This window comes from Mytilus californianus, unplaced genomic scaffold (genome assembly GCF_021869535.1).
Source record: "Mytilus californianus isolate M0D057914Y unplaced genomic scaffold, xbMytCali1.0.p SCAF_4, whole genome shotgun sequence".
NCBI lineage: Eukaryota > Metazoa > Mollusca > Bivalvia > Mytilida > Mytilidae > Mytilus > Mytilus californianus.
This window is the reverse complement of record NW_026262690.1, coordinates 124,573,068-124,717,246: the sequence shown is the minus strand read 5'-3', so window position 1 is coordinate 124,717,246 and position 144,179 is coordinate 124,573,068. Positions and strand designations below refer to the sequence as shown.

Genomic DNA, 144,179 nt, shown 5'->3' with positions numbered 1-144,179 from the left:
TTCCTGACTGATATGATGCGTTGGTTGTATCAGAATAAAGTCCTAACTGATGTGATGTATTCATTGTATCGGTCATAACTTCATCACTGCACTGATGTGATGCATTGGTTGTATCGGAATAAAGTCCTAACTGATGTGATGCATTGGTTGTATCGGTCATTACTTCCTCACTGATGTGATGCATTGGCTGTATCAGAATAACTTCCTCACTCACTGATGTGATGTATTGGCTGTATCGGTCATAACTTCCTCACTGATGTGATGCATTGGTTGTATCGGAATAAAATCCTAACTGATCATTGTTTGTTTCGGAATAACTTCCTCACTGATGCGACCCATTGGTTGTATTGATCATAACTTCCTCACTGATGTGATGCATTGGTTGTATCGGAATAAAATCCTAACTGATCATTGTATGTATCGGAATAACTTCCTTACTGATGTGACCCATTGGTTGTATCGATCATAACTTCCTCACTGATGTGACCCATTGGTTGTATTGATCATAACTTCCTCACTGATGTGATGCATTGGTTGTATCGATCATAACTTCCTCACTGATGTGATGCATTGGTTGTATCGAAATTAAATCCTAACTGATCATTGTTTGTATCGGAATAACTTCCTTACTGATGTGACCCATTGGTTGTATCGATCATAACTTCCTCACTGATATGACCCATTGGTTATTTTGATCATAACTTCCTCACTGATGTGCTGCATTGGTTCTAACGGAATAAAGTCCTAACTGATCATTGTTTGTATCGGAATAACTTCCTTACTGATGTAACCCATTGGTTGTATCGATCATAACTTCCTCACTGATGTGACCCATTGGTTGTATTGATCATAACTTCCTAACTGATGTGACCCATTGGTTGTATCGGTCATAACTTCCTCATTGATGTGATGCATTGGTTGTATCTGAATAACACATGATTGTTTGTTATACGGAAGACCTTGCACTTTGTGTCTTTGTGTTATATAGTTTAAACAATTACTCTGTTAAATTGTCAAATAAATAATGGAATCAATATTTTCAAGAATTACTTGCTGGGTTTTAATATTACAAGATCATTGTATACCTCGTCATACATATACCGAGTATTTTCAGTTACTTGCCGGCTGGTTTGTACGTAAAATGTTGATAAATTTCTCATCATTTCTCTCTTGCCAAAAGTAAATTGATTTCCCTTGGTCTGCTTACCCTTCCGGAGCACCTGAGATCATCCCCAGTTTTTGGTGGGGTTCGTGTTGTTCAGTCTTTATTTTTGTTTTGAAAACTGTTGTTTGTCTTATTTGGGGTTCGTGTTGTTCAATCTTTATTTTTCTATTTTGTGTTTTGTATACTGTGGTATGTCTTTTTTTTTCTTGCCATGGCGTTGTCGGTTTATTTTCGACTCATGAGTTTTAATCCTTTTGGTATAATCAAATATATATAAAAAAAACAAATATATAAACGGTCTTTACCATTGCACAACTGACAATAAAAAAATAAGGAGATGAGGTATGATTGCCAATGAAACAACTGTCCACCAAAAAAAATATAAAACAATGCAATGACAAGTTTTTTTTATCATTGGCGACATTGGATTCTGAATTTTGAATCTCGAATCTTAAATACAAATGAACTTTTGGTGTATCCTATCATAGTTTATATGATGATTAGTTTACAACAGTTAATTGCTTTACAAAAATAAAATATTGATATTACGGACAATCATTACTTAATAAAACAAATCCGTCAGAACAGACTGCTTGATATTCGTTTTTTATCAATGTATGTGTTATTGAACTTTAACCTTTATTAATATTCAGTCTGTTAGAAAAACAAATTCTAGAACACATACATTCAACTGCCAAACCCGAGTGAAATTTGCAAAACTAGAGCTGTGTGATACTGGTTTCTGTGTCCACAAAACGTGTTGTAAGTATAGCCTTCATCTGAAAGCTTTGAATACACAACGTGTTGTAAGTTTAGCCTTCATCAGAAAGCTATGAATGAACAACGTGTTGTAAGTATAACCTTCATCAGAAAGATATGAATGAAAACGTGTTGTAAGACTGAGTATAGTCTTCTTTAGAAAGCTATGAATGAACAACGTGTTGTAAGTATAGCCTTCATCAGAAAGCTATGAATGAACAACGTGTTGTAAGTATAACCTTCATCAGAAAGATATGAATGAAAACGTGTTGTAAGTATAGTCTTCTTTAGAAAGCTATGAATGAACAACGTGTTGTAAGTATAGCCGTCATCAGAAAGCTTTGAATCAAAGGCACAAATTCGATCAGGATTACAAAGTGTCAACTAGAAAAAGTAATTTCATTTGAATACACAAAGACATAAACACCGATTCCCATTTCATTTGTGGAAAAGTAGTATGAATTTATATGCATGCAAAAATTACAATATTAAGATTTTAGATATGAGTAATTCATGTACGTGTATATGATATAAAACTGTTAAACAAGAGAAATATATTCTACATTCATACCATTGACTTCTGCAAACTAAATAACTCAGATAAAATAAAATTGATCTCTGTTTCAATATTATAAATAAATTGTAACAATAACAATATGAATCTGTAAAAGTAGAGAAACAAATGCATGTGTAATTTTAACATTTTTACTTTTTTTTTACTTGACGGAACGTTTACTACAATATTTATGAATATTTTAACTTTGGATGTAACACGTCTTCTGATTGGCTGAAAGTGTTTTGTCTATCAGCTCATAGACATAATCATGTGACCGTGACGTCATCAACGTATTTATTGATCATGATTTACTCCTTTTTATAATTAAATTATAAGGAATGACTGTAATATTTTTTCTGTCTACTCGAAATAACCAAAAAATGTGGTGGACACTTTAAATAACCAGCTACGCGAGTTATTCAGTGTGCACCACATTTTTGATGTTATTTCTTCATAGACAGAAAAAATATTAGTCATTCCTTAAATAAACACTAAGCTACTGTGTTATTGTTTGGCTGATTATATTTACTTTTGTCAATGAAAATAATTAGTAAGTAAGCTTGAAAACGACAATGACATATATAACAAATACAATTCCCTGAGCAATCGCTTCAAATTAGTATTCTGTTCACACTCTTCTGCCGTTAAACAAAAGAATATACAATTTTATAAGTTTATTTCTGAATTGGGAATTAAACATTTTCCGACAAGCATTCAACCTTGTTTTTTTATCGCAAGATGCGCCGACGAAACAATCAAATGCTTTACGTTGAGTAAGGCAAATAACGTTTATATTAAACAATTAAGAACCAAGCACTTTACAGTATATAATAGGGAATAATACATGTACCAAGATATATGCAATATAAGATCAATGGCAGAAAGTTATTTTTTTTTTATTTAGTGAAAGTTGCACTTCTGTAAATAATAAAGACAATGCAATGTCCTTTAGGAACTCCTTTTACGACTAAAACTATAAAGTTTCGTACAAAAATATTTTCTTGAATGGAAAGTTCATATGCACTACTATTTTTTTATAGGGCTGTGCGGTATATTTTCAACATTTAATTGCCTCGACTTCTAAGAGTTTAAACTTATACTAAAATTATGTACTATCCCTCCCTTTACTTTGGGTCTTCCTCAGAATTCAATTTGGCCGCTATCCATGTGCACTTATACTGGTAACATTCCCAAGTTGCGTCTCTACGATATGAAACATAGAGATCATATCTAGGAACCAGTTGGTAATCAAAATAAAATATCTATGAATATTATTTATCTCCCTAAAAGAGGCGTTGTCTCATTCGCAATCATACCTCATCTCCTTATATTTATATTGTTTGTGAAATAGCTGTATCGTACAAAAAAGTAAAAATAACAAAAATACCGAACTCCAAGAAAAATTCAAAACGGAAAGTCCCTTATCAAATGGTAAAATTAAAAGCTCAAACACGTCAAACGAATGGAAAAAAAAAACAACTGTCATATTCCTGACTTGGTATAGGCATTTCCTTATGTAGAAAATGGTGGATTAAAACCTGGTACAAAGTGCAACCTATACTAACATTTATTTAAATAGAAAAATCTTGAATAACACTTTTTCTCATAACAATACTTGTTTATCAGAATCATAGCCTAAAAGAAATCACTGCATGTACTCCAACTTGTTTTTACAGTACATTTAATACTGCCTGCTGTGTCTCCAGTCCACATCTTACTGTATGCTATCTATCAAAATTCATAATTTCTGCCAAATGGTCAGTTTAAAAATTTTGCCACAATAATATCATATTATGTCTAACATAATTTGGCTAATCTATGAACTAGAAGTGTTTAAAAAAAGACATATTTGCAAAAAGTTGTATGTATGAAGTTATCAGTTTGTATATATAAATTCTTTAACAGTTTTATAGAAATGAAGGCTAAAATCTGTTTTCTGCATAACTTCAAAGCAATTATTTTGTTTTCTATACAAATGACCTTTATAATAATAAAATCCTAGCCTTTACATGTTAAATTATCTGTTTTATGACCAAGGGCTTAGGGATTTTTCTCTGTTTTTTGCCCCTGGGCCTTAAATTTGCTAAATAATTCTGTTGTTTCTGTAAATATTGAATATTTAGCATAGTTTTAGGATAGAACACACTATTGTTATTGTTATAGAGTTATTTTTGTATCTCTAGCTTGTATTTTTTTTATGCTGCAGTCACAAGAAAGCACAGTCAGGTGTTACGGCTTACTTATAGGTTTTCGACAGGACAAAAACACCCCAACAACAATGTTCATCAAGGATCTAAGAGTTTCAATGACTGAGAAGAGTTAATAGAAGCACTCCTTAATGATTTGAATTACATATTTGCATATATTATGAATTTTCTTTGCACACTAGGTTTATGTAAATTATTCATACTGTAAACTGTGAATTTACGCTGAGTCATCATATTTTAGGCCCAGGATTTTCTCTTCATGAAATATTTTTTATTTAATATTTCAGATTTGTGCAGATAAAAAAAGTAAAATTTCAAAACACTGGTTCCTTTAAAAACCTTTAACATAACGTTTTGTGTGCTTCATTCAGTTCATGAGTGAAATGCTGAGTGTACACATTTGAAAAATCAGTTGAAATAACATCCAATAAAATGAATCAGAAATTATCTCCAGAAAAAAAAAATAATTATAACGATTTCCCTTTTGTGATCGTTCATACTCGGAAGTCATGCGATAGCTTAATTCATGTTGAATAGAGTTGGTAACAATGACGCTCACAAACTAAATAAGACTGAACATAACACAGTGGAATAATATAAGCTACCTTAAAGGTAACAATCCATTAAAATTTATCATCCTACCCACGTATAATATACTGGCACTGAGTTGACCGGATGTTTTTGATCTGACTCATAAATATCACGTTATTTGGGGAAAAACATCAAATAACTATTCAGGTCTTTGGTATGACGCAGTCTAGTGTAGAGGCGAGCACGTTTTCAACAAAACGACCATTTGTTTGGGTTGAAATAAAATAAGAATAAGTGAATAAGTGAATGAATAATTCAAACCACGTTTCATATATTTCTGTGATGGACTTTTAGATTAATAGAACACTTTATAAATTTTCAGTGCACCAGTACCAAGTTATTTATCTCAAGAGGATAAATAGCATCATGGAAACATGCACATGATAACATAATTACAAATATATGTCATTTTCACCCAAGGGAGATGTAAATTACAATCTTGAAACTGATCTTCAGTTATTTGTACTTCAGTCCTTTAGAACACAAATCCAATATGATACTGAAGAATAATTATATTTCTCGATAAAGTACAAATTAAATACATTATAAATACAAAGGTATACAAAATAAAAACAACATTAAAAAAAACCTCATACGTCCGAATAGAACCACACAATAGGAATCAATCGGTCAAATTGCAGATCAGGCGGCTTAACTGGTATCTAATGATCTAAGACCGCGTAAACAGTCGCTAGTGAGTTGAGATACCGACACCTCGTATCGGCCAGCCAATCGTAATAGTGACTGTAAAACTTACGTAATATCGATTTCAGTTGTTTTTGCTCATAAATCTGTCAGAGTAATTTTTGTGTAAGCAGCTCATCCTTGTTAATAAAGTCCGTACTGTGGGAATAGGTACGAGCTTAACGTATTAACTTCGGTATGTAAACTCAATACGATTGAGTAGAGGTTATCTTACTGCTGAGAAATCGGAATTTGACAATTAGAAAGTTGAAATCATCACGTCTGTGATAGGATTCTAGTTTGAAGTCATACATCTGTGTCCATATCGGTGACAAGATCAACAGATGGTGCAGACCTTCTACTTCCGGTAGTATCCTCAATTTCAAGTTCACTAGAATATATGAGATGTAGGCACTCATTGAAACGAGGATAATAGTGTGACAGAACATCATCGCTATATCTGATAACGTGATACATAAATACCCGACCGGATCACGTAAAAAATTATTAGACCAAAAGAAACATCATAGCGCGAAGACAAAAAAAGAAGAGAACACTGTTAAGTAAATAAAAAGGTACACAACTTAAGGTCCTGCCATTTGCATCCTCCCTCAGTCAAAATATCAGAATCGGGAATCCGACATATTCAGTAAACCCAGTTTGCAATAAACGTATTTACACTTTTGGTTTTTAGCTTAATTTTGTCTCCGAATGACCTTAGATCTGCTCCGAAGAACCTTCTGACGTCAAGCAACAATCACCTTTTAATAAGGAGGTCAATTTTTTTAAATTGTGATTTCAAATTTTACGGAAACTTGTGTGATTTTCAGTAATGGCGGACAAATTTGCATACAAGTGTAAATACGTCTATGACTGCTATGAATGAACAACGTGTTGTAAGTATAGCCTTCATCAGAAAGCTATGAATGAACAACGTGTTGTAAGTATAGCCTTCATCAGAAAGCTATGAATGAACAACGTGGTGTAAGTATAACCTTCGTCAGAAAGCTATAAATGAACATCGTGTTGTAAGTATAGCCTTCATCAGAAAGCTCTGAATGAACACCGTGCTGTAAGTATAACCTTCATCAGAAAGATATGAATGAAAACGTGTTGTAAGTATAGTCTTCTTTAGAAAGCTATGAATGAACAACGTGTTGTAAGTATAGCCTTCATCAGACAGCTATGAATGAACAACGTGTTGTAAGTATAACCTTCATCAGAAAGATATGAATGAAAACGTCTTGCAAGTATAGCCGTCATCAGAAAGATATGAATGAACAACGTGTTGTAAGTATAGTCTTCATCAGAAAACTATGAATGAACAACGTGTTGTAAGTATAGCCGTCATCAGAAAGCTTTGAATCAAAGGTACAAATTCGATCAGCATTACAAAGTGTCAACTAGAAAAAGTAATTTCATTTGAATACACAAAGACAAAAAGACCGATTCCCATTTCATTTGTGGAAAGTAGTATGAATTTATATGCATGCAAAAATTACAATATTAAGATTTTAGATATGAGTAATTCATGTACGTGTATATGATATAAAACTGTTACACAAGAGAAATATATTCTACATTCATACCATTGACTTTTGCAGACTAAATAACTCAGATAAAATAAAATTGATCTCTGTTTCAATATTATAAATAAATTGTAACAATAACAATGCGAATCTGTAAAAGTAGAGAAACAAATGCATGTGTATTTTTAACATTTGTACTTTTTTTTACTTGACGGAACGTTTACTACAATATTTATGAATAATTTAACTTTGGATAAAACACGTCTTCTGATTGGCTGAAAGTGTTTTGTCTATCAGCTCATAGACATAATCATGTGACCGTGACGTCATCAACGTTTTAATTGATCATGATTTACTCCTTTTTATAATTAAATTATAAGGAATGACTGTAATATTTTTTCTGTCTACTCTAAAATAACAAAAAAATGTGGTGGACACTTAAAATAACCAGCTACGCGAGTTATTCAGTGTGCACCACATTTTTGATGTTATTTCTTCGTAGACAGAAAAAATATAAGTCATTCCTTAAATAAAAACTAAGCTACTGTGTTATTGTTTGGCTGATTATATCTACTTTTGTCAATGAAAATAATTAGTAAGTAAGCTTGAAAACGACAGTGACATATATAACAAATACAATTCCCTGAGCAATCGCTTCAAATTAGTATTCTGTTCACATTCTTCTGCAGTTAAACAAAAGAATATACAATTTTATAAGTTTATTTCTGAATTGGGAATTAAACATTTTCCGACAAGCATTCAACCTTGTTTTTTTATCGCAAGATGCACCGACGAAACAATCAAATGCTTTACGTTGAGTAAGGCAATAACGTTTATATTAAACAATTAAGAACCAAGCACTTTACAGTATATGATAGGGAATAATACATGTACCAAGATATATGCAATATAAGATCAATGGCAGAAAGTTTTTTTTTTTTGATTTAGTGAAAGTTGCACTTCTGTAAATAATAAAGACAATGCAATGTCCTTTAGGAACTCCTTTTACGACTAAGACTATAAAGTTTCGTACAAAAATATTTTCTTAAATGGAAAGTTCATATGCACTACTATTTTTTTCAAAGGTCAAAACATAGGGCTGTGCGGTATATTTTCAACATTTAAATGCCTCGACTTCTAAGAGTTAACTTATACTAAAATTATGTACTACCCCTCCCTTTACTTTGGGTCTTCCTCAGAATTCAATTTGGCCGCTATCCATGTGCATTTATACTGGTAACATTCTCAAGTTATGTATCAACGATATGAAACATAGAGATCATATCTAGGAACCAGTTGGTAATCAAAATAAAATATCTATGAAAATTATTTATCTCCCTAAAAGAGGCGTTGTCTCACTGGCAATCATACCTCATCTCCTTATATTTATATTGTTTGTGAAATAGCTGTATTTACAAAGAAGTAAAAATAACAAAAATACCGAACTCCAAGAAAAATTCAATACGGAAAGTCCCTTATCAAATGGCAAAATTAAAAGCTCAAACACATCAAACGAATGGAAAACAACAGTCATATTCCTGACTTGGTATAGGCATTTCCTTATGTAGAAAATGGTGGATTAAAACCTGGTACAAAGTGCAACCTCATCTTCGCTAGCCAAGGGTTACGATCCACTTCCCTCCTCTCCATCCTTGGCGGATTGAGATAGAATTTCGGAGACACAAGGTAATGATTTTCATTGGTTGCAGTCGAAACTCGCTGCATCCAATCAATTTGCGCCTATAACATGATCACGTGTAAATGTAGAAAGTGTATGTAAACAATTGCCACATGCTTATTGTGCAACAAGTCTTTACATCCCTAAACATACGACTATATTTAGTGACAATTTGAATGTTTTTAATCAACTAATAGAAGTTCCTGTGTATGTTTCTTGCACAAATGCATGAATGTCAACGTATAATTTCGTTTCCTGCTTTACCAAGTGTGTAGAATCTAGACGCTACTGTGTTTTTATCTCCAAATTGAAGAGTTTAATCTACCGATAGATGGCGCAACATTGTTATCACAAATGTTGGCTTAATCTGCCAAGGGTGGAGAGGAGGGAAGGGGATCGTAACCCTTGGCTAGCGAAGATGAGTGCAACCTATACTAACATTTATTTAAATAGAATAATCTTGAATAACACTTTTTCTCATAACAATACTTGTTTATCAGAATCATAGACTAAAAGAAATCACTACATGTACTCCAACTTGTTTTTACAGTACATTTAATCCTGCCTGCCTGTGTCTCCAGTCCACATCTTACTGTATGCCCATTTATCTAAAAAAAATCATAATTTCTGCCAAATGGCCAGTTTAAAAATTTTGTCACAATAATATCATATTATGTCTAACATAATTTGGCTAATCTATGAACTAGAAGTGTTTAAAAAAAGACATATTTGCAAAAAGTTGTATGTATGAAGTTATCAGTTTGTATATAAATTCATTAACAGTTTTATGGAAATGAAGGCTAAAATCTGTTTTCTGCATAACTTCAAAGCAATTATTTTGTTTTCTATACAAATGACCTTTATAATTATAAAATCCTAGCCTTTACATGTTAAATTATCTGTTTTATGACCCAGGGCTTAAGGATTTTTCTCTGTTTTATGCCCCTGGGGCCTCAAATTTGCTAAATAATTCTGTTGTTTCTGTAAATATTGAATATTTAGCATATTTTTAGGATAGAACACACTATTGTTATTGATATAGAGTTATGTTTGTATCTCTAGCTTGTATTTTTTTTATGCTGAAGTCACAAGAAAAAAAACACCCCAACAACAATGTTCATCAAGGATCTACGAGTTTCAATGACTGCGAAGAGTAAAAAGAAGCACTCCTTAATAATTTGATTTACATATTTGCATATACTAGGATTTTTCTTTGCACACTAGGTATATGTAAATTATGCATACTGTAAACTGTGAATTTACGAACTTTATATTTGAGTTAATAATATCTCTGAAGATAAAGCAGAGTTGGTGAAATTCTACATGTTCTCTTTTTCCCCCAATTGAAGGGCGGACTCTGCCGAACCCTTCCACAGATTTCTGCAGATAAAAAAAGTAAAATTTCAAAACACTGGTCTTTTTAAAAACCTTTAACATAACGTTATGTGTGCTTCATTCAGTTCTTGAGTGAAATGCTGAGTGTACACATTTGAAAAATCAGTTGAAATAACATCCAATAAAATGAATCAGAAATTATCTCCTGAAAAAAAAAAATAACGATTTCCCTTTTGTGAGCGTTCATACTCGGATGTCATGCGATTGCTTAAATCATGTTGAATAGAGTTGGTAACAATGACGCTCACAAACTAAATAAGACTGAACATAACACAGTGTAATAATATGAGCTACCTTAAAGGTAACAATCCATTAAAATTTATCATCCTACCCACGTATAATATACTGGCACTGAGTTGACCGGATGTTTTTGATCTGACTCATAAATATCACGTTCTTTGGGGGGAAAACATCAAATACTTATTTTCAGGTCTTTGGTATGACGCAGTCTAGTGTAGAGGCGGAACACGCTTTCCACAAAACGGCCATTTGTTTGGGTTGCAATGAAATATAAGAATAAGTGAATAAGTGAAAGAATAATTCAAACCACGTTTCATATAATTTTGTGATGGACTTTTAACACTTTATAAATTTTCAGTGCACCAGTACCAAGTTATTTATCTCAAGAGGATAAATAGCATCGTGGAAACATGCACATGATAACATAATTACAAATATACTGCAACAAGTTGTGTTTATTTCCTAATTATAGTAATACAGCTTTATTTTGTGCAATGTCGATTTCATCATGGAACCCTTTTTCCACAATCAGGGGTTCATTAAGGGATGAAAATAAGTTTGAAATTTGTGCAACAATTTAAATAGCTATCAATGTTTTAATTCAAGTTGCAGTATAAAATGTCATAAAAATATAAACTTTTTTGTATTCGGCACAAAACTGGGGAAGTTTATATTTTCTGACATTGACCTAATATTGTATATATATATGCCATATACACCCAAGGGAGATGTAGATTGCAATCGTGAAACTGATCTTCATTTATTTGTAGTTCAATCCTTTAGAACACAAATCCAATATGATACTGAAGAATAATTATATTTCTCGATAAAGTACAAATTAAATAAAATATAAATACAAAGGTATACAAAATAAAAACAACATTATAAAAACCTCATACGTCCGAATAGAACCACACAATAGGAATCAATCGGTCAAATTGCAGATTAGGCGGCTTAACTGGTATCTAATGATCTAAGACCGCGTAAACAGTCGCTAGTGAGTTGAGATACCGACACCTCGTATCGGTCAGCCAATCGTAATAGTGACTGTAAAACCTACGTAATATCGATTTCAGTTGTTTTTGCTCATAAATCTGTCAGAATAATTTTTGTGTAAGCAGCTCATCCTTGTTAATAAAGTCCGTACTGTGGGAATAGGTACGAGCTTAACGTATTAACTTCGGTATGTAAACGCAATACGATTGAGTAGAGGTTATCTTACTGCTAAGAAATCGGAATTTGACAATTGTTAAGTAAATAAAAAGGTACACATCTTAAGGACCTGCCATTTGCATCCTCCCCCAGTCAAAATATCACAATCGGGAATCCGACATATTCAGTAATCCAGTTTGCAATAAACGTATTTACACTTTTGATATTTAGCTTAATTTTGTCTCCGAATTACCCTAGATCTGCTCCGAATAACCTTCTGACGTCAAGCAACAATCACCTTTTAATATGGACGTCAATTTTTTTTAAATTTTGATGTCAAATTTTACGGAAACTTGTGTGATTTTCAGTAATGGCGGACAATTTTGCATACAAGTGTAAATACGTCTATACGATATCACAAGGAGGGCCAACTTCTAAACCAAATTTTTTTCTTAATGGCAGAATTTGGTTAAGATTGAAGTAATTTTAACAAAATCCCTGACTTGAAATTTTGCCTGTTATACAAAAATCACGTTTATTGCAATCTAATACATCACCATAAACATAGGCATAGCGATCTAATACATCACCACAAACATAGGCATAGCGATCTAATGCATCACCACAAACATAGGCATAGCGATCTAATGCATCACCACAAACATAGGCATAACGATCTAATACATCATCACAAACATAGGCATAGCGATCTATTACATCACCACAAACATAGGCATAGCGATCTAATGCATCACCACAAACATAGGCATAGCGATCTAATGCATCACCACAAACATAGGCATAGCGATCTAATACATCACCACAAACATAAGCATAGCGATCTAATGCATCACCACAAACATATGCATAGCGATCTAATGCATCACCACAAACATAGGCATATATCTAATACATCACCACAAACATAGGCATAGCGATCTAATACAACCACCACAAACATAGGCATAGCGATCTAATACATCACCACAAACATAGGCATAGCGATCTAATCCATCACCACAAACATAGGCATAGCGATCTAATACAACCACCACAAACATAGGCATAGCGATCTAATACATCACCACAAACATAGGCATAGCGATCTAATCCATCACCACAAACATAGGCATAGCGATCTAATCCATCACCACAAACATAGGCATAGCGATCTAATGCATCACCACAAACATAGGCAAAGCGATCTAATGCATCACCACAAACATAGGCATAGCGATCTAATACATCACCACAAACATAGGCATAGCGATCTAATACATCACCACAAACATAGGCATAGGGATCTAATGCATCACCACAAACATAGGCATAGCGATATAATGCATCACCACAAACATAGGCATAGCGATCTAATGCATCACCACAAACATAGGCATAGCGATCTAATGCATCACCACAAACATAGGCATAGCGATATAATGCATCACCACAAACATAGGCATAGGGATATACATATAATACATCACCACAAACATAGGCATAGCGATCTAATGCATCACCACAAACATAGGCATAGCGATATAATGCATCACCACAAACATAGGCATAGGGATATACATATAATACATCACCACAAACATAGGCATAGCGATCTAATGCATCACCACAAACATAGGCATAGCGATATAATGCATCACCACAAACATAGGCATAGGGATATACATATAATACATCACCACAAACATAGGCATAGCGATCTAATACATCACCACAAACATAGGCATAGCGATCTAATGCATCACCACAAACATAAGGCATGGCGATCTAATGCATCATCACAAACATAGGCATAGCGATCTAATACATCACCACAAACATAGGCATAGGAATATACATATAATACATCACCACAAACATAGGCATAGCGATCTAATGCATCACCACAAACATAGGCATAGCGATATAATGCATCACCACAAACATAGGCATAGTGATCTAATACATCACCACTAACATAGGCATAGCGATCTAATGCATCACCACAAACATAGGCATAGCGATCTAATGCATCACCACAAACATGGGCATAGGGATATACATATAATACATCACCACAAACATAGGCATGGCGATCTAATGCATCACCACAAACATAGGCATAGCGATATAATGCATCACCACAAACATAGGCATAGCGATCTAATACATCACCACAAACATAGGCATAGCGATCTAATACATCACCACAAACATAGACATAGCGATCTAATGCACCACCACATTTATAGGCATAGCGATCTAATGCATCACCACAAACATAGGCAAAGCGATCTAATGCATCACCACAAACATAGGCATAGCGATCTAATGCATCACCATAAACATAGGCATAGGGATAAACATATAATACATCACCACAAACATAGGCATAGCGATCATATGCATCACCACAAACATAGGCATAGCGATCTAATGCATCACCACAAACATAGGCATAGCGATATAATGCATCACCACAAACATAGGCATAGCGATCTAATACATCACCACAAACATAGGCATAGCGATCTAATACATCACCACAAACATAGGCATAGCGATCTAATGCATCACCACAAACATAGGCATAGCGATCTAATGCATCACCACAAACATAGGCATAGCGATCTAATACATCACCACAAACATAGGCATAGCCAACGAGTTAGTATGCTTGCAATTAACTGCGAACATTCATTCACGTGGTGTTATTAACTTGTGTAATTGTTACTATGTAATTACGGTAATATAGAGTTAAGTGATTTAAAAAAAAAAGACTTTTACAGTATGTTCTTTTTCTAAGTACTTTCGGTATTCTGGTTATAGAGAAAGAAACGAGGGTGAATGTTAGAAAAAATAGTTCAAACCAAACTCATGTTATTTCATTTTCATAAGTTAAGTACACCGTTAAAGGTTGTGGTTCTCTTTATTTTAAAGCTTTTTTATTTGTCTTTTATTAAATAACAGGCCGTGGATAACATCTCTTAGAGCTGGGTTTATTCTAAAGACACTTGCCTTTTGATTTATACCTCAATTTTCCCTCCAGATTTCTTTTCTGGTTTATTGTGTTCATCGACACAATATATATTGAAAATATCCCTTTATTGATATCACATCACAGTTAAAAATGTACATTTGGAATGGGTTTTTTTCTCCACAAATCATAGATGAACCTGATATCCCAAACAGTATATTGAAGTTCATATTGCCCCTAGACATTTATTTTTTAAGATCGTTGTTTCTATGCTGTTGATCAGTTATCCCCGTCATGCGTTCAAATGACTTGTCCTGACTATCCCTCTTCGGGAACATTCAAAATTGCTACGTCGAAGTGAATTGTTCCCTCCGCTTTGCAACTGTGTATTATAATAGTCAATAGATAGAATAAGGAGAAATGGTATGATTGTCAATTATCCAACAGTCCTAAAGTAACGAATTAAGCAACTATAGGTCACTGTTTGGCCTTCAACAATGAGGAAACCCCATATAAATAGCTCCGACATGACAAAAACATGACGAAAAACCATACGGCCTGAATTATGCAAACTTGGGACTAACACATATAGAATATAGCGGGGTGAAACATGTTTGTGAACGCTAAACCCCTCCCTAACTTGGGACAGTGGAATAAATAACAATATAAAAATAGATCAGTTGAATTGGCTTGACTCATGAGATTGGCATGAAGTATAGATAACAACTAATATAAATATGCATTGGTGGTTCCTATTTTGAGCTATTCCTCGGAAATATGGGGGTTTGAAAATAAAAATAATGAAAAATTACATCTACAGTTTTGAAAGCGCATTTTGGGGGTGCGATCATCTACGCCAAATTTTATGGTGTATGGGGAACTTGGAAGATTTCCACTTGAACTGCAGATCAAGTTAAAAATGGTATGTTTTTGGCAACAAATGATAAAAAACTATCGGGTAAACTGTATAAGTTACTTTGGTACATGCATGAGCATGAAGGTTATAATTTCAAGTGGTTTAACTATGTAAAATCTGTGTTTAATGATTGTGGCTTTTGTGAACTATATAATATTCCGGGGCAAGTTGATTATAATTATATTAAAAGTAATGTAAGGCAGCGTCTCCAAGACCAGTTTATTCAAAAATGGTTCTCTGATATAAACAACTCATCAAGGGGGGGATTTTATTTACACTTTAAGGACGAGTTTTGCTTAGAATCATATCTGTTAAAATTAAGGCGGGGTCATAGAGTAAATATATGTAAATTAAGGGTATGTAATACAAAGTTTCCCATCGAAACAGGAAGATGGAGAAATGTACCGCGAAATGAGAGAATTTGTCCACTTTGCAAAGCTGGTCTTGGGGATGTATACCACTATATATGTAAATGTACCAATTGTGAAGTTAAGGATTTAAGGGGGAAGTTCATACCTCCATATTATTTAAAATATCCAAATGTAAAAAAAGTACTAGGCATGCTTAAATATTGTAATAGTAATGTGCTGTCTAAGCTGTCAATTTTTATTCAAAAGGTAGAAAAGATGCTTGTCTAATTTAAAACTGTAATAAACAAAGACTTATTTCTGAAGATGTATAATTCAACAATGTATACTGTTTGTGTTATGAACTATGTTGTAATTAATATTGTGTATAATATGCTCCTGTTACGCAGTCTTCTGCGGCTGAGTTTTCTTTAATAAACTATGAAAGACAAAAGACAAAAAGTGCCGATCTTAGAGTACTCGCTGTTAATGAAAGCTAAAAAAATAATAACTTAATCATGTTTTCCCAGTCAAAGTATCCATCAGTACAGATACAACGGATTGAGTGTAAATGCATCATAAATAGTCTGATAAAAGCATGACCTTGTGCAATACCAATTAACAGTTCACTTCGGAACAACGACAACTTCCCAACCAATCTGATAAAAAATACAGACTGTGTGTCCACGTGGACAACATATCTGTGTTTCAATAAGAATAAACCTATAAGAACTATTATCGATGCAGTGCCGTTTAGATATGCAGTACCTTTTATTGAAACTGTCTTCTCATTGTTGAATATTAATGATCTATTTCGGATGTTTTAATGTTTTGTTCCTCTGTACAATGTTTTTGCATAGTTATCCGTTTTTTTTTTAATGTTTATATAAACAAACTCATCATAGATACCAGGATTGAAATTTTGTATTTGCGATAAAAGGATCCTTCTGTCAGTGTATAAAGTGCAGGCAAATTAACGGTACTTTGAAAATTGAAAGATAGATCAATCAAGATGCTTTATTTACATACATGGTACTATACATTGAACTGTGGTTTGAAGAAAATGTAACTCAGTTGTACGACCTTGAACTATGTATAACGTGACAGAGGTAAACAAATGATGTTACTACACAATTCATATCCATTATTTCATATACGTCCGATATGTGTTGTTTTATAGTGGGAGATTTTCCGTTGGTCGGATGTTTAGTATGTGTGATTCGTCCAATTGAGTTTCCTGTGACTTTTAATTAAGAAAATTTATCGCAATTTTTTCTTTTAGAATGATTATTTGCAGAGCATTTATACTACGGATTCAGTCGTTGTGTTACAATCCAGAAATCACTAGAACTAATTTAGATTTCAGTTTTGTCATTAAAGGAGCATCAATCTTTGGCAATTAGTAGAAGGAAGCCTTAGTCCGAGGCCATAGATAACATGCTGTATGCTACAATACGTCTTCCTGAAGTATTGATGATTTTCCTGATTCTGTTAGCTATGCATGTCGTTTACATCTTTTTCTCTTTATGTACTTTAAGAGGATTGATATCATCAAAAAGTACATCTAAGAAAGGCAGAAAGAAGAAGCACAGAAAAGTGGGAGTGTTTTCATAGTTATTTCACAAGGACGATGATTTTGATAATAATACTTTATATAAAACGTTCGATAATCTAGAAGCTAGAGATATTTTCAATTGAATAGAAATCAAATCCCACTGACAAAAACGTTTAAATTTTGTTGTCCAGTTTCAATATCAATGCACAGTTGAGAGTGAGATTAAACATATAGTGATTAATATATATATCTTGAAAAACATCCATAGGAAGACTCGCAGATCGGTACTTTGTGTCTCTTTTATTTGTATACATAGTACCGGTCTCAAAATGGTTGGTTAACTTTGTTTTATAGCCAGCTAAACCGCCCACTTGTATGACAGTTGTTTATGGTTCCGTTATCATGACGAAATCGGGTGAGCAACCCAAACAGACAAATAGGTTAATTTGACAGTGCATTGTACTGTATTTTCGATAATCGTGGTCGCAGATCTTATAATCGTTATCTACGTCCATCACATTACCAAACTAAAAGAGAGGTGAACGATACTAAAGGGACATTCAAACTCATAAGTCGAAAATAAACTGAAACAGCCATGACAGAAACGATACAGACCAATAAACACAACAAAAATCCACAATACACAACATTGACAACTAAAGACTAAGCAACAGAAAGACCACAAAACACAACATTGACAACTGTAGACTGAGCAACAGGAAGACCACAAAACACAACATTGACAACTGTAGACTGAGCAACAGGAAGACCACAAAACACAACATTGACAACTGTAGACTGAGCAACAGGAAGACCACAACAACATTGACAACTAAAGACTGAGCAACAGGAAGACCACAAAACACAACATTGACAACTAAAGACTGAACAACAGGAAGACCACAACAACATTGACAACTAAAGACTGAGCAACAGGAAGACCACAAAACACAACATTGACAACTAAAGACTGAGCAACAGGAAGACCACAAAACATACCATTGACAACTAAAGACTGAGCAACAGGAAGACCACAAAACATACCATTGACAACTAAAGACTGAACAACAGGAAGACCACAACAACATTGACAACTAAAGACTGAGCAACAGGAAGACCACAAAAAACATACCATTGACAACTAAAGACTGAGCAACAGGAAGACCACCAAACACAACATTGACAACTAAAGACTGAGCAACAGGAAGACCACAAAACACAACATTGACAACTAAAGACTGAGCAACAGGGTGACCACAACAACATTGACAACTAAAGACTGAGCAACAGGAAGACCACAAAACACAACATTGACAACTAAAGACTGAGCAACAGGAAGACCACAAAACACAACATTGACAACTAAAGACTGAGCAACAGGAAAACCACAAAACACAACATTGACAACCAAAGACTGAGCAACAGGAAGACCACCAAACACAACATTGACAACTAAAGACTGAGCAACAGGAAGACCACCAAACACAACATTGACAACTAAAGACTGAGCAACAGGAAGACCACAAAACACAACTTTGACAATTAAAGACTGAGCAACAGGGAGACCACAAAACACAACATTGACAACTAAAGACTGAGCAACAGGAAAACCACAAAACACAACATTGACAACCAAAGACTGAGCAACAGGAAGACCACCAAACACAACATTGACAACTAAAGACTGAACAACAGGAAGACCACAACACCATTGACAACTAAAGACTGAGCAACAGGAAGACCACAAAACACAACATTGACAACTAAAGACTGAGCAACAGGAAGACCACAAAACACAACATTGACAACTAAAGACTGAACAACAGGAAGACCACAACAACATTGACAACTAAAGACTGAGCAACAGGAAGACCACAAAACACAACATTGACAACTAAAGACTGAGCAACAGGAAGACCACAAAACATACCATTGACAACTAAAGACTGAGCAACAGGAAGACCACAAAACATACCATTGACAACTAAAGACTGAACAACAGGGAGACCACAACAACATTGACAACTAAAAACTGAGCAACAGGAAGACCACAAAAAACATACCATTGACAACTAAAGACTGAGCAACAGGAAGACCACCAAACACAACATTGACAACTAAAGACTGAGCAACAGGAAGACCACAAAACACAACATTGACAACTAAAGACTGAGCAACAGGAAGACCACAACAACATTGACAACTAAAGACTGAGCAACAGGAAGACCACAAAACACAACATTGACAACTAAAGACTGAGCAACAGGAAGACCACAAAACACAACATTGACAACTAAAGACTGAGCAACAGGAAAACCACAAAACACAACATTGACAACCAAAGACTGAGCAACAGGAAGACCACCAAACACAACATTGACAACTAAAGACTGAGCAACAGGAAGACCACCAAACACAACATTGACAACTAAAGACTGAGCAACAGGAAGACCACAAAACACAACTTTGACAATTAAAGACTGAGCAACAGGGAGACCACAAAACACAACATTGACAACTAAAGACTGAGCAACAGGAAAACCACAAAACACAACATTGACAACCAAAGACTGAGCAACAGGAAGACCACCAAACACAACATTGACAACTAAAGACTGAACAACAGGAAGACCACAACACCATTGACAACTAAAGACTGAGCAACAGGAAGACCACAAAACACAACATTGACAACTAAAGACTGAGCAACAGGAAGACCACAACAACATTGACAACTAAAGACAGAGCAACAGGAAGACCACAACAACATTGACAACTAAAGACTGAGCAACAGGAAGACCACAAAACACAACATTGACAACTAAAGACTGAGCAACAGGAAGACCACAACAACAATGAAAACTAAAGACTGAGCAACAGGAAGACCACAAAACATACCAATGACAAATAAAGACAGAGCAACAGGAAGACCACAAAACACAACATTGGCAACTAAAGACTGAGCAACAGGAAGACCACCAAACACAACATTGACAACTAAAGACTGAGCAACAGGACGACCACAAAACACAACATTGACAACTAAAGACTGAGCAACAGGAAGACCACAAAACACAACATTGGCAACTAAAGACAGAGCAACAGGAAGACCACCAAACACAACATTGGCAACTAACGACTGAGCAACAGGAAGACCACCAAACACAACATTGACAACTAAAGACTGAGCAACAGGACGACCACAAAATACAACATTTGCAACTAAAGACAGAGCAACAGGAAGACCACAAAACATACCAATGACAACTAAAGACTGAGCAACAGGAAGACCACCAAACACAACATTGACAACTAAAGACTGAGCAACAGGAAGACCACAAAACACAACATTGACAACTAAAGACTGAGCAACAGGAAGACCACAAAACATACCAATGACAAATAAAGACTGAGCAACAGGAAGACCACAAAACTCAACATTGACAACTAAAGACTGAGCAACAGGAAGACCACAAAACACAACATTTACAACTAAAGACAGAGCAACAGGAAGACCACAAAACATACCAATGACAACAAAAGACTGAGCAACAGGAAGACCACAAAACATACCAATGACAACTAAAGACTGAGCAACAGGAAGACCACAAAACATAACATTGACAACTAAAGACTGAGCAACAGGAAGACCACAAAACATACCAATGACAACTAAAGACTGAGCAACAGGAAGACTACAAAACATAATATTGACAACTAAAGACTGAGCAACAGGAAGACCACAAAACATACCATTGACAACTAAAGACTGAGCAACAGGAAGACCACAAAACACAACATTGACAACTAAAGACTGAGCAACAGGAAGACCACAAAACATACCATTGACAACTAAAGACTGAGCAACAGGAAGACTACAAAACATAATATTGACAACTAAAGACTGAGCAACAGGAAGACCACAAAATACAACATTGGCAACTAAAGACAGAGCAACAGGAAGACCACAAAACATACCATTGACAACTAAAGAAAGACTGAGCAACAGGACGACCACAAAATACAACATTGGCAACTAAAGACAGAGCAACAGGAAGACCACAAAACATACCATTGACAACTAAAGACTGAGCAACAGGAAGACCACAAAACATACCAATGATAACTAAAGACTGAGCAACAGGAAGACCACAAAACACAACATTGACAACTAAAGACTGAGCAACAGGGAGATCACAAAACACAACATTGACAACTAAAGACTGAGCAACAGGAAGACCACAAAACACAACATTGACAACTAAAGACTAAGCAACAGGAAGACCCTAAAAAACCGGTGTAAATATGTATTTAACGAGGTATAACGTGGTGTTTATCAGTATGAAAAGGAGCTCTATGGTGGAGATTGCTTTAGTTTTGCTCAAAAACTAGATATGGCTACATATATCCTTTAGCAGGTACAAGACATTTTGTTTCAATCATTACCGGAAGTAAAAATGCTTCAATCCAACTAGCTCTAACAATCAAAATAGTAAGAATCGTACATATTTGAAATAATGCTTAAAATCGAGCAATAAAAAAGTAAAATAACAAAAATACCGAACTACAAAGGAAATTCAAAACGGAACATCAAACGAAGGAAAACAACTGTCATATTCCTGACTTAGTACATGTATTTTCGTATGCAGAAAACTGTGGATTTAACCTGGTTTTATAGCTAGCTAAACCTCTCACTTAGATAAATAAATGTAGATAAATTTATTAACAATGTTTATGATTCAAATATATAATAATAGATTATAATCAATATTTATATCAAACAAGTATAACTGTTTTGAACTTAGCAATTACCAAGAGGCTTTATGTTTCCTAATTTTCTCGTTTGATTAATTCTTGTATTGTATAACCATTTATCTCCTGTTGAAAACAAATTCATGATCAAACATGGTTTCTCTTGACAATCAAAGCTATAAGGTGCATTTAAAGGTTAACACCATTAATGATTCTTTACTTTAATGTCATTTGGCGTAATTGAAATAGGATGTTCATAATGATATGTTTTCATACAAAAAAAGTAAAATAACAAAAATACCGAACTCCAAGGGAAATTCAAAATGGAAAGTCCTTTATAAAATGCCAAAATCAAAAGCTCAAACACATCTAACTAATGGAAAACAACTGTCATATTCCTTACTTAGTACAGGCATTTCCTTATGTGGTAAATGGTGGATTAAACCTGGTTTTATAGCTAGCTAAACCTCTAGTACTGTATGTATACTAGACGAAACAGAAGTATAATAAAACGACTCTTATTTAATTGAGACAGATATTAAAGGTATAGAACCACTAATTCAGGCCCGGTCGGAAAGAACATACAAGAAAGTAGTAAATATTTTAAACAAAATAGTTCATACACATAGCTGTATCTGTGTCAATAGGTGAAATATTTGGGTAGTTTTTTGGTATCAAATGAAAGCTTGGGGACTTGGAATCACTGTAGAACCCTTGTTGAAAGTTTCTTTTGGATAATAAAGAAGAATATAAAATTTAGGAGGGCACAATTCACCCTGTTGTTCAGATCAGAAGTACTGTTTTTGTACTATCAAACTTCCGGGAACCAGTACGCTCTAATATGCAATTAAAGGTATGTTGAATTTTTCAGTACAAGTCAGGATAAGGTATAGTGTTGACATTAAATAACTGCCACTTTATTTGAACTTAAGACAAATTAGCCATTAATGCTTGAAAATGCAGAATTTAACATAGAAAACAAAGGAGCTATGAATTAGTGTTTTTATAACTAAAAGTAAAGGAGATAGTATGACACTTGTTTGGCCCCTTGTCTTCGAAAATCAAAAAGAATAAGACATCTATCAAATAACATCTTTTAGATCTTCATTAGACTTCAGTCTTTGAGATATCAGAATCTATATATTTGAATATTGTCTTCAATATTGACGTAATGGCTTCACAATACTTACATTTAGTGCAAAACAGTAAAACTGGCAAAAATAACCTCACCATATTTTAAGATCTAGTCATTAAATTATTAACATTTAGTTATCAGCAACAGCTTGGCCTTGAAATAGTTTAGCTCTGCACAAAACTCATCAAATCCAATACGGCTTGGGGTAGAAAAAAAACTTTAGTGTTTCGAATAACTTATACATGTTATGTACATTAAAGTTGCAGAAAATGAACGCATCAATGGTAATGCACGTTAACACAAAAATGCCCACTACTGGACTGGTGATAACCTTGGGGACGAGACGTTAACCAGTAGGGGAATCGACCCAGTAATAAATCATCAATGATATCAGGCTTATAATTGTGTATGTCAGACACAAACTCGTGTACATACGACTCATCGGCGGCGCTCGAATTAAAACAGTTTAAAGGTCAAATCAAATACCAAGTAATAGAGCTTTAAAAACAGAAAAATTTATAAAACTTATGCAGAATACGGCTAAGGCAATTGCTAATGCAATTATTTTGAATCAATGGTTCTAAATGGATGACAATAAGCGTAAAATTCTCTATCTCCCTGTCTGTAACTAAGGAAGCCGACATTTTGAATACCGGAATGTATTGATTTCTTCAATAATAAGCCAAAAAACTCACATTTTGCACTTAGAAATCTTCTTTTTATCAAGTTTTATAACATTCTGAAGCGGACAAGAAGCCAGAAAATGTCCGGTGTTTACGTTTGATGCCGGAAGCATACCTATGACGTCACCTAGTTAGGCGCCAAAGAAGATATCATTTCGCGGAATTTTCATTTAATGAATATTTTACACTGAAATAATGACTAAACTTGAATGATTTGTTTATTTTGCATTATAATAGAGATAACTGTATTGTATTTGAAGCTTTCGCGTCGCCAGATAAACTAAATTTGCGACAGTAAAACTACCGATGGACGTCCGCAAAGCTTCAAATACAATACAGTTATCTCTAAAGTAGCCTATATATATACGCGGGGTAGAAAACCAGTGTTTCGAAAGTATTTAACAAATGGATGTTGATGTGTGTAACTAAAGAATCTTTTTGGGCAGAGCTGTTACTCATATATATATTTTGACCAAAAACTATGCATTAGATTGCACAGTTCAAATAGATTGTATGTACATTTCGACTTGTTTATGACGTTAATGTGACTTCACAAGTGACCTTTCTGTACTAAAGTATCCAGATTATGTAAACCTGTTCATTAAACGATAAAATTAACTCCTTTTTGAAAGGCTAGGATAAGTTATCTAACTTTACAATTTCTGGGGCCAACTGATTCTCTGATCATACATCCTCCTTTACTAAGGGCATACGATACAGTTTTGATCCCGCGAGTTTTTTTACGAAATAGTGCATAGATGGTATATTTCACCTTGTGAATTCAAATCTGTAATAAAAGATATACCTTCATGTGCTACTTTTTGAGATAAATGGGGTCGAAATTTTAGACATTTACTCAAAATTTCGGTTTCTCGGATATTTCTATCCATTGGATAGATATACCTTACTTTTCTTAAGATAAACACAAGCGGATTTTTGTAAAAATATTTGGAATATCTTATTTGCATAAGTATGATCTAAATGTGTGCAACAATTCTTTGAAAATAATTCGTTTTCATCAATTTTTCATAATTTTAGATAAAAACGGCATTTTTGTGGTATATTTATCTAATTTAAAAAATTTTCATCTGTGATTTGTTCATAAGGCATCTTTTCCCAATATGTCACAGTTTGACGTCGCGAAAAATAACATATCACGTTAGCAACGTCATAATCTCCCCTGTAACTGTATCGTGTGCCCTTAAGACACGTGTTTTTAAGGTTACAACTCCTTCCATACACTTCGGTTTTTTTTCTCTTTCTTTCGAAAAATAGTCGTGAAAAGTAAAATATAAAACGATCCTAGTGTCACTACTTTCTACGACATTTTATGGTACTCAACTTGAACTTTTCCTACCTCTAATTATATTGTTTACTATTCCCAGGTTGAATGATTCCGCAATAAATGGTTAAAGTCATCAAAGACCGATAATCACACATTTAAACAAAAGAGCATGCCTTTATTCGTGACGATTAAAATGGCTCACAGAATACAAGTCAATAAATGATGTATGATAGCATATACAAGGGATGGAGAGGACAAAGTTCTAACAGAATTGCAGCAGATTATTTATTGTTTACCATAGGGACTTTAATTTCATGACATTTTGTCTTAATCACGGGTTTGTCTTACTTTTGTACTTTTGTAACAGGTTAGACACAACTAGTAAAATTGGAACATTTATCTTCGTCAAATGCTCCCCGAAGGAAATATTTTGCTGAGTGTAACAAATACAAAAAAAAACGATATCATTTCCGAATAGAAAAACAAAAGAAACGACATACAACAGTCAAAACGAACATCGTTCAGTGAACTGAAGACTGAGAAACACGCAACCCAACAAAAACCAGGATGAATTAAGGTTCTCCGCAATTGTAACCAGCACTAGTGATATCTGTCCTGTTGCTCAACATGACATGGTAAGTAAACGGGAAAAGCCGGTGATGTTACTGAAGCCATGTATTAAAAAATAAATCAATGATTCTTCCAAAAGCTTAATAGAATAGAAGTGAGGAAACCATGGCAAGAAGTTACGATGTCATCTTAATTCTTTTTGCTGTACTGTACTGAATACTAATACTTTTTATAAGGAAAAGTTGTCCCGCTGGCAAAAATAACCGATGATATGATAAAAATTATTAATGTTAAATAATACTTTTTTTATCATCATTTAATGAAATTGTATTCATTGCAGGAGTTATCTCCCTTTTAGTGGACTGTGTATTATTTTGAAGTATTTGGTGTAAAAGCATGTTCGTCTGGTTCTTATCAGCCAGTGTATTATCGCTGCCTAATAACATGGTTTGATTTTCATTTCCTTTACTTGAATGTGGAAATTATGGCATACACATTCTGCGCAGGAATCCGGAAATTACGTTTAGAGGTATCTGACGACATATTACATCATTTCATAGCAATCCTTCCGCTAATTAGGTATACTCTAATTTTCGCAACGATATATATTTTCGAAAATTTCACAAGTATGAAAAAAACTCGAATAAAAATCGTTGCGAATACGTCAACTTAAAACTTCGCTTATATGAATATATCAACAAAGGTAGAAATCACAAAAAGATAATTGCCGCAACTTCGCGCAAAACGGGGATCCGCGAAAATTGTTGTATGACTTTATATTCTAGAGTGGTTGAAAGTCATTGCTATTATTGTACCGTTATTGAATTCAAGAACTATTTGTTTGACATTTTACTGAATGAACTGCATTAAAAGATATAAAATAATATTATTGATTAAAGGTGATATACGTTTACTTATCTTACATAAATGAGATAAAATTACCCAGTCAGTACTTAATAAATCTAATAATCATAAAAATAAGATGTGGTATGATTGCCAATGAGACAACTCTCCACCAGAGACCAAATGACTAAGAGGTTAACTACTATAGGTCACAATACGGCCTTCAGCAATGAGCAAAGCTAATAACGCATAGTAAGCTATAAATGCCCCGAAATGACAAATGTAGAACAAATCAAACGGGAAAACTATCGGTCTGATTTATGTACTAACCAATAAACCAAAAACAAATATGGTTTATATTACTGATAACAAAATCAATATTTATACCGATAAAAACAATATTCAAAGATCAAAATTATAATTACAGTATTGAATTGGTAACCTTTTAGAATATGTTTATTTTAAGGGTCGATAAGTTTACTCGGATCGTATCTATGGGCTTGGTTAAAAACATCACCGTAAAAATTCTGATACTATCCCGTTTGCAATACGTTTTCTACAGGATACCTAAACTTCAAAACTAAATCTTTGTATCTATGGAATAATTTGGTAAAGGTTTTAAGTAATTTGTGGTAAAGAAATCCTTGACTTAATTATTTATCAGTAATACATAGATTACGTTCATTGAAATCCAAAACTTCACTGCAGTCACGTGCATATCGAACGAGTTGACATGTATAAACCCCGTAAGATGTTGCCAAGGGAACATCACCGTCCAAAAAAGGAAAATTAGCAATAAGGAACGAAAAATCGTCCCTTTTGTCACAAATTGTATGTACAGTTTCACGTGTTAAACTGAAATATCGAAATCTAAAAAAGGACAGTTATTACTGTTTAAACTTCCTTTGGACTTGCTCCTTCGCACGGTATCTTAGAGAACTCATACGTTTTTACAAACTGGCACGATCCTTGCGATCTGAAAATGCTGCTTTAATCGAGATGCCAAAAAAACGCACGGACCAAAATGTATGATGAGTAGAGGTTCGATGTGGTGGTCGGGACTCTGTGGAATAGCCGTCCAGCAAGTCTTCGTAATGAACAATCACTTGAGCTATTTGAAAAAGGACTAAAGACGCATATATTCATAGTTGCTTTTGTGGATCGCTTATAGTATAGACCTGGATTTGTGATTGATTGTGTTTGACTGATGTTGATTTGCTACAATAATATTTTATAATTTTTAATTTGATTTGTTGTGTTTCTGTATATTTGGATTTAACTTTTTACTATGAGTTGTTGTATTTCGGTAACATATTATATGAATACAAAGTAGTAGCATTCAGCAATTTCGGAAGATAAGTCTATGACTATTCAAATTCTAAGTCCATCTATATTATTTAGTTTAGATAATAATTTTTGAGATTTTGACTAATTCATTGATATTTTTTTTAATCCATTTTTTATCCAATTTGGTGAAGTTTTTTGAGTCTTAATTTTTTTATATTTGATTTTATTTTATGTTTTTAAATGTATTTTTTAATTTGCAGTTTCGTGTATGTACGAATTTATATTTGAACGATCAAGTGCGAAAAACGCTTTGTGTTAGAGCGCACTTTCATAATTTAAACGGTTATTTTAATATGATATAAAATCTGGCTCGTATTGCTAGAAAAAACAATTTTACAAGGATAATGACATCTACAGCAAAATGCATGTACATTTGGCGGTCAAGGTCATTAATTGAATTAACATAATTCGGAAGGTCAAGGGCGAAAAAACGTTATGTGATAGAGTGCACTTGCATATCAGACCACTCTCCTTCTTTCTTAATTTTTTTAAGCATCAACAAAAGACAGAAGAACACTGAAATAAACAGCTATATGTCACCGTAAGCCATTCAACAATTAGAAAACCCATACCGCAGTGACCTTTAGAAGGTATGACAGATGAGGGTTTAAAATCCATCGACATATACATCGTGTGCTCGGTGGATAAGTAACAAAACATCAATTATAAAGTGTGTTTTTTGACCCAGCCGGTCATCAAACCCACAACTTCCCACTCGCCGAGTATGCAATTACGAGACAATAAAGCGGGTTAAAGGTCAATTATTTAATAACAATAACGAATATAGAAAAGAAATTGACAAATTCCATATCGTACACATGTCACTGTCAAATGCATCAGATTCAAAAAATCAATATAATTAACGCTTTGATGACAAACCATTTAAAATTAATGACTTTGAGTTCCAGAGCAGCTTTTACAACATTGATTACAATTAATCAGGAAATTGCTTTGATGCTGAAATAAATAAAAGCCAATCGTCATCAATGAAAAAGAGAATGTCGTAAAAACATTAATGAGAAGAAATAATAAGATTCGAACAAAATGAATAACTGCGACTGGATGTAATAGTGTTTCACTTTCTCTCTCTGCTTTGCATTTCATACAATTCTAAAAATCAACAAGAAGATATTCTTTTCAAAAGCGAACTCAAATACGAAAAAAAGAACTAACTGTGCAAAAGTTCAAATAACAGGGTGACCTTCATGACTTCGATAAAGAGTCGGAAGACACCAAGGGGAAAATCAAAACTCATAAATCGAGAAAAACTGACATCACCAGGGTAAAAAACGAAAAACGACGATTCACAAACAAACTCTATAATAACTACATAAAAAGAAAGAGATTCTTTTCAAAAAAAATAGGTCACATATATCAGATATGAAGTAAACATATACATGATATAGAAGAAACCAAAAATTGGGCCACATGACCTCATATCAGATATGAAGTGAACATTCAGAACAGAATATGGTTAAACAATGTTGACATACCATGTCTCACTCCTTTAGATTGCAAGCAGTTTCGACATACCATGCCTCACTCCTTTAAAATGCAAGCAGTTTCGACATACCGGTCATGTCTCACTCCTTTAAAATGCAATCAGTTTCGAAATTCCATGTCTCACTCCTTTAAAATGCAAGCAGTTTCGACATACCATGTCTCACTCCTTTAAAATTCAAGCAGTTTTGACATACCATGTCTCACTCCTTTAAAATGCAACCAGTTTTGACATACCATGTCTGACTCCTTTAAAATGCAATCAGTTTCGACATACCATGTCTCACTCCTTTAAAATGCAACCAGTTTTGACATACCATGTCTAATTCCTTTAAAATGCAAGCAGTTTCGACATACCATGTCTAACTCCTTTAAAATGCAAGCAGTTTCGACATACCATGTCTAACTCCTTTAAAATGCAACCAGTTTCGACATACCATGTCTCACTCCTTTAAAATGCAAGCAGTTTTGACATACCATGTCTCAATCCTTTAAAATGCAAGCAGTTTTGACATACCATGTCTAACTCCTTTAAAATGCAATCAGTTTCGACATACCATGTCTCACTCCTTTAAAATGCAACCAGTTTTGACATACCATGTTTAACTCCTTTAAAATGCAAGCAGTTTCAACATACCATGTCTCACTCCTTTAAAATGCAAGCAGTTTCATGTCGCACTCCTCGAAATTGCAAGCAGGTTCGACATACCATGCCTCACTCCTTTAAAATGCAATCAGTTTCGACATACCATGTCTCACTCCTTTAAAATGCAAGCAGTTTTGACATACCATGTCTAACTCCTTTAAAATGCAACCAGTTTCGACATACCATGTCTCACTCCTTTAAAATGCAACTAGTTTCGACATACCATGTCTCACTCCTTTAAAATGCAAGCAGTTTTGACATACCATGTCTCACTTCTTTAAAATGCAAGCAGTTCCATGTCTCACTCCTCGAAATTGCAAGCAGTTTCGACATACCATGTCTCACTCCTTTAAAATGCAATCAGTTTCGACATTCCATGTCTCACTCCTTTAAAATGCAATCAGTTTCGACATACCATGTCTCACTCCTTTAAAATGCAAGCAGTTTTGACATACCATGTCTCACTCCTTTAAAATGCAATCAGTTTCGACATACCATGTCTCACTCCTTTAAAATGCAACCAGTTTCGACATACCATGTCTCACTCCTTTAAAATGCAAACAGTTTCGACATACCATGTCTCACTCCTTTAAAATGCAAGCAGTTTCATGTCTCACTCCTCGAAATTGCAAGCAGTTTCGACATACCATGTCTCACTCCTTTAAAATGCAATCAGTTTCGACATACCATGTCTCACTCCTTTAAAATGCAAGCAGTTTCGACATACCATGTCTCACTCCTTTAAAATGCAATCAGTTTCGACATACCATGTCTCACTCCTTTAAAATGCAATCAGTTTCGACATACCATGTCTCACTCCTTTAAAATGCAAGCAGTTTTGACATACCATGTCTCACTCCTTTAAAATGCAATCAGTTTCGACATACCATGTCTCACTCCTTTAAAATGCAACCAGTTTCGACATACTATGTCTCACTCCTTTAAAATGCAAGCAGTTTCGACATACCATGTCTCACTCCTTTAAAATGCAAGCAGTTTCGACATACCATGTCTCACTCCTTTAAATTGCAAGCAGTTTCGACATCCCATGTCTCACTCCTTTAAAATGCAAGCAGTTTCATGTCACACTCCTCGAAATTGCAAGCAGTTTCGACATACCATGCCTCACTCCTTTAAAATGCAAGCAGTTTCGACATACCATGTCTCACTCCTTTAAAATGCAAGCAGTTTCGACATACCATGTCTCACTTCTTTAAAATGCAAGCAGTTTCGACATACCATGTCTCACTCCTTTAAAATGCAAACAGTTTCGACATACCATGTCTCACTTCTTAAATTGCAAACAGTTTCGATATACCATGTCTTACTCCTTTAAATTGCAATCAGTTTCGACATACCATGTCTCACTCCTTTAAATTGCAATCAGTTTCGACATACCATGTCTCACCCCTTTAAAATGCAACCAGTTTCGATATACCATGTCTCACTTCTTTAAATTGCAATCAGTTTCGACATACCATGTCTCACTCCTTTAAATTGCAATCAGTTTTGACATACCATATCTCACTCCTTTAAAATGCAATCAGTTTCGACATACCATGTCTCACTCCTTTAAAATGCAATCAGTTTCGACATACCATGTCTCACTCCTTTAAAATGGAAGCAGTTTCGACATTCCACATGTTATCGTTTGGCTATGTATGCAGATGCATCGAGAGTTCAATTCTGCCCTTATTTTTTCAACAGTATAATCACTACGTTTTTGGCGTGGTAAGCATAGTAAGGTCATGGTCTTGGAATTTTTTTCTTTTGGGTAACGATTTTAGATTGCCAATTTGCATCCATAAACTTTTCTATCTCCAATATTAATTTGCACATCAATCAAATTATAAGTTCATTGAACTTCCTTTTTCGACTAATTGACTAGTTTTGAATATCCCATTGCTATATTCCACTTCTTTTTTCCCCAATAGGTAACGATGGGGTAAATATACTTAAATTTGCCATATCAGCTCTTTGTTGGTATATTTGAAATGAGATTTCTAAGTTCAAAATGGGAACACACAATGGTTGCCTCTTATTCATGCCAGTTTCGATCGTTTCGTGTGTGATAAATTTTATTTGTGTATACCAAACACGAGTTAGTAGATGAATGCATAGCAGAAGAAATTTATCCTTTCCACTAAATTTAAACTCCTTTCTGAAGTATATATTAACAAGAGACATACTTATACACCACGTGTTGATGATATAGGAATTTGAAATTGCTTGTACTGCTTATTAACTTGATTGCTTAATCTTTGATAATTTGGATAATCTAAATTCATTCGGTTACTCAATTAATTTTGTAAAGCTTTATATCTCGTAATATCTCGTAATTCATTCACAATCAATTAAAACGCGTGAAGTTATAGATAGATGGTTATAAAGGTCCAATAATAATTCCAAATACACAATTTTTAGAATTTTCCTTTTTTAGAACAAGTCAAATGATGAGATCGTTTCCTACGTATAGATTATTCATATTGAGATGTAGATATCGTAATGCCAGCAGTAAATCGCATTGTTAAATGTATGCGGGTGCTGCTGGAATGTTGCTACATGGAAACATTTAAATTAAATCACCATCTTATGCAATAAGTCAAGCTCAAAATTGTCCAGAGTCTATCAAAGCTGCGGATGCATTTGATAGAAACAACGAAAATATCTGCCATTAAAACGAGATCCTCAAAATACTGTAAACCAACTTTTTTTCGCGAGCGATTTATTTTTGCGACTTTCGCGAGTAGAAAAATAACGCGAATATAAATCGTCGCGAATATGTAAAACTTGGATCTTTCCTTATGAAACTACATCAAGTAAATTTGAAAATCGAGAAGTGGGCTAGAAAGGGCAAAACGCGAAATAAAATATACGCGAAAATAATTTGGTTTACAGTAACTAAGATATGACATATGACATCTACTGACGAGGTTCCTGGTTTGGGATAAGAACATGTGGCGAGATTAGACGAGTTTATTTTTACATTAAATCCTCCCTTTTTAATCTCGACCGGTAGATTACCAAACCGTATTTACAATAACAATCAGTACAAGAAAAGTGCTTCACTTTAAATAACTGTATAAAAGGTAACAAAAACACGAAATAATACTTGACAATGTCCCTGACCCCGCTAGTCCATGGTTGACTTAATTCAAATCCTAATGTTTAGGGTTAATTTGGAGATTTATATTTGATTCAACTTGCAGCCTTCGGCCGATTTAGAGCTTGTCCTATTGTGTAGACACCTATGATCTTTTGTTAAAGACTGTTGACCTTTAGATGTCGATGGATTAATAGTGTTGTTTGGTTGCTGTCTCGTTTGCGTATATCACACATTTTTTTTTAAACGAGTGATGTAAAGTAAAAATCAATACACAAATGTTGAACCCCCAAGGGTGACTGGGGAATAGAAATATGGTCACCATTGGTTTCCCTCTGACCGGCCATTCAACCCTCGCCAAAGTGGGGCGTCCGTTTGGCTGTGCGGGATGTACAAATTTGCAGCCACGTCCGGTCAGAATTGAGACGTTAAATCTGATGCCTCGTTTAAAGAGAGTGCCACGCTCTTTGCACGTTAAGAACCCTTGAAACAACTCTTTGAGGGGTTGTAGGTGGCCTGTTGCAACACTATATTTCTGTCCCTATCCAATTTACCCTCATTTTCCTGTAGCAGTCCAAATTTCCCTGACCTTCATCCCGGACGACCTCTTCTACAGAACTTACCCGGTACCTATTGTATTTATTGCTAATTTATTCTCGTCCTGAATTTGCATGAAAAATTTGCCACTGGACGTTACGCAATCAACAATCAATCAAAACAAATGTTGAACATCATTTAAACTAAAAGACTGCAATGATGACATCGAAAATGAAATTGTTACAGAAAATGTTTTTTAAAAATGAATACGAGACAACACGTGCAAAACCAATACACGGAAACATTCCAATCTGGAAGAATAATTCGGAAACACCTTAAGGAGCACCATACAAAGCAAAGTTGTAGCAACCAACGTAAAATAAAATAGAAAACTGTTCAATTTAGACAAGAAGGCAAATGAATAAATTAAAATCAAAAATACCTGTGTGCTAATATAAATTCAGTATTGTACAGTTGAATGCTATTTGACATTTGATCACTGGTGCAATGGTTTAGTTCCTGTAATTAGAATTACTTTAATAGAACATGAAAAGCTAGTAAAACGATGATAACGAATACAAATCAAATACTGTATCATCTTTCAGTCAAGTTCAATTAAAACTGCACTGTATAATAATTTCGTAACGGAATCACACAAAATGTCCCTTTTACAGCTCTTAATTCTATGAATTTGTCGTTAAATATTATATCAAAGACTTATTTCATGCTTATCTATTGGTTGAATGATTGAGTAAGGTTTGTATCCAATCCTGTAATGTTTCTATGCTTTAATATTTCACACGGCATAATCTCAAGCGACTTGAAATGATTCGATTCTGTACTGCAAGATAGCTAATATAGTCGTATCATCTAGATTTTAAGTTTACTTTTCATACAAAATTTGTTTACTATATATATTTTTCTGAAAAAAACTATTAGATAAAGAAAACACTACCTTGCGGGAATACATTGTGTGGGAGACATATGTTTTTGTGTAAAATAATCAAGTATTGTCATTAAATTGCATTTTGTATTTCTCTGTGATCAGACGCCGACGTATCGGGGGATATGCCAATGAATGAACAGAACTTTGTGAATCGATAAAATGACTCCAACAGGTTCGCAGCATACAGGTGCATGTATATTTTAACAGTGATTTAAAATTTTACACGATCTGGATTAATATTACGCAAAATATGGGTGCATCCGGTAAGGTTTTTTTCTCTTAGAATTTTCTTTTACATTTTGTGCATGTTTTACATTACTTTGTCTTTTCCTGAGTTCTTCAAATGCAAAGAATTTATTTCCGAAAGTTTTCTACAAGGGAGTTTATTTAATTAACTAAATTGATTTCTTGTCGTAGTCCAGGAAAATAGACTTCCTATTATGTATTTAATAATTTGATTTAAATGATTCCTACTGAGTTGTAACGAATGCAATTGACGGTTAATTTATTAAACACACAAGGAACTAAGTAAACTAAATGAGTTGTAAATTGCACTCTCGTTCTTTTTCTTTATTCCTTTTTTTTTGTGTTTACTTTTAAACTGTTTCTTTGTTGCATTTGAAATTCTAATATAAAGTTTAAACGTGTTGTTTAAAACCATGTTATATTCTATCTTTGCAATAGTGGTGTAATCATATTTAAACATTGCACGATACTTTGATGCAACCAATCTTGTCGAAGGTATAATTGTCAACATTCGTGTCGTATAGCAAACATCATTTACTGGAGTTAAAAAAGTACAGAATAAATAAAATTCTAATTGTTTTTCTTATTTAATTTAGTAATGATAATCATTTAAAGGCGGCATGAAAATTAACATCACAGATTATCAGTTAATGTTTTGTATGTATTATATCTCTGCATAATGTATTCTGTCATACGTGTCTATCTTATGCTACAGCACTGTTGTTGCTAATGTAATAACGATGCATTCATTCATAAATATATGAAGAAGTGATTGTTGCATATAAGCTCAGGAAAAGGTTTTAATGCTGTTCTATTTAGGCCGTTTTTATACTTCAAAACGATTATGATTTTTTTCTTCTAAAGTTTGATTATTCCGGAAACGTGTGTTGCGCTCACGGAAAGCCATATCATATTTTATTTTACAAAATGTTTCGTATTCAGATTCATTTATTATTCCATCGAGAAAAAGTTTGGAATAAAAAGAAACTAGAGCTTATATTAATAAAAGGAAGTGATTCTTGACTCAACGTGACCTATACCAGAAATGCTTATTGAATTAATAGCGAACGAAGCGAGCAAAGAAGCAAAGAATTGCAAACGAGTTAGCTTTTTACAGCAATCTATGTGTGACGATAAAGTAAAGACATCATTATTGAAATCTTTAAAGATAAAACCCTCAAGCAAATGGGATATGATTTTAGTGAATATATTCGATTATTTTAAATTGTCAAATAACATACATTCCTTGATCCAAAAAAAAGACGTTAATTTGCATGAAAAAAATGATCAAAACAACGCAAATTAACTTTGTCCTTATATGTATGTGGCCAACTGAATTAGACTTGTTACCGGGTTTGTACTAACATGAGCAACACGACGGGTGCCACATGTGGAGCAGGATCTGCTTACCCTTCCGGAGCACCTGAGTTTACCCCCCAGTTTATGGTGGGGTTCGTGTTGCTCAGTCTTTAATTTTCTATTTTGTGTTATGTGTACTATTGTTTGTTTGTCTTTTTCTTTTTTAGCCATGGCGTTGTCAGTTTATTTTCGACTTATGAGTTTGAATGTCCCTTTGGTATCTTTCGCCCCTCTTTTATTATCTACATAATTGGTGTCTATCTTTCAAAATAAATGACACGAATAAAAAGAAAAAGTCCACAATAAGCATACAAGTTGTAGCAGACATTTGAGAAAACTATGATAATTGCTCTTTTTAATTTTCTTTTTATCATGAGATTTTTTTTTTGCTACGGCAGTTTTTTAATAGTTTAACAACTTCTTGGACTAGTACTCGGGTTATCTAGAGACTGATGAATTGTAAATACGCCTGTTTATTGTTGAAGACTGTATATTGAGCATTGAATGTATTTTAGTTATATCTTTCGTTGGGTTGCTGTCCAATGATGTTTATCCTTTTATTGATATGTGTTTACTTAGCAGAAAATATGTATGTATAATAAGTAGTAAGACTGACAAATATTTCGCCATTTTTACTAACATTTATGAATTTTGAAATTATAAAGAAACTAAGGTTTTAACTCCCTCAGGCAAGGTTGACCTTATATGGATATGGCCATTGTTTAGGTCCTTTTGGGTTATATAGTTCTTCACCTGTTTCGGTTCTTATACATCCTTGGCTTTCAAATATTCGGCTGTGAGCGTTCCTGATAAAGATAAATCCAGAAAAGCGCTTCGGACGCATGAAATCTATATGTTGACATGAATATCAATTATATGGTCATTTTTATAAATTTTCTGTTACAAAACTTTTGAATTTTTCGAAAAACTTAGGATTTTCTTATCCCAGGAATAGATTACCTTAGCCGTATTTGGCACAACATTTTGGAATTTTGGGTCCTCAATGCTCTTCAACTTTTTACTTGTTTGGCTTTATAACTATTTTGATCTGAGCGTCACTGATGAGTCTTATGTAGACGAAACGCGCGTCTGGCGTATTAAATTATAATCCTGGTACCTTTAATAACTATAACGTGTTGTTTTTATTTTTTAATGTACTTTTATCCTTTCAATATGCGGTAATTATTTTATACTTGTCTTGGCTTATAAATTGTTATAGTTACCTGAAGGGGATTAGATCTTATTTTATATATTATGGTTCAATCAATCTGACATTTCAAGATACTCCCAGGAGAACAAATTGACCGGATAAAGATAATGTTGATGAACTTTAATTATGTGTAATTGTATCCAGAATTTTACATCAAGTTAAAACTATTTCAGTCTAAATTTTAATTGCCTTGTATGGAAAACATATTTCTATTTCTTGTTATTTCACAACTTATCTTATTCCAATAAATATGATTCTTTTTTTCGAAATGTCAGACGATTGATAGAAATGTACAGAAACAATTGTTTACAGGAAATATATGGAATGCTTGCGTGCGTTCGGTTGATCGCCACACTTCATTTGAATCCATTCCTGTTATACGCGATTATTCTCAAACTCAACATGTTTGAGGGGTTTTTTGTTTGTTTGTTAAATTGATCGATGGTTTAACCAACCAACCATTTTCTTCGGAAAATGCATGTACCAAGTCAGGAATATGACATTTGTTTTCCTTTCGTTCCGTTTCTTCATAAAGTATCACGTTTGACTTTAACTTGGGTTTTTTTTATGTAGTGTTTAGTATTTTGATGTATTAATGTTCTATAAAGAATAATCTGTCATTGAAACCAGAGTGAGCATATAGATTATAAAAACAAAAAAGTGAAAACAGAGTGTAAGAAAAACAAAACATAAAAAACATACATATATGTTAATCATGCATCACTATAATGAATAAACTTTGACTTAAAAATAACAAATGACCCAATGATGAATGCAGATGTAAAACAATTGTGCGTTGCATATTTTATTATACAGACATTAAATATCGAGTTGACTGTTATATAATGAGGCGGTTCGCCAAAAAAAGGGTTTATTGCAAGTGAACACTAATAGACTGTCTGAAATGGCGTTTTAGATTTCAATGTATATAATAATCTGTGCCTGGAAAATTATTAAATGAAGAATTCCCTTCCAAATTACTTAAAATCTTTACTAAATTATTCAATAGTTTCAAATTATTTAGTTGGATGTTATGTGTACCTAGATACCTGATAAAATATTAATTTTTACGGTGACATTGTTTATAGAGACCGTAAATTTAGATACGACCCACATATACTTATTATTTCTTTTAACAAAAACTTATTCTTAAAGGTTGACAATTTGACAATGTAATAAGATCTTTGAATATCGTCTTTATCGGTTCAAATATTGATTTTTATTTTTAATGAATTAAAACATAATTAAATATGTATATACTATTGATATACGGGTATGATCTTATATCCTGTCATTTCTTATAAGTTGACATTTTACAAGGTCATGCTTACTTTATAGTGACGTCTTTATACTTAATTCGTTGGATGTGTACTGTTTGATGTCTAAGTCTGGAAACACATGGTTTATTCATTAGTTGAAATTGGCATTGTACTTGTTTTCAATGACTGCGAGTACTCGTTAATGGAACCTTGTGTTATTTTGGGGTTGTCTTTTTTTTTTGTTAGTTACTATTATTCGTGTCAATCTGATGAGCCAAGCTCTTTCCAACTGAGACACACCACTGTCTCAGCTTACGATGAGTTTAAGTGCTTACAAGCCTTTTTATCTCACAACATAATGTTTGTTCCTGTCACATGTCAGGTGCCTGTACAATTGTAATTCGGCGGTTGTCGTTGGTTGCTGTCTGTCACATTTGTGTTTAGTTTATCGTTTTAGCATAAATCAGGCCGTTTGTTTTCCTTTTCAATTTTATCAAATGTTGTCATGCCTTGGTCTTTTATAGCTTTCTTTACGTTATGGGTTTTTCTAATTTTTGAAGGCCGTACGGTGACTTAAGGTGGTACCAAACACCTCGACTTAAATTAATTTGGCTCGTTTAATTTTCATAAAGTTTTGAAAAAATATTTACTTTGACCCTTTGACAAAAATATAAAAATTTCAAAAAACTTGAATCACACACTTTATCGGAAAAAAGCAGTTTGACAAACACTAATTTTGATCATTGAGGAGCTTAATATTTCCTTAACAATAGAAAGTGATTAAAACGTTCAGCTGATTTTTACATAGTTATCTTCCTGTAGTGTTATGTACCACCTTAAAGTTGTTTGTATCCTCGTTCTTTGGTGTCTTGTCATTCGTTACTGTTGTCTCAATAGCAATCTTGCCACGTCTCTTTTTTCTTATATTAATGGTTTAAATTATGGACGAAACTTATCTTCGCTATAAAACAAATTGAAAACAATACTAAATAAATGTCTTGCGTTCGCAGCGTTTTCCTGGTTTTACCTCCATCAGGAACTCGCAAAGCCGAACATTTGGAGGTAACCAATTGTACGGTCTAAGCCCTCCTTTAGTATCGCATGATCATTGGCTAGTGAAGATAAAACTGGGGCGAGTTTGTATGTAAAGTTTTTTTTCATAATTGTCTTAAATACCACTATTTGTATACGTCAATGGGATTTAGATTACCAAGATCATTTGCTAACGACTATCAATTAGTTTCGTTAGTATAAAGGTATAAAGGGCAAATGACAATTTGCCATTTTAAAATCCATAGGATAATGGGTAATCTGGTCTATATACCAGCTTTGATAAGTGTTTGGTATTACTATAATTTTTCACTTCTTCGTACTATGAACATCAAAATTATTTATTTTGTAAAAAATATTTCCTTTCTCTATTTGAACTGGACACGTATACCTAACAACAAAATTATTTTTATTTACCTGTGTTTAGAGCAATTGCAAATGGCTGATATTTTTGTTCAAGCATATTGTTTTTCTTATATTGTTTAACATTTCACAGCGGTATAACATGTTACTTTAATTATTCTTCCCTTAGTTTATTTATTTTGTATTTACATTGTATCATAGATTAAATTTATTTGTTCAATGTATGTTCACTGGTGTTAATATGTCTTTTGATTGAGTTAAGCCATTTCAATTGATATTTTATAGTGTGTCTTTCTATGTTGTGATGTTACACTATTGTTTCAGATAAGGGTGAAGGTTTAGTACCATTTAAACGTTTAAACCCGCTGCAATTGTTTGCACCTGTCCTAAGTCAGGAATCTGATGTTCAGTAGTTGTCGTTTGTTGATGTGGTTCATAAGTGTTTCTCGTTTCTCTTTTTTTTATATAGATTTATTTAGACCGTTGGTTTTCCCGTTTGAATGGTTTTACACTAGTAATTTTGGGGGCCCTTTTATAGCTTGTTGTTTGGTGTGATTCAAGGCTCCGTGTTGGAGGCCGTACTTTTACCTACGATGGTTTACTTTTATAAATTTTTACTTGGATGGAGAGTTGTCTCATTGGCACTCATACCACATCTTCTTATATCTACTAATTGTATTGTTAGTACACCAAAAAGAAAAGAACTTAATGTCATTGATCTGATGTTCATCGTTTTAATTAAAATGGCAACGTTTTTCGGTGTACACCTTTGAACACAATAATCAGAATGCGTTAGGGGAACCGGTGGTCGAGTGGTCTAAGTAGTTCAGGAGAATCAGTGGTCGAGTGGTCTAAGTAGTTCAGGGGAATCGGTGGTCGAGTGGTCGGAGTATTTCAGGGGAATCGGTGGTCGAGTGGTCTGACTAGTTATGGGGAATCGGTGGTCAAGTGGTCTAAGTAGTTCATCGACAGACACCACTAGCATGTGTTAACTCTTAGGTTACGAAATCGAACCCCGCTCGTGAAGAGATGTGTTCGACCACGTTCTTTATCGACAAAGAAAAAGGCTACCAGTTTTCTTTGATTCTCTACATGTACTCTGGCTACATCCGGTGATAACAACAGTTAAGGTTGCTGAATGTTTTACAACATCAAACGTACAAACAAACAGAATGCGTTAGATAGATTCTAATCTTATTTGATAGTACATCTCGCTAGAACATTTACAAATTGCAATTTGACTTCATGGCATTTCACCGTTCACAGGCTCGATTTACTAATCATGAACATTATGATCATAATAAAATCATTAAAAAGACCATCCATCATCTTTGCTAACTGACAACATGTTTTAATTTAGATTTCAGAAAATTTTCAGTTGATCTCAAATAACATTTGTTCTTAAATTTCATTAGCATTCAAACAAAAAATATCCATAAATGTCGGTTTGAGAGTAAAAGTAACAATCTAAAACATTGATAAGGCAAATATCTAAAATAAATAGATTAAAACAAATAAACAACTGAAACTGATCGCATTATTTTCATCGATGCACGTAACCTCACATCCTACGTAGAGCTTTTAAGCACGCGTAATTAAATAAAGTTAAAAGAACATGAGCATTGTCAAAATATTATCAGTACACATCCTGATCACTGAGTTCTCCTGGTTATTTGTGGATTTTTTGTTGATCAATTTTAAGTTTTCTGTGTGGTATTTTCTGAATTTGTGTTGCTCATTTTTAAGTTTTCTGTGCGGTATTTTCTGAAATGTTGTTGTTCGTTTGAACTTCTGGCCATGGGTGTTGTTGTGTATTTTCTTCGATTTATTGTTTTTAACTGTACCGTTGGTATTTTCTTTCCCTACTTCGCAACATATGTGCACCAAACAAAACAATTAATACAAAATAACATATTTTTTTTTAAACAAGGTTATAATCTTCTCATACCAAATTGGTATTTGGTTATTCGTTTTGTAAAAAAAGAAACGTGAAATAGAAATTCAACGCAGACGACTACTTTTTCTGGAATAACCTTGTATATTTGTATACCGTAAACAACTTTGCATACTGTCTGCATATAATTGCTTCAATGAAAAAAAAAATCAATGTCATTTATATTTTAAACAATTTCCGTTTTTGCAATTCATTGTTATTCAAGCAAGAAAGTTATTAAGTGATTTTTGAATATAAAATTTGCGTGTTGACTTTGCATTATGAAAAATGTTATATTATCAATTTCATTTTGATTATTTGTTGGATGTAGTATCTTCTAAACTGGGTCAATTTGTAGTCCAAAATGAACATCAACTAACCAAGTTTACATATTGTCGCCTACGTATTATAATGCATCAGTTAACACCTGTAATCTATTTGCAAAAACTGTATCATTAAGTTTTGAGCAAGTTATCTAAAGCAAGGCATATTGAATTCTGCTGACAATGTATAAAATTTACCCTGAAATTATTGATTTTTGAAAATCCATAGAAACAGATTATCAAAGTCTGGTATATTTAATCAGATTTATTGTTTATATTTATCTGATAATTGACTTTTTCTAAAACCAGAACTTGAATGAAATCCCTTATAGGTCTTCTGTAAATTAAGGAAATTGAGAGGCTGCATACTATTGTGATTCACAACCAATCTAAAATTATCATGCTTCACTGCAAGAGCCAATTCCTTTTACGACGTTCGACTCATTGACGAAATCACGGCGTGTTATCATCAAAGCGACATCTATTTCCGGAACAAAAAATGGAAGGTGGAATAGATAATTTGGTGATTATTGTTTGATGAATGAGCGTGTGGCATGGTGTAGGTGATCTGATACATATATATATATATAATCAATCATGCTTTGTTTTCCTAATTAGTCCTATAGATAACACCTAATCTCCCATACAACATTTAACTTTATCATTTCCAGAAATGTTATGGAGAAAGAACATCAGACACTAACAGGATTTAATGCATTTCATTTCTCATCATATACAAATGTTAACCTCAAAATGCAATGCTATTTAGTTTCTTTGAAGGTGGTAAATATCTACGAATGAGTACTCAAAGGCAATGCCATTTAGTTTCTTTGAAAGTGGTAAATATCTACGAATAAGTACTCAAAAGCAGTATCATATAGTTTCTTTGAAGGTGGCAAATATCTGCGAATGAGTACTCAAAGGCAATGCCATTAAGTTTCTTTTGACGTGGTAAATATCTACAAATGAGTAATGTTTTAATCATTTTCTTTGAAAAAGTACATTATGGTTTGAAATTAAATCACATAATTCCTGTAGCTTTCTGATAAAATGTATAAAATTCGATTAAATTTAAAGATTCCAAATTTAATTAAATTTAAATCTGATTTTGAAGTACTATGTCTTTGCCTAGGTTGACGGTTTTTAGATCCTGAACTAAAAAGAGAATGATTTATAGCTTGTTTAAAGGAAATTATCAAGTATACCGAGGAAATTGTGGGAGAGAAAAGGCATTTATTGATATGTTAACGTTTTAAATGACAGGATTCAAGTATTTGGGCTTTTAACTTTTTTTGTTTCGAGCGTCATTGGTGAGTCTCTTGAAGACAAAAAGCGAGTCTGGCGTACAAAATTATAAGCCTAGTTTCTTAGATGATTTTTTTTTATATAAAACTATATATAAGACCTGACAGCACTGTATTATCACTGACATCTGAATTGAATGTGCGTGTTTATATATCCGGAAACAAGGTTCAATGAAATGTAGCTTGGGTTATTGAACCATATCAAATGAACATGAAATAGACTTCCAAGAAACAGACAGTTATATGTTAATCTGTTGTTTACGTGTTCAATTGAATACTAGAAACAAATACATAGTTTTATGAAGTTAACAAGTAAAAAAACATTTTTATCTTGACATGATATATTTATAATTTTATCTTCATTATGACAATACAATCTTCAACGTTGATTTGTCAGTAACTTTACATCATGATATGGCCACAGCTATTGTGGCATAGTAATTGCTGGACATTATATCATTGTTAATGATATGTCCTTTACCCATAACTTACCTTTATATCTACAGATATTTAAGATTTAAAACTTGATGAGTACACATTTTCATTTTAAATCATTTTCCAGTTTGCATGCATCTACACGTAAACTGGTAGAAGGACAGTTAAATGGTGTTGCTCATTTCAGACATTTCTTTGACAATCATGTGACCTGTGAAACGGCCTTCGTCAACATTTCTCATCTTTTACTCCAAGAAGTATAATTCTACAATTAAGGCAATTCACGACTAATATAAAGGATATTAACAACCTAAAAATTTAAGTTTATCTCCTAAATTATTTGAGACGACATTGAGCACATAAAGTCAGTTCATTGCAGTAAAATTAATTGACAAGTAGAGTTATAGATAAACTTAAAACGGACAATTTCATCTATTTATCACAATTGAAATGTCACTTCACACAATGGTTATCACTTCACACAATGATTATCACTTCACACAATGGTTATCACTTCACACAATGGTTATCACTTCACACAATGGTTATTTATCATCATCTTTACCTGAACAAAGTTCTCCAAATATTGTAAAATATACACAATAAATAAGAAAAAGAACGGACAATAGGAAAAAAGTGATTTAATGAAGCACACACTTTGACGCGATCATCTACACACACGCGTGTAATGGGTACATCAATGTTATCTTCGTATCCATTCAGAACACAAAAATAGGGGCATAACCATTAAGTAACAGAAAAGCAACAACTTTATTCTGCATTTGAAGTATTTTAACTTTTAGAAAACTTCAGCCACTTTCTCCCATTTTTTGCGATTAATAACACAACAGGTGCAACTAGTAAAGCGGAAATTTCTTACCTTTCCAGAGTCACTTCGCTTTGCCGTTAGTGTTACTCAATCCTAAGATTTTTGTGTGATGTTTTGTGGACCGTTAAATTGTTTGCGTTTTCATTTTCGTCTTTTTGGTCATCACATTGTCTGTTATCTCCGACTTAGGATTTCGTGGTTATTTTTGTACTTTTGTTCTTATACAATAATTCGTTTTAACATTCACATATGTCAAATAACCCATACAATTTTAAGTAGACGATAAAAAAGAAATTTCATTTTAAAAACTGTAACCTATAATTTGTGAGTTCATGATAGACAAAAAAAATATATATATATTGCACAAGTGGAGACAATCAAAATCGAATAAGACAGCAACACCACGGTTTAGATTAAAGAGATGTAAAGACAGTAGTCCAAAAAATACAATACAGAAAACTAAAGATTAAGCAATAATCCCCAAAAAGACGACGAGTTGGGGAGAGCAACTCCGGAAAAGGAAATAGTGGCTTTTACAATAGCGTCACCCGTCTAGGTGTTCATAATTAGAAAACCAGGGATCAGTCATATTTGGAAACAAGTCGTAACGAACCAAAGACGGGTAAAAGATTTTTGTATTTAATTTATAAAAGAAATTAGCTAAATAAAGAACGACAACTGATACCATTTAAAGTTTCTTACCTCTTCACGGATCAATGATGGCTGACGCCGAAAAGCATTGTGTGACAGTTTGCATTGTTTACTTCAGCGCCATTTTGCCGGAAACATCTGGCATAAATGTGCTGTTTACAGATTCCGGCCATTGTATATGAACATGAAAATAAGAATATGTGGTGATTGCCAATGAGACAACTCTCTTTTAAAGACCAAATGACGTAGAAGTAAACAATTACAGGTTATTGTACGGCCTTCAACAATGAACAAAACCCATACCGCATAATAAGCTATAAAACGCTCTGAAATGACAAATATACAACATTTCAAAAGAGAAAACTAACTGCTTGCTTAATGTACAAAACAATAAACGAAAAACAAATATGAACTGATGTTAAACCAATTGTTCCTAAAATAAGCTATTTGACACATTTGATGTGTTTCAACTGATAAAATTTCAATAATAAATACATATCAGAAAGCCGAAAGTCTGAAAGAATCTCCCATCTCTTTCTGATAAAGTGCACGCTATTTCCTTTTATAGTTTCATATTCATTTTCCTATAGCTGATCATTCCTTTGGGCATCAACAATATCATCGTGACCATTGTATCCGTTTGGTTTTTAACCTTTTGTAGATAAGAAAATCTTATTAATTTAAGAATGCTAGACAATGTTCTCGAGACTCGTTTTCACCTGCTCTTTTTCCAACAAAAATCTAATCATATAAACCAAATGTGTAGGAGATTAAAAGACTTTAGCTCGCAGGTTCAATATTTCTGAACATTTTACACAATGAAAATTGCAATGATAAAAATGTTTTTCGTCATGAATATATAAAGATAGAAAAATGTTAACGTTAAAAAATATTCCATTCATTTTCTTTTCATATATATGGTTTTCTGTCGACATTATCATTGTTTATGAGGTAAAAAGGTAAGATGAAATGCACAATTAATTTCCTTTAGATATGGTTTCCGAAAGGATGCGTTTCTGTTTCGGATGTAAAAGAAACTATCTGCATATTAGCATAGTTAACAGTTGAACTCTATGTCAATGTTATCATTTGATTAACAGGAAACCAATTTGAATACAACATATGTACACTAAAGACTTTAAAAATAAAACCAGTAACGGAGAATGCAATCCGATATAATTCAATTATGGAAGCACATCGGAAAATCCTGCTAAACGTTAATTAGGTCAGCTGACATCAATTAAACCACTTTGCCATAACTCTGCTTGAATGCAGTAACATTATTTAAATTGCCATTAAAATTTGAATTGTGCCATTATCCTTCAAACATTTTTTCAAGTGAATTAATTGGATTTATTAAAAGACAAATGACATGGACATTCTTACTTCACACTTTACTGTCCAAGGATGCTGATTTTGTACAGATTTATATAGTATTTATCATGTTTATAGATTTATACTTTGTTTAAGTTATGTACAAAATTAATGTATTTTTCATACAAATCATATAATATCTATGGGCGGCTGTTTTACGTCCAGCGGGCAATTAAATGCATATTCACGACGAGCACTTGTCAATGCAAAATGATAATGAACCCTGCAATGTCTTTGAACGAGCCGTATTTTTAACGTGCTGGTTAATAAGTTCGTGGGAGGACTTTTCTACTTAGCTGGAAATATTATTCTGATACCGAGCGTGCCTTGTGGAGAAGCAGCAAATACAAAAAAATTCTGTGTACAGATTTTATAAGATTTTTATCTCAAAGAGTTAACTTACAAAGTGTTTACATCGACATAAAAAATATGTAAAATAAAATAGAATGAATTGCCTGACATTGTAGCCTGACACATTGTTTCACTACTTAGTATGTGAATATCAAAAATATTTACAATTCGATGAAAATTAAACGCAATGTTTTGGTAGACAAACTAGCTTTCACAGGCGAGTATCTATTCAGGTAAAACACGGGGAAGAGATTTATAACTTTTGTAGCTCATCGTACAGTTTGCTCAATTAGTTCTAGTTGTGCTGCATAAAATTGTATGACACTCAAGATTTTCCTTTTGGTTAATGAAATCTGTAGAAAGGTTATTTTGTAACGTACATTAATCAATTAAAAAGATATTAAGGACGCAGCCTCAATTTAAACTTAATCTTTATCTTTCCTGATTCTGTTTTTTCCCCAACTTTTTCTTTTAAGCCATCGGGTTCTCAAGTCTGGGGTTGGTGGATCTAAAAGTTATCTCTCCCCCCTTTTCCACGCGGTGCAATAATAATATGATAACACACATTTTTCTATTTCGCTGCTTTTTAGAAATTTTAATCGCTTTAATCTAGACTAATGGGACAATTGAGTAAGAAGATACATTTGCGATATATCTCAGCTATCTCAGTTAAATTAGCACTAAGTCTTGTATATGTCTTTAGGTTTTTTCGAGGTGGTAAAAGTCACACGTGCAGTTCCGACTAAAATAAGTACAACTAGCTTTATCATAATTACAAAATGATAAATGGAGAACAAATATTAAAACGAGACTTCTATAATAGTCCTTATAAAACCGTGTAACTTATACAGAAATGATAGTCACTGTCGTATGACGTCACGTACATTTATGTTAGAGATTAAATTAAAACATTTAACATTCAAATGTTCATTTGATTTAACATTTAAAACATACAGCCCGTTATTACGTGCATTACCTCATACGAAAATGTTTCCAAAGCTCAAAAAATATCGCTATTTAAATCTAAGCTATATTTATATCAGAAAATAGCGTGAAGACGGGCAAAGTTATATATTGTAACTGATAGTCGGAAATCGGTTCAGAAATAGCACAAGTTTATTGCTGTTTAAAAAGCATTATCTTGAAACGATATCTTCATTCATAAGCAACTGAGGTTTTATTGATTTTCCTTATGATCAACCGCTCCTAATTCCAAACTAAGCCGAGGGGAAACACGTTTGGAATCAAACTAGTTTTTTTTTTATATAATTATAAGAATATAGAAAATGGCTTGTAGTGTTTAATAACCAATTATATTTATCGAACAAAATTATAATTGGTCCTTCTAGAGACAGTTTGTTTGTAGGTACATGGTGGTATGCACATTATAATCAACCAAGTAATTGCCTTGTTTTGTTCAAAACCTGCTGATGACTCTGAACAATATTGGTTCTGTGTTTGGTCCCTGTGGCGAGACTCAATTTAGTATCATTATCTTAAAACGTTTATTTGGATATTGTGATCTGAAATAAAGTGCAATATGAAACAGACCTTGTCATGTATAAGACCATGAAAGGAAAATAATGGCAGGTTGGACATATGGTTTAGAACAACTGCTCAAATTGAATATAATAGGCGGCTTGGGATGTAAATTTGCAGTGTCTTTGATTTTTTATCTGATTAAAATTTAAAAAAATACTTTTTCTTAACCTCAAATGACCAAAGCATTAACTCGATCATAGACTATGTAAACCCCCAAACAAGTTGCTAACCTAAAGTTGTCATATCTTTGCAATCAATTATACATTTTTTTAAAATATTTTCACTTAGATCAAACATAGTTTTACTCATTAAATTCATACTTCATTATGAATGACTGGTCCTAAACTGTTTAATATGACGGAAACAGCAAAATAGTGACATAAACAACTACAGACTTAGGTAGAGTACTGTAATGATGTCAATCGTAACTAACCAATCAAAAGTAGCATTACAGTCATGTTGAATGAAACAACACCATGAGTCAGCAAGCAAACGCCTGTAACAGGAAGAAAACAAAGCGACAGCAATATGTCAGGGGTAAAAAACCATACCGCATGTACTTTGATCATAGATATAACAGCCATTATTTATATGATTTGATGCACTGTGTGATCATTTTGGAAATTATTTCCTCGATATTGGTGCCCGAAACCAAATAATTGAAATCTGACAACAGGGAAACTTCGGGTGACCATGCGGTGCTTCGAAAATTTGAGGAATGATCCAGACGAGGAACTTCGAGTGTGAAATATTTACCAAAGATAAAAACAAACAAAAAAGGCCACCAGCTAAGGAACGGAACACGTGTGTGTCTGGGTGATGACCTTACATTTACAAGCAAACACTATAAGGAAATGTGAAGTAAATCCAGAATCACTTGTCACAATGTCAAAAGGAAGGTGCAACTATCAACAACAAAAAAAGTAAAGACAGAAAATACAAAGACAGCAACAGAAATCTAAACTGATAAAATCAGGATTATAAAAAAGCTTAACAAAACAGTCAGAGACAATTGGCAACATTCAGAACATCGAAGAATGACCATAAACACAAATAATATTGAGAAAGTCGGGAAATAGAATAAAAAAACATTACAATGTAGTAATTTGAAATAATCAACACAGCATAACAACTCTGATTTACCGTGATGCCAGTGGAGGCACACTATTATCATGTTAAACTATTACTGTAACTTGCATGATAACTGTCAGAATTATCAGAAACATTGATGACAAGGATCGAAACAGTGAAAGTATGTCCCTTTAGTCTCTAGTGGAGAGCTGTCTCATTGTCACATCTCCTAATCTTTATATTGTGTAATGAACAGTACTGTGGTTTTTATGGAATATGGAGTGGTTTACATAGATAGAGCTCTAACGTGTCGTATATTATCCTCTAGTTTTTAAATGTTCTTTCCGTACAGAAATTTGAGTTTTATTAGTTTAGTAAACAGGCTGTTATTAAAGATGGATAGTAACACGAGTTCAACAGTAATGACAATCCCCGCGATAACGTTTGTTAATGGATATTAAGTGAACAACAAAATGATTAAATAAGATCGATTCTATGTCTAAATACCAATAAATAGCATTTAAACCAAAAACAAAATGACACCTTGACGTTTAACAAACATCTCCTTTTATTTATAGAAATTAAATAAATTTTGTATATCGGACATGTATTTCTGCATTCATCTCTGTCGGGTATACTATTCCTCTTCTTCTTCTTCTTCTGTGCTCTTGGTTCAAATCTATAGCTACGGTTTTTTTTCAGGACACAAAATGTAAAGATATTAAGATGTGGTAACTCTCCACCAGACACCAAATGACGTATCTATAGAAGACCGTATATATTATGTTACATACTTTTATTGATATAACTGCATAATTCATATTTATACCTTGGATCAGTATGTTAAAAGCTTCATTATGGGTTTGACTCGTCAGATAAAACAAAATATTAATTTATTTTCGTTTTTTTTTGTTTTTAGATTTGGTCAAGTGTGTGTAGGAACTTAAATGAATTCACAATATAAACCCTTGTTTTCCAATTTATTCGATATAATCTTAACTTCAATAATTACCACAGTTATTTTTGGTAAATTATTTATATTATTAACCAACTTCTCATATTGTGTGGTATTCTCGCAATATTTACTCAATCTATAAGGACTGAAATCATTAAACAGAAATTTGCTTTATTCAATTTCATATAAATCAAATTTAGTTGATTTATGAACTGAATGTTGTGTTTAATGATTTTCTGTAATTTAATTTTCATATATAAGGACATTAGATAATAAACGAAGTTCTCAAGGGTGACACTGTCAATATCTGACAATCCACGTAAATATATATTGTGTAAACACTATGTCATAACCTACACATATGTAAGAGGGTCTAGAAGGGTATTCTTCATTTCTGTTTTCTTTAACCTTTTAGGATATTTTTCTTTGATCTTTTTTTTTTGTCGATTATTTATATGGATTTAAGCACCCCATAATTCTTTATTCTTTTAAATTTGTTGCCATTTTTCTTTATTCTTTATTTTCATTCACAAATTATATGGCCGATTATTCTCAGGCTATCTGTTAAACCTTTTCCAAGCCCTCATTTAATAACTCAAAAGATATGTGTGTTGAATATGAAAGAAACATATTCAGCAGACAAGTGTATTTAAAACGATAAACTACTTTTGCATTGCACAATGCAAAAAGAGTGCAATAACTTGAAAAGGAGGCGGACGATAAGAGATCATAAGAGAGGGGCGGATGGATAATTTTTTGGGACGTCTGGATTGGACCTTTATTTTTTGCGGGAATTCGGGATCACGCCTGCATTTTTGCAGGAATGGATTTACCCTTATCGGGACTCGGGAATTAAAGATTGGTTTTTCGGGGTCCGCGAAAGAAGGTTTTATCTTTTCAAGAATTCACGACGACACCCCATCCTAAGAAATAAAGAAGACAACCAAAAACCATAAGTAGCAAGAAAAACAGACAACAACACAGCGCAAAGACAAAAGACGAATATAAAATCATTATCCTTAAAATACTACACAGTAGACTAAATGTTAAATAACACGAACCGCACTGAAATAGGGATATAAACTCATTTCTGTAAACACTTTCTGTTCCGTGACTTGTGACGCGAGTAGTTTTGCTTATGACAAGCAAAATTAATTTTTCTCGGACTTCTCTTGAACTGAATTTTAATGTGCGTATTGTTATGCGTTTACTTTTCTACATTGGCTAGAGGTATAGGGGGAGGGTTGGGATCTCATAAACATGTTTAACCCCGCCGCATTTTTGCGCCTGTCCCAAGTCAGGAGCCTCTAGCCTTTGTTAGTCTTGTATTATTTTTAATTTTAGTTTCTTGTGTACAATTTGGAGTTTAGTATGGCGTTCATTATCACTGAACTAGTATATATATTTGTTTAGGGGCCAGCTGAAGGACGCCTCCGGGTGCGGGAATTTCTCGCTACATTGAAGACCTGTTGGTGACCTTCTGCTGTTGTCTGTTCTATGGTCGGGTTGTTGTCTCTTTGACACATTCCCCATTTCCATTCTCAATTTTATTATGAAAAAAATGACGTCCATCCATAAAATTTCATTACAAATAGTAGTGGGATTAATCTAAGCAATTCAAATGGAAAACAAACGAAATAGGATTTGTTTTGTTAATAGCGCAAAAGTCCTAAAACTGCTTTTCTGAATTTATCGATTTGTTATTCCACAGTTATTAAGCGTATGGCAATGATGAACTTTATATCTAAATAAGGAGATGTGGTATCGACTATCTAAATGAACTGGATTTAAGCACTTATAGCTTTTCATAACCACCTTAATTAAAGTCATACGATACCGCAAATTAAACAAAAAGTTGAATAGTAAACTATCAAACACATGTACATAGACGTTCTTGTAAAAGAAAATTCTTTCTTTTATCCAAATCTTCAAAAATGTACTGCTATTGCATTTTTGTCTTCCCGTACTTTAATTCGCCGAAGCTTTTCCGTCTGCAGTAACCTTAACCATAGATGTATAAACCCAGAAATTAGTAGTACTTTTGCTAATTAATATTCATAATATGTAAATGAGAATTGTACCACGTGATAATAGTTTGAACTGGACTGGCTTGATATCATTAAAATCTTTAAAACACGGATATTATAAGTTGCCCGTCACACAGTCCTTGTTTATAATCACTCTGATATTTCCGTAAAGTTGTCAGGCGGTCAAAATCAAAACAATGAACGCGAATTTAGTGAATTTTTCTTGTTTTCGTGAGTTTATTCTTCTTGAAATAGGGGCATTTTAACTTTACGTGGGAACCTAGAGTTCAACGACCACACATACAAGGTTTGGACTTGCTTATTCTTTGGACATTCAAGTTTTAAGTTTCATCCCGGCAACCTGTTTTTGTAATGACCTTGCTAGCCAATTTTCAACACGAAGTTTGCAAATTTGACGTTTCAGCCATTTTAGCCTGTATTTTATACTGCAATGTTAAAAGCCTCTGGCTTCGATTTTTAAAATAGCTCAGGAACCTTGATTTTTGCAACGACAGTCATTATGTTTCGTTTAAATGGTGTATTTTGTTGTGTATATTTATTTTCTGTCCCGGCAACCTGTCTATCACTTAAATTAAAGTTAAAACAGACATTTTTTTCAAAATTCCCTATCATTTCAATATAATTTCCGTGTCCCGTATCCGATTTCTTTAGTATAATATTCAAATAAGCAAAGTGGCGTTGATTTCTGGATATGGCCTTAACCATGACATCTCTCGTTAGAAATTCGGCAACCACACCGCGCATGGGCGAATGGAAATGTTATCAATAGATTCTGGAAGAAAAAATTAATATACTAAATCATTTAACAACTTTAATGACAAAGTGAAACGCATGGATAATATAAAAAAAAAAACCCAAATAAACATGACTCTATTATCTCGCTTATTTTTCATGTGCACAATGATTCTGTGTTGATTGAAGCAGCTAAAGTTTTCGCTCGACAATCAACGAATGAACTATTTTTTTTGTCGATTATACGTTAAGCTTTATATGTAAAAAAAAAAGTACACAGAGGACTTAGTGTGGCATATATGTATGCATTGGTTCAATAATTACCTTAACATCATAATCACCAGAAACTCGTTTTATATGATTTTAACAAACGTATGTCTATTTCATATAAATCAATATTTGTAAAGTTTCATAGTTTTTATAATTTTTTTCCTTAATGTTTTTTTGCTTTATGTATTGTTTTATACATTAAATGATTAAGTTTTTACTGCTATTTTATGAAAATTATTCAGTTATAGCTATTAGAACACTCACTACAAAAACATTCTGATGTATCTGTGGTTTTAGGGAAAAATAATACTACTTAAAATATTATATTTCAAAGAACTTCGGGGAAAACATCATTATTTAATCAATAAGATTACCCATTCAACAATTTCTGAAGAAAAACTCGTTACAGATACATGATGTCGTTATAAATTTGCTGTAAGAAGAGACCAGGAATGGATTTATATATTTACTCATCCATACTTTACATTCATTCCTTTGTTTGGATGGTAGAAATAAACGCAATAAACCCAAATAGATATCAGATTGAGAAAGTATTAGCTGATTGTCAACATGGTTGTAGGAATTTCAGTTTATGTTCGTTCAACTGATGAAAAAAAGTTTATTGATATTTTTGAGCTGCTATTATAATATGTTTTATTATATCTACATAATATTATGTTATTATAGTGTCACTTATTAATTGATAAAATATCGAATATGTTAATATATATAAAACCATCGTTATAATAATATAGTCATATCATGCCCCGGGAAAATAACCGATTATTATGCCCTGTGTTTATGACATCAACTTAACGTTCCTGCTAGGATTGCTTAAGTTAAATTTAATAAAAAATGTTCATTCTTCTTGATTAGATAACAAATATTCACATTTAGTAAAATGAGAAGAGGATTAGAAATATTTTGGTCGAGGTATAAAAGGGAGTTGATTGATTGATTTATTATTGGTGTTTAACGCTATTTTCAGCACTATTTTGCTAATTCGTGGCGGCCAGTTTTTATTGGTGGAGGAAGCCGGATTCCAGGAGAGAACCAGGACCTTCAGCAGGAAAACTGACAATTCTAGTCAATTAAAATTGGAGTCGAACGCACCTGCTACGTGTGGGGTTCCAACAAACAACCACACTGTTAACAGGCTAGTAATACAATAGAAGAACTACTTAGACCACTCGACCACTAAGGTCCTGACAAAGGAGGAGATTTGACCACTCGACCACTAAGGTCCTGACAAAGGAGGAGATTTGACCACTCGATCACCAAGGTCCTGACAAAGGAGGAGGTTTGACCACTCGACCACCAAGGTCCTGACAAAGGAGGAGGTTTGACCACTCGACCACCAAGGTCCTGACAAAGGAGGAGGTTTGACCACTCGGCCACCAAGGTCCTGGCAAAGGAGGAGGTATGTGCGCAAGTCAAAAATATTTGCGACAAAATTCTTTCAAAATATGTTGGTATGATGAATAGACGTTTGGGAAGACTTTGCGACAGAATTCTTTTTCTAAGATATTGCATGCATAGTCTTTCAGATGTCTTCTTCGTGAGACTAAGAGTCATCGGATCCATCAAATTTAACCCCAAAAAGATGAATTAGTTTTATTTACTTGAATGGCTAAGCTTTACTGTAAAACACGTGTACATAGACTTTCTTTCAAAGAAAATAGTTTATCTTATACAAATCTTCAGAAATATTCCGCTATTGGATTATTGTAGTCCTGTACTGTAATTCGCAGACAGCTTTTACGTATTCAGTAAAACTTCACCATGACACCTCTCCTTATAAATTCGACAATCACACCTCAAAAGTGCGAAGGGGAAAAACCGTGGGGGTAGAAAAAGTAAATAAATTAGGGGGAAGAATACACCAAATCATTTAACAGTGTTATGACACAAAGTCTGCTTTACAATAGAAAGGCATGAAAAATATAAAAAAAAAATAGATAACTATCGCTCTATCATCTCATGTATTATACACGAGCTCCATGATTCTGTGTTGACTATTTATCAAGGTCTCGATCGGTAAAACTTCGAAACCGAAACCAGAGATTTGATAAGCAGTCAAAGTTTTCGATCAACAATCAACGAATGTTAAATATTTGTCGATTAAAAGTTATGAAAACGTTGTAACTGTAAAAATCGTGCACCAAGGACTAAGTAAAAAAGTCCTTACAGAAGTACATGTAAGTGTAATTCAGATGCCACTTGATAGACTTCGGAATCAAATTCTTTCAAAAGAAAAATCTTTGTGTTATTCTGAAGTCTTAAGGAGAAGACTTTGCAACACAGTTCTTTTAAAAGATGCTGATGTGATCAAAACCTCTTTCAGGACTTTTATCGATATTATATTCAATTTGATAAATATCTATGAATATCTTTCCTCCACTGTGCCAATTACGATCTACTTGTAATATTACAATCAGAATTTTGCACTGAAAGAGCCAAAGTAGTTTTATCCTATTTCCTTTTTAAATTGCAATAAATAAAGTCCACATAGTATATCAGAATTTTCGAGCATTTGTCATTTAATGATGAACTACATAATTCATTTTTAATAATAAATCTTCCTTAAGATGTGACATTTTATAATAAAAATAAGGATAAAAGATATATAAGACTTTCACTGAATAGTTTTCCTCATTCTTAAGGAGGTTGTAATATTGCCACATCAGCAGTTTTTTTTTTTTTTTTTTTTGCAATAATTTGCAATTCTACAGAGAAATAGAGAGAGAGAGAGAGAGAGAGAGAGAGAGAGAGAGAGAGAGAGAGAGAGAGAGAGAGAGAGAGAGAGAGAGAAAATGAATTGTAAATTCTCGGTCCTCATTTTTATTGTCCAGATTTTATTGATTTTAAATCATTGTACAAATATTCTCATATTTAATTCTCCTGGTTTTTCAACAGGGTGATACTGCATATTTTGTCATTATTGAGCGACCATTATTGATATATTTAATTTGATTGTTTTGTTTGTCACCATGTAAGGAAGTCGAACTAGGTGCCATGTAAGGAAGTAGAATTAGGTGAGAGATTAAAATAAAAATGATCCAACACATATAATTTGAAACTCTAGAAACACAATATTTGACTCGAACAAATTTTAAGACATTCACTTGGAAGTTTTTTTTCCTACTAAATATTTTCAGCGAGTCATACCAATGTGTACTTATAACTTCTGTTTTCATTTTGTCAATTATTCTCTTTACTCAAACAGATTTGTGTTCGGTCTCTTTAAATTTTCATGCATGTGTATGTATATGTGTAGATAATTCATCTAACAAGTTATGAGGAGATCATATATTTATCCCCTCCAAAATCTTTTATCTTGTATATTGTGTACTGTTGTTTGTCTTTTAGTTGGTTTTTTTCGTTTTTGCCATGGCATTGTCAGTTTGTTTTCGACTTATGAGTTTGAATGTCCCTTTGGTACCTTTCTCCTCTCTTTTATGTTTCCTCACATTTCTCATTTCATAAAATTGAGAATGGAAATGGGGAATGTGTCAAAGAGACAACAACCCGACCAAAGAGCACACAACAGCCGAAGGCCACCAATGGGTCTTCAATGCAGCAAGAAACTCCACCACCCGGAGGCGTCCTTCAGCTGGCCCCTAAACAAATATGTATACTAGTCCAGTGATAATGGACGTCATACTAAACTCCAAATTATACACAAGAAACTAAAATTAAAAATGATACAAGACTAACAAAGGCCAGAGGCTCCTGACTTGGGACAGGCGCAAAAATGCGGCGGGGTTAAACATGTTTTTTGAGGTCTCAACCCTCCCCCTATACTTCTAGCCAATGTAGAAAAAACAAACGTACAACAGTACGCACAATAAAACTCAGTTTAAGAGAAGTCCGAGTCAACATGGACTAGTATTGTATAGCTGTTTTTACTCCTCTCCTACCTGCCTAATTTTTGGAATTGCTCATTAAGGATTACTAGTTTTTTGTATTTGAAAATGAGAAGACGTGGCATAATAAAAAATGAGAATCTGGCTGGGTTAAACATGTTTGTTAGAGGTCAACTCTCTCCTAACTTTTAACGCTCAAAAGATCGGTATGAGGCACAAAACCATTAACATAAAAACATTAGACACATCGAAAATCTAGTTCAAAGCTAATTACAACTAATAAATAAATCATGTTCTCCTAGACTAAAGTATCAATCAGTACACATTTAACGGATTTAGTGTAATAACGTCATAAACAGTCAAAGAAACGCATGACCTTGTTTGTTAGAGGTCAACTCTCCCCTTGAAAAAATTGGGATAGTGGATGTAACAGCACAACATAAAAACAACATGTAATATCAATTGGAAAAACAAGCTTGACTGATCAATTGTTTATCCATAAAGACCTATCTTGCAATAGTGCTGACGTAATACACATAAATCTCCGTCGAATAAACAATAAACAAAGGTATCACAAATTAATCAATATCTGATCAACTTCAATGACTTTTTAATTTCCTCCTTCATTCTTTATGTACGCCAGTAGGATTTATAAGACGTTGTAATGTACAATAACATTGAGAAAAATATTAAAAACAGACAGGGTTTATGAACTGTTAGCAATATAACTGTTAAGATTGATTTTCATATTGACAAAGGGTTAATTATTCAACCTTTGCTTTTATGTTTGGTTTGATAGGCAGTCTAGCATTGTGAATGCATCTTTCTTTGTTGATGTCTTTCATCAAGATGATTCTTTAAATTACATTTTTGAAAGACTTTTTACATAAAACATATTAGCTGGCAATGTAATTAGCGAATAAGATCCATGGAATGTTATTGTAGAAAGATTGAAGATAAAAAAAGTAATAACAACCTTTAAAAACAACAGATTCAACTTCTCAATTTGAAGGCAAAGACTAGAAGTTCATTGTAAGTTATGTCACTAAATAATAAAAGTCCTACAGTTTGTATTATTGGTTAAATTTTACCTGATCGAGTGTGCCGGTAACTGAGAGCAGCTCCGTTTAAGTAAATTTTACCTGATCGAGTGTGCCGATAACTGAGAGCAGCTCCGTTAGAGTAATTTTTCCTGATCGAGTGTGCCGATAACTGAGAGCAGCTCCATCTAAGTAAATTTTACCTGATCGAGTGTGCCGGTATCTGAGAGCAGCTCCGTTTAAGTTAATTTTACCTGATCGAGTGTGCCGATAACTGAGAGCAGCTCCGTTTAAGTAAATTTTACCTGATCGAGTGTGCCGGTAACTGAGAGCAGCTCCGTTTAAGTAAATTTTACCTGATCGAGTGTGCCGATAACTGAGAGCAGCTCCGTTTAAGTAAATTTTACCTGATCGAGTGTGCCGGTAACTGAGAGCAGCTCCATTTAAGTATATTTTACCTGATCGAGTGTGCCGGGAACTGAGAGCAGCTCCGTTTAAGTAAATTTTACCTGATCGAGTGTGTCAGTAACTGAGAGCAGCTCCGTTTAAGTAAATTTTACCTGATCGAGTGTGTCGGTAAATGAGAGCAGCTCCGTTTAGGTAAGTTTTACCTGATCGAGTCTGCCGGTAAATGAGAGCAGCTCCGTTTGAGAAAAGATAAACTCATAAATGTTAAAAAATCTGAAAAAGAAGAAACATTGGCCATAAAACAAATCTATGTGTAACAGCAGTCTCCGACATACATTGCTTTCCCTTCCTTGATATTTTACAATATTTCAGCTTTTAGAGATACATGAGTTAAGAATATACGGTAATGTTGTTTAAAATTTTGTTTACAGTTTTTATTCATCATATACTTCTGAAAGTGTATTTTGACGTTAAATGTAAAAAAAATATTAAGAAATAATGTTCTTTTACTTTATTTTTCTAGTTCCTCCATATGAAGCTGCTGCTATAGCCACAGGACTTATAAGTGTTGGATTAATTATGGCAGCTATAGTTATATTTATCTGTTGGAAATTCCCTATATGTAGATCTAGGACTTTCTGGGACAGACAAACAAAAAGAATACTTAGGAAATTATACAGTAAGTAAAATGCTAATAATATCGTCTTGAATAAAAAATAAAAGTTGACAGATAATATTAGCATACATCAAGTTATTGTTCCTTATCTTGATGCTTTCGCTTAATCTGATCCGATGTCAACCATTCGCTTGTAATGATCTGGCAGAGCTCCGTGCAAGACCTTTCGAGGATCCTCGGGATTTGCCGTAATGTTACATAACTTCAAATGTTTTGAAGTTGAAATTCCATTGGTTGACGCAATGATTACCAAAATAGAAAGCAGAACGGATCGGATCGTTGGCAAACCTTTGTACGGGAAGCTGTAATTTAATCGGATTTTTCCTATAGTGGTTCTTACATATTAAACTAGAAAATAAAAATGTCCATATATGACTATCAAATGCATTTTTAGAGAGAATGGAGAATAATGGGGTGCTAAAACATAAAAAAACAAAACAAAGCATAATTGCAAAATATAAAAAATAGAGAAAAAAAGGCCTTAAAAAGAAATGAAGGACCCTCATCCAGACCCGCTTGCATGACATAATGCGGCAATTATCAGTATATAGCTTATTTCATCAGCTACCTGTCTGTAGCATCTGACGTTTGTTTCCGGTGTCTGCTGGGAGAATCCATTAATCGTCTGCAATTTGTACAACATTTGTAATTATAGTATATAGAACAGACATTTTCCCGAATAAAGGCATTATATATACAATTTAGAGCTAAAATTTGATGAAGCTTTGTAGTTGTGTAATCTACTTATAATCTTCTTCATTAAATATTTAGATATACTCAGCAATAGTTCTAATAGAAATCACACCTACCTGCGGTCAAAAACATTCGAGTACGATTATCGTACTCAGACTCAAAAAATTTTGTATTCCGAGTACTTGGTTAAGTTTATGAGCCAGAACCCTCAGACCAAGAGTTATTTACTGTGAACTGTAAGATTTAATACGAAAAAGAGGGCAAAGTCTTGTCGATTGGCACCTTTGCCTGACTGTGTATAATATTATTGGGCCGATGATAAGATCGCACGAGGCAACAGTTTGTGCAATGACAGTTCCGATGCGAGAACCTATCAGTAATGCGGTTAATACTTGGATCAAATTTCGAAAGTAGATTTCAAAATTCTTTAAGATTGAGAAAATATCCCCCCCCCTTATAGATAATATGGACTGTCGTATTTGATACCAGGTGAGTAAACGGCTGCTCGCTACTCCCTAGTGTAAAAAATTACAACTGAAATGTATGTGTTACTTTTTATGCAAATAAATCATTTTATACCTTTTAGTTTTTTTTTATATTTTCGTATTTTGCTGTAATGCTAAATATCTCTACTGCAAGATCAAGTCCTTCCAGATATACTTTCCGTTAGCCCTGAATAAGGGTCTGGATTTTGGGGGGGGGGGGGTGCTTCAATTCTATATTCTGTTTGGCTAATTTTCTGTAATATTGGTTCATTATTCTCTATTCAGTAAACCTTTTCTTCAAGACCCTCCTGAATTGTCATGTGACTTTTGTCATTAAAACTTTCTAAATTAAAATTAATCATAATACGTATCTCAGAATTTGAATTGAATTGTCCTACAAACGCAACACTGTTTTCAAATATTGCATTTTAGCTTAAAGTACAAGTAAAGCAAGTATGTCAGGGTCTGTGTGATAACAATTGTAAAGCGTAATGTAGTAATAGTTCCCCTGGGATTAAGCTAACTACAACCTGACTGTCAAGTCCGATCGACAATAGATGTTACTCAAATCACATGATACGCCAAGTGTCACATGAGAAATTAAATGCAAAACATCAGACGATATAGCCAGTTAATATTGGTTAGATCTGCACCAAAAACTAATTTCAAGCAGCAGACTCTGTTGTATTAAAACCTAATATCGGTTAGACTAATAAAGAAGTAGATATTATTTATCGTAATGTTACTTAGACTAATAATGTACAATAAAGACGTTTTCAAGCACTCACTTGTACCCGATCAACATTCTAAATCAACAGTTCATTTGTCATGTTAGGAATTGAAGATTAATTTTCAAGATAGCAATGACTATTGTCAATTTATTTCCTTGTTAAATATATTCAATTTGGTTTTCAAGCACGACTCAATGGAGTTGATATCAGTTGATCATTCAGTAATGGTAAATGGTATTACGCGACAATTCTAGACAAAGCTTCATAAGGGCTAATTTGAGAAGATTGAATTATTATATTTCTGCAGGCGACAGTAGTATCACGAAATATGATTGGTTAATTATATTGTTGTTAACCTTGATTTTACAATAACGTAATTCATTTCTCTGAGTGTGGTTATCTTACAGCAACACCTGTTGATCAGATGGCGACTTGGCGACTTTCAGATTTCATTCCTCACTATGAAAAATTAATTCATCTGTTTCAGAATTGAAAGACATTGTCGGTAGTCTTATTTAAGTGTTATTAGGTAGACCGAAGCACGTTTTGTATTGAGGCGCGTTCCACAGCTTTAGCATAGTCGTAAAATAAATACAGATACAGAAATTTCATATTGCATGGTGTTTCGAAAAAGATGTAAGGCCAATTAATATGTTTTAATCACAGGGTTGTCAGATCTAAATGCTTTCATTTTTGTATCTTTTTTTGTATTTCGTATTTCTTTATTTTTTTGGAGAGAGTAGGAGAGGGTGTACTCAGGTCGATTTTGAGAGCTTGACATATTGTTAGGATGTCTGTCGTTTCTTGAAGGCTGTACGGTGATTTTTTAATCAGATATCATTTTGATTATTTGTGTGCCCCCTGTCTCGTTGACGATTTTATCTTTCACCGTGCTTCATAATGATTGCAAAATAAAAGTGAACCATTTCGGACAAAAATCAACAAGTGCAAGGTACCCCAAGCAAACCATATATATTTTCCATTGTATTGTTTTTCATATTCATTGTCATTTATTATAATATATAATAAGCACCTCTTATATTCCTCAAAGGATATTTTTGAAAAGGGTCACTCCATCAGATGACTGCTTTACGTGATCAGACAGAACAGTTCAGACTTTTTTTATTGTGCATGCTTTCACTCATTAGCAGAAATAAGAAATTGGCATATCAATAAAAATCTCTTTTAAGTCCTATGTAATTCTTTTTCATATCTGTTATCCTTCTTAAATGACAATGCCACTAAATTACAGTACATCTCAGAAGTCTTGCAATCAATATCATAATATTCCACTTTATTTAAATATTTTAAGATATGTAGATGTGCGATTGGTCAATATTTCCTCATATAACATCAAACAAAAAGAATGTTTCCCTCTCAATATCTAGTTTCCCGGTAATATTTCCCAGTCAACATTCATCAGATATATCTAAAATAGAGGCGAAAGATACCAAAGGGACATTCAAACTCATAAGTCGAAAATACACTGACAATGCCATGGCAAAAAAATATAAAGACCGACAGAAAAACAACAGTACTCAAAACACAACATAGAAAACTAAAGACTGAGCAACACAAACCCCACCAAAAACTGGGGGTGATATCTAAGTCAGTCTCGTCGTACTCTCGAAAAATATATCGTAATTATGTAAACACAAATACCTGTATAAACAAAGAAAGACCGTGGTGAACCTTCCTACTGCAAGGGATATATATGCATGCTATTCAAATGACGTAGAACGTTCAAGCTCGCCACATTAAGAGCAAGATGAATATAACACTTACAGTTTTAGACGACCACTTTACATAAGTATCCATTGTCTGAATTAGTTCACTGTGAATGATCTTAAGATATCTAAAATCAAATTGATACCAAACTTAGATGTTACGTTAAGTCTCTTACATTTTACTGTTAGTAACCGTTACAATATCCCCAATATCTCTGCCACTGTCTACGTATATTAAATCTTATTAGTTGTAATTTGCTTTGAACTGCAAGTACTCTTGTATCGGTACATTGTGTCAATTGTTTTATGTTAATTGGATATTGTTCTTCGTACCGATCTATTGAGTTCATCCATTTTTTACAGTTTGTTCTAATGTTATGCTGTAACACCCAGGTTAGACGAAGGGTTGATCGCTCATAAACATGTCACATCCATAGCCTCTCACATCTAACTGTCACATCCATAGCCTCTCACACCTGTCACGTCTATAGCCTGCATCAGCTAACTGTTACATCAATAGCCAGTATCATCTAACTGTTACATCTATAGCCTCTCACATCTAACTGTCACATACATAGCCTATCACATCTGTTACATCAATAGCCAGTATCATCTTACTATTACATCCATAGCCTCTCACATCTAACTGTAACATCCATAGCCTCTCACATATAACTGTTACATCCATAGCCTCTCACATCTAACTGTTACATCAATAGCCTCTCACATCTAACTGTTACATCCATAGCCTATCACATCTAACTGTAACATCCATAGCCTCTCACATCTAACTGTAACATACATAGCCTCTCACATCTAACTGTTACATCCATAGCCTCTCACATCTAACTGTTACATCCATATCCTCTCACATCTAACTGTAACATCCATAGCCTCTCACATCTAACTGTAACATCCATAGACTCTAAAATCTAACTGTTACATCAATAGCCTCTCACATCTAACTGTTACATCAATAGCCAGTATCATCTAACTGCCAAATCCATATCCTCTCACAGATTGTTGTAACTGTAATTTGCCACATCTTATTACATTTTACTTAAATAGTCACAGCCTCTCACATCTTACTGTCACAATCACAGACTTTCACATCTTACTGTCACAGTTACAGTTGCTCACATCTTACTGTCACAACCACAGCCTCTAACAACTTACATTTATAGCCACAGCCTGTCACACTTTTATCGGCTCAACCTCTAACATCTAACGGTCATAGTCACAGCCTCTTCCATCTTACCGTCAAAGTCACAGCCTCTTCCATTTTACCGTCACATTCACAACCTCTCGCATCTTACTGTCGCAGTCACATTTTCTCACATCTTACTGTCGCAGTCACAGCCTCTCTTATATTACTGTCACAGTCACAATCTCTCTTATATTACTGTCACAGTCACAACCTCTCTTATATTACTGTCACAGTCTCTCACATCTTACCGTCACAGTCACAGCCTCTTTCATCTTACTGTCACAGCCTCTCATTTCATACTGTTACAGTCACAACCTCTCGCATCTTACTGTCACAGTCACAGCCTCTAACAACTGACATTCATAGTCACAGCCTGTCACACCATACTTTTATAGACTCAACCTCTCACATCTTACTGTCACAGTCACAGTCTTACATTTTACACTAATTGTCACACCTTAATTTCCCTGCATCATCCTTTCATATCTTTCTGTCATTGGCACAGTCTCACACCTTACTTTCACAATCACAGTCTCTCACATCTTACTGTCACTGCAACATCCTCTCAAACCTATGTCATTGTCTCAGAAATTTTCAGCAAACTTCGCTACCAAGTAATCTCAAATTTAACTGTCAATTTCACAGTATCTCACATCCCACATTCAATTGTCACTTTATATCACATATAACTGTCACTACCACAGTATGTCAAATCTAACTGTCTCTATCACAGTATCTCACATAGACCTCCTTTCTCTGCCACATCCCCTCACATCGTACTTGTCCTTGTCACTGTCACGATCTTTACATCTTTCAGTCATTACTGTAATATGTCAAAGCAGTGGAAGAGGATCTAAGGTTACTGCTTTGAACTAAAAATGTCAAAAACTACATGACAATTCACTCTAAGAAATAAATTGTTTAAACTACGGTATTGTTGATACTCCGCATTTATCACTGTCAAAATAAAAACGTTATGGATTCATAATCATTGTTTTTGTAGGTTTTGAAATAGTATAGCCTAAAAGTTGACGTGTCGTTTCTGAAGCTGAAATGCTTCATTCGTGTATGCTTTTATACTCACTGTGGTGTAGTTTTAGTAATCTTTCACTGAACGTGAAAGTACAAACAAATTAAAAAGAAATGGATTTCTAGAAAGCATACTTCCTTTCCAATCCAATCAGTTAAAAAATCTACTCAAACAATTAATGAACTGATAGTTAAGAAATTTGTCTTTTGAACCTATCAATTGTCTCATAAAGATCTCATTTAAGTCCGACGAGATTTCACGGCAGATTGTAAGGCCACGCCTAATTAGGTTATAGTTGTTTGGATTCGGTTGCATCAACCGTTGCTTTATGGAGAATTCTTTTAAAACACATATTTTTTTTTTACACAAAATGTATTTTTTTCAATAATTCAACTGGAAAATATAAAATTAAAATGGTTTTATACCAACTTAATCATTTTTGGTATTTTAATCGTTTACTGCTTATTTACAAAGAAATATTCTTGTAGGAATGTTACACATTGATTGTGTAATGGATGTGATTGGATTAGTCTCCCTTTAAAAGTTCAAAATTATAGTACTTTACTTAATGAAATGTTTATTTCATGTTTAATTTTATTTAAACATACTAGAATAGAAAGTAGCTTTATTGATGTAACTATAAAAGTATTCAAAGTTAATATCACTTCATGTATTTGATTAATATTCATTAATTTGATATTTCTCTAAAACCATATCTTTAGTTTAAGTGATAAGTTTTTATTTAAATCCTGATCTGGTGTGTCTTGGTCTTATTCGGTAACCATTTCGAAAGTACATGTATACCCACTCCATTCATTTCTATAGCAGAATTTAAAATAACCCCCATTCATATATATCACATATGTAGTTCAGTAATCTTTTTTTCGATAAATCTCTGTGCGCTAGTATGTGTGAATACAAAATGCACCCAACACAATTTGAGGTGCTGTTGATAAATAATCAATTACATTATTTTCGGTCTTTGATTTCACTCGTAATTCAATAAATTTTACTTCAGATACATGTTAAATGAATAATTTACAAATTATTCCGATTTATTCTCTTTTTTCTCAGTAAAATTTTACCTCACTTACAACTTTTCCGCCATCTTGGACATGAATCGTCGCTTAACTTAAAACGGTGCATTCCGGTATATTCCGGTTTTATATTTTTTTTAGAAACGAACGAAAATCCTGTTCCGGATGCCAGAAACGAACTAAAAACCTGTTCGGATGCCAGAAACGAACGAAAAACCTGTTCGGATGCCAGAAACGAACCGACTCACTCTCCACTTTAATATATGAGCCGGCAGTGTAACATTGCCACCCTTCTCTAATACACTTTAAATTCAGTCTAATTTAGACTACAGCTCGCAGGAATCCTTAATGACTTTGATTCCACTCGAGTTATTTAACAGCAACTACATTGGCATTATTTTGGGTACCATTTACTAAATTCTAAAACACAACGCGAAGGATACATTTACATTTTGACAATAGTTTTTGAATTACTATTCTATGTCTTCTATTTGAATTCATTTGACTTGAAATACTTTTTTTTTCATCTTATTTGATTTCGTTTGTTTTATTTGATTGTTGTACATTTGTAAATAAATTGTTGAGTTCTATTTGATTTATGTCTCTGTTCAGCCAAAATATGATATCAGGTATCCCGATGATCGAATAGGGACGAAATACTAGCCACTACACGTCCCGGGAGGTGTCGACACTGTCTCCCTCCTGTTACAATTGTATCTTTTAAAGTGATATGAGAAAATCATATCTCGTTCGTGTTTCCTTTCTTTTTTCTTTTCATTTTGTTTTTTATTTTACTATTGTTTTTTTTTAAACAAAATAAAAATAAGAATTGGCGTAGCCTAAGATAATGACAGATCAATATTGTTTATCAGGAATTTCTAAAGACCTGTCACGATATGACTATTATGCTTCTGATCTGCAATGGGAATAAATTTAATAAATCTATTTATGGATGACAAGCGATTATATCACACAGAATAATCTATGTGAAGTTTTTCTTATGTTGTAAAACAATAATGCAAGGTTTCGATATATGTTTTTGCCATTCGGTTTTTTGTAGCAATCTATTTATCATGTGTTAACGGGTAAAAGATCGTTTTTCCTCAAGATAGACATTTACAGAAACATGTAATAATTTCATATAAAAATTCAAGAGATATGACCAACATTTCAAAATACAGGTTTTTATTCAAACGGTAAATCACTTTGGGATGATTTATCTTTTTTTTACAGAAGACATGCACAATATTTCCTTTCCGAACGATATTGCCATTAAATCCAAATGAAATTCCGAAAATTGCTATTTCACGAACCTTATTCGTTGGATATTTTAAGTTAAATAGACGGTTTTATTTTTTTCTCTCTGGTTTTTCTGTTTACGGTGAAATTTGTTTGCTTTGACAAATAAAGGTCAATAACTTTTTGCTGAAGGTCACACCAGAAACAAGTGTCTTGCGCACTAAAATTAAATATAAACGTGTGTTTCCAGGATAACTTTGTGCACTTATGGTGGCAGCAGGTAGCTCGAAACAAAACGTAAAGGCAAAATACATTTAACATCCGAAGTGTTTCCTGGCTTTATCTTCACCCGGAATGCTCAAACACAAAAAATTGAAAGCCAAGACTGTATAAAACTTGGAATAAGTGAGGGACTAAATGACCAAAAGGGACATAAAAGACAAGCCAAATCAATTTAAGGTCAACTTTGCCTGAAAGAGTGGGAACCGTAGTGTCTTCAAAATTTATCAACGGAGAACTTAAGACATTCATTTTATAAATCATGTCAATACCGAAACACTGACTAATTAGCTGATGATACCCTCGGGGACTAGCAGTCCACTAGCAGTATAGATTGATTCAATATCTTAATATAATAGAAAAACAAAGGATATAGGGTATCCATCCATAACACAAAATCAGTACATGCACAGCAAAAACACACAGAAAAAGCAAAGGAACAGTGCTTTTATTGCTAGTATACATGTACCCAACATAATTGTAGATATTGCACGTGATTGAATGACTAAATGTAAACGTTAATTTTTTCATCTTTGCTCAATTACAGTTCCTATATTTAATGACCGTATTTGATTATATATAGGCAATTGATAAGATCTTTAATTGAATTAATTTGTAACGAGTTGCGAGCTTCTTAACTTCAATATTTCATAAAGTCAATAATATGATTATTTTTAATAACCTTTCAGGGATAAAATTACGTCTACAATCTGGTTATTTTTTTTATTAGGAAAATATTGCGATGGCTTACAACAACAGTAAATAATTTGTTTATAAATGTATAGTGACACTAAAGCTGTTTAGATTAATGTTAGCTTTCGGATTAAGCAGTGACAATTAAGGTCCTAGGAAAAGATAACAGAAATTATCCCGCAAAATCCTTAGAATTGTTCTTATCGATTTCGCTTCATTCTTTTTTGCATATAAAGATGGTATCGAAGAAAGCGTATGAAATAGTAAATCCTTTGATGATCAAGGTGAAAATGGGCTGCAAATCTTTTGCTCGGTAGGTTTTCTTAGATATAAATGTGATTGTCAGTGGCGTGGTGATGATGTCAGTTAAAGATGTGGTATTGTCTATAATAAATAGTTGGTCATCTAATCAATGTTCTAGTGACAATATATGACATGCAATTCAAGGAATTAATGTATCGTTGAATATGGGTGATGCAGTGTCGAGATTTACGGAATTATTTCCTTTTTCAGAGTCACTAAATTTATCTGCCAGCCGATTACAACGGGAAAGAGATAAACCGGAAGATACTAGAAGCCTCGTTATGGGACCATTACTTCGACGTAGACAATCGGAACAAACTAAATTTGTTGTGCCTCAAATTTTTGTGGATTATGGCAGTAGAAGAACTTCTTACGCTTCAGATTACATGAGGCGATGTTCAGCAGAAAGCGGAAGTAGTCGACGTACATCGTTAGCTTCCGGTGATACGGATAGACGTGGGTCAGGAAGTAGCTTAAGTAGCAGACGAACTTCTCTTGCGTCTGATGCTGATCGTCGGGGATCTGCTGGAAGTAGTATCTCAAGTAGGCGAACATCTTTATTGTCTTCTGAATGTGCATCACGACGAGGTTCCGGAAGTAGCAAAAGTGCTAGCAGTAGAAAAAGTTCTGATGCCAGCCGGTTTGGCGACACTGACGAGTTACTAGCCGGTAAGTGTAAATTGTATTATTTTTTTTTCTTCGTAACATTCTGATCGCCCACGGTAAATAATATTTTTCACACGGAAGTATATTTAATCAATAATGTCTAGTTGTATAAGCCCCATTACTGAAAACAGAGAGTTGACTGCTTAAGTTATATCACGATAAGAATTATAAATCATGATATAGATGACAGTTATTTTGTTTCAACAATGTAGGGGTATAAATATTTTGAAATTATTTGTCTAAAAATCAATGTCAAAAGAACAGCAGAAGTTACCAATTGCAATGAAATCGAAATGATGGGATTTGTTTTCTAAGCTTTAGGTCATTGGTGGTATACTATGGTTGTGTTAGGGGTAATACGAAATGTTCAGTGTAATAAATGAGGGTTTGGATGGGGGTCCTTCATTTCTGTATTCTTTAACTTTTAGGCCATTTTTCTCTATTCCTTATACTTTTTGCCCATTATTCTCTATTCTTTATATTTTAGCACCTCATTACTTGTATTCTCTATCCTTTATTTTTTTATTCCATTTTTCTCTATTCTCTATATATTTTGCCCATTATTCTCTATTCTTTATATTTTAGCACCTCATTACTTGTATTCTCTATCCTTTATTTTTTTATTCCATTTTTCTCTATTTTTATATATTTTGCCCATTATTCTCTATTCTGTTAACTACCTAAAGACACAATTTAGCGCAAAATTCAGAAAAAATAAATGCTAATTTTAAATTTGTTCCTAGATAATATGCTGACCAAAATCTGAGAACTTTGCTTTATGACTGTAATAAAAAGCTGGAGAATCGATTGATTCTATGACCTAAATCAAGGCTGCTTGCAAGATATACGCACTATCAGCATTGATATAAAACAACCATACATATTGGTATTGCCTATTGGGGTGTCTTAGTCTCTAAAGTATCCCCCTTTTTGTAATTGTTTTTTAATAACCTGAAAATGGTTAGACATTCCCTTTTCCAGGTAAAACCTTTCTGGATTTGTTGATGATTAGGAAGTACACGTGGAAAGCCTTATAGGATAGAAAAACTTATACCATACAATTGAGAATGGAAATGGGGAATGTGTCAAAGAGACAACAATCCGACCAAAGAGCATAAACCAGCCCAAGGTCACCAATGGGTCTTCAACACAGCGATTAAATCCCGCACTCGGAGGCATGCATATTCATTTTGTCTAAATAATTAAATGAAATAATTATGATCTAAGATTGAAAATGTCAACTTTATAATAGCTGATCGGAAATAAATTACTCATATTGACTGTTCTGTTCCTGTTAAGGACAGCTAACGTATATCACGTATTAGACAGTCACTAAATTATAGTTATTATATAACAAATCATTGTAACTTTGTCATCGTATGAGAGGATGTAAATTATATAATTACACCATTTAAAAGACTGAAAACGTAAAATTAACTTATAAAGCGAGCATATTCAAAGGTTGAGGGGTTTGACACGCTTTTGTGATGTGGAATGTAGGTAGTAAAAAAGTATGGATGTGGGATATATAGGGGTAAAAAAAAAGTGGAACCTGGGATAAAAAAAAAGGGGGAAAAGTGGTCAGTGCGAAAAACTACAAAAATGCAGGATTTGGGAAATGAGCACCCCGTGTCACCTCTTCAAAGTTGATATTAAGATTAAAATAACATATAAATAGACCCTTTGGTAGGGAGGGGCAGAGATCCAATTTGTCTATGGTAATCACGCACACAATCGTTGCTTTTTTCTACTATGTAATAGAAGTAAAGACTCAACAAAATGATGCATTTTAAAAGGTCATGAGACTGCAACAGCTAATTCAAATTTATTTTTGAAAAACAAAACAAAACTTTTTTCATAATCTAGTAATTCAGTATGAAATAAAAGTACGAAACTTCGACGATTTGTTTGTCTTGAAATGATAAGACTTAAAATATATGAGTCTATTGAACATGGTTGGGCAAGCACAGTGAACTTTACAACTTAAGGAAATTAATTCTAAATAATTAACGACACAGAAACATGTTGATTGTACTTTAAAGCAATATCTATCTAAAACAGTAGACAAATAATGCGGTAGTCGGCGTTGTACTGAAATAGCGATTAATTTTACTCTGGTTACTGCTCTAGTGTTGATGATAATGCTTTGTTTTTGCATTCACAAATTGATCTCTGTTTTACATGCGATTTTCCTTAAATACAGGTGACTAATGTTTATATCGTCCTTTTTAAAATAATGAAAATAAGGAGCTATGGTATGATTGCCAATGGAATAACTATCCACCAAAAGGCCAAATGAGCAAGGATTCAAGCAACTACAGGCCACCGTATGGCATTCAACAACGATTAAATCCCATACCGTAAAGTAAGCTATAAAAGGCTCCGCAGGAAAACGATATGTGAAACAATGCAACAGAAAAAACTGATGGCATGATTTATGTTAATATAATAAACGAAGAGCATCTACAAAGACGGCAACCAACGAAAACCGCAGACACCTTGCAAGGAATGGACGCATACAGAATTTGGTAATATTTCCCAACAACCTCCTTTTCAAACGACTGATATATGACCAAACTATATAAAAAGACATACATAGGTGCAGTGGTCAACCACATTCCTAAGTGTAGAAACATGCACTATCTTAGTACTATATCAATGTGCAGAAAATGACTCCCAAATGACCAAACTATATAAAAAGACATAAATCGGTGGAGTGGTCAACCACATTCCTAAGTGTAGAAACATGCACTATCTTAGTACTATATCAATGTGCAGAAAACGACTCGCAAATGACCAAACTATATAAAAAGACAAAAATCGGTACAGTGGTCAACCACATTCCTAAGTGTAGAAACATGCACTATCTTAGTACTATATCAATGTGCAGAAAACGACTCGCAAATGACCAAACTATATAAAAAGACATAAATCGGTGCAGTGGTCAACCACATTCCTAAGTGTAGAAACATGCACTATCTTAGTACTATATCAATGTGCAGAAAACGACTCGCAAATGACCAAACTATATAAAAAGACATTAATCGACCACATACTTAAATGTAGAAGCACGCACTATTTAGTATTGAGCGTAAAGAATTGTCGGCTCAGATGTATCAGAAAGGTGATATGTATTTGTAAAGACTGTTATCTTTGTGAATTACCTTGTTAAAAATCTGACTGAGCTTGTAGATCTAAAGGTACAAAATGGATTTAAGAAATATCTCACAAACATGTATTTTTCCTGATTTAATGTGTCATATTTGTCGGTGGACCACGTAATAAATTGAGGGTAATTTTGAAAACAATTTCTCCAGATTTTCATGCCTCGTAAATTTTTTTTCTCATTTCTGCCCCAATTTTTTTTTACTGCAGCCATCAGTATAACATTCGTTTCCGGTGGGAATTATAATGATTCCACCAAACAACGTCTTCAACTAAACGTGATTTTTTTTAAGGGGGGGGGGGTCAATTTTTTTTTATCATTTACCTCAAATCTTGTTACAATTTACAAATATTATTTTATCCAGAGAATAGGTCGATCGCAAAGACCTCCTAAATACATTAGAGAGTGTCGAGAAACAATATATTCTTTAAAACTTGTAATAGAATTTACAATTCTCACTGGTAGTGATGCGGTTTTAGTATTCATTTTGTATCACTTCAAGTTTCACAATACAGAAACACAACAAAGTATAGTATATTCGATTTGAACATACTATTTCACTAATATTGAAGAATACTATCAGGAGTAGAATCTCATTGCACGAGTTTGCGAGTGCCATTTGATTTACAACAAGGAACAATATTACGCCAAAAAAAAATGGTGCAATGATCTTAAATACTTATAATATAGTACCAACTATTTCAGTAACATGGTGAGTTACAAAATAGAAAAGAACATAAATTTTAGAAGCCTAATCGTTTAAGCTTGAGTGACTTGGAACCTTAATTTCTATATAAGTTGCAAAATATGTCATGAAAAAATTTATAAGTTATATAATAAGTTAGTTTTATAGCCAATCCCAAACTGAATTTATTACTCTCTTGAGCAAGTAAAAGAAATAGTATTGTAAGGTGTATATGATGTTCCACTATTACATGGAATGCAGTATGATGAACATGGGTTGCATTACCTACTACTTCCGGTTTTGTTCTTAGACTTATTGATGGATTACCCAGTGGAAGTGTTAAGGTTTCAAACCACCCATTCAAAACCACTATATCATCAACCAAATTTTTCAATTTTTACATCTTTTTAAATATTTTACCTTAATTTTAACTTCAGAGAAACCAGGTATATTCTGAATTGTACATGTATCACATTTCTATATGCCAACTATCAACCAATGTTTAAAGTCTTGCCGTGAAACACCACCATTCTGAAGTCAACTGCTACTAAAAATCCTGGTTTTCTGGAAATCTTAAATAAGTATACTATGCAGCGCATTAATCCTCAATTTTTAATGCAAACTCATGGGCAAGTTAATTTTGGCTAAAAATGGTCTACATATATTTCACTTTCACCGAAAGTGGTCGGACGCTACTATCGAGAACATGACATATAAAATATATATCATAAAATCTAGCAATATAACATAACTATAGAAAACTTTCGTTTTTTGTTTTTTATTTTATGTTTGTTCCATGAGTTATTTGATCTGCCGGTAATAAGCTCTATAAACGAGTCATGAATAATACAAAAACATTAGACAGGACAGATGATGCTATTTAAAATCTCTTTCTTGACCTAAATGTCGTACTTACATGGATTTTATAGCATAATTCATTATAACCAATAACACTACATCAATCGCAGCCAATCCCATGAATATTGTTGCAGGATCATAAATATCATTTGCCTGAATATTAAAGCCTGCTGGTAGGGGACGCCCTGTTGGATTTCGGGGGGGGGGGGGGGATTTTGAAAATGAACATCATGTCCTGGTAAGACCAGGTTGACAATATAAATTGTGTACAACAGTGAAATGAACAGATGAAAATGAAAATAAATGAAAATTCAATCCGCAAAAAATCCTCCTACGCTGCAACCCCCTCCCCTCCCCTCCCCAAGAATATCAAATGGCCATCCCTTTACCGTCAGATAGCTTCACGTTGTGGTATATTGTTTACAAACTAAATCATAAATCAAAATGTACTACAAACAGAGGGAATCCTGTTCATTATGATGTGTCAAAATAACACATAAGAGAATTGTTCCTTCGGCTGTTCACGAACTGCAACTGTGCATGTATCTTCATTTATATATAAAACTTATCCAAAGGGTTTTTACACATCAGAACAATGAACAGAAATGAACACAGTCCTATAATTTAGTTTCTGCTAAGTACTTGATAAATTATTTTGAATTATATTTTTGGATTTTTTATGAATGAGTGTTTTAATTTAATATCTAAAATATTCTTTTGAAACAATATTACGACTAAATATTGTGCATGTTGAAACTAACAAGTATTTGTTAATGGTTAAATATCCGTTTCTTTTAAGCATAAATACATTCTGACTTGATAGCAATGAAAATCATTTTTATCCTGTGAAATTGATATTGAAAAATACTCAATATTAAACTTGATAGGATAATGATCATCATTTTTATGCGTTGATGTGTAATGAGTTTTTTCTTATGTGCATTTAACATTTTATTCTGAAAATTGTTTACAGTTTGGGCACATATCGTACCTTCTCGTTGTCTACACATACTTTTTCTAGAAAATTTATCTACAGACCAAACATTGATGTTATTGTGTTTCTAGGAAACAAGTTCAATATCGCACAACCCAGTATAGATACGGGTTGATCAGAAAACATGTGTATAACACTAATAACATTTTTTAGAACAAAGACTTATATGAAATGACAAAATAAGCCAATGCCCTGATGACAGCATTTGTCTGTTAAGTCATATAAATACATATATGTGTGCATATGCTATTCGTATTCGTATTCGTATAACGTTATGTCATAAAGAAGATTTTTCAGATTTAAAAAAAAAACTTCTTGCTGAACAGAAAACAACCAAAATCGGCTTAGATGAACTTTGTTAGCTTAGTTTTAGCATCATCCTATATTGTTTCTGAATGGATTACTGGTATTTATAACGAAATTGTCTCATAAAAATCTCGTCAGTACCGAATGTGAAACACTATCTACTGGTACCTTCGAGGACTGATACCCCTAAAGCAGTAGCACCGAACCAATAATAGTACTAGATTAGACACGTGACAAAAGTAGCCAAATACAAGAAATGAACAAGTTTTTCTTCTTTCAAAACTAAAGTTAAGGATTTCTTTGTTGTTTTTGTTTGGTTTGTTTTTTCCTTTTGTTTTGTTTTGTTTGTTTTGTTTTGTTTTGTTTTGTTTTGTTTTGTTTTGCTTTTTTTTTTTGGGGGGGGGGGGGGGGTGTCATTTTGTAATTAACAGTCGCACTTTCTACGGCAAAGAGTAATTGTGTATCGAATGTCACTCTATTTTATAGTACAAGTTTATCAAAGCTATGCTTACATTATCGAAATATATTTGTAATAAAACTTTATCAAAAATGGAGTGAGAGAAGATACCTAGAAAAATTCAAAAACCCTGAGTTGAAGAAAAAAAGACAATGTAATGTAATGGTCAAATAAGAAAATATGACGAAAAGAACAGTCCACAAAATCCTTCTCAGAAAACGTCACAAAAGTCATAAACAGGATTCATCAGTACACTAATTTAAGATCATTGTTGACATCTTGGCAGTATTACATTATTGCAGAAAACTACATTATTGTATAAAATTATATTATTGTATGAAACTACATTATTGTATAAAATTACATTATTGTTTAAAATTACATTATTGTAAAAAATTACATTTTTGTATAACATTCTATCGTATTTATTGGCAATAAAACAGCGTAAGTTTGAAGGGACTTTTTAGTAAATTTTCATTTACTTTGTCTACCAATCAGGGGAAAAAGAAATCCCCTAGTTTCACATACCTCCCCCCTCTCTATCTCTCCTGTATGATAACCAGGAATGATATCAGTTGCAATCAAATGCAAAGACCGAGAACAACCGATAATTCAAACAGTCTCCCTAACAACAATGGAGAATAATATTGGTTTCTCAATCTGTGTGTATTTTCTGTCGTATTTTGGTGTATCAAATAAATATATATATATATATATATATATAGGAATGGAAAATGAATGGTAAAGAACACTGCAGGAGGTTCTATACAGTTGCTGTGACCATTATATGTCTATGATGTTGGCACGATTTAATGTTATTGACATGTACCCAAAATGTTCTTTAACCTGACTAAATCATTAACGGAATATCAAATGGAGTCGTTGCGGATATCATTAGATACATTCCCACTGTTTCGTACGCGATTTCCTGCATTTTCTTTGATAAATTTAGATTTATCATGAACTGAATGACTTTCATTTATACTTTTAAAGTAGAAAGTTATTATTTTTAGCATCACTGCTAACATAGATGAAACATTGTCAATAATAATACTTAACTCCATAGCTCTTCATTTGTATCTTCTCTATATCTCTCTTGCGATTTGAATACAGTGCAAAGTAGTAATCTGAGACAGTGTTTGCGTCTATTCTTTTATTAACTTAAAACAAATTTGCTTTTATGACATTAATATCAACAATCATATTTTGTCTAATGTTAGGTTCTTGTATCAACTTACGTCATCCAATATGCCAGTTTTAAAGTGCTTGCAATTGCAAATCAAAACTGCAGGTTTTATTGTCATATTTATCTTAAACAGATTGAATATACCAATTTGACTTCGTTAAAAGGGAATCTTAAATCAGAATGTTATGGATATAGAGCAAAATCAGGCAAAACATTATTGAACAGAGAAAAAAGGGTTGATAAAACATTAAAAAAATTAGAGATTAATGCACAAAGAAAATAAAGAACAGAGAAAAATGGCGTTAGAATTCAATCAATAAAGAAATGAAGATCCTATTCAAGGCCTTCATATACAAACCAGGAAAAGCAGAAACAATGAGACAAGTGTACAGAAAACAAGAAAAGACGTAAAGTAGAATTTTTCATATCGTGATTGTTTTTTCAAGACGTGTTATCTTTTCAAAACAAAAATAAATGTTGATCGGTTGTAAATGCAATAGATAAAATTGATTTACTTTTTGCAAGTATAAAGGATTAAAATTTGAATGGAAAACTTTGAGACAGTTTTGGCTCAAAGAATCGTTTGGAATAATTTCATAGTCACTATTCAGTTTATTTTTAATAGAAATAGTTATGTAGCCAAATTCAATAGCAATCTTCTGTTCTTTTTTAGTCACTGATAATAAAAATAAAAAATAAAAATAATAATAATGAGAATTTGTAAATTTGAATATACGGCTTCGAAATTGAATCTATATAAACAGCAGATACTTAAAACACACAACAGACAAGTGGAAAAAGCACGGAACAAATTGCTTTGATCAGCAGCAAGCGTTCGTTTTGATATAAAAGGGGGAACAAGAATAATTTCAAATTACTTTTTTTCATTTTTTGAAAAAATAGAGTTTATTTACATTTATATCTGTTTAAATAATTAATGCTTATGAAAAAGTACTTGATTTTCATTTTTTTTTAAATATGTATAAGGTATATTTTATCATATATGTTGTATACTATAGTATTATGTTTGACATTTAGTGAAGCAAATCTGTTAATTAAAACGAAACAAATATATTCATTTTAATTCAAATGAAACATTAATCTTGCGGTTTAATGAATACATTATTCATAGCACTAAGTCACATTAAATGTTAAAACCATTTGTACAATGTAGAAAGCTTAAAAATAGTAACGATTTTTTGTAATGCTACCGTCAGAATTTACTCTCAAGTCTGGAATCTATATTTTTAAATTCAGATCTTATCTCGAACATGAATATCGTTTTGTGTCTAATTAGTATTCTTGGAGATTAAGGCACACAATATTAAGATAAAGCGAGCTTATGTAGGAAATATCAATCAATACTTCAAAACATGTCGCCGACGATTATAATTATAAAACAGTCGTTACTGACAATTGGTTTACAATCTGTTCTTTCTTCAGATAGTTAAGTTGTAATATAAGCGGTGATATACCTTTCTAATTGGAAAACGCAACGGAAATTCAAGTCGTTCCCGAAGCCGTATCGATTACTGTAAACCGGATAAATTTTACGTAATTACTCTAAGAATCACATAAAAAGTTTTAATTAAGTTCACATTTTATCGTCGTTGATTAAAAATTTACGACATTACTAACTAAATATTTACGACATTACTAACTCAATATTTAAATAACCCTGTCTGTCTTGAGGTTAACTTTGCTGTGATTTTTTTGTCGTCTATAATGGTTTTTATTTTTTTATAATTTTAATTATAAAATGCCTAAGGGTAAAACTTTTAAAAATAACCCCGTATTACATATCATTTACGGAATAAGTTACTTGCTTTCGATATTTAGAAAATAAAACTATGTTCCTGATTTTGTTGGTTAAAATAACGCAACGCGTAGTACATCCACAATTCTCCGAAATATTTCCCTATCGTCAAATTGGCCATTTCAGAATCAAAAGGACTATGGGTAATTTAATTATTCGTACCCCAAAATAAAAATAACGTCACGTCATTGGTTGAATTTCCATTGTTTAGGACTTTTTAAACCAATCATGACGTTTTGGTGAACACTTTTGAACATATTACCCAGAATGCATTAGATTCTAATACGGCGAATTGATAATATTCCTCATCGTTTCTAATCAAATGTCCTCGCTGTGACGGATGTAAAATTCGTATTTTTGAAATATTGTTCAAAACATTTTAGAAATTCCAATTGAAGAAATGTAATTATTTCAGAGGTGACATAGGTTTTCTTAAATATTCTATTTAAAATTTGCTTTTCAATTCTATTCAAACAGAACCGATTAGTATTGTTATATTAGATATTGGATATGAATTATGAATAATATAGTCATGTAGCGTAAACATAGATAATTATACCAATCATTCGATTGCAAAACATAAACGAGTACACCAATCAATCAATTGCAAAACATAAATGAGTACACCAATCATTCGATTGCAATACATAAATGAGTACAACAATCACTCGATTTCGAAACTAAAGTAAACTATCGATTTATCGGCGATTAGTGTTTGCTTTACGTTCGATGGCAAATATTTCATTCATGTTAAGGACAAGAAAAAATTAACAATAAATACAATTGGTAGGTCTTGTAATATGGGTAGACTGGGATGATTGGCGGGAAATCTTTCTGAATTAATTGTGATTATAAATACCATTATTTAAATTGGCTAAGATTTTACTATGGTCATCAGTAAGGTGATAGTACTTTAACTTCTAATAACTGACAAAGTCTTAACTAATGTAAATTCAGAAATTATTGCGTACATTTATTATTGCGATTTTTTAAGAATGGATAAAAATGCGAGATTAATTATTGCGATTTAAGAATAATCTTCATACAAATACATGTATTGTATTCAAAATGCGAGTTCTTAATGTTGCGATACTCACCTAGTCGCATTATTCGCATTACTAAAAACCTTTATTTTATTTATTTTTTTTAATTTTGAATTTACTAATGTTCAATTCCTATTACCTAGTGTTAAGTTTTCTATGTCGTGTTTCGTCGATTCTTAGATATAAGAAGATGTAGTATAAGTGCCAATCAGACAACTCTCCATCCAAGTCACAATTTGTAAAAGTAAACCATTATAGGTCAAAGTACGGTCTTCAACACGGAGCATTGGCAGACACCGAACAGCAAGCTATGAAGGGCCCCAAACATGACTAGTGTAAAACCATTCAAACAGGAAAACCAACGGTCTTGTTTGTTTGTTTGTTCATCTTTCTTCCCTGGCCAAGGTGTTGCCTGTATATCTTCAATTGTTGTTTATGATTGCCCTCACCCTCCTTGGTATCTTTTTGCATTTTAACCTTGATATAAGGTTTTTTTAGAACTTAAATTGTAAACTCGATGTGTAGTCATCTAATATCCCCTTTTATCCATAACTTAGGTCATGATGAAAATAAAGAAGATATGGCATGATTGCCAATACGACATCACTCCACAAAAGACCAAATAAAGTTGAAGGTTAACAACTATAGGTCACCGTTCGGCCTTCAACAATGAGCAAAACCTTACCACATATCAAGCTAAAGGGTCTGAAATGACAAATGTAAAGCAATTCAAACGAGAAAACTAACAGCCTCATTGTATATTTTTTTAGATTATTCCGATTCTGAAACCATTGAAGAGGATTACATGGCAGAGATGGCCGAGATGAACGAACAGGAAATGAGACGTTCATCGTACGAGGAACCAATTGGGAAACCAGTCAAAGAAAAGGACCGCAGAAAATTATATCGACGGAGTCATTCATTGGCTGAAATTCGACGTCCTACGCATGTGTTTCTTCCCGAAGGTAAATTATAAAATGGGGTTTGATTCATGTCATTCATTGTAACTTTTGTGAATATTTCTTTTAGTAATTTAGTCAATTCTTAAATGTGTTTTTATAACAAGTTGAGAGGTGTGATTGAAAAAAAATGAAAAGTTTTACAATTTTAGCAGGAAGTTAAAAGGGTATAAAACGTATGACTAGGAGGCCAGATGAGTCCTAAATTTAGAAAAAAAACAGTGTATTGTTTCTCCTTTATTTTATGCTTTGTATCTGAATATAAAATATATTTATTGTAGAGCTATTTATGCTTTCGAAATGTGTATGTCCTGTATCGAGCAACACTGCCGTTAGGCTTTTCAAAATACACATTGTGTTCATTAAAGGGGCATTAGCTGTCAAATCCATTTTCACCGATTTGACTTAAATTCTCATATTTGATTTATAACATACTAAAACGTATATCCAAATTACAAAAAGTCTAAAATAAACAATTAGCAATGCATGGACTCGATAATACATATCGGCAGTTCGTTTGTATTTTAGTCTAGACGCCATCCAATTAACCATCGAGATGACATCCGAAGACTGCCGATAGTCATATAATCCGATATAAAATAAATATAAATATAAATAGATAGCGACCACGTGCGATTGGGTATTTGTAGGTCTGTTTGATTTCATATTATAGTTTAATCATCGTTTTTACCTGTATAAGAATGATTTCCCTCACCCTCCTTGGTGTCTTTTGCTTTTTTTAACTTTGATATCAGGTTATTTTGATAATATTTTAATGTAAACTCAATGTGTAGTCATCTAATATCCCCTTTTATCTATTAATTATGTCATAATAAAAATAGAGAAAATATGGCATGATTGCCAATACGAGACCAAATAAAGCAGAAGGTTAACAACTATAGGTCACCGTTCGGCCTTCAACAATGAACAAAACCTGACCACATATTAAGTTAAAGGGCAAATGTAAAGCAATTCAAACGAGAAAACTAACAGCCTCATTGTATATTTTTTTTTTCCCAATCGGATCGAATCAGTCAACGAAATGGTTCAGCATTGTTTCACTTTCAATATTGACATTCTTATCCTATTGATAGCTGAACACTCCTAGCACATGCGTAAGCCATCTCTATAGCTAAGAGGTTAATTTAAGTTCAAATGAATACGGATTCACATGAGGTCTAATTATACACTTGCAAGTCAAAAGTACATGGGCGATGTTTTTGAGTTTGTTTTGACAAAGTTGGGCCAAACAAATCGTTATAACGAAATATTATTTCAAAATTCCGCTTTTATTAATACTTGAAACAAACAAAATCGTATTTTAATTTTTTGTCTAAATCGTAGCAAATGCCCCTTTAAATCAAATTAGGTGGACATTTTTATCATTATAAAAATGTATCAATATCAAAGCACTGACTTCTTGGAAAATAATAACTGCCAAAATTGCCATTAAACCCGTAATGGTAACTTAACGTTGTTGTTTTGTTTTTATTTTAGATATCGTAATTTACTTTATGAAATCCCTTTCATACATTCAAGAGCATTAACTTTGAAATAAATCGAATGTCATTTTCCATATCAACAAAAACATAAAACAAACTATTTTGAAACAAACAAGCAATGTGTTTACCACAAAAAAAATTATCAACTAGTAACGTATGAAATATAAATTGTGTTTAATTAGAAAAACGTCATGTATATAATCTTTTGTCCCCTGCGTATGCAAGTCGTATAACTTTCCCCGCTATGTTGACAATATGTTTACACGTATAAATCTATTGTTTCATGGTTTGTCTATAATCTACAAGTTTTAACGCCTCCGCACTACACAAAGTAGAGACTTAATAAGGTGTCTCATTAAAACTTCCAAGGAAGCATTTGGTACTTGGAAATTCCGAAGTATAGCTACTGGCTATACAGGAAACGATTTGGAAACATATGAATACAGCTTGCAATTATTAATATAATTCCAACCTTCCGACCAAAGCTAAATTTGGATTTAATTATGCAAGATACAAGGTACAAGATATTATACTGTTTGATAAAAGCCGACAGTAGAATGAACTGATTTTGAAAAAAAAAATACTCGCACATCCCGATTAAATATACCATGACGGTGCCATGCATAGTTTACTATACAGTATGGGTGAGGTGAAAGCTGAATAGTGAGTGCCCTATAGTCGTAATCATCGTCTCTTATTGATAGTGGTCTGTTTGGCAATCATACATAGTGGTCTCATTGGCAATCATACATAGTGGTCTCATTGGCAGTCATATAAAGTGGTCTCATTGGCAATCATACATAGTGGTCTCATTGGCAATCATATAAAATGGTCTCATTGGCAATCATATAAAGTGGTCTCTTTGGCAATCATATAAAGTGGTCTCATTGGCAATCATACATAGTGGTCTAATTGGCAATCATACATAGTGGTTATTGGCAATCATACATAGTGGTCTCATTGGCATTCATACAAAATGGTTTTATTTACAATTATACATAGTGGTCTAATTGGCAATTATACATAGTGGTCTCATTGGCAATTATACATAATGGTCTCATTGGCAATCATGCATAGTGGTCTTCTTGGCAATCATATATAGTGGTCTCATTGGCAATCATACCACATCTAGTTTATTTTTTATATTTACAACAACGTTAGAAATAAACTGAAGGCATTGCATTAATTGCTAAAGGAGCGAAACAGATTGTGTCGTCTGAGTAAGTGTCTTTTGCGTCGATCTCCTGCGTCTTCTGTTATAAAATGAGCACTTGATGCGAATACAGACTTGATTAGACCGTTGGTTTTCCTGTTTGAATTGTTTTACACTAGTCTTTTTGGGGCCCTTTATAGCTTGCTGTTTGATGTGAGCCAAGGCTCCGTGTCGAAGGCCGTACTTTGACCTATAATGGTTTAATTTTTACACATTGTGACTTGGATGGATAGTTGTCTGATTGGCACTCATACCACATCTTCTTATTTATATCAGCTAAAAATATCCTATTGTGTCCTACTCCATATAAGATGCCAGTCTTATAATTAGATATATCCAGTGACTGCTGGGAACAAAAAGGACATAAGACTCATCAGTGACTGCTGGAAACAAACAGGATATAAGACTCATCAGTGACTGCTGGGAACAAAAAGGATATAAGACTCATCAGTGACTACTGGGAACAAACAGGATATAAGACTCATCAGTGACTGCTGGGAACAAACAGGATATAAGACTCATCAGTGACTGCTGGGAACAAACAGGATATAAGACTCATCAGTGACTGCTGGGAACAAACAGGATATAAGACTCATCAGTGACTGCTGGGAACAAACAGGATATAAGACTCATCAGTGACTGCTGGGAACAAACAGGATATAAGACTCATCAGTGACTGCTGGGAACAAACAGGATATAAGACTCATCAGTGACTGCTGGGAACAAACAGGATATAAGACTCATCAGTGACTGCTAGGAACAAACGGGATATAAAACTGATCAGTGACTGCTGGGAACAAAAAGGATATAAGACTCATCACGTGACTGCTGGGAACAAAAAGGTTTGAAGGCCAAATCAAATACAACGTTGAAGAGAATTAAACAAAACGAAAATTCGAAAACGTTGATCCAAATATGACTAAAGTAATCTATGCTTTGTGGTAGATAAATAACGAGTGTTTCGAATAATTCAGCATTTTATAAACTGTACAGAAAAATGACTATCCATACATCTATGTTAGTAGGTCTCTTGAGGAGAGTTGTCTCATTGGCAATCATACCACATCTTCTTATTTTTCTATATAGTAATGATATTCTATGTCAATATATAAGTGTTGCCTACTGGAACCAGATATGGTATTTTTAATATCATGTCTTCATTAACTAAACTCTTCATAGATACTAGGCTTAAACATTTTGTACGTCAGACACACGTTTCGTCTACAAAAGACTAATTCGTGACACTCGAATGAATCAAGTTAAAATGAACACATCTTTCTGAATGTCCTAATTTTTTCCCAAATGTTTTTAAAGTTGTATAATGTAATCAATGTTCTATCTTCCTGAAAATGAAAAATAAATCATCTATAAAAATCTCCAAAAAAAGTTTAAATGTGAAAAAGAAAATCACTAAAGACTTCACAGCGGTATATACATGCATATGGCTTTAAAAGACACGATTTCCTCTTAAATGCCGTAAATAAAGTATTAAGGTGGTACATAACACTACAGGGAGATAACTCTGTAAAAATCAGCTGAACGTTTTAGCCACGTTCTTTTGTTAAGGAAATATTAAGCTTCTAAATGATCAAAATTAGTGTTTGTCAAACTGCTATATATCCAATTAAATTTTTCCGATAAAGTGTGTAGTTCAAGTTTTTAAAGATTTTTATATCTTTGTCAAAGGGTCAAAGTAAATATTTTATGAAATTAAAACAATCCAAATTAATTTTAGTCAAGGTGTTTGGTACCACCTCAAAGTTTAAATTGTGGTATTACTTTCCGCTCAACATAATTTAGATACGTGTATAATATGTGATAACATTTATTGTTTTAAAGTCTGGTTTGATATCTTTCTTTTGTTTTGCAATTATCTCCCCCTTGTCTACTCAATAGGATAATTAAGGACATCAATACATTTACTTGTGTTACAATCCCTCTCTTCAGAATTGAGGTTCCTTATTGTAAAATCATAAACATTATATAACTTCACAGATCACAAGGAAAATGTCATTATAGCGTCAACTTGTACGGATTTAGTTAACCAAAAATAGAATTTATTTAATAAAATTGTGATGTAACATTATCAAGCGATTCCCTAAAGCAAGAAGAAAGCGCAAGACATTGCTTTTGAGTGAAAATTTTGTTACTCCTAAGATTTATTTCAGTCAGACAATGAAATTTGTAGATTATTGTATATTCAGTGACGTCATTTACAATTTATTGTTTTGCATAAATGCCCTTCAGAACATAAATATTCAATAAAAGAAAAATTGTTTCGATATTTTTATAAGACTTTGTATAACTAGTTATCATTCATTAGTTTGTGGAATTTCATTGCAGAAATGATGAATAACAATAAATTTGATAATTTTTTCTATTATAGATTAACATTGTTATACGTCTTTGAACTTATTTTCTAACCGAACAATATTTTGCTTGATTCTTATTTATGACAACGTGTAAAAGAGAGGCGAAAGTTACCAAAGGGATGTTCAAACTTTAAGTCGAAAAACAAACTGACAATGCCATGGCAAAAACCGGACAACGACAAAAAGACAAATAACAGTACACAAAACACAACATAGAAAACTAAAGACTGAGCAAGATGACCCCACTAAAAACAGGGTTGATCTCAGGTGCTCCGTAATATTCAAGATTCACAATTTGTTCATTTCTTTCAGCTTTCAGTTTTGACATCTCTGCTCAGTCTTTAGTTTTCTATGTTGTGTTTTGTGTACGGTTGTGTGTCTGTTCTTCTTTTTCTTTTTTTAGCCATAGCGTTTTCAGATTATTTTTGACTTATGAGTTTGAATGTCACTTTGATATCTTTCGCCTCTCTTTTACCCATGTCCAAAATCTGATAAATACAAACAAAAATACACAAGAATAAACAAGCATCATGAAATTTTGATGTTCAATATTCTGAAAACTGAAGAAAACTTTTCGTAATATTTTTTTTCAAAAATCGAATAGAAGGAATCTTTAATTGAAACTAAATGCCGAGTTTTACTTTGCTTAGAAATCCTTAAAGATTTACTACTGTTGACGAAATGCTTGCAGGGTATATGCTGCAGCTTTGAAATTTGGAAAGAAGTGAAATATCCACCAATCACTCTACAGTTGGGTATTCATCATATTCGCACGAAGCTTATTTACTACCCTTTTCAAAACTTCATTATCTGTACAACTTATGTTTTGAAACCACTGTTACAAATCCCCATTCAAACCAATACAAGCTTACAGACTTCAAACCAATTCGAATTGGAAAAGATGAAAAGAAAAAAGATCCTTTGCCAAAAAGTTATCGATGCCATCAACATGATCAATATCCTTCATCATAAATCAGTTCAATCGAAAATACCTCCCTATTGTATAGATCAGTCATTTCTTATACCAATACCAAACCAACATTTTCAATTACAAACACGTCTTGCAGGATCGCAATATTGACGACCTCAAGTCAAAACCTCCTGATTGCACCTGTGCTTGTTCCCCATTCATATATAATTCGACTGGCCACGTTATTACTGTTGACCTTAACATTGTCAATAACACTTCTCTGCGAAATGTATAATTCGAAGGGCCGAAATATTGTGAGCCTATAAATCCATCAATTGAAAACACAACTTCAAAATACTGATGGATGAGGGTAGGAATGCCCTTTACTGTCAGGCGTCAAACGGTCATTTTCGGCTACCGTTAGCGTCAAATTGGTTAAAATTTTACCGTGAATCGTCAAAATATCCTTAACGTGATTCGTCAGAGGTCTCAAATAATTATCGTTACCGTTATTTTTGGAAAAAATTTTGCGTGATTCGTCAAAATCAGTCGATTTTTTATCGTCTGAAAGAAAGTGTGCAATTTATCGTCATGCACCAAAAATTACCGTTAACGTCATTTGGCAAGAATTTTTACCGTTATTCGTCATGAAGGTACCCCCATTACGACCCTCATGGATTCAGTCGCGGATTATGACAGGCAATGAGTTAAACGAGAGAGAGAAGACGTAGATAATCTTTCCGAATGGACTAAGGCTGTGAGGTCGTTGGTACAAATCAGAATTAAAAACCTGAATGGGTCTATGAATACACATGCTACATCAATCTTTAACGACCCAAATGTTGCAAAGCACCTGTCCTATCTCCATGAAAAATATGTTGTTGTCCCCGCAGTTGAAACCCCAAATGATATCGTTGTTGTGTGTAAATCACATTACATAAATTGCTTGATAAATGGATAAGGTATTGACAATTCACTTGGAAACTCAACACATAGCCCAGGACACTTACCAAAGGAGGAGATCCTGGATAATCATAGTTCTGTTCTATGTTCTAAAATCCACCATTTTCTATATAAGGAAATGCCTGTACCAAGTCAGGAATATGACAGTTGTTTTCCATTCGCTTGATGTGTTTGAGCTTTTGATTTTGCAATTTGATAAAGGACTTTCCGCTTTGAATTTTCCTTGTAGTTCGGTTTTTTGTTATTTTACTTTTTTCTATATTCCTTTAGAATTTCAACCAAATAATTATATCTTTCTTCACTGTATTCGAACAAAATTACATGTGTCCGTACAATCAACGTTATATTATCGGGTCTTCCAAGTGCCCCATGAATCCTCTTTCTGAATTATTAACATCACTTTTATCAGCAATCAAAGCCGTCCATCAAAGTTGTTGTGAAACTACCTATTCTAGAGGCGGCATGAATCAGATGTGGACACCAAAAACTTCCAACGATCTGTTAGAGTACATACAATCTAAGACTCTTTCATCTTTCAATAGTATTCAAACATTTGACTCTTTCTACACCCTTATTCCAAACTAAAAGACAAATCGAAAGAGTTATCCCTGCTTTGTTTCATAAAACAGAAAGCCATCGTAGATATAAGTACCATTTCTTATGGAGGGATCAATCATATTTTGTAAAAATCACTCTAATTCAAACAAAAACATTCTCTGAAACTGACACAATCAAGATGCTTGGTTTCTTTATTGACAACATATTTGTTACGTTTGGAGGAATTTTTCAACAAACAATCGGCATTCCCATGGGAACCAACTGTGCTCCTCTTTAGCAGATTTGTTCCCTTTTCAAATGAGGCTTACTTCATGCAGGAGCTTCTTATGAAGAAATAAAAGAAGTTAGCAGTATCCTTTAACTTCATTTTCCGTTATATAGTTGATGTCCTCTAACTTAATAAGTCAAAGTTTGGTGACAATGTTGAACACATTGTTCCACAACTTGCATTTCCTATCATGATTGCCTTGATAGACGGTTGCCGCTCAAAAGGAAACTATTAATCCAAGAGTTCCAAGTGGTGACATACCGAAGTGACTTATCACCATGTTTGTACTTACATGAACAACACGACGGGTGCCACATGTGGAGCAGGATCTGCTTACCCTTACGGAGTACCTGAGACCATCCCCGTTTGTTTGGTTGTGTTTATGTTCCTCATTCTTTAGTTTTTTATGTTGTTTTTTGTAAACTTTTGTTTGTCTTTTGGTCTTTTTCTTTTTTTTTTGCTATGGCGTTGTAAGTTTGTTTTCGATTTATGAGTTTGAATGTCCCTTTGATATCTTTAGCCTCTCTTTTACAATCTACAATGTAACTGATACCTCTTCGTCTACTGGCTCAGACTTCCTATCCATCTACCCGTGTCTTTATGTAACAAGAAATAATAATCATAATCTACAATTTCAAATGTGTTTCTGATTTTTTGACAGGTGGACGAGGGCGTGGAGACGGTAGAAGAATTACTCTATCTTCGTTAGTTGTTAGCAGTATGAATGCCTTAGATTACACAGTAAATCCAGTCACTCCACAGTGCCAAGCCAGGAAAAAACCTAAGTTAAACGTAAGTATGCAGCATACGTAAATAGCACTGGGAAAATTTCATGCTTCCGTAACGCTTTTCTGGATCAGGAACGCTCAAATCTAACAATTTGAAAGTCAGGATGTATAAAACCGCAGAAACGTTAAAAGCAAAGTGTTAATTGGAATATTTTGGCGTATTGTAAAAAGTGATGCCGAAGATCACAAATTATATGTCTAAGAAAAATGTTAAACGAGGAGAAGACAAACAACAATTATAAGTCGAGAACAATGTGTTTGACAATAGACTATTTTCATATTACAGATATATTAGGATATTCTGGTACTTGGACTTCGGAAAAAAAAACTGATTTCCGATGATTTTGTCGTGTATAGAAAACATAAACGGTTAGTTTTTTCCACAAATTGTGTCAATCTAAATCTTAATTTTAAATCTTTTACTTGCTTCTACTTGTACGAGTACCAGAATGTCCTACCATGAAGTAGGTAACCTGTCTAAAATCGTTTATTTTAAACGATGCTACACATCGATAATATGCTCAAAATCTATTTAATTATGAAAATGTCTACACACCAAACAAGCAAAAAGCACATCCGACATTAATTGACTCTTAGACAAGCACAGAATAAAAGTTTTGTATTAGATAAACCGATACTTATGGTTATTCAAATACAATTGTATCATTAAATCTTAAGCAGTGAAATTGGACTTTGCAAAAATGTAAAGTTGCTTTGTAGAGGAAGCTGTTTAATTCTAGCCTTTGATGACTTCGGGCAAATCTTATACGGAGGTCTGCTCTATGATTTTGCTCCACGTTTTGGTGCATTAAGCCATAGCCGTGACTTCTTCCTGACCATGGTAGTAACTGAAAAGGAAAACTAATCATGTTAAGGTATAAAACTAAATACTTTGAGGCCTTTTCTCTAGTCCTGAAATTAAAAATGTACATTACTTAAAAAACTAAAATATGGGCTAAATGAAATACCATAAGTTTGTAATGAGTCATAATTACATAGTAGGCATGTTTGAATTACAAACTATCAGTTAAAGACCGAATTATAGGCAAAGCTATCCCTGTTTTAATAAAGGCCTCACCCCTTGAGACGCAGAATCTGACACCCCTAGCGACAAATTACATTTCGATGAAAAATTGACTTTTCAACCAATAAATGTTAACTACGAAGCTGACATTTGTTACAATTATATGATAGGAATTCATTTCTATATAAATCATACGGGAAAAATCACCAAAAGTAGTATTTCATCTTGAAACTTGCATATGAAGTCTCAAAATATGCAACACGGAAAACTAGGGAGAGGTGTTTGAGAAAACGGAGCACTGGAAACGTCTATCTTTACTTGCTGGAAACATATTATGGTTCGGTTCCTTACGTGCAGTACATTATTTGGTCCTAATAATTCTCAAAAAAGAAATTTTGATACTTTACTTGCCTTGATCGCCTATTCTCCGCTTCAAAACCGCCACCCTGTGTCAAACAGAGCCAACATCCAGCATGTTGCGTTCTACACGGTGTAAAATATTCATAGTTTTTGCATATGAATAATAAAACGTTCTATTTTGGTACTTGTTCAATTTTTGAATCTGATTACTATTATTAAAAATGACATATTCAATCGCATTATTATCGTCAAAAACTAAACGCCTGATATCATTGATGACTTTTTATTCAATTGTTATTGGATTATCATTTTTACCAAAGATAGCCAAACAAATCTCATCCAAGATCCAAAGCTGATAATTTTGTACGCCAGACGCGTGTTTCGTCTACCAAGGACTCATCGGTGACGCTCTCCAGTCAAAAAAGTTAAAAAACCAAATAAAAGTACGAAGTTTACGAGCATTGAGTGCCAAAAAGTGTGCCTGTACAAACTTGTCTTGAATTAGAGACAACCGATGTTAATTGATGTCAAACTCTAGTTAACCCATTAAGTTAATCCATTAAGTTAATCCATTAAGAAAGATACAAATCAAAGTAAGATAAAACTGATGGAATTCCACAAATTCCAAAAGGAGCGAGACCTGTATCAGATGTTCATATGCAATGCAGTAAATAAAGAAATGCAAATAAAATGACACCAGATACTGAAAAAAGTATAATAAAATATCGAACTCTAAGGCAAATTAAAAAAAAGTGAAAGTCAATGAAAACTAACAAAATAAAACCCTATCAATCAACGAAACAAGTGAAAAATAGGACAATTCCACAGAAAACTACGAAATCCTGTACAATTTGAAAGATATTTCGGAAAATGTGTTTAATAATGTAGGAGTTTACATTAAAACATTTCAAGGAATCAAAGTACAAATATATTTTAAGGCAATTAATCATATGGTATGCAGCTAAAAACTAATATGTGTCGTGTGTTGTAGGATTATCTCATTAACAATTCGTTAAGATATTTTTGATATTACTCCGTCTATAAGCAGAAACATTTATTTCCCTTGAGGAGTATCTGAGATTACCAATATTTTAGCAAGTTTCATTTTATTTATTTTTATTTCTCTGTTTCTGTTGTTTTATGTTGTTATTTGGTATTTCAGTTACGTCTTGTTTGCCCTTCTAGGGCCTCGGTGGCCGAGTAGTCTAAGAAGTCTAACTACTGTATCACTATCCCGTCAACACTGAGGTTGTGAGTTCGAATCCCGTACGCAGCAAGTACGCTCGACTCCAATCTCAATTGTCTAGGAATGATAGTCTTCCCACCGAAGGTCGGTGGTTCTCTCCGAGCTCTTCGGCTTCCTCCAATATTAAAAACTGACCGCCACGAAATAGTGCAATAGTGCCGAAGGTGGCGTTAAACACCAATCAATCAATCAATTAGTAAATATCTGCCCTTCTGTTGTTTTACATTTTATGTTACATGCAAAAAATTTCTAATATGGAACAGTGTAATCCTAGGCATTTATGGTTTTTTCTGTAAGACTGGAATTTATAGTGAACAAGATTTACTGACAATTACACAACCCAATAATGACTTTATACATTATTTGACAGGAGTCATGCATTTATTTTAGATTAATTCTCATCAAACTAAAACTTTAAGACAAATGGACTTTTTGTTATTACATCTGATTTAAATTCAGGTTTTGCTAAATCCAAAAAAAACCTAGTATTTCCGTCAGGGATTCTGTTTGTTTTTACGGTGAACTCGAGAAGATAAATCAACATTAACTCAGACGATTACCACTGCTGCAACAAAGCCTGAAAATGGGAAAATCAATAGTTGATGACAATGAAAATGGAGGAGGTCCATACCAACAAACATCTATATATACCCTCATCTTCGACGGTTTTGATTTTCCTTTAATGACTTTTGTATAAGACAATTGTATTTGACCTCTTTGGAGATTAGGGAAATTTTTTAGACTAGAATTATATATTTCCTGTGGTTGATTTATGGCCTCCGGCAATCAAAAAAAAAAAAAAGGATTAATACAAAAGTCTTAAGATGATGATATAGATTGTGATACAAGGTCGAAAAACAGTTTTTGCTTCCTTCTATTTGATGAATAAATGTTGTTTTTACATATCATGAAGCAGTTATTAAACTAAAAGTTTTGCTCATTTATGAATAGATTTGTATACCCAATAATGGAAACCGTTGTACAAAGGTGTATAACATTTTGTCTTTATTTGAAAATTTCATATAATAGCTGATATTGCCTACAAATTCTTGAGTTTGCATCAACCATAATGGCCACCACAAAAGATGTCAAAAAATGGGAATATCATACAAACTCATACAGGGGTGTACGGGCACGAAACTGTGAATAATAAACCTTTTTTAACGTTTAGAGCTACAGTTTGACTTCAATTTACAAAATGACAATATTTTTTTCTCGATCAATCGATTGATCGATATCAGTATCGATTTAGATAAAGTTTTTATAGTTACGCTTATTTTGGTGTCCTTTTTTGGGTCATATAGCTCTCTAAATATCCCTGGCTTTCAAATATTCGTCTTTGATCGTTCCCGATTGAGGTAAATTCAGAAAAGCGCTTCGATTGCATGCAATTTATCATGTGTTGCTTTCATCTTTTTTAACTGATTTCATAATTTTACAAATCTCTGTTATACGTTTGATTTTCATCTTCTTTCATTGTAATTCAATAACAAAATAGGATACAAACTAACACAGCCAAGTGAATTTTAAGGCATATACCATTCCGTGATGACTAATGCATGCTGTAGCATATACTGTTCGTGTCAGGTTACATACTTGTCATTATTCTGTATCTGTCATGTGGAAATGAGTTCATTGAAGTCTTCTATTGTTTTTCATGACGTTCATCATAAGGTTAACCGACAAGCCAATTGACTTCAATTGAACGTAAGATACGACTTGTCAAAGCTAATTTCGTCACACGCATTTACATTAAAGACGGAACTACATTGCTGATGAGTTGATTGGACTTTAATATCAGGTGACTCCTGATAGCTGACCAATGGAAAGTAAGATACGACTTGTAAAAGCTTATTACGTCACACGCATTTATATTAATGACAGAACTACCTTGCTGATGAGTTTTACAATACGGAGCTCAAATCATGTCAACTATTTTCATTTAAAAACCTTTAAGATATTTTAAACGTCTGATTTTTCTTTTCATATCTTTTAATTGTGTATTATTTTCTAATCTATCTCCGATACCGAAATACTAATTTCAGTACGGACGACACACACATGTCTTATCCAAAAGTAGCAATTCGAAATGACGCAAATACGATTGTTGTTTTTAACTATTTTTGGGGATAATACTTTATCAGGAACGTTTGGAATCAAATATCTATAGATGTATCTAATATGAAATTTAAAACTAGCTATGTTTAATTTTGTTCTTCAAAAACATTTTAAAAATAACATTGATGATGCTGCAGACTTATAACTCTGAAAAATGAGATATTTCTGCCTTCTTATATGATAGTCTTTTGGTATGTAAAACATAACCAACTAAGTTGCTTTATCGCAATAGGTTTTGTGTGCATAACAACATAGTGTGTTAATGGTTTTATCCAATGCACCATTATATAAGTGTTTTTCACGTACATGTTGCTATTGTAATCGCAAATGTCCGGTATCCTATTGTGTATCTTTGATTTTACAACGAGTAGATCATCATTTTGTGAGAAATTATGTGTAAGTTGAGGCAAAAGTAGTGTAATGATGTATCAGTTCGGAGGCGTCAACATAACAAACGTCTTCTGCTATGTTTGCATCACCCGTCATTCGAATCCACACTCCGCCAATTTATTACAATGGAGATTAGAACAGAATTGGTAAAGATACAGATTTGACGACTTTTCGTGTACCTGAAGATCTTCGACTGCGAACACATGTCATTAGTGATTTGAAGCAAATACATACCGTATCTGTTATTCAATTCATGATCGTGAGCGTAAAACGTTTATGCTGTGTCGATTTCAGTCAATCTTCCTCAAAACTCTGTTGGAGCAGATTTGTGAAAAGAGCATACTCCTGAAGCTGAAGGCCGTAAAGTGTGAATATGGACGAACATAATGTGTCACTTGAGATGTGTAAACGCTAAACGATATAACAGAGGCTATGATACTGCTGAGAAAGGGGAAGCTAACTATTGGAAAATTAAATCATTACGTGTGTTCTATGACAATCTGAAGTCGTCTATCTGTGTTAATATCGAGGAAAAGACCAAGATATGAAGCAGACTTTCTAGTGTCGGTATCAACCTTAATTTCAAATTCACTGGGATATATGAGACGTATTCACTGAAATACAAACCAGACAGAACCCGAAGTAACGTATTATATATTAACCGGTTCAATACAACTGTTATCTGTATTTGCCCATGGACAGTAACAAAGCCTTATGAATATTACAAGAATAGATAGGTACTTTATCTTCTGACTTACAATATAAGGACTGATTTTATTATATATTTCAATAGATATAATTATAAATGAATCAAAGTTTAGTAGGTTAGGAAGGATTGTGCCTGATATTCATATGATGAAGACATAATCTTTCAATCAGTTTAATTGAAGTCTGGAGCTGGCATGTCAGTTAACTGCTAGTAGTCTGTTGTTATTTATGTATTATTGTCATTTTGTTTATTTTCTCTGGTTACATCTTCTGACATCAGACTCGGACTTCTCTTGAACTGAATTTTAATGTGCGTATTGTTATGCGTTTACTTTTCTACATTGGCTAGAGGTATAGCGGGAGGGTTGAGATCTCATAAACATGTTTAACCCCGCCGCATTTTTGCGCCTGTCCCAAGTCAGGAGCCTCTAGCCTTTGTTAGTCTTGTATTATTTTTAATTTTAGTTTCTTGTGTACAATTTGGAGTTGAGTATGACGTCCATTATCACTGAACTAGTATATATATTTGTTTAGGGGCCAGCTGAAGGACGCCTCCGGGTGCGGGAATTTCTCGCTGCATTGAAGACCTGTTGGTGACCTTCTGCTGTTGTCTGTTCTATGGTCGGGTTGTTGTCTCTTTGACACATTCCCCATTTCCATTCTCAATTTTATTAAGATTATTCTTGATATTTAATTTAGAACTATACTATTTTGTAGGCTAAAGGACAAGGAGGTAGTATTGGACTTCCAGATAAACCTGTAGTTATGCATGATTTGAATCTAGACGATATGATGATGCCAAGTTTTACCCCTCCAATGCCCCCTACAGGGAAATTAAAAGTTCAGTTTCAAATGGCAGAAAACAAGACGTCATTAACAGTTATTGTTATAGAGGTAAAAGGAATATGATAGACTAATTTAGAAATTAAACATCGGTTCACGTCAATGAAGTTGAACCGGCTCGACGTCTTCTTTTCAGGTAGCAATATACAGTTGTAACTATGTATTCAAGTTATGTCTTAAATTTTATTTAAAATGCTTAAATAGAGGCGAAAGATACCAAGGGACATTCAAACTCAGAAGTCGAAAAAAAAAACTGACAACGGCATGGATAAAAAAGAAAAAAGACTAAAACACAAACGACAGCATACAAATCACAACATAGAAAACAAAAGACTGAACAACACGAACCCAAGAAAAAAACGTGGTTGATATCTGGTTCTACGGAAGTTTAAGCATATCCTGCTCTACATGTGGAACCCGTCGTGTTGATAATGTAAGTGCAAACTCGGTGATAAGTCTAATTCGGTAGGTCATACTCAGGGAAAAGGAGGACGGGATTGTGTTAACGATGATTGGAACATATCCGTTGTCATATGTGAAACAGATATTTCATAACGGTCACTCTTTTCGAAGGGATAACTTCAACTTCACCTCTTAGGTTAAACCTTCCTTGTGAGCAGCAACACTCTTTCGATGAAATCATAATAGGAAACGCAAGCCGTGGAATATCGTATCAAACTGGGAGATATATACTCCATATGCAGACGCTGTTGGAATGTTGCTACATAGAAATGGAAAGTTCACAAATGGGAAGCTGAAATCATCTCTTTTGTCGTAAAGTTTTGTTCTCAATCGACCCTCGTTATCAATTTCTAGATGTAAGTCCAGATATACGGCAGACTGTTGTATCCTTTATTTCAAGTTCAATGCGATAGATACGTTCACCATAGTCACCAAACTTTGAATTATCTTGTGAGAGAACATCATCTATACACCGGAAGGTGAAATTAAAGGAAAACGCTATCTTTTTTTCATTCTTTCAAAGAAGCTCCTGTATGACGCCTGCCTCATATGAATCAAATAACAAGTCAGCAAAAACAGCAGCACAGTTGGTTCCCATGGGAATGCCGATTGTTTGTTGAAAAAACACGTCTTCTAAAAGTAATAGATATGTTGTCAATAACCAACCATCTTTTTCCCCATTTCCATTCTCAATTTTATCTTGATAATGTCAGTTTCAGATAATTTTTTGTTTGAATCAGAGTGATTTTTTACAAAGTACGATTCGTCTCTCCCTAAGACGAGAAAGATGTATCTACGTTGGCCATTCTTTTTCATAAAACAAAGCAAAACTCTTTGGAATTTTTAAGTATCTACTTCTGATTCACGCCCGGCTTAAATAAGTAGTTTCACAATAACTTTGAAGTCCAGCTTAAAGCAGTGTCACATCAATTCCTGTTGTGTGATTCAATGGCAACACACTGTCATAATTTTATGTATTTGCCATAACTGTTTGCAAAGAAGAACGTGAACATGTCACTTTTGTCACAAACACTTTGTTCAAAGTAGATTTGCATGGCCAGGAAAAAGTAACAACAAGATAACAAACACTCCACATTTTTATCTATTGTGTCTGTATGTTTTGTTCACACCTTGTTGTCAGTATAATTGAATTTTATGCGACTGTCATACAAGTGAAAGGTTTAGCTAGCCTTAAAACCAGGTTTAATCCACCATTTTCTACATAAAGAAATGCCTGTACCAAGACAGGAATATGACAGTTGTTTTCCATTCGTTTGATGTGTTTGAGCTTCTGATTTTGGCTTTGATAAGGGACATTCCGTATTGAATTTTTCTTGGAATTCGGTATTTTTGTTATTATTTTTTGTTCACATTCGAATATGAAAAAAAGCGAAGAGAGGAGGACGAGATTCCTACTTCATATACTTCAATTAGTTATCTTTACGATGCAGAAATGGTTCTGAAATGTTTTGGATCCTGTTTGTTTATTTCCTCTTAAAAGTGTTACTTTCAGATGTCAAATTTGGCTTCAAGAATAAATGACGCATATGATGTATTTGACTTATTTCGGTATCATGTGATATAGTTTAATGAAGATACTTTATGAAAAAAGCTTTCTTTGCATGTTTGACTTTTGGAATGATTAATTCAATAAAACAAGCTTGAATATAACCATAAAAAACTATTTCTGCTTTTACTCTGGCAGGTTACATCTTTTATGGAGGAAAAAATTAAGGCACATGGTTCTTTTGAAAATGTTAAAACATTATTGTGGACAAATTTAATGAAGTAATTTTCTTAATACGCAAGTTGGTTTATTCAAGTATGCTTCAAACTGGTTAGAATTATCTTGTTCTAAAAGGGGACTTCATTCTTTGGCGTAATTAGAATTAATAGGATGTAATGGAACGTATGGCGCATTATTTGCTGGATGTGAAGTTTATAACTCTAATACATAACAACCGTGATTAAGGATGACTTTATAACCAGCGGTGGTAAAATCGTTCCTTCACAATTAAATTATATATAATCATTTCTGAGGGGCAGTAGCGGATACTGTATAACAGAATGCATTAATCTAGCTAGTCTGAAAACTAATGACAGACATTTTTTTATTAATCTGGTTTTACCATATTAGAGCTAGATTTGAGGTTCTTATGAGACAACAACCTTTAAATCATTTCAAAAATCGTATTAAATAAAATATTTTGGTACCACTATTTGGTAATATTAGCTGTTTAAAAAAGGTGCGCTCGACCTTTTATGACGTTACATACTTATTTCATGTATCTTCATTATGGAGTTGGCTATATTTGGAGATCATGGGTATATGTCATTTAGACAAATATCTAAAAATAAAACACAAATTAAAATAATATCTAGACGGTAACATAGGTCTACAACAATGTACTGATCATATATATGTCACAAGTCTAGAAATGGTGTTAACTTTAAAAGAGAATACCAGAGCCTCCACCAGTCTTTAAAACACTGAAAAAACGAAGATTTAATCAAAATCAATCACTGCTGAGGTTTCTGGCAGGGTCATTAGCAAATATCGAAGAGCTCCTGACCTTTTTTGTTTTCTGTCCAGAGTTTGTGAACTGCTGTTTGTCTTTTTGCTGTTTTCTTCTGGACCAGGTGTTGTATGATTGTTTTCGATACATGTTTTTGATTGCTCCTTGGTCTATGCATTCCCCGTTTCCATTAATATCAATGGAAATTCCTTTATTGCACCTTTGTACACAGCTACTTTTGCATATATACTATTTCTGTACCAAAAATGTGTAGTACTGGAAATCTACTTTTAATATTCAGTACTATTTTGTTACTTAAGAATTATTGTAATATTTAGGTACCTGTATTTTACAGTACTTGATTTGTACTTGAAATTTAAGTACTACAGATTTTTTGTTGCACGGTTACATTTTCAGCATTTTGAAAGTTTGTCTTTTTCAAATCTCATAAAGTTATGATGTTCAAACATAGAATACTGTGATCATTGTTGGTATAATTTTTGTAGTGATATTTTAAGTACAAAATCAAGTACTGGAAAATGTAAGTACCTAAATATTACAATAATTCTAAAGTAAAGAAATAGTACTAAATATTACAAGTAAATTTCTAGTACTACAGATTTTAAGTACAGAAAGAGTACCTATGCAAAAGTAGCTGTGTATCTATTTATACCTTTGTATCTATTTATACCTTTGTATCTATTTATACCTTTGTATCTATTTATACCTTTGTATCTATTTATAAGTAGGAAACATAATCATCTTAATATAAGTCATCATAATGTTCCTTTTGTTTCTTTGAAATTATGAATTCATCAAACTGCATCAGTAATATGATTATAATGGAAGTAAATAAATTTCCCTAAAGTGAGGATGTGTTAGTAGTTAACAGAGTTGAGAATTATGGGCAATACAGAAATAAATTAGCAAATTGGCTGAACAAAAGAAAAGGTAATCATGTGTTGCCAAAATAACAAGATTAGAGAATAATGATAACAAATGTAAAAAATAGAGAAAAATTACCTTTAACATAAAAAATACACAAATGAAGGCCATTCGGGCTGGAGACCATTTTAAAACATTGAAGTGATATCATGTACGTCATCAGAAAACTTGTCATTTCTAGCTGTCTTGCAGAAAAAGTTATATACTAGGTGGTTTGCCAAACTTGTATTGAAAGTTTTCAGATTTTGAACTTGTCTGATCTTGTTAGCACATCCCTTATTGGTATTATTTATTATTTTGAGTTAATGATTAACTTGTATCTTGTTTCTTCAGGCAGATAACCTACGGATAGCCGGACTTCCCGCTGATACTGAAATCAATCCATATGTTAAAGCATTTCTAGTGCCTGGAAGAACATTCAAATATAGAACAAAAACCATTCCGAAAACCAAAGTACGTTTGTAACTCTTTAGATTCGTCGATTGAAGTATTATAATGCGTTGTAAGAGTACATCTCAATGTCAATACTTCCTTAGATTTTATTTCAAGGGAAGAAAAGCTATTCGAAGTCAACATGTCTTTTTAATTTCACGTACATATATAAAAAGTCAATCTTTTATTTGTAAAGTGTGTTAAGAATTTATTACTCAGCTAATTATTATTTAAATTATTTGTATGTTAGTTGTGTATGATATCCATATGAAAATGATCAACTTATACTGTTTTTGTCTCCAGTGTAGCTATGAAAGGATATTCCAAAACACTTAAATTGCATTTTTAAATTTGAATTATAAGTTAATACAATTCGAATGATTGACAATTTCATTCTATTTTTTATGTTCAAAATAGTTTGCAGTTAAATTCATAAAATTTCCTACAAAAAATAAAAACAACACTTTATAGATTTTTTTTTATGCATCTGAAGCTCTTTTCTTGATTGACCTTCATCAAGAATTCTCAAAGCCAAATATTTGAAAGCCAAGGAAGAGTAAAAACAGGAACAGTTGAAGAGCTATATGAACTAAAAGGAGCTAAAAATAGCAAAAATAGCCAAATGCAACTACAACTGAGAAAATATATGGGAAGAGGGCTATGCCGTAAATTTGCATGATATACTATTAACAAAGAGAGGCTAGAGATACCAAAGGGACATTCAAACTCATAAGTCGAAATAAACTGACAAAGTCATGGAAAAAAGAAAAAAAAAGAAAAAGATCAAAAGGATGTAGATAATTTAGAATACTAATTACTCTACCCCAGCCAAAGCTAGATTTAACCATATTTGGCACAATTTAATGCTCTTCATCAATACCAGTGAAATTGATAAAACAGATTAGTTTGAGACAAACGATGCGCGCGCCTCACGTTGTAAATTATAAGCTGGGTATCATGGGTGATTCCTTATCAATTGGGAAATTTTCAGATAAAAAAGAAAATAAGCTTTTTAACTTCACCTTCGTTTTTAGACTATATCAAAGACACATAAACTCACATTTTCAAAAAGGCAAATTCGTATCCTACAATTTCACTTGGCGGTTTCTTAGAGTTTTTATTGTGATATTCATGATCACCTCTATTCGTAAAAGGAGTAAATTCTTAGCATAGTATTTCACATTGCGGTTTCTTAGAGTTTTTATTGTGATCTTCACCTCCATTCTGGAACTATATCATAGACTAATCATAGATTAAGGAAGTCACATTTTACAGTGGGATTAATTCGTAGACTGTGTATCGTAAATGGGGTTGGGCGGGGGTATTGAAGGAAAATTAAGGTTCATGTAGTTTTTCAAATCAAATAAATGGGGTTGGGCGGGGGTATTGAAGGAAAATTAAGGTTCATGTAGTTTTTCAAATCAAATAAACTGACGGAATAAGTTTGGAAAAGTTCCTAACTAACATGAAGCGTAAAGTAGTGGCTCAAATATAACTGTAAAACAAAACAGGCGGAAGATACCAAGGGGACATTCAAAACTCATGATTGGATAAAAAAAGTGACATCGCCATGGCAAAATAAACGACGATATAACAATAAAATTGAGAATGGAAATGGGGAATGTGTCAAAGAGACAACAACCCGACCATAGAGCAGACAACAGCCGAAGGTCACCAATGGTTCTTCAATGCAGCGAGAAACTCCCGCACCCGGAGTCGTCCTTCAGCTGGCCCCTAAACAAATATGTATACTAGTTCAGTGATAATGGACGTTATCCACAAAAATCCACAAACCACACCATAGAATACCAAAGACTGAGTAACTACTACGATATCAACTAGATATTCATTGGATATCTGTAAAAAAAAATTGACAGTGTGTTTGTTGTGGTTAAAATAAATGCTGTCTTTAAGTTATGAAAAAAAAATGTTATGTAATGTCTACTTTGTTTAGTATTTTTTTTATTTATCTAATTATTGTTTTATAATGAGTTTCTGATCTCACAGTATTTTAACAATGATTATTTTAGACTCCAGTCTTTCTTGAGAAATTTACAATAACGGATTTAGTGCCAAGTGACATGGACGATAAAGCTGCTATCGAATTTCAAATTTATTCTTCGCATAATGTGACACGTCGACATCTAGTCGGAATGTCTTCTATTCTTCTGTCAAATCTTTGTGAACTGGAAAATGGATTGGCTGATTTAACCATTATGCCAGAAACTGTATATAGAGTAAGTTTTTTTTAAGAAATGCATCGAGCAAGCAAATAACATTTTGTTTCAAATAAGTTTCTCTTAAGTTTAACATCGATGAGATTAAAATGTCATTCGATCATACAATTAGCCTTTTTGGATTCTGAATTGCTTTGATAATATCCAAAAAATAAATCAACATGCAATTGAGTACTATCCACCAGAGTTCAAATGACGAAGATATCAGCAATGAAAGGTCACCGTACTGCCTTTAACAATGAGAAAAACACATACCTAAAAGTCAGCTATAAAAGGCATCGACATTGAATTTTGAAACAGTTCATACGAGACTAATGAATAACAAGTGTATTAAACAATTACTCTAACTATTATAAATACATAAAAATTATCCAAAAACAAAAATAAGACATCAAGAATTGAAGACGAATGCCTAAAAACACTATGTCTAAGAAAAATCACTTAAGCATTAGTCTAAATACAAAATATTACAGGTAAGGCAGCACGAGCGTCATCATAATCCGCAGTTTACGGAGGGATTAAACAGTTCCTTATCCATTAGTCTGCCAAAACGTTTGAAATCATGGTCTTGGATTTCTGGTAAAATCTTTTAAAAAGATTATAATTAGAACACCTAGTATATAATTTTTGTTCAAATGACTAGTAAGCTTTTAAAAAGAACAATAAGATTGTACATCTGTTTTTCATTTTTGGGCATGTCTTCTTTTACATAAAGTAATTTATATTTGTATTTGTAGCTTCACCAAGGAGACATACGAATATCTGGTTGTTATCAGCCGGTTGCAGGAAAAATTGTATTTAATGTATTAGAAGCAAGAAACTTACCAAGAGTTTCATTATTAGGTGCTATTAGTAAGTATGAAATCCACACATCAGCGTAAACAGAAAGCATATACATAACTTGTAGAAGAGTACCAAACAATGTCATGATGATAAAAAATCCAAGTTTCGAAAATCAGGGGTATCAGGGTACTTTGAAAGTTACGCGTATATTTGTCTGCAAATGGCACCCAATTACTTCCCTGCAGTTTTTTGTTTTTTTTCAAATGAGTTAAAAAGAAAAATAAAGAGATGTGGTATGATTGCCAATGAGACAACTACCAAAGTTCAAATGCATTGTTGTATTATTAGAAATTAAGCAATTACATGTTGACATACATCTTAGAGTTACTGTGCAGAGTCAATTAACAGGTGACATTGGCTATACAAGTGCAGTCATAAATGAACCCATTCTGAGTGTAAATCCAACACAGAAATTTTATTAAAGTCAATTTTGCTCCGTCAAGGAAAACACTGTACAAAAGCAATAACATATACGGTTCCAATGTTGCTGCACCAGATACGCATTTTGACAATAAATGACTCTTCAGTGATGCTCGGTGCCAACATATTTAAAAACACAAAACAGAATGAAAGGTTGAAGTGCTGATCAAACCTGAAAGGACTTAAAGTATAGCCAAATCCGGGAAAGAGATTAGATTTTTGCATGAGAGGGATATATTCCTTAATTTGAAATGATTTAAAAAATTTGATGATACCAAATTTCAATCGAGCAATATCCGTATACATACCAGTACCAAAGTACTGGCTTATTGGCTTGGTGATACACTCATGGACTGACAGTCCATCAGAAGAGGTATCGACACAGTGGTAAAAAACACATCTCATTTGACATTTTATATTTATTTTCATGCCCCATCTAGGGGCATTATGTATTTCGGTCTGTGCCTCATTTCCTTCGTCCGTCTGTCCCGCTTCAGGTTAAAGTTTTTGGTCAAGGTAGTTTTTAATGAAGTTGAAGTCCAACCAACTTGAAACTTGGTACACATGTTCCCTATGGTATGATATTTCTAATTTTAATGCCAAATTAGAGTTTTGACCCCAATTTAACGGTCCACTGAACATAGAAAATGATAGTGCGAGTGGGGCATCCGTGTACTATGGACACATTCTTGTTATTCTCTATTTTGCAAATTGAAAATTGTTATGTGCGTTGATATTCGTAAGATTAATTGTGTAAACGAAAATATGTGTGTTGTTCATGTTATTTTCACGTGACATTCTCTCAAATGAAAACACCCTGTTCATATAATAGCAATTCAATACTTAAATCGTCCAATGATGGTTATCCTTTTGCCATTTATTGTCTTGTTGTATATTACAGTTGGAAGGGGAAAGCTGTGCTCTGTGAATGCACTTGTCATTTAGAAGTGAAATGTTACAAAAAGGAAAAACATTTCAACTTTAACTCACATTTCGCAACATGAATCACTAACTATTATACGTGTGAAACAAATAAATAAATCAACAGTACAGAAAATAATCACACATTATATTTAATATACCTCGACTTGATAGGAAATGCATAAAAGTCATTTCCTCTAGAGTATAAAGTTTCATTCCAAACATCCATTTATTTCACAGTTGTAACTAACTTATAGAGAATGTCGAACGATGTATCAGAATATTATTTAATATAATTGTTCATACTCCTTCAATTTACAGAAACGTTCAATCAGCAAATTCATAAATCATAATATATATTTATCATCAGTACATCTAGGTACTGATGATAAATATACATTATGATGAGATCCTTTTTGGTTAATATAGCACTTTAACTGTTTAGGTTATTATACATTCTTGGCTTTCAAATATTCGGCTTTGAGCGTCAATCCAGAAAGAGCTTCGGACGCATGAAATTTATAACGTGTTGTTTCCATTTTGTTTCTTTTAGTTCCTTATTATATATTTAAAATTCTTTTCGGCAAATACCGAGCGTGTCTGTCGATACACCTTATCGCTATTTTTTCCAATCTGGATAAGTTCTGCATTACAAAAATTGTTCATAACGTCACAAACCAGTTGATGCTATCTGGGGCCCTGTTTAATCAATGAATTGTGGATATAAATTTTCATAGATACATGTTTAAACCATCGTAAACACTCCAAACAAAACATATTTCTTACATTCAAAGTGAAGCGAAAATACTAAAGGATATTCAAACTCATACCTTGAAAATAAACTGACAACGTCATGGTAAAAAAAAGAAAAAGACCATAAGACAAATATCAGTATACAAAACACAGCATAGAAAAATAAAGACAGAGCAACGCGAACAATACGAAAATTGAGGGAGGGGTGATCTCAGGTGCTACGGAGGGGTAAGTTGATCCTGTTCCATATGTGGCATCCGTCTTGTTGCTCATATAAGTCTTGTTGCTGCATCTTTCAATTCCTTATTATGCTCATGATTCTTTTCTGCTACTTTCAAACGTATCTGTCGGTTGCAACTTTAAAACTGTCCTATCTTAATTTTGCAGATCCATATGTTAAAGTTGAAATGTATGTCAATGGAATTCGTCAGGATAAACATAAAACCAAAGTGAGACAAAATACACAAGACCCGGTGTGGAATCATCCTTGTGTTTTTGAAATCAATAGAGAAAACCCTAAACTTCTTGGGCATGCATTCGTCTTTCAGCTAATACATAAAGACATGATGATGGGAGTTCAGAAATTAGGTCAAGTAAGTCTATTTTAGGCATAAGGCTGAATGAAAATATACAGACATGGAAGAGCTATGCCATTGTAAAAGCCTTTCACTTGGTGCTTGAAGTTGCCAAATAAACAATGTTAACATTTCCGAATCCTTTCAGTGTGAAAAGTTGTAAATCAGCGTCATCTTAAATGTTAATACAAGAACAAACAGACAGAGAGGGTAACAAAACAATACGCACAGAATGAATTCAAAATGAAGGGAGACATGTGCGTAGATAAAGGTATCTTGTGATAATAATTATATAAGCATGGATCAATTTGTTGCCAAAATGAATACCACTTTATTGCCGTATAAGTGTCAAACCATATATTGGTCACTATAGTGATGTCCATTACCTGTTTTCTGTGTCACAATGCCGTCATCAAAATGCAATTCAACTGACTTTTAACATATAACTTCGAAACCCTTTAAGGCATCGTGATTTAGATGTACACAGAAAAAAGAGGCGGTCTACGAAATCCTTGCAATAGCTTCCTTGTAAGCATGAAATCCCCTTCAACGAATATTGCAAACCCTTATTGTTTAGGGACCGAAAATGAGGGTAGGTTCCTTGATATCTAAGAAAACTACATATTGAGCAACCTGAACCCTACCAAGAACTGAATGTGTAAACTCATATGACAGTTGTTTTCCATTCGTTTGATGTGTTTGAGCTTTTGGTTTTGCCATTTGATAAGGGACTTTCCTTTTTGGGTTTTCCTTGGAGTTCGGTATTTTTATTGTTTTACTTTTGACGTGGAATGATAAAATATTCAGATTTCACTAGTGACAACACATATGTTATTTTATTGCAAGTAAAAATTAAATGATAAGTTACATTCAGTGATGTCACAAAGAAAAGATGACAGCATTGTTGTTTGAAGGTTGGCTCTGTTAAAACGTTCAAACCCGCTGCATTTGTTTGCACCTGTCCTAAGTCAGGAACCTGATGTTCAGTGGTTGTCGTTTGTTGATGTTGTTCATAAGTGTTTCTCGTTTCTAGTTTTTTTTATATAGATTAGACCGTTGGTTTTCCTGTTTAAATGGTTTTACTCTAGTCATTTTTGGGGCCCTTTATCTCTTGCTGTTCGGTGTGAGCCAAGGCTCCGTGTTGAAGGCTGTACTTTGACCTATAATGGTTTACTTTTACAAATTGTGACTTGGATGGAGAGTTGTCTCATTGGCACTCATACCACATCTTCTTATATCTATTAACAAGTGGATGCTGTATTATGTTATTAGTTAAAATATATTTCAAACACAAATGAATGTCAATATTAAAAAGCAATGATATTTTACAGGTTGAATTAGGGTGGTATAGCCATGGTGAACAGTTAGACCATTGGTATGACATCATGGAGCATCCACACAGACCAACTGACTATTGGCATCCTGTGATAAAGACCAGTAAGATAGGGTCCTGACCTAATGGATAACGTGATATTAGTCATAATCGACGGCAGCCATTACTTTAACGTTCATATCGTTGTGTTAACCTAAACAACGACCTCAATGATCGGATATCCGAGTCTCATTGCATGGCGGAGATCTCCGATCCCTGTGTCTCCTGATAGCATAAGGTGTACTGAACAAGTAGATTTCTTGACAATCATGATTCAAAGATTGACGAGATAGCGAATCAAAGCAATAACGACACATTCATAAAACAGTTTAATAGAGGAAGTGTAGTCTGCAAGAGGTCATATTACATGTACATGTATCATACAATACAGTTTAATAGAGGAAGTGTAGTCTGTAAGAGGTCCTATAACATGTACATGTATCATACAATACAGGCACATGCTAGTTTTATTATTATATACTCTTTAAATATGTCTATTTTTTTCGCATACTTTAATATTACCTACGTCACAATGGCTTATTATAGCATTCTATGTGCCGTATTCATTTGTTAAAAACAAAAATCAATTGAAGCATTCTGTGTTCAAAAATTTATGAACTCTATCATATGTGTTCAAATTGGCCGGACAAATAATTAAATGTTTAAATACATTGAAACATTCACAGTGTGAGAAACCTGTTTTGTGTGTTTGTCAACGTTAGCGTTGTCTGCCCTAATATAACATTTAAACACCGTCTAGATATCAATTTAGATTGCTGAGTCAAACAGTTGTATTTTAACGTTCTGCTTTGAATTGAACGAGCACTTTGGCAATCTGATTACAAGATAAAAAGACCCATGAGCTTTATAACTTAAGGGTTTGAACAAAACAACTAGCATTAAGCATAATGAGATATTACCAAAGGAAATTATGCGGGTTTTTTTTTTAAATCTGATGATTTCAATATTGATTTTATATATGATGAAATTTAAATGAATTTTACAAAACATTGTCAAACGGATCAGATAAAAATGTCTTAATTAAGATCTTGAAAAAAAATTTGTTGTTAAAAATTTCATTTTGATTACCTTTTCATCTAATTCTTTTTATATCAGCACTTATGAACACAAGTATTATATATTAAGATTTTTTTTGTCATTTTAAGGGATAATATCATGTTCATGGTTGATGTAAAGTACATACGGACATGACATCCCACATTATATGTTTTAACTTTAAAACGAAGACACAAACACTGCTAAACAGAAAATAGAAAATATTCTACCGTGAAATTTTAAAATACAGACAATTCAGTTGGAGAAGATAAGCATTTTGTTTCTGTAAGAGTTACGTTACTTAATTTGGCATTCAAATGTCAAGGTTTGAGCGTTTTAATAAAGGTAATTCGAGAAATGCGCTTTTGACGCACGGAATTTACAAAATGTATAATTAATGAAAATAAATCAGATAATATGTTTATTATATATATTATTTTAAAAATGTAGGAAATGTGATTATTTACATTGGATAATTGAAATTCGAATTGTGAGGAAAGTATATATCAAAAACGTTATGTGCAATTATGATATTTTTACACGAAGCCTCCACATATTCTACTGAAATTTGACATCATTTTTTATGGTAAAGTAAACAAGAGTCTTAATAAGTTAAAGATACTCATTCAGGATATCAGTGAATGGCAATTGTATTGTTGTATGTATATAACTGTGATAATCAACATGTGAACTATGTTGCTGAATAAGTTTATTTATCTGGTGTTAATGTTTAATGTTAAAAATAAAGAATATTTTGCAGTATTTGCGGTTTTTAATCACATATCACATTACTCATTGGTTCTCCACTGGAACAGATACGCAAATCAAAATAGAAAACAATGATTTCTCCAGGAAAGAGAAGATTAAAGATTTATATTATAATACCAGAAAGTAGACCAGTTTTTACACCCTGCTTAAAAAAAACAATATATATGTGTTATTCTACAGATTACATTCGTGTATATCTTTTGGCTTTAAAAATGTTTTACATTTAGTCAAGTTTAAGGGTAAACTACAAGACGGGGACCAGAAGGGGGTCGGGGTTAACCTCCGTGTTTCTTAATCTTTTATCTTATGTGTATCGTTTTGTGGACTATTTTTTGTCGGTTGTTTTCTTTTGACATTGTGTTTGTCTTTTTCATCGACTTACGTTTTTTTTCTTGCTTCTTTGGTATCATTTCCATCTATTTCACCTTCTTGTTCGAATATGTATAAATCGATGACGTTGTGAAATGTTTGTCGACAACAAAGCAGATGGCTCACAAACAAACATCCGGCACATTCAGAAAATAATCTATTCATATAGAGGAACCATTACTCGATCTTTCCTTATCACATTAGCTAAATGACTGCAATACTATCTAGTATATTCTGTCTAAGAAAATGTACTACCGGGTTTCTTTACAAAATACCCTACAGTTGGTCATAAATGTGCAGCAATAGGCATCGGTCTCTATTTATGTCTTTCATCTTCCATGCCATATAATTGTGTAACAATGGTTATGCATTTTGTTGCTGTTTGTGTACGAGTTTTGAATCTTGATACCGTAAAATATGAAATAATCCCCTCATTGATGTTGAAAGAATTGAGCAAAGATAATTTTTTTTTTCAAACTTTAAAAAATACCTAAGATAATTTTCTATCGTATGCATGCTGGATTCGTAAACAATTTATGGAAAAGGGAAGTATCAAAAATACCCTTTGAAAAAGTCACAGATCGAAGAACCTAAACATATTTGTTAAGGGACCCAGTTCTTTGGATCAGCGAATCATTTCACAACAACTCTTCCGAGTAAATTGAACAGTTCAGTTTAACTTTCGATTAATTTTAGTTTTAAGATTTTTTATGAAGAGATCCCCTGGACTGAAAACTTAACAGAAAAAAAATATTCTGCAATCGATAACATATGGACTTCAATTTCATCGATTAACAAAATTATAACATATGGACTTCAATTTCATCGATTAACAAAATTATCGATCAGCTGAAAAACATTGTTTAGAATCTTTTATAATGTGATCTATCCCATATGTCAGTCCCTTTTATTCTATAGATATTTGCAGTTCTTGACAAATCTCTAAGACATTTCTTTATACATAAAGAAATAATCCCATTACACTGAGTGAACGCGTTTGGAGACGCTAAAGGTACAACATAAGCAACCCGAATAAGTTAGTAGATAATATTTTTTATTAATTGGTGAGTGACATGTTTTGTAGTAAAAGCCTCCGTTATAGAATCATACATAAGCGTCTGAGCGACACCACAGTCTATATATCCGGTTGCACTTCCATACATACATTCTTGCCAATTATGTCTGTCAGAAAGCTTATTAAATCTGATAAGCAAGGACTAAATAAATTTGTAATGAGAAGTCAAATATCTTACGCCGGATGCTATAGATAGACGTTTATAATGAAATAATAGGATTATTTGAAAATTACAAAATACGTCCATAGAAATGACTTTCAATTTAAATTGAAAGTGACTTCTGAAAAACTCCTTTCATCTATTATTCAGAAGTAAACAAAAGTTTGTTTTTTGACTTTTATTTTAGTCATAGTTCGTGACTTCAACCAAATTTAAAAAAAATAATGTGTAATGGAGAAAGGCGCAATATGTTGCAGGTATGTCACTTGATAGAGGACATAAAATGATACAAATTTAATTTTCATCGAATTATGGCCATTACTGCTTTTGAAAATCAAATATACAAAAAATAATTTATTTATTAAATTAATTGGGTCCAAATTGTTAATGCAAGTTAAGAGGTAATCATACGTGACCGGACCTTCTATTTACCTAACTATACCGAAGTCAAAACTCATCAAAGATCGAATGAAAATGGCATTTGTTTTTCACTTATTCCGTTGATTTTGTACGTTTTTATGGACTTCCTTTTTGAATTTGCCTTGGAGTTCGGTATACTGTTATACCAGGTTATAATTTGGCGCGCATTTAGTCAATATTAGACTAATCAGTGGAGCTTGAAGCAAAACAGTTAGAAGGCAAAATCGAAAACAAAGTCGAATAGCACCAAAAAAAGAACGAACTTTCCGAAATGTTGTACCAAATACGGCTACGTTCATGCCTTTGAAATCAAAATAAAAACAAAGATTACATTTAATGATTTACAATTTCTTGATTTTCCTAGTTTTGAATTAACTTTAAGTAAATTTTGGTTTTCAAAAGAATGTACCAACCTATTTTCTCTAGATTAATTTTGTTGTTTCTTGCCTGTGCATGTTTTTTAATCTTTAAAGTTTATTCAATCTTGATGAAGGTAAATGGAGAAAAGCGCTTCGGTTGCACCCACGAAATTGTAAAGTGTTTGTTTTCTTCGCTAGCACTGAATTGATACCGATCGTGGTGTAATGATTGTCACCGAGGGTATCATCAGCTCAATAGTCAGTGCTTCTGTACTGACATAATTTATTACATATACAGTGAAACCTGTCTTAACCGAATCTTGCATAAACCCAAATCCTGTCTAAACAAAAGATGCTCTTAAGTCCATACATATCAGATGTTATGCGTTGTGAATCTGATTAAACTAAACATCTGCTAAAACCTAACAAAATATTAAGTCCCGAAGACGTTCGGTTTAGACAGGTTTTACTGTACTTCTATCCATGATATCACCCCGGTTTTTGATGGGGTTCGTGTTGCTTAGTCTTTAGTTTTCTATGTTTTTGCTTTGTATACTGTTGTTTCTCTTTTGTTCGTGTGTTTGTTTTGTGTTTTTGCCATGGCATTTTCACTTCTTTTTCGACTTATGATTTGGAATATCTGTTTTGGTATCTTACGCTTCTCTCTTACAATTTTGCGTTAAAAAATTAAGATTTGTCTTTTAAACTGTTGTTTTAAATCCCTCAGTCAAAGTAAACCTTAGCTGAATTTGGGTATTCTGTTTAGGGTCTGTTTGATTATATAGCTCCTAACGTGTGGGATCTGTTTGATTATATAGCTCCTAACGTGTGGGATCTGTTTGATTATATAGCTCCTAACGTGTGGGATCTGTTTGATTATATAGCTCCTAACGTGTGGGATCTGTTTGATTATATAGCTCCTAACGTTGCAGTGTATTTAGTGAATATCCTTTGGAGTTCGGTATTTTTGTTATTTTACTTTTTATATCAAAGGAGTAGGTTCGAATAGGCCCCAAAACGGCCCCTATTTCAAATAAGGATTAATTGACTGGCATAATAATGAATAATTACTAAAACAATGAGTAGATATGTGGAAAATTTACGAATTAACGTTCCCCTTTATTATGTCACAATTAGAACATTTTTGGTTTTCCCTGACATTCAATGAAAACAGGTCAATTCCCGATGGTTTTATGACAGGAAACACACAGTGTATACGTCGACGTCGGTGGTTCAGGCCGGGCACGCAAGCCTCCTCCTCTATACAAACTGGCCTCCAATATAAAGTGAGTAGTGCCGAAAGAAGCGTTAAATTCCAACAATGGCCTATTAGGAAAGTAGACATCAACGCTTCATACTAAAAGCTAGACACAAGTAGTTCTATTTTACTTTCTTACTGTTGTTTTTTTTTCACCAACTTCAAACACTTTTTAAATTTGAACCAATGGACTTAATAATCGAGGCCAAATAGGGAGCGTCCTTGCCGAACTTACTCTGATGTCCCTTATTTTCTACTGTTTCTAATTTGTTGTTTTGTGCATTTATATAACTATTCAACATGCCTTGTTTTCCCGATTTCATTTTAACATTTTAGGTTTGTGCATTAATGTTCTTGTACACTTTGTATTGTTCCTCGAAATCTGAAGATTGAATACAAAATCCCTACACGCATTTGAACCAAATTCACAGCGATTGTTTTGCTATTGATCATTTAAAGACCACATGGAGTCTTTCAACACGAATCAATAGCTCACATCTCACTGCAAATGCAAGACATCAACTAGCAACAGTTGGAACGGAAATCCTTACTGGATGTCAATAACATTAACCAAACATGTTACATTCAAAAATATAACACTGTGATTATTTCCCGTCGAGATTTTCATTCTTACTCTGTTTGGATTTATTGAAACAATGGGAAACCTTTAATAAAACTCGATACATGTAGAGCAGTATCTGCTTACCCTTCCGGAGCACCTGAAATCATCTCTGTTTTTGGTGGGGTTCGAGTTGCTCAGTCTTTGGTTTTCTATGTTGTGTTTTGTGTAGTGTTGGTCTTTTTTCTTTATTTTAGTCATGGCGTTGTCAGTTTATTATTCGACTTATGAATTTGAATGTCCATTTGGTATCTTTCGCCTCTCTTTTATGAAGACTAGAAAATCTGAAAGTTAAATGAGGACATCATCAAACAAAAAGCAATTAAGAACAGGTCGATGTAGTGTGTCCAATAGTGATGACTTCTTCTCCATCACTTGTCCAGGGTTAGAGTATGGATATTATCACCAACAAAGCAATCACAAGTTGATATAAGCATAAAATAACAATCATGGACGATTAGTTTGCCAAGTGTGTCACTGTATACTATATCCAAGAAAAAATAATATCATGATAAAAAGTAAAATCACAAATATACCGAACTCCGAGGAAAACTCAAAACGAAAAGTCCCTAATCAAATGGCAAAATCAAAAGCTCAAACACATCAAACGAATAGACAACTGTCATAATCCTGACTTGGTACAGGCATTTTCTTATATAGAAAATAGTGGATTAAACCTGGTTTTATAGCTAGGTAAACCTCTCACTTGTATGACAGTCGCTTAAAATTCCTTTATATTGACATCGATGTGTGAACAAAACGAACAGACATAATAGGTAAAAATGTAAATAAATCATAGCTTGAACGATAATAAATGTGTTTGAGCAAAATAATTACCCCCAGGGATGGCGTGATCATTTGTATCCAAAATGCTCCACAAACATGTGACAAATAACGATACAGATTAAACAATTCCGTCATTCCTCGCAGCATTACTTGTAAAACTGTACATTTCAATCAAGTCTATTTCATATCAATTAACTAAATTTTCCTTAAATGGAGAGCTGAACATTAACAGAAGAAGCTTTCGTTTCTTTAAATAAACCTTTTCATGCCTTAAATAACAAAGAAGGATTATTTTTACTAATCAAATAAAATATTGTCTTATTTTTCTTAATTCAAATACAAGACTGCTACCGGTTGTTACGTTACACGAGACATAGACAGTTATTTCAGCACAACATATAGGTTTTTCCATAAGGTATTAGAATTCGGTCAATCCCTGTATAACTATATATCAAAATCCAGTTATATTCGTAACTTTTATTCATTAATGAAATATAGCAGTTTAGAAATACAATGTCCGAAAGCAAGAAACAAATATTATCTTTATTCATTAATTTACATATAATATGTTGTGAAAAAATTGGTATGTTATTAAACAAATAATAAATTGTACAAACTTTGTGTGTGAACCTCTCAGTTAACATATCTGAATAAAACAACCACAATGTCTTAGGTTTAGCTTATCACTGTCATGTTTTCATACTTCTTGCTACATGGTTATACATAGCTTTTTAGCGAATGTTTATAAAAACACATAAAGATATTTTATGTACATAAAATATGGTATTAGTAATAAAAAATAAAATCTTAATTAATGACAGTACTTAATGGAAGGTTACAGAATAACATCAAGCTGGTAAATTATTGAAGATAAACAAGTATCACCTGGTGAAAGAGGGTTTTACTGATAACTTGTAAAGAAAAACCCTGTACAAATCATAACTGGCACAACATTACACAAAATAAACATTAACAAATACAAAGTGTTTTTTAATCATAGGCTTATTTTGACCAAAACAATTGAAGTCATCTTACTTAAGTTAAACTGAACGACATTCTATAACCAGAGAAAGTAACACCAACACAAATCCCTTTAAACACCGGCTGTGAAATCAAATGGTACGTAAGGATAAACAGTTTCTGATTCATTAGTGGTACCCGTTGTGTTAATTACTCATGACAAGTTAACATCAACATCATCTGGGTCAATATCCTTAATGCGCCTAAAATTAAGGTACTCAAATATAATAAAATGTTAAAAAGATCTCTGTGCAGTAAAATCTATGGAATCATTTTATGAATTATTCTAAATACTAAGGATTTTCTTATCCCAGGCATAGATTACCTTAGCCGTATTTGGCACAATTGATTTGGAATTTTGGGAACTCAACGCTCTTAAACTTTGTACTTGTTTGGCTTTCTAAATATTTTGATCTAAGCATCACTCATGAGTCTTATGTAGACGAAACGCGCGTCTGGCGTATTAAATTATAAGCCTGGTACCTTTGATAACTATTAATACATTCAAAGAACTTATTGTGTGATAAAAGGGATTTATGACCCCAAGAAGCCGGATCACAAAGGACTTTTCGGGATATGTTTGACTGCAAAAAATAAATCTTCCGAAAATGTAACCACATATGCGAAAATATCTCAGCTTCTAAACGACCCATCATACATATCTGATTTTTCAATACCGTCAGAGGAATTGAAAAAATGCTACCATTAACGCCTTCCTGAAATGGATTGCCTGTATTGACTAATCTGTGACACGGATATTCCATACTGGTCAGCAAAATCATGATTTATGTAAAACGTTTGAAGATATGACTTTAACATCATCATTAAGATACCTTGTTTCAAAAGCTTCTTTGTAAGCAACAACCCTCTATCAAGGAAATAAATTCAATTCTCGGCAATTAGTTTTGAGTATACAAACAAAGATAACAAAGACAAAATGTGTTTATCATGTGACCTTCAAGAAGGACGCCAAAGGTCAACCCTTTGGGAAACAATATCATGAGACTTTTTAAAGAGATTTAAAACCAAAATTATCTAGAAACAGAACAGCAAAAACTATACAAGGTTTGTTTCCCGAAGCCGTTGAAACTTATTTTGAGACTGATTCCTTAGTAAAGAAACTTAATCATTTCTTATTTTAGATAAAATGATTATCTGTCTTAATTTCTTTCAGATAGAAGACTAATTAGAAGATTGCTGATGCAAAATTGGTCAATTTGCGTGGTATTCATTACTTCCAATAAACAGAACAGTATAGCTGATTTCTTATGCATTGAATTCATCTCCTTATATCTCCGATAAAAAAACAAACATTTTTGCTTGTTCTCGTACTTGAATACAGGCCATCTAATTTCGTCTTCAGTGTAGTAAAATAAAAATAAAATATACACCAAGAATAAAAAAAAAAAACAAAAACAAAATAAAACAAATCAATTAAACAAAATAAAGGCAACAGTAGTATACCGGTGTTCAAAAGTCATAAATCGATTGAGAAAAAACAAATCCGGGTTACAAACTAAAACCGAGGGAAACACATCAACTATAAAAAGAACAGAGGAACAACAGGAACACCGAAGTGCAACAAAAACAAACGCCAAAACACATAGACACGAACTATTTGATAACAACTGCTATTCCGGACTTGGTACAGGACAAAACAAAAACTATATGTCGAGGAAGGGAAGACAACCAAAATTGAAAGCAACGGGGAAACAGATCACATGACACCATACATAGCATTATATACTGCAGTGCAAACCGGATGAGCTGATCCAGAACTTTATAGAAGCTCCTTTTCCGCTAGAAGCAAACCCGGAGCTGCTCAAGGCAAGGAAATATCGATGAATAGTCACAAGTTAAATAATAACATTAACGGTTCCAAATTGCTATGCATCAGATGTGTTTTTTGACATTAATGTCTCTTCAGTGCCTAGTATTCTTAAGATTGAATGTTCGTTTCTTAACTAATAAAATGTTTACCAGTGTGATTGCCACAGCAAAACTATATGTTTATATTATAGACAAGCCTCCTTATTAAAGCCTCACAGACGATGAGCTAATTTCAAAAATTATTACCCATCATACTATATTAAAATACAATAACTTTGTCTATTTTAGTGGTGCTTTTAATCTTATAATCAATACAGGGTTTGTTGAATTATAAAAATGTCTTAAATCTGACATGTCTTATTATCACAGTATAAAACATCTTTCTACAGCCTCAAACGATCAAAATACTTATGTATTCATTTATTCTAGATTAACGTTTAATTCATTAGTGGAATACAATATGCAGAGGTAATCATTTTGAACTGAAATTCAAGTTTTTTAAAAAGAAATGAGAGAAAATTACGATAAAAAATTGCGATCACATGGAATACTATTTTTATTCGCATTTGTAATCATTATTGTGATTATTATTTTCTATCTGAGTAACTTGTTTCACGACTCGAATATCTTGCATGTTTAAAATAATATGACCGCTCACATTGTTGAAGATTTAGAATATCAGGATGGCCTTTTTTCTCCCACGCGTGAGCCTGGTTAAAACTTGTAAATAAATATCAGTGTGGTCAATTCGTTGCATTTAACAAATATATCACAGAACTGTACAATAAAGTAAATTGAACGTGTGAGCATTTATATCATGCCTTATTCTGAAAAAACAGGCAGATGGAGTAAATATTCATATAATTATGATTAGTCCTCCACATGTACGAGTATACTGAGCAGTCAACCTTTTGGAATCTGCTGACCTCAATATATATAAAGAAAGCGACAAAAAGATAAACTAAGCGCATTTTGTTTCTGTGTGTGTGCGTGATACAAAAACAACTAATGAGCCAGGTTTCGTCAAAGAACGTATCGTCGTTTTTCTTTAAAAAAAAGGTCATCGGAAAGACCTAATAGATAAGTATACATTGACTCCTGACGTGACTCGGTATTTATACATTCAGCTATCATGTTTTTGACTTTGGGCATTCCTGGTGCAAGTAGTTAAAAAGGTGCTATTTAGACGCGAGAGGTTTTCACAACGTTATTTTTATTTATTTATTTTTTTTTGTATTTATATTTTACTTAATTTTTACTTTATCGAGAAAGTGTTTACGATATACACTTATTGGACAAAAGTGATTTCCAAAAATGGTCGATGCATAGTTGGGGAAATTTACACACCCATTTTACCAATGCTTTTCCCAGAGTTATCCCTCTTTAAATACTAAATTTCGTTAATGACAGTTCCCCCTAGTGCCAAATATTTGGTTGATTACGTCATTTATGTTGCACTGACGTAAATAAACAAATAATATGTCTGCTTTAAACATGGCGCCCCACGGGATAGAGATGACACCAGAGAGGAAAAATGATTATAGGATTATCAGAACAAGGCTATTCTTGGCATAAGATAGCGACATTGCTAGGAAGGAATAGGAGAATCATCAACAAATTAAAGAGGTTTCGCGACCGTGGATCAGAGGTAAACAATTGGAGAGGTGGCCGGAAGAAAACGATTGCTCCCAGGGATGATCGGACGTTTCAACAACTGTTGCGTTCAGACCGGCGCCAAACTGTAGGTGAAATCACGGATGCATTTAATGGTCAGACATTGAACCCTGTTTGTTCTTTTGTTTTAGGACATTCAGCGGCAGCTAAACTTTAATGGTTACAAGAGGCATACAGTTTCAAAGAAAACAACGATTTCCCCAGTGAATCCCGAGAAAAGGAAACGATTTTGTTGTGAAATAAAATTGAGAATGGAAATGGGGAATATGTCAAAGAGACAACAACCCGACCAAAAAGAAGACAACAGCCGAAGGCCACCAATGGGTCTTCAATGCAGCGAGAAAATCCCGCACCCGGAGGTGGTCCTCAGCTGGCCCCTAACTAAAATTGTGTGCTAGTTCAGTGAAAATGGACGCCACACTAAACTCCAAAACATATAAATGAACTAAAATTAAAAAACATACTAGACTAACAAAGGCCAGAGGCTCCTGACTTGGGACAGGCGCAAAAATGCGGCGGGGTTAAACATGTTTTTTTTATATCATAAGCCTCCCCCTATACCTCTAGCCAATGTAGAATAAAGAAACACATAGCAATACGCACAGTTAAACTCAGTTTAAAAGAAGTCCGAGTCCGATGTCAGAATAGGTAACAAAAAAAACTAAGCAAAATGATAATGATACATAAATGAACAAAGGACTACTAGCAGTTACTGACATGCCAGCTCCAGACCTCAATTAAACTGATTGAAAGATTATGTCTTCATCATATGAAAATCAAGTACAATCCCTCCCGTTAGGGATTTAGTATCATACCATCATAAAGTATATGAGAAGAACATAACCCGTATCATGCCAACAACTGGTTTTAGAATAAATGTGTTTTTTCCGATGCAAAGACCATATGAGTGAATCAAAATTAATACCAAAATATGCAATCCTTAATGACTTACCGAATTAGACTATTTACCGGATTTGTAATAACATAAGCAACACGACGGGTGCCACATGTGGAGCAGGATCTGCTTACCCTTCCGGAGCACCTGAGATCACCCCCAGATTTTGGTAGGGTTCGTGTTGCTTAGTCTTTAGTTTTCTATGTCGTGTCATCTGTACTATTATTTGTCTGTTTGTCTTTTTATTTTTGGCCATGGCGTTGTCAGTTTGTTTTCGATCTATGAGTTTGACTGTCCCTCTGGTATCTTTCGTCCCTCTTTTATAACCACTGGGTCGATGTCTCTGCTGGCGGACATTTTGTCCCCGAGGACATCATCCGCCCAGTAGCAAAATTGCATGAATTTACGAAGATCTAACAGGATACTGGCTCGGACGTCGCCCTGTATAAAAAGGTTCGATACAGACGTCACCATGGACACGGTGTCGTCTGATAAGGCAGGTGTCCCCTCATCACCAGACATGACAAATATCCTAAACATGACTCATTCAGATCATCATACTAGTGACAATAGCAATAGTACACATACACATCCATGTTCAGTTCTCCTTAAAGACATTTTGGATTTTTATGACTCTGAACAACACTGTCTCATTTCGAAATGTGGAACTAATGGCTGCAAAACTTGTGAAATTTTAATAACGATGCTCAATTCACTAGCAATTTAACTAAACAGTCTTACTTTACTAGATGTTACGATGATCTGAATTGTAAATCTATAAATGTCGTCTACGGATTAGAGTGTAACCTTTGTGGATTGGTTTACGTCGGTGAAACGAAAGGAAGGCTAAACAAACGTATGTGCGGCCATAGATCAGATATCAACCTCAATGCAAACGACATTCTGTACCAGCATTTTAATCAGCCTGATCATTCCATCGTTTCTATGACAGTTCGTATAATCGAAAAAATATACCACAAGACTAACAATCCTCAACTTGCAACGCCTCTCCGTAGACAAAAAGATGACTACTGGATTCGACAATTGGGAACTGCGACACCATATGGTTGCAATGACAAAATTGATGGTATAGGTATTCTATCTAGTCCTTCCTGTAGCTCATTGAATGCGATGAATATTTTCAACTCTACTCCCCGACGTAGACGCAGTCATGGTCATCGTCATTATACATCACCTACTTTGCATGATGTCTCTTTTAATGACTTGCTGCCATTTATACAAAAGCCGTTAGGTATTCATCACATTCGCACGAAACTGTATTCATTACTCCTTTCAAAACTTCATTCTCTGTTCAATTTATGTTTGGAAACCACTGTTACAACCCCTCATTCAAACCAATACAAACTTACAGCTATCATTTCGGATATTGCAAGTCACAGACTTTATAAACCAGTTCGCATTGGAAAAGATGAAAAAGAGAAAAGATCTTTTCTTAAACTTTCCTTTGCCAACAAAGGTCTCGATGGTGTCAACTTAGGCAATATCCTTCATCATAAATTAGTTCAGTCGAAAATACCTCCTCTTTTAATGACTTGACAACAGTATCGTAACTATATCCTTTCCGAATAAGTCTGTTTAAAGGTTTGGTTAGCTTTTGAGGTGAATGCCAACATTTTTGTGCTTTGTAAAGAATTTACCATAAAATATTGGATGTGAAATACCTGAACGTATAAGATGTCTGCATGTTGATTTATATTTACGAATGATGTCCTTGTACCGATGATAAAATTTAGTAAATGTTTTGACTAGTTTGTGATATCGAAAACTCTGGTGTAATAATTTTTCAGTAATACAGAGATTTCTTTCGTTGAAATCAAATACGTTCAGTAGTGACATGAATATAAATTATGTGGTCATTTTTATAAACTTACTATTTGTAAAGTATGAATTATTCGAAATACTAAGGATTTTCTTATCCCTGGCATAGATTACCTTAGCCGTATTTGGCACAACTTTTTGGAATTTTTGTTCTCAATGCTATTCAACTTTATACTTGTTTGGCTTTCTAACTATTTTGATCTGAGCGTCACTGATGAGTCTTATGTAGACGAAACGCGCGTCTGGCGTATCAAATTATAAGCCTGGTACCTTTGATAATTATTTACATACACGAGCGAATCGAACAAGTTGAGATATATAAACACCATAAGAAGGGGACAAGGGAATCTAAAAATGGATAATTAACAATAGGAAATGAAAAATCATCTCTTTTATCATAAATTTTGGTATTAAGCTTCCCGTTAAAGATAAAGATATCAAGATAGAGGAAAGGGCAGTGTTCATTGTTAGTATTAGCTTTATTTAAAGTCAGTTCGGCAGGATAAATCTCTTTAGTGTACATACTGAAGTCGTCATTATTGAGAGCCAATATATCATCTAAATATCTAAAAGTGTTATTAAATTTTTGAATCAGATGTTGTTTCGACGGGTCTTTGCTGATTTTAGTCATACATTGTAACTCATTAAAATACAGAAACATGTCCGCAATAAGTGGTGCACAGTTAGTCCCCATGGGAATTCCGATAACCTGACGATATACGGAATCTCCATAGCGAACAAAAATGTTATCTAGTAAAAATTCAAGGGCAATTATAGTATCAAAGCAGGTCCAATTGACATAGTTCTTTTGTTTGTTGTTACTAAAAAATCACCTAAAAGAGTTTGAACATATATATTCGCATTCCGAAATTTTAAATGCCCATTTAATCTAGTGTGTGAATTTTTTCTTAATAAGATTATGAGGCAACGTGGTATATAGGGTAAAAAATCAAAACTTTGAACAGATTCGAAATCAACAATATAAGCATGCAATTTATCAAGTACTTCCAACGAATTTTTGACACTCCAAAAGTAATTCCACTATCTTCAAAGGCCTTATTTGAACAATTTATTACCAGGTTTTTGATTGTACCAAGTGTACTAGTAAGTAGAATAGATAGTTTAGTAGTGGAACAATGGCTTGAAGACGAAATAAATCTATATTTGTATGGAGTTTTATGCAGCTTCGGTAGCCAGTACATAGTTGGAACTTTCATTCTATTTGGTTCTGCTTGTAAAGAGGTAGCTAAAGTTTATGTTTGTTACAGATGTCATTTTCCGAATCAGTTGGAATGTTGGTGAATTCGTGATTTTCTTTTGTAGAACATCAATGTAAAATTTACGTCAAACAATAATGATATTGTTAGCAGCCTTATCAGCCGGGACAAAAATATATTCCTTGGCGAGTTCTTTTAGCTTATGTTTGATACGGGAAATTTGGCTATTATGGTTGTTGTGAAAGACTTAATTGGACAGTGCGGTGAAAAATGGAAAAAAGTAATTTTTAGTGAGGAGACAAAAATAGAGATTGGAAACAACAGCAAAAAGTAAAATCACAAAAATACTGAACTCCGAGGAAAATTCAAAACGGAAAGTCCCTAATCAAATGGCAAAATCAAATGATAAAACACATCAAACGAATGGACAACATCTGTCATATTCCTGACTTGGTACAGGCATTTTCAAATGTAGAAAATGGTCGATTGAACCTGGTTGTATAGCGCTAAACCTCTCATTGGAAGACAGTCGCATCAAATTCCATTATATTTTCAAAAAAACAGACATAATAGGTAACATTGTCAAAATATGAATACAGCAGTCATCACTGTGTCACAATCTCAAAACAAACAAACATTTAACAAAGAAGCACAAAAAGCATCTATCAAATTTAACAACCAGATTCATTGCTTACTTATATATGTATTTTAAATCAACTCATAAAGGATTGCAATATGTAAAGACCTGTGACTGCATTAACATCTACTCTTAGTGTAGAGTCGCGTGTTTGACGCCAGAAAATGTAAACGTCACACAGAAAGAAATATAAAATAATTTTGTCGTTCAAAGTATTTTCAAAATTATAATTTCACATGGGGAATGGTGGTATACAGGGTTGAAAAATCAAAAGTTTTTGTTAAAACTAATTTCAGAAAAAGACCGAGATTTGAAATTATCCAGAAGTTCTGTAGAATTTTTAAGAATCCATATATGGTTAATACCACTACGCGAGTAAAATAATTTTGTCGTTCAAAGTATTTTCCAAATTATAATAGAACAATAACATAATGGTATTATAATAGAACAATAACACAATGGTGGGATCTTTAAAAGTACAGAGCCACGTCATATGTACCAAAGAAACACATAAAGTCACACGTACAAAACACACCAGCAAAATGAAAGATAATACAAACTTATTGACGGGATGTATAAGTACATAAGTAAAAGTTTATGTGTGGCGTAAAATTGATGAACGATTACGACCAGAATGTAATTGTAATTGACTGTACCACGAGAAAACCTACAAAGCTAGCTTTTCTATCATGTTCTGTTCTGGGGGTGTATTTCATACCATGGTGTGCGAGCTCTAACACCATTCAAAGGAAACTTAATAAGTGAGCGATATATAATATTTTAGTTGAGAACTTGTGGCCTGTTATCGCTAGACCATCCTGTGTCAATACCTTCAACTTCCAACAATGCTCCATGCCATGTGTCCCGACAGTCGAATCAGTGGAAGACAGAAATTGATATTCTAACATTATCATGGTAGCCTCAATGTCCAGACATTAACATAATAGAAAGCACGAGGAAAGTGATAGCATTCGTGTCCAACAGAGAATAAATGATATTTCTAATGCCGGGGATTTGAAAACTGTTGTGCAAGAAATCAGGACATTACTTCAATTCCATTACATCCAAAGCCTGTACGACACCCTACCAAAACGAATTATGACTGTTTTAAGAGCTAAAAGGTAAAACAACAAAAATACCGAACTCCAAGGAAAATTCAAAACGGAAAGTCCCTTTACAATTGGCAAAATCAAAAGCTCAAACACATCAAACGAATGGAAAACAACTATCATATTCCTGACTTGGTACAGGCATTTTCTTATGTAGAAAATGGTGGATTAAACCTAGTTGTAAAGCTAGCTCAACCTCTCACTTGCATGACAGTCGCATAAACTTCCATGATATTGACAACAATGTGTGAACAAAACAAATAGACATAATAGGTAAAAATGTCAAAAATAGGGGTACAGCAGTCAACATTGTGTTTTAATCTCAATCACTATAAAAACAAATAAATATGTCAACAAAGAAAAACATAATGGCATATAGACAAAGCACATACGCAACATTGAAACACAAGAATACAAAAAAAGACAACAGCAAAACAACACAATGGCGGGGTGTACAAGGACCGAGTCGCGTCTTAAGGATATTACAAAAAATGGACCAAACAGTAAACGTTAATAATTTACAAAGACAAATAAAAGAACACTATAACACGTAATTAAGATGACAACGTCAGTACCTAGAATCTATACATCAAGGCCATCGTGTATTATTTGTGAAGTTGATACGGAATATTCATCAACAAGGTCTTGGTATCTTCCGATGAACTTTTTTTAGAAAAAGGACGAGACGTTCTCTGACATAACCCTGGTTCATCAACTTTTTTCTCAGACACTGGTTTTACAAAGTCTGAGTAGCAGCTGCAAGCTCTTGAATACCGAATGAGTTGGGAAATGTATACCCCATATGCAGGTGAATATAAAAAAGAAGATGTGGTATGATTGCCAATGAGACAACTCTCCACAAGAGACCAAATGACACAGAAATTAACAACTATAGGTCACCGTACGGCCTTCAACAATGAGCAAAGCCCATACCGCACTGTCACCTATAAAAGTTGGTATATTGCTACTAAGGTGGGGGAAATTGGTAATTTCAAAATTAAAATCTTCTCGTTTGTCACAGATTATGGTACTGAGATGACCGCTGATGTCAAATTCGAGGTATAAGTCTAAAAATGAGGCAGAGGAAGCCTAAGGGATTTATAACAAAGTATTAGTCAAAAAAGGTAAGTCTTTATTTTAAACATATTTATATAAGTGTCATTCTCTCCCTCCATAATAATCCGTAATCATGCATCCGCCATCTTGGGAACTCAATTTTGTCCAATGGCTGTATTGTATGTACTATCTACAACAAAAACGTTTTGTTATCTTCTTTGTCAAATTTACTATCAACTACAATAACTTTTTATGGCGTCTTTGTCTAATTCACTATCAACTGCATCAATTTTCTTGTTGGTGTCTTCGTTAGATTTATTTGTATGTTCGTTTGAATTTTTTTTAAGTCAGATGTGTTGTATGTCTGTGATTTATCTTTATACAGTTTTGGCTGCTGAACCCCGAATATTGTCACATTTACCTATGATGTCTGTTTGGGTTACTCACTCAATTTTGTCAATATAACAGAACCGTAAACAACGATCATACAAGTGGGAGGTTTAGGTAGGTAGCTATAAAACCAGGTTTATCCCACCAAAAATGCCTGTACCAAGTCATGAATATGATAATTGTTTTCTATTCGTTTGTTGGTTGATAAAGTCTAACGTTTGATTTGTCAGTTTTTATGAACTTTCCCTTTTGAATTTATCTTGAAGTTCGGTATTTTTGATGAACTTTTTTATATACTAGTATTTCTTTCCGCTCGTGGTTCTTTCTTTTTCATCTTGTCCTTCTACGTTTTGGGTGATGGTTTTCATAGTGATCCTATATCAGTGAAAGCTGAAGGAAACATAGTTTGACACATATTCACAGATATTTGTGGAAATAAAATACCATAAACGACAATTTAACAAGCATTCCTATTACACATCCTATTCCAGGAAATATGGAATCACAGAAAATATTGGCATAACAAATTCCCATTATGTAGTAATTTTTACACATTAACCCTATAGAATAGCCAGACATTTCTCTATTATCTAGTTAATTTCTATTGGATGTCAGTCAATCACATGTCAAATGTTGCATTACGATGGTCTTTTCATACCAATAATTCCTATTTATTCATTAGGACTTAGTAACACGGCAGTAGTAGGTGGTATTGTTTCTTGTTCAGAGACGTATAATGCACATAAATCTCTAATTATCTTGGCATTCGATTTTACTAACTTTCTATAATTGTCCTTTTGTCGTATGCACTTCACGTAGGCCACATAAATGAAAGCAATATTTAACACTTCACGATTTTATTTATTCTTATTTGATTTCTATTTTGACGTGGAAATTTTTTTCAAAAGGGTGATTTCTCAACACTTTCTTGTATAAAAATGGTTTCCCAGAGTCAATTTTAATATTATGAGTGTCATGTTATACAACAGCATAGTTTAGTTTGCATTTAAGATAACTAATCCGTTTACCGGAAATAGTATAAAATTTAAATGTTGTAAATCTTCAGCATACGGATAGCTTATACTTCTAATGCAAAAATAGATTTATAGCCGACTATACGGTATGGGTTTTTCTCATTGTTGTAGGCCGTACGGTTGCCTATAATTGCTTACATCAACTTTATTTGAACTTTGTTGGATAGTTGTCTCATTGACAATCATACCACATCTCCTTATTTTTATATTAAGTACATTATTGAGAACAAACTTATTTCAACAAGCGATTTATGTTCGCAAGTAGAAAAATAACGCGGATATAAATCGTCCTGAAAATGTTAAGAAAAAATGAAATCAACACGTAATAAAAGTTATGCGTCCGAATCTTTCCCCACATTAAGAAATCAAGAAAGTTAGAAATTCACGAAAATCTCTGCAAATTAGAGCTTGAAATATTGTATAAACACTATTGTTGAATACTTTATGTGCCCCTAGATGTCTTTGGCTATTTTTTCGATATGTTGTTGTGTCATTAATGTATACCCCACATATTCATATAACTGGGAAATTAGAATGACAAGTCTTCAACATCTTCTTATTGAATTGATTAAGTTATAATTTCAGTTTGCTCGTTTGTGAAGATAAAGAAGAAGTACTCCTAACCTCGGGATCATGCATATATAGCATATATTTTTACATAGAACATCTTGTATTTTCTCAATTATCTGTTATATCGTGGGATGTTGCTGATGAAGTAAATCCAGATAAGCGCTTCAGACGCACCAAATTAATCAAGTGTCATTTTTATTAACTAGCACTGGTCAAGATATTTTCTAGATTCATTTTGTCAAATTGCTCTTCTTTTTAAGGTCTTATACACCATAGGTGTTCAAATGCTTGGGTTTGATTGTTATTTTCATTTGCAGATTCATATTTTGGCAATGCATGAAATATGTTGAAAAATTAGGATTTCAACGTAGACATTTCGAAAGCACAAGCGCGATTAAATCTATCCATTGTTGAGCATGTATGTTTGGCCTGTAAGAAAACTTCCAAAATCGTATTTAATTTTTGAAGAAAATTTTAAAATAGACACGATCACCTATATTCAATGACAAGATAACAATTTCATAGCTGACTTTTACCTTTTTATACATCGGTTTATAATGATTACATCATCTGATTACACCAAATAAACCTATCTTCAGAAGTTCAAATATACAAACAATTTGCTCCTTACGAGATTCATCGTTCTTTCTTGTCACTTCATTTATCATATTCACTGTTCGATATGCCATGCAGCGAAATCATACAGTGTTCTAACGGAAACGACAGATTTTCACCTCGACGCAGTATATAATGGGTTTTTTTCCAATTATAGTATAATTATTTGGGAAGCTGCTATATGTAAACATGAACATAGTGTAACAATTGAATTATTACAACTCCCTCCAGGTCGACTTGTTTTGTAAAATACTTTTTTTTGTTTTTATGCAGTAAAATGTCATGTACAATAAACGAAATATGGTGGGGATAAATATATTTGCGAGGATTCAATACACTGCTTTATCTAGAAAGAGGGGTTTCAAAGCATAACATAAAAACAAACAGTAAAAATAAGTTTGAAAATACTTGACTCGTCAGATTGGCACGAAGCACTAAAAAAGTAACCAAAACAAAATACAAAAGACACAAAGTACCGATCTAAGATAACTCTGTGTTACTGAAAATTAGTTTTAAGTCCATTTCAACAAAAAAATATATACCATTTTTTTTCAGGCTAAAATACCAATAAATACACATTCAACGGATTTAGTGTAAAGAAGTCATAAACAGTCAGGGAAAGCATGATCTTGTAAAATGCAAATATATAGTTATCAACAGGATGTAAGACAATAAGTGTTGAGAATTATATAGCAATATATACTAAGCTATGTTTTGATTTAATATAAAACAAAATCGTTGTTAGTACTGGTAAAGACAACATTCAAAGATCTTAGTACAATGCTAATTGATAACCGTAAAGGATAAATAAGTTTCTCTAATTCTTTGACAATTTATACCTTTCTGCACTCATTGTATAAAAAAAATTAATCAACATGTGGTTGCCGGTGATCTCAGAAGATGATTGGATGAATTTAAGGGTCATAACCTTTATCAGTTCAAAATATGCTAACAGGTGTTAATAAAATTGACAACTTTGTGAAATGTGGAAGGCACTCGAAGGGGGTTTTGGTTTAACAAAAAATGAAAATGTATTTTTTAATCATTAGAGAAACAGATTCTTACATAGTTACTCGTGAATTATCGGATTTATCCAATCTCGATAGTTAAATTATAAATTTAAAGTCCTCGCCAAGGCTCAGACTTTAAAATTGATAATTTAACTATCTCGATTGGATAAATCCGATAAACCACTGGTATCAATGTAAGAATCTATATTTTCATTGATCATTTCTAGATAATAAGTAGAGTGTAGATGGTGATATTTTAAAAAAAGTTAAATAAATTAAGCATACCGTGAATTGTATCAGATGTAAAAAGGAATATTCCATGTCTTGAGTGAAACCCTTTGAAGTAAACGGATCAAAAATTTGAATATTGGTATAAGGTGCATTACTATACATTGTTTGACGTAATTCTGTCAGGTATGGTTCTATTAGATTACCTTAGCTTTATTTGGCAAAACCTTTCGGTTTTTTTTGGGTCCTCAATGCTCTTCAACTTCGTACTTTATTTGGTCTTTATAACTTTTTGATTCGAGCGTCACAGGTGAGTCTTTTGAAGACGAAACGCGCGTCTGACGAATTTCTGTAAAGCAAGAAAAAATATGTACAAGTAAAGGCAACATCGCAAAACAATTCACTAACCTCGTTTTATATTGCCTTTAAACTCAATCTGGTCAACTGGTGAAAAAATTAAGACCATCGCTACATGAAATGTGTAGTTATTATCATGAAGGTACCATTAGTGTTGACAATGTTGTTTGTCTTTTCTACCTTTTTGATTTGACATTGATTTTGTATTTCTTCTATTTAGGTCTTTCCACTTTTCTGTGGAAAGACCTATTGTATTTGTTCTGATTATTATTTTTTTCTTCCGCCAAATTTTGTTATTGCGTAAAATTTTGTTTCGCAATATGTCGCTAAGATATTTCTTATATAGTATCATACAGTTTATGCGCTTTTTATTTTCACCCATTCTAAGACGAACAATTTTCTTTGTAAGAGTTATCTCCCTATTCACTGTTTATCAAGTGTGTGCATCTCCTTCGTAACAAAAAAAGATATCGACAAAATTCTTTTTCTACATTGTTCGTTACATCCTCAGCAATTTTTGGCTTATTTGGATCGAAGCGATTTGATGAAATTTTAAAGGAGTTATCTACCTTTACCAAATAAATTTGTCGGTATGTTTTTTTAACTCATAAACCGTTAACCGTATAACCCTGGAATCTTTTTTTTTGAGGTCCCTAGGTCCTTACTTAGAAAATGAGGTCAAGGTCAAAGGTCAAGGTCAAGTACTCAATTTTGACTTTTCCTTGTTTTTGCATTTTCTCAAACACTTTTCTCAACCCACCATTTTTTTCTTAAAATGTCCTGTACCAAGTCAGGAAAATGGCCATTGCTATATTATAGTTCGTTTCTGTGTGTGTTACATTTTAATGTTGTATTTTGGTTGTGTCGTTGTTCTCCTCTTATATTTGATGCGTTTCCCTCAGTTTTAGTTTGTAACCCGGATTTGTTTTTATCTCTATCGATTTATGAGTTTCGAACAGCGGTATACTACTGTTGCCTCTATTTAAAGATATATATGACACAACAAGTGCAAATTGTTTGCTTTATTGTAATGAAGATATGTTACATTTGGTCTGAAACAATCTAATGGCATCTTATAGGAGTAAGTGCCCCTGAAATGTCCAATTATAAGGTTAATTGATTATTACTTCAACTTGGTTCATTATAATGCCATATGACCTTTTACAAAAGGTTGGATGATATATGACCTTGAAGAATGACAACCGGAAGTGACCTTGAGAAAACCGGAAGTAGCCATTTATGCTCTTTCTTCATGGAAAAGTACTCGGAATCCATATCTTTTGTAATTTTAATACATTAACTTATCACTGAAGACTAGAAATGACTTTCAATAAACCGGAAGTGGCCAATTATCTCCTGGTTTACAAACAAAAGTATATAGAAACTATATATTTTTAGAATCAGTGTGAAAGAAACTATTATATGAGACCGGAAGTGACATTTACTTCACCGGAAGTAGCTAATTATCTCCCTTATTTCACTCAGAAGTATATAGAAACCACTTATCTATCGCATCAGTATGAAGAAACTGATGATAAGATGCCAATTTTAACTTTGAGTAAACACGAACTAGCTTCTTTCAAATAAATTTAAAACTTGCTGTGGAAAGACCTTCAATTGTTCTCTGAACAATTAGTTTTTAATTATCGTTTGTGATTGCTCCTTTGTATCTTTTCATACTTTTTAATCGTTTCATGTTAATCTTAGGGAAAATTTATTAGTTTGTGCACTCAATATAAAATCGATTTACGCCATTCAGTAAGGAGTGATTTGTAAATATTCAACGGTTGAACTTACGAAACAACCCTACATTATCAAAACAAATCTCATTTTCTCAGCTGTTTTCATAAATAAATCAAACCAATGATTACATAGTAAGGATATACTAAACTTTTTACACCGGACTAATCGTCTTAATAAAATAAGATGGTAGACTATTATCTAATATACATATGTCGTGAATTTAACATAATATTCTTCTCTCTTATATCATTCCGATGCTTATTTTATAAATTCAGTATGTATTGGTTTACTTTCAAGTGGAAAATTTAAACAAGGAGAGAAAATACCAAGCCAATTCCGAAACAGTGGTAACGTCGTCTATACTGCGCTACGCTGACTTATCCAAACTCCGAAACATTGCTAACGTCCTCTATGTTGCGTTACGCTGACATATTATAACTCTGAAACAGTGGTAACATCGTCTATGCTGCGCCACGCTGACTTATTCGAATTCCAAAAACAGTGATAGCTTCGTCTATTCTGCGCCACTCTGACATAATCAAACTCCGAAACAGTGGTTACGTCGTCAATGCTGCGCTACGCTGACTTATTTAAACCCCGAAACAATGGTAAAGTCGTATATTCTCCACCACGCTGACCTGTCAAAACTCTGAAACAGTGGTAACGTAGTGTATGCTGCGCAACGATGACATATTCACACTCCGAAACTCGCCACGCTAACATATTCAAACTACAAACAGTGGTAACGTCGGCTGTGCTGCTCTACGCTGACTTCTGTAAGTTGAATGAAGGAACATTGCCACTGTTTCGGAGTTTGGATACAAAGGGGTCAATAAATAAAACATTTGAAAATATTATATACAAAAAAAAAACACGAATACGCAAACAACTGTGCACAAATACTATAGAGAAGACTAAACATTTAGCAACACAAACCCACAAAAAAACTAAAGTTAGGTGAATCACAAGGTCAGCTGTTAATGCTCCAATAATGGCACCAGGCATGGTTCCTCCTGAGCAAATCATAATTACATAATAGTTATTGAAAAACCGGTCATTATCGTGATATATGGACTGCCCAAAGGACAGTGGTATTGACTAAGACAGTGATAATGACTGAGCCGTAGGCGAGGTCATTATCGCTGTCGCAGTCAATACCACTGTCCTATGGGCAGTCCATGTATCACAATAATGACCAGTTCTTCAATAACTATTATGTTTATTTCATTGAGGAACCATGTTTTTAAAAATTCTCATAAATTCAAACTGTTCAAAACAAACTCGAGTTATTGTACGATTTCTATAGAAAAGAGTGAAGACCAGTCATAGTGATAAATATAAGTCACTACCATTCATTTAAATAATTTTTTTCAGTATATGAAAACAATATAAAGTTTTCTATAATTTTATAATTTATAATTAACAAAAACATATGGTAAACAATTCAACAACTTCAATATAAAATTAAAATCAGGAAAATATTTTATTAAAGGGACATCTCTCTAAACAGAGAAACCACGCCCCACCGGTCATTAACATGTAAAAGTCTGTTAACGACCGGTTTTCCGGTCCGTTTTTTTCTGTTAAAGACCGATAGAAATTATTACTGAAGAATAAAGAATGTCATGTGGCCCCTTGTTATCCAATAAGAGAAGCTAATTCTTAACCGATATGAAATAACCGACGATAAAGCGGATTTTATTATACCTCATGACTCCAACATTACAAAAGAGGGACGAAAGATACCAGAGGGACAGTCAAACTCATTTATCGAAAACAAACTGACAACGCCATGGCCAAAAATAAAAAGACAAACAGACAAATAATAGTACAGATGACACAACATAGAAAACTAAAGACTAAGCAACACGAACCCTACCAAAAACTGGGGTTGATCTCAGGTGCTCCGGAAGGGTAAGCAGATACAAATTTTGAACTATCGATGCATGTACTAGTAATTTCTCGAATCCTTATTCATTTTTGAATGTCATAAGATAAATAACAGTTTTGATTGTGAAACATGAAATCGAAAACAAGAGGAAAAATCCGACTGAGACACATAAACAATTACCAAGATAGTTAATGACAAACTTCAAAGCCGTACGATGACAATTAGCTGCTAATATCTACGTCATAAGCAATCATACCACATCTCATTATTATTATTTAAAAGCAAGACGTGTACGGACCAACTAAAAACTTGTGTACGAAACAGATAAAAGTGAGACGAGTGCATGGACATCAAACGCAATAGGATATGTGCACGGACTTACAAAGACAATACATGTGTATTGACCATCAAATGCAACAAGACTTGTGTAGAGACCAACAAAAACAAGACATGTTTATGGACCAACAAAAGTGAGGTGTGCGTACGGAACAACAAACACAAAAAGAAATATATACGGATAAAAAGCGACGTATGAATAGACTAACAAAATAAAGACAGATGTGCGGACCAACAAATCCAATAGTATATGTGTACAGACCATTAAATTCAACAAGACATATGTACGGACCAACAAACCAAATAATTCATGTATAAAAGAGAAACATAGCAAGATAAACTGTTAATACAGAGATATGTCTCGCCTATTTGTTATTTTGATAATGCAAATGTTGAAATTAAAATAGCAATACTTTAACATGTAAGTTATGCAAATATTCAAAGTCAATGAAACATGACTGAAGGTACAGGGCTAAACAATCTCCATGGAAATGCGATGTGTCAATGCTAATACAACTGCATACCAAATACCATTGACTTTTCATGAGATGTTCCCTTTAAACAAACCTAAACACAAACATTAAACTATGTAAAAGTCAATGAACCATAATGAGAGGGCGGGGTTATATAATCTCCATGGAAATGAAACTTGCAAATGCCAATACATATGCATACCAAATATCATTGACTTACCACAAGTGGTTCATCTTAAACTGACCTAATCACAAACTAATACATGCAAACTAAGCAAAAGTTTCAAAGTCAATAGACCATGACTGAGGGGTAAGGACCAAATATTCTCCATGGAAATGAGGTGTGCTAATGCTTATACAAGTGCATACCAATTATCATTGACCTACCACTAACGGTTTCCCTTAAACCGACCTAATCACAGACTAATACATGAAAACTAAGCAAAAGTTTCAAAGTCAATAGACCATGACTGAGGGGGCGGAGCCAAATAATCTTCATGGAAATGAGATATGTCAATGCTTATACAACTGCATACCAAATATCATTGACCTACCATTAGTAGTTCCCCATAAACTGACCTAATCACAAACTAATACATGTAATCTAAGCAAAGTTTCAAAGTCAATAGACCAACTGCATACCAAATATCATTGACCTACCACTAGTGGTTCACCATAAACTAGACCTAATCACAAATTAATACATTGTTGACTCCATCAAGGTGAGACAATAAAAAACGGTGATCATACAGTGACCTACATCCAATATCGTTAGTCTCTGGTGAATAGTTGTATCATTGGCATTCAAGCTATATCTTCGTATTTGTATACATAATTACCGACCAACAAATGCAACAAGACATTGTATTGACCAACCAAAGCAACACGACATTGTACGGACCAACAACAGCAAGACATATGAACGAGTGAATTAAGGGTAATAAGACATGTGTATATATAGACCAAAAAGCAAGAAAACATTAGTATAGAACAACAAATGGTAAGCAAGGAAACCTCGGATATAAAAAACTAAAACTTTGGGCAATAAGAACTTTCATGAAAACAGGAAGCTTATATATATATATATATATATATATGCATACGCTGCTCCGATAAGATAAACATATCCTTTAAAACAGTGCTACATAATTGACAGTCGTATATCTAAATAGAAATAATTGAGTATCATTGAACAGTATTTCTTTGAAATTTTAACTCACGCACATTTATTCTGGCAGGTTAAACACTATATATATTTCATGCAATTACTTATAAATACATTTTATCAAAACAAACAAAAAATTACCTAACACATAAAATTTTACTATTTCATGTTCAATGCTTCGTTTCATTAAAACATTGGTATGTGAACCCTTTGATGTATAGACATTGAAATTTAATCATATTTGTCTGTTAAATTTACCAATTAGGATCATTATCTTGTCAGGTATAGACATGCATTTAGCATTATTAATAAAAAACGCGTGAAAGTCTGTAGAAATCTTTTCAAATAACTGTTAATGAGAGAAAATATCATTTAGTCACGGATAGTCAATTAGATTAAAACTAGAGATTAGGTTTTAATAGACGTGACAAGACAAGAGCCGACCGAAAAACCAGAGCAATATTTAGATAAAGATCACTGTAGACATGGTAGACTAAAGCTAAAATAACATTTATCCCACCGAGAATAGGTCGGCTCTTCATTTTTGCAATATAAACAATTTTTATTTCAAAAGTTATACGGGTTCACTTAATTATAGAAGCAATTCACTGAAAAGTAGTAATATCGGAAATAATGGATCGAGACACGTTTATTGAATCAAAACAAACCAGTAATGACCACAATCAAACAGCTACTCTAAAACAATTACTTTCTCAATAGACCATAAAAACTTATCAGAGATACCAGGCACAAACATGGAAATGTGGACCTACTGGAAAATATTTAATTGATTTCAGTCATATCAACTACAATCCTGTTAAGAAAATCTGCATTTATAAAGACTCTGGAAAGTTACATTGTTAGGCTTATACGTATGCCAATATAATTGGTTGCAGATGACGTAACGTATAAAACAACATAATTTTCATGTTCTAGCCATACATGAAGCATTGGTAATTTTTTTTAACGCAGAACAGTGTGTAGAAATCTTTTTATTAAACAAAATGTTAATGAGAGAACATGTCATTGCGTCAAATATCGTCAATTAGATTAGAATGGTTTGGAACATTTGTTTAAATACAGATCATTGGAAATTAAAACTAAATATATCATAACTTACAGAAATAAGGTCGACTCTTCAGTTTCGAAAGATAAACATTTTTTGTTTCCAATTTACACATGTTCATTTAATTTTAGAAGCAATTGCTGTAAAGGAGTAATATCGGAAATTGCATCAAAACACTTTTATTAAATCGAAACAAACTAGTAATTACCACAATCAAACAGCTACTCAAAAACAATTACTTACTAAATAGACCATAAAAACTATCAGAGATACAAGGCAAAAACAAAGAAACTAGGAACTTCTGGCAAATTCAGTCATTTCAATAACAAGAAAATTCACATTTACATAGACTCTGGAAAATTACATTGTTAGGCTTATACGTATGCCAACAGAATTGGTTGCAAATGACCTAACGTATGAAACAACATAATTTTCATGCTGAATGTTTCGTTTCATTCAAAAATTGGTATTCAACCCTTTGACGTATAGGCATTAAAATTAAATTATATTTGTCTTTTTATTTACCAATTATGATCATTATCTTGTCAGTTCTAGCCATGTATGAAGCATTGGTAATTTTTTAACGCAGAACAGTGTGTAGAAATCTCTTTATTAAACAAAATGTTAATGAGAGAACATGTCAAATATCGTCAATTAGATTAGAATTGTTTGGAACATTTGTTCAAATATAGATCATTGGAAATTAAAACTAAATATATCATAACTTACAGGAATAAGGTCGATTCTTCAGTTTCGCAAGATAAACATTTTTTGTTTCAAATTTACACATGTTCATTTAATTTTAGAAGCAATTGCTGTAAAGGAGTAATATCGGAAATTGCATCAAAACACTTTTATTAAATCGAAACAAACTAGTAATTACCACAATCAAACAGCTACTCAAAAACAATTACTTACTAAATAGACCATAAAAACTATCAGAGATACCAGGCAAAAACAAAGAAATTAGGACCTACTGGCAAATTTAGAAATGTCAATAACAAGAAAATTCACATTTACATAGACTCTGGAAAGTTCCATTGTTAGGCTTATACGTATGCCAATAGAATTGGTTGCAGATGATCTAACGTATGAAACAACATAATTTTCATGTTCAATGTTTCGTTTCATTCAAACATTGGTATGTTAAGCTTTGATGTATAGACATTGAAATTAAATCATATTTGTCTGTTTATTTTACCAATTAGGATCATTATCTTGTCAATTCTAGCCATGCATGTAGCATTTGTAGATACAAAAAAAAACCAGCTTGGTAGTCTGCGGAACTCTTTTCAGACTATTCATGAGAGAAAATATCTTCGCATCAAACATCGTCCATCAGATAAATCAGGTTTTAACATACAAGACCACAACTGGAGAAACGGAACATTTTATTGAAAGATCATTGGAAAATACGCTAAAGTAGCATAAATCCCACTGAAAAATTAGTTCCAACAGTAGTTTACCAACGTTCAAATCGAATAAATCCTTTAAGAAATGCAAAGCAAAGTTTCTCCGGCTATAACAGAATCGGTGCACTTTGAAGTTTAGAAAAGGTAAACAGTGTGTGTTTCAAAATGTACACCCTTCCAGTTAATTGTAGAAGCAATCCACTGAAATATGCTATATCGCAACATTCCTATAAAAAGTAAACAAATTATCAATGATTGCAATTCCAAAGCTGTTGTACAAACACAATACTCAATAAGCCACAAAATAGACATTAAGACCTACTACTCATATATACTATATTTACTATACTTCAATAGATTGTCTGTCATATCAACAATTCTGTTGAGAAAAGCCACATAAATATATATAAAGATATTGTTAAGGTTATATTTATATCAATGGAATTGATTGAAGATAATAAATACTAGTAGCTGATAATCGAAAAATGCGAGTATCCGTCTCCTCAAATTTTTGATCATACATTATACAAATAAGGAGATGTGATATGCTTAATAAGATTCCAAATGACGTGGATTTAAGCAACTATTGGTCTTCGTACGGCCTTCAACATTGTGTAAAACCCATTCTCTATGATCAATTCCAATGTTATCACACATTATATTTCATTGGTAACCTTCAGTTTTATATATGTTTTATTGTATATTTTACCTTGTCATTTTGGTGTTTTTGTGTATAGCTGTCTGATTGGAGATCATATATATCTTCTTACCTTAATTCATTTGATTGCAGGGTTTGTCGTGCGTGCAGTGAAGACACAGTAGAACGTGTCCCCGAGATTGCAGTGTAAGCCTTTATATTTTACAGTTATTGGCTGCTTGCTTGTGAGAACGCTTTGAATTCTTTAAATTTGTGTTAATAGTGTATCTAATTTATATGTTCTTTAAGGTTTGTATAAGGTTTTGGATTTTTAAATATTTTGACCTGAGCATCACTCAAGACATTTATTGTTGAAATACGCATCTGGTGTAGTATTATTGGTACTTTTAATGTTATTTTAACCGTGTTTATTTATTTTTTGATATATTCTTATATGATTGGTAATTATGCCACATCTCCGTTTAATATAATCCCTTTTCAGGACTATGCATGCACAGCAGGATACGGTTACCAAGTCTACGTATCCGATCTCGCTCCTTTTGGAGTTTAAGCGATTTCCCCTGTTTTTATAGGTTTCTTTGTTACATGATTTGTCTTTTTAATCGACTTATGAGATATTTATTTTTCAACGTTTCGGAGAATAGGGGGAAAATGTTGTGAACCAATCATTTGGATTGTGTAAATAAGTATTCTTATGTTAATGAGGTGAAAGCGGGTTTTTTTTTCTTTGTGTTTGAAAATCATTCAAGACGTTCAATACGTACTAAACTTCAATATTATTATATTTGATATTTGTTTTTGATGAGGTTCGGCATCAATGAGACGTGTCGAACCTCATCTGCCCCGTAACACATGTTTCCTAACAATTTTCTTTAGTAAAGTTTTTGTGGTTTAAAACAAATCGATATTTAACTATTTGGTATATTTACTGGTAGATATGTCGTTTTTTCTGTCCCTATAATGCTTTTTGTTATAAATAAAACTTGCTCTAATTTGAATAGCTGTCAGATATATATATATATATCTTTTATAGTTCTATAGAATACTATAAAAAAAAAAGTGATAGTTGACCTTATAGATGGATTTGGTTATTTTTTTAGGTCCTTTTTGGTCATATAGCTGTTCAACTATTTCGGATGGTTGCAATCCGAGAACACAGGAGTTAATCTCTTGTTTAATAAATATTTAATGTTTCATAATCCGGAGTTTCTGTGCATTTTTTTTACTCTTGCTTATCAAATTAATGTGGTATGATTGCCAAAGAGAACACACCTCACCAGAGACCATATGACGTAGAAGTTAACAACAATAGGTCACGGCAGTCGTTTTTTTTTTGTTTCAGTTTGTATACTTGAATGTTCCATGATTGGTTTTTTATATAATAATTGGTTACTAGAATTAAAGATCATCTTAAATGTGTAGGAATTGTCTTGAAAACGTAACTTATTAACGAAGATTCCGACTATAAAACCTTTCTGAAACTTTTTTTTCAAATAATTTATTTGACCAAACATTTAGGTTAATTTACTGCTAATGTGTCTTGGTATTTCATTGAGTGGCTGTGTCACTAAAGCACATCTTTTATTCATTTTGGTTTAAAAAAAAACCAGTTTTATTCACTTTTTGTAGCTGCCTCGAATTCATTTGTCAAATAGATTTTTATGTAAATAACACAATTTCAGCAAGAATGTGTCCATAGTACACGGATGCCCCAATCGCACTATCATTTTCTATCTTCAGTGGACCGTGAAATTGGGGTCAAAACTCTAATTTGGCATTAAAATTAGAAAGATCATATCATAGGGAACATGTGTACTAAGTTTCAAGTTGATTGGACTTCAACTTCATCAAAAACTACCTTGACCAAAAACTTTAACCTGAAGCGGACGAACGAACGGAGGCACAGACCAGAAAACATAATGCCCCTACTACTATCGTAGGTAGGGCATAACAATCAAAAGATAACAGTCATCAATTCCAAAAGGTAAACATTTAAAACTAACTTAAAACTTAACGAATATATGTACCATAGGATTCAACTAAAATACACGATATACTTATATAATATGAATGTTGGTTAACTTATGTTGGTTATGAATATTGTATGTTTGTAAATACTGTCATTTTTGTCTTGGTAACAACCCGATATTTAGAATTCACACCAATAAAATGATTATTAACGAAGATTCCAACTAAAAGGACCAACTGAATTTTATTCCTTTCGGTTTGAACTTTTACTGTACTGATGATAATGCGACCTTAATTATCCTACTTCATAAACAGATTTATTAGGAATCTTCTGCCTCCGGTTAAAGACTTGAATGGTTTCATCACATTTCATAGAAATGATAATTTGATCTAAGTCATAAAATGAATGTAGTTGATGAACAGATAAGAAGAAATGATTAACCTGCATAGTAACAAAATTTATTATATTTGACCTCGTTATACTCGGTTTTCTATGACGTAATCAGATGATGTGACAATTGACAATATCAACTTAATTTCTTATTAACCGAATTCACAAAGATAACGATATAAATCTATTTCACCGAATAAAAATCATTCCACATTTGAAATTACATTCCATTACTCTTTTGCTACAAGTTTTAAGAATTTAACAAAAACCACCGCATTCATAAGAGAGTACAAATGAACAAGTATAGTTTGTTCTTAAATTTGCTAAACTTCTATTTGGGTTGTCTTTTGAAGGAGTAATTTTCATTAAACAACATAGCAGAGTGTAGGTATAGAACTCCGGAATATAAAAAGAATAAAAGACAAACAGACAAACAACAAAATAAAAACACCTAACACACAAAAACTTAAAGAGTGAGAAAAATTAATCCTATCATTTACCTGGGGTAAACTGATGTGATTCGGAAAAGTCAGCAGTTCCTTCTCTATTGGTAATATCTATTGTGCAATTCCTGTTAATACTTCAGAAAAACATATCCAGTGATTAGGCATCACACAATAGCCAATTCGTATTTCCAATTTCTAAAGAACTATGGGTAATCTCATTGTTCGTACACCAAAGAAAATGAAAATTATTATATAACGTTACGTCATTGGTTGAATTTCCATTGTTTTGTACTTTTCTGAAACGGTGTATTGATTCATGTCTCTTGTCTTACTACAAGAAATAACCTACTTTTTATATGTTAAATGTTGTCATTTTATTTTTGATTTCAATGTCTATTTTTATTGATAGTGTCTAATAAGTCGTTTTCAGCTGGCATCCTTTTACTTATTGTTAGGTTTCTATGACATTGTGTATATATAGATTTTGTAATGGATGGTGACACTTTAAATATTATAAATTATTTACTTATTTATTAATTTTATTCTAGTTATAAACCATGGGCTCATTTTAATTTCTTAACCCTTATACAGGAGAAAGTCTAAAACGGAAACAATTTTTCTCAACATAGCATAAAATCTCACGTCCTCCACTCCTAATAATCATTCATTAGGGTCATCAAATAATCATTTTTATGAAAATTCCCCAATAAATATGTTCAGGCTATGCTTGGAGGTTACAGGTCAAGAGATTTCAGTTGAAAAGCTTCATGGAAAAAATCGTTGATAATAACAGTTGTCAAAAAATTGGAATGTGTAGAGTGGCGTAAAGGGGGGTATCTGCACAGAAGAACGCGAAATAAAATTGTCATTTCACGATGAACGAATAATTAAATATTTCTTGCACTTTGATCTTTTTACCGATTTCACGAAACACGGTGAATAACGAACCTTTTTCACGGCTGCACGTGAAATAAAAATGGCAAAACACTTTGCACGAAAATAACCCTTTACCACCCTCTGTGTAGTTCATTTATCTTAGTACTGCAGATGTTAATAATTTAGGCATATCAATTAAAAGTGTAAATTTATGAAACAAAAATGAAAATTGGCCTATTGGGTTGTTAAGATGATCTACCACACAAATATCATAAACATATTTACTTGATATTAAGTAGCAATCTAGATTCTAATGAAATAGGATAATACATTGAAGTTGTATCTGTAACATAATAGCGGTAACTCTTTGTAATAACAGGGCCTCGGTGGCCGAGTGGTCTAAGTAGTTACTACTGTAATCACTAGCCAGTCAACACTGAGGTTGTGAGTTCGAACCCCGCTCATGCGGGTGCACTCGACTCCAATCTTAATTGACTAGGATTGTCAGTTTTCCTATCAAAGGTCGGTTGTCTTCTCCGGCTTCCACCACCAATAAAAACTGGCCGCCATGAAATAGCCCAAAAGCGGTGCTTAAAAGTGGCGTTAAAAAAACAAAAAATCAAAATCTTTGTAATAACAAAACCTTTGCCCATTTTCGACTTTTACTGGCTTGTAGTGCCTCTTACACGACCTAATGCAAGATAGGTTATGGTC

At 33.2% G+C, this 144,179-nt stretch overlaps 1 protein-coding gene across 1 annotated transcript; it reads left to right on the top strand.

The window, feature by feature from the left end:
• Window positions 1-35,215: 35,215 nt before the first annotated feature.
• LOC127739337 (rabphilin-1-like) lies at window positions 35,216-110,507 on the top strand. Its single transcript, XM_052251014.1, has 11 exons — window positions 35,216-35,358; window positions 60,238-60,393; window positions 70,025-70,483; window positions 81,762-81,956; window positions 90,398-90,532; window positions 97,101-97,264; window positions 101,470-101,589; window positions 103,599-103,805; window positions 104,543-104,657; window positions 107,130-107,335; window positions 108,649-110,507. The coding sequence occupies exons 1-11, from the start codon at window positions 35,346-35,348 to the stop codon at window positions 108,769-108,771; spliced, it is 1,893 nt and encodes a 630-aa protein (XP_052106974.1). The 5' UTR covers window positions 35,216-35,345; the 3' UTR covers window positions 108,772-110,507.
• Window positions 110,508-144,179: the final 33,672 nt, after the last annotated feature.

Coding starts and splice junctions, on each gene's coding strand:
- LOC127739337 (XM_052251014.1), top strand. Junction 81,957..90,397: donor GCATGTGTTTCTTCCCGAAG/GTAAATTATAAA, acceptor ATTTTTTGACAG/GTGGACGAGGGCGTGGAGAC. Junction 107,336..108,648: donor GAGTTCAGAAATTAGGTCAA/GTAAGTCTATTT, acceptor GATATTTTACAG/GTTGAATTAGGGTGGTATAG.